At 46.0% G+C, this 144,179-nt stretch overlaps 1 protein-coding gene across 1 annotated transcript; it reads left to right on the top strand.

Moving 5' to 3' along the window:
- The first annotated feature begins 16,342 nt into the window (after nucleotides 1–16,342).
- Nucleotides 16,343–20,459, top strand: HTR5A (5-hydroxytryptamine receptor 5A). The gene is made up of 2 exons (XM_073676531.1): nucleotides 16,343–17,523; nucleotides 18,807–20,459. Exons 1-2 carry the CDS (start codon nucleotides 16,807–16,809, stop codon nucleotides 19,137–19,139), a joined length of 1,050 nt encoding a protein of 349 aa, XP_073532632.1. The 5' UTR covers nucleotides 16,343–16,806; the 3' UTR covers nucleotides 19,140–20,459.
- The last annotated feature ends 123,720 nt before the right edge of the window (nucleotides 20,460–144,179 follow it).

Raw genomic sequence — 144,179 nt, 5'->3', positions numbered from 1 at the left:
CATTTAACTTGTCTTAACTTTCTAGCTTCGGAATCCTGTTGCCAGGCAACTCCAGAAATGAATCAAACAGGAGGGTTTGTTTTCTTTCAGTCTATAAAATGATGGTGCCATTCAGTCAGTGACTGGAGTACACGGCAAATTGATGAGAATTAGTGTGATCTATGCATGAGGTGTAATCAATGGCTGACTGCCTTAATGAGCGTGTGTGATGTGACTGGGTACAGATCTTGGGTAGATGCCAGAATGAGCATAAAGGTAGAAGACATACTACATTAAGAAACTAAAGAGTTTAGAATATTTTCTTTCTCTAAGAAATCATGTTTAAATCTGGTTCATTCCTGTCTTTATTCCTCCTGCATGCCATATTCAAAGAACTAAGAAAGCAGAGATTTTGGCTGCTTTATATAGGTAGGTGCCAAGGGAGACCACTTGTAATTTGGGCTGTTTTACATTCATTTTTCTTAATGCCATAATGATACTTTCTTGTCCTAGCTCCAGCACTCTCAATCCTCTTTCTAGTTTGGAGGCAAATGGGAGCAGCGATATGGGGCGATAGCTGGACAAGGCGGTTGGGTCGAGGGATGGCTTTTTGAGTATGGGCGTGATTGTGGCATGTTTGAAGGCAGCGTGGAAGGTACCAGAAGATAATTATAGGTTGAAGAGATGGGTTAGGGATGGGATGAGTGTGCGGGTGAGGTTGGGGAGGAGGTGGGATGGGATGGGGTCGAGTGCCCAGGTGGTGAGGTGTGATTTGAAGAGGAGACAAGTAAGGTCTCTTTCCATGATGTTGGGAAGGGAGGTTATGGGGGTAGGACAATGGTGTGGAAAACAAAGGGGTTATGGTGGTCGGACAGTAAAGACTTGTTGTGTTTGGTCAATCTTGTTTTTGAAGTGTGTGGCAAACTCCTCAGCAGAGATGGCGGTTGTCAGAGGGGGCAGTGGAGAGCGGAGGAAAGAGTTAAAAGTGTTGAATAGCTGTTTGGGGTTGTAGGATAGGGAGGATATGAGGGTTGTGAAGTAGGCCTGTTTAGCAGAGGTGAGTGCTGATTTGAATGTGAGTGCTGCTTGTTGCTTGTTTAAATGCAGTGAAGTCACCTTGAGAATGTGTTTTCGTCTCTCCACAACCCTGGACTCTTGTCGAAGCTGTTTAGTGAGGTTGTTCTGCCAGGGTTGCCTGTTGACTCATCAAACTCTGCCATGAAGAGGGGCGACCGAGTCAATAGCTGATGCGAGAGTGGCATTGTAGAAGGCAGTGGCGCTGTCTGTGTCATGAAGTGAAGATATGAATGTCAGTGGTAGAATAGAGTCAGAGAGTGTGTGGGTGTCTAGATGTGCAAGGTTTCTGTGGGGGTGTGCTAGTTGCTGGACATGGGTGACAGGTGAGGAGGACAGGGATGAGAAAGTGAGCAGATGGTGGTCAGATAGGGGTAGGGGGAGGTTGTGAAGTTAGATAGGAGCAGAGTCGGGTGAAGATGAGGTCTTGAGTGTGTCCGTCTATGTGGGTGGCTGAGGAGGACCACTGAGTAAGTCCAAAGGATGAAGTAAGCGACTGGAGTTGGATGCTGATAACTAGCGAGTGTCAGTGGGGATGTTGAAATCGCCCATGATGATTGTGGGATTGTCAGCAGAGAGAAAGTAAAGAAGCCAGGTAGAGAATTGGTCAATAAAGGCAGTGACCGAGCCTGGAGGTCGGTATATGACAGCCACCTGGAGGTTGAAGGGAGAGTAGATGAGGACAGAGTAGACTTCAAAAGAAGGGAGAATAAGAGAGGGTAGATGAGGAGTAGGGCTAAAGGTGCAGTTGTTAGAAAGGAGAAGACCCACTCCTCCACCATGTCTGTTAGGGCGAGGAGTGTGGGTGAAGTGCAGGCCACCGTAACACAGTGCAGCACGGGAGGCAGGGTCGGAGGGTGTCAGCCATGTCTCTGTGATGCCCAGGAAGGAGAGATAATGAAAGGTAAAGAGGTCGTGGACAAAATGGAGCTTGTTACAGACAGAGTGGGCATTCCAGAGTGCTCCAGAGAGAGGGAGCAGGGGGGTGGGCGTCAGGGGGACCGGTTTTGCGTAAGAAAGGTTGCGGTAGTTTGTTTGATGCGATAGGTGGGGGAATTGGTGGAAGGTGAAAGCTGTGGGGTTCCAGGATTGGGAGATATGTCGCCGGCAATGAGGAGAAGCAGAGAGAGGGAGGGCAGGTGGGAGAAGGAGAGTGTCCGGCTTGTATTATGTTTTGGTAGGGTAGATCTGAGGTTGAGGAGCAAGTCTGTAGATGAGGTCAGGTGGGGAGGTAAGAGGGATGGAGAAATTATGATTTGGTTAGCGGGTGCTGGGGTTTGGGGATAGCGAAGGAGAGTGAGGATTAGTGGGGCAAAAACAGCAAGGGCATATGTAAGCATAATGAATGTTAAGTGTGAATGAGAAAGAGAATCTAAGTATAAATAGTAAATAGTTATCCGTACCTTCTGATAATTTCTAGCTCATTTCTGGCTAATATAGTAACCTGCCACGCACCTCTGATGTCACACCCTAAGGCCTTATAGGCCAGCTCAGATGGTGACATGCTGCCTGAGTATTCAAGTAGTTAGGTGTGCTACTGCTTCCACTTCACCAGCTATGGTTTGCTCCACTACGTACGCTGGACTTTGCTATTCCGTCCAAGTGAGTCTCCTTATGAAGCCAACACTGCTCTTCCAATGGGTTCTATTTCGTTCAAGTGAGTCTGCTGACAAAGCCAGCTCTGTTGTTCTGATGGGCTCTTCTACTCCTATTTAAGTGAAGCTCCTGACAAACCCAGCTCTGCTCTTCTGCTGGGGTCTTCTATTTCATCCAAGTGAATCTCCTGACAAACCCACCTATGAGGTTCAGTTGAGCTCAGCTACTCCATTCGAATGAGTCTCCAGACAAACACTCCACTATTCTATGCAGCTCCTGGTGCTATCTAGAGTTTCCAGCTCTGCTGTTCCATACTGCTCCAGGTGCTGTCCATCCTATCCAGATCTGCTGCTCCACATTGCTCCAGGTGCCATACAGCATATCAAGCTCTGCTGTTCTATATGCTCTATAGTATATCCTGCTTTGCTGTTCCCCATTACTCCAGATGATATCCAGCATATCCAAATCTGCGGTTTCTCTCTGCACCAATGCCTCTGGTCCGTGCTGGACATCCAGTACTATGACTTAGAGAGTCCACTTAATAGTGACATTATTTAAAGGATCTACAATTTGGACTTTACTCTATTAGCAAGAAAAGAGAGACACTCACAAAAGCAGCTATCACCCTGGTGAGAACCCCTAGCGGATTCAAAATACCCGGACCTGGAAGCTTTGTTTTGCTCTTTTTAATATTTCAATACTGTGAAGTCTTAGCACTACTATTCCCTTGTGGATACTGGATCATGCGATCATGCTGCTATAGCCTATACATTTGCATACCCAGGAGCCGGCCTTGAGTATATCCATGCACTTCCCCACATGACTGAACTATCAGTGGAAGAGGTGAGCTGATTATCATCTCTCCCTTCTTTCTGTTTCTATTTTTTGCTGCTATGTTGATTATCCTGGTGGACATGGTTTCTATATCAGGACTCACAGCAATCAGATGATCATCAAAACAGCATCAATTTAAAAAGGGATTACCCTTTTGAAACAGCCCCTTTCAAGTGATCATTTTGCCTCCAGAACTTTTGAGTTTGGAGGCAGATAGTAAAAGGCCTTACAATATAGTAGCTGTACAGGCTTCAAAAATATTTATTTCATTTTCCGGTAGCAACAATTTGAAAAATGACAGGCACTTACAGTTAAATCCCTTCTTCATCTCAACAATTCGTGACACTCCTGTCTCATCTCCAGGGTCAGTCTCTGCTCCTTTCTCCTATGGCCACCTTCATATATTGTGGATCATGCCAGGTGTCTCAAGTACCATGACAAACTCTTGTGACATCATCACCCAAATCCTTTTTGGGCTTCCTCTAATAGCCATGTGCAGTCTGAATAATTAGAAAGCTTTCCATTCAGTTGCTGTGTGCCTTATAGTTTACTTCACCATTCATTTATCACAGCTGGCAATCATCTCTTCAGCAAATTTCTGTTTGTTTCTCTACTACCTGCATTTACTTCCTAGCGCAGACTTGCTAACTAATCCTTTGTCTGCTGTAAGCAATATGAACTCTTCACTGGAGAAGTTCACTCTGCAAACACTGCTGCAACAGTAAATATCTTCTCTACAAGCAAGTATTTAATTTTACTGTTCATTACTGCTGCCTACGCCTGTCTACTGATAGCATGCAACTCTGTATTTACCCATTTATTTGTTGTACATATCTACAGTTTCTGCATATGTCTACACGCCTGACTCTGTCTTCTTTTAGTTTTAGCTACACTTGTCTGACTGCCGTCCAAAATACCGTGTTCCACTTGCTATCTAGCAAGTCCTGCACACTGAGCCATCGCCTTTGGTCCATGTTTCTTACCCTGACCTTTAATAGAATCCACCCCATCAGTTGGTGAGTCCATAACACAATCCATCATAGATTCTCCAACATTTTCAACATCAATAAGTAAAATGTGTTTCTAGTGATTAGAAATTTTGGTAGTAACTGTTTGAAGCATGCCAAAAATAAATTCTATGAAACAAGTAGACTCGTAAAAAATATATGAAAAATCATGTCAATCCTATACATCAGATAAAAGGTTGAATATCTGACCAAAGTCTTCAAGATTTTTTTATAAGACATGTATGTTTTGATAACTATTAGTGGCCACAGAAATGCTGCCTTTCCGTCTGGTAGATATTAGTGTTGAGTGAGCACTTAAATACTTGGGTGCTCGAAGCTCGGGCCGAGCTCGCCGTGATACTCGGGTGCTCGACCCGAGCAACGAGCCCAATGTTAGTCTATGGGAGACTCGAGCATTTTTGCGGTGGCACCCCCGGCAGTCTTTTAAAAGCCTAACAAGTGCCCAAAACGATAGTGACAGTGCTCAAATGACATGGGGACAGCTTGGGGATCGCCCCAGGAAGCATTTCTGACCCCCAGGTCACTGCTGTCATCAACGTGGTCAGAGGTATTAAGCCACTTTTACAGGCTCACAATAAAACGTTCAAAAACGAAAGTGAAACTTTTTTCCTGTGAAATATGTTAAGGAACATCCTTTCCAGGGTAAAGACTTGTGTATAAGTTAAAATAAATGACCAAAAACAAAAATACTCCTCCACACCTTCCGCTATGTTCACAAGTAGCATTTTTTATGCGTTTTTGCACTTTTGTATTGCTTTCAACTATGACAAATGCATTCACCGTGAAATGTCATTTTAACATTTTACTACCTTATCTGGCCATGTGCTGTGTGACACATGCATAAAGTGCTGAAAATACAAGGGAACAGCATGGGGAAGACCGCTGGAAGCATCTCTGACTCCCAGGTCACTGTCTAAAAGTGTGCCCATCATAAGTGATCCTTACCGCATCAGAAGATGCAGACTTGCAACTATCCCCATGCAAGTTCTAGTCTCAGGGCAGTGTTCAATTGTACCTCCCCCATTCCTTGCAATACAAGCTCAAGTATGCAGCCTGCCACCCACCCACTCCCAGGCTGCAATACCATACTGCTTGCCGCAGCGGGCGATTACACACAGCCCAGCCTCATCTCATCCCAACATGCATTGGGGGACAATGAGGGAGAGGAGGAGGAGGAGGAGGAAGAACAGGAGCTGCTATTATGCGTTGTAGACGGTAGTACCTGTACAAGTGTCATACCGTTGGTTCAGCGTGGGTGGCCTGAGGACAGGGGGGAGGAGGAAGAGGAGGAGGAGGAGAGCATGGTCAGTCGTCATCTTGGTGAGGACACGGAAATCTTGCCCGTTACCAGTCTGGCACGCATGGCTGACTTTATGTTACGCTGCCTTAACCGTGACCCTCGCGTTGTCAAAATGTTGGGTGACAGTCATTACTCGTTGGTGACACTTGTAGACCCCCGCTACAAGGAGAACTTTCACTCTCTTATTCCTGAGGTGGAGAGGTCTACAAAAATGGGGCAATACCAGAAGGCCCTTGCTGCAGAACTCTTAAAAAAATTCCCATCTGAACACGCTAGCGGCAGAGGTCAGAGTTCATTGCCCAACCAAGGCGTAGAGGCGAGAGAGATGCAACTCCAATCCAGCAGAGGCAGGGGAACACTGTCAACGTTCTGGGACAGTTTTCTGACACCCGCCCAGCTTACAGGCCCTGAGGCGCGGGGTACTCTCACAAGGAGTGGAAAATTTCAAAAGATGGTGAGGGAGTACCTTGCTGATCGTACCAGCGTCCTCCGAGATTTTTTACCGTGGGATGGCAAAACCTCAGTTATTGTTTACTGGGGTACACCACACTTTTTTAAATAGAGATATTTGCGGCTGAACAGTGAGCGACACACTCAAACTGCTTATTTTTTTAGATACCAAAGGCCCAAAACTGGATAGTACAGCGATTTGACCCGTGGAACTGCGAAACCACACTGGGATGTCGGGCCTACACAAGACTATTTTCAACAGATATATTTTTGCGTCACAACAGTCAGGAGACACTACTGTTTTTCTTTACGGAAAAAACTACCAAAAGCTGAATAATAGAGATTTTTTACCGTGGGATGGCAAAACCACAGTTATTGTTTACTGGGGTATACCACACTTTTTTAAAAAGAGATATTTGCGGCTGAACAGTGAGCAACACACTCAAACTGTTTTTTTTTTAGATACAAATGGCCCAAAATGGATAATACAGAGGTTTGAACCATGGAAATGCAAAACAACACTTCTGTTTCTCTAGCCTACACCAGACTATTTTCAACAGTTATATTTGTGTCTGTAAAATCAGAGACACGCTTTTTTTTTGGGGGGGGGGGGGACACACCAAAAGGTTAATAAGACGGGTATTTGTACAGTGTGAAGGAGGAAAAAAAAAGGAGGATTTAGATGAAAAAAAAGGATTTTTCCTGGCCCCCGACACCTGGTGCTAAGTCCAGCAATTTCAGCAACAGGAGCACACAGGACTGTAATGCAGCGTTTGCTGGTATAACCACTGTGTCTCCTATACAGCCTGCCTGCCAGGTATCTGGGATGGATATTAGTCCTGAAAAGGACTGTTTGTTTGTTCTGGCAGCCTTTACAGACCCTACACTAACTATTTCGCAGTTTATATCTCTCTCTAAATCAGCAGCGCTGTCCCTACACTGTCTAATCCGGAGCGACTGTGTCCAAGATGGCGGCGCCCCGTTTTAAATGCTCGAGGTGACGCTGTGCGGACAGCCAATCACTGTAATGCCCACAACCAACATGGCTGCAGCATTGCAATGACTGGCTGGCAATCCCTGCATGTTCATTGGCTCTGTAAAGAGCGCCAAACATGCAGGGCGGAGACCCGAGCTCCCGCCTGAGTAACCCGGAAATGCTCGGTGCTCGCCAAACATCCCGAGTAGCGTGATGCTCGGGCGAGTACCGAGCAGTGTCGAGCATGTTCACTCAACACTAATAACTATATCTAAAAATATCAATTTTGTATTTCAATCATATCTGATAGTGATAACAGTTATTGAGAATGTCACTTGATGTTGGTAGCTTAGGTCAACAGTTATTTTGAGCCTGTTTGTACTTTTGGTCCACTAGTACTGTAATCAGCAACAGTAAATATATATTCCCCATACTACCTACTACTCCCATCTGAACTCTTCTATGGTATGTTCAGTGCAACAAGAACAATTTAACAATAGTCAATTAACAATAGTCAATGGATAATTGTCAATATTTAAAATTAGAAGCACCACAATATTTGACCACTGCAGAAATAAATACAGCAAAACTTAGCATTTTAGATACATTATATATATATTTATATATATACTAGCTATTGAACCCTTTCTATGCCCGGGTGGCGAACATTTTTATTGGTATATGCTTCCCCATCCTGTTACGTACAGCCCCCATCTTGTTACATGCCGCCCCCATCCTGTTACGTGCCACCCCCATCCTGTTACGTGCCGCCCCCATCCTGTTACGTGCCACACCAATTCTGTTGCGTGCTGCCCTCATCCTGTTGCCTGCACCCCAATCCTGTTACGTTCCGCCCCATCCTGTTATGTGCAGCCCCCATCCTGTTATGTGCAGCCCCATCCTATATGCAGCCCCCATCCTGCTATGTGCAGCCCCCATCCTGTTATGTGCACCCCCATCCTGCTATGTGCAGCCCCCATCCTGCGCCCCCATCCTGTTATGTGCAGCCCACATTCTGCTATGTGAAGCCCCCATCCTGCGCCCCCATCCTGTTATGTGCTGCTCCCATCATGCTATGTGCAGCCCCCATCCGGAGGCCGGGGGAGGAGTGTGGAGCCAGAGTACGCGTGTGCCCATATAGCTCTGTCCGGCGTCAATGTGTCTTCACTAAAATGGCGCTGGATAGCATGCTATGCGCATGCGCCGATTCTGATGCCGGACGACTCCCCCGGATTCCGGCCTAAACAGAGGTGCCGCGGAAACATTCCTTCGGGTCAGGTATGTACTTATGGCGCTGGAGATTGCGGTATGCATTCAGTGTCTACGCATACCGTGATCTACGACGCCATATGCTTCTCTTACCTGTAACAGCTGGATGCGTTCTTATGTCTGGAGCCAGACTGCGCTGGAGCGTCGTGCCTGTGCAGTCTATAGAGGCTTCGGGCAGAAGGACACATTCCTGGTTATATTATAGATGTCCCCCAATTCTGTTAATATCCCCCATCCTGGTATATGGCACCCCTCCATCCCGATATGCATAGCACCCCTCCATTCTGGTATGCATGGCACCCCTCCATCCCGGTATGCATGGCACCCCTGATCCCCATCCTGGTAGGCAAGGCACCCCTCATATTTAAATGCAAGGCCCCATCATCCTTATATGCAAGGCCCCTCATCGCTATCCTGGTATGCATGGCCCCCCTCATCGCTATCCTGGTATGTATGGCCCCCATCATCCTTATCCGGGTATGCAAGGCCTCCCTCATCCCTATCCTCGTATGCATGGCACACCTCATCCTTATCCTGGTATGCATGGCACCACTCCATCACAGTATGCATGACACCCCTGATCCTGATCCTGGTATGCAAAGCCCCCATCATCCTTATATGCAAGGCCCCCATCATCATTATGCTGGTATGCAAGGCCCCCCTCATTGCCATCCTGGTATGTATGGCCCCTCATCCCTATCCTGGTAAGCATGGTACCCATCATCCCCTAATCCTGGCATGTATGGCACTCCTCATCCCTATCCTGGTAAGCATGGTACCCTTCATCCCTATCCTGGAAGGTATGGCCCCCCTCATCCCAAATCCTGGTATGCATGGCCCCTCATCCATATCCTGGTATGCATGGTGCCCCCTCATCCCTATCCTGATATGTTTGGCCACCTCATCCCTATCCTGGTAAGCATGGTACCCCCTCATCCCTATCCTGGTATGCATGGCCCATCATCGCTATCCTGGTATGCATGGCCCCACATCCCTATCTTGGTAAGCATGGTACCCATCATCCCCCAATCCTGGTATATATGGCCTCCTTATCCCCATCCTGGTATGTATGGCCCCTCATCTATATCCTGGTAAGCATGATACCCCTCATCCCCCAATCCTGGTATGCATGGTGCCCCCTCATCCCTATCCTGATATGTATGGCCACCCTCATCCCTATCCTGGTAAGTATGGTACCCCCTCATCCCTATCCTGGTATGCATGGCCCCTCATCGCTATCCTGGTATACATGGCCCCCCTCATCGCTATCCTGGTATGTATGGCCCCTCATCCCTATCCTGGTAAGTGTGGTACCCATCATCCACCAATCCTGGTATATATGGCCTTCTTATCCCTATCCTGGTATGTATGGCCCCTCATCCGTATCTTGGTAAGCATGGTACCCCTCATCCCCCAATCCTGGTATGTATGGCCCCCCTCATCCCTATCCTGGTATTTATAGCCCCTCATCCCCAATCCTTGTATGTATGGCCCCCCTCATCCCTATCCTGGCATGTATGGCCCCTCATCTGTATCCTGGTAAGCATGGCACCCCTCATCCCCCAATCTTGGTATGCATGGCCCCTCATCCTTATCACGCTGCACACACACAAAAAACAAACACTTCTACTCACCTTTCTTCCCTGTGCTCCAGCGCTGCATCCCGCTCTGCCAGAGGCTGGGGAAGAAGTGTGGCGCCGGAGTACGCACGTGCCCATACCGCGCTGTTCGGCGCCTCCGGCCAGAATGGAGGCGCCGCGGCAACACTCCTCCGGGTCAGGTAAGTATATCCTTATGGCGTCGGAGATCGCGGTATGCATTCAGTGGCTACACATAACTCGATCTTTGGCGCCATATACTACTCTTAACTGTAACGGTGGATGCATTCTTCTATCTGGAGCCAGACTGCGCAGGCGTGTCGCGCTTGCGCAGTCTATAGAGGCTTCAGACAGAGGGATGCATCTACCATTATATTATATATATACACTGCTCAAAAAAAAAAAAGGGAACACTCAAATAACATATCCTAGATCTGAATGAATGAAATATTCTCATTGAATACTTTGTTCTGTACAAAGTTGAATGTGTTGACAACAAAATCACACAAAAATCATCAATGGGAATCAAATTTATTAACCAATGGAGGCCTGGATTTGGAGTCACCCCCAAAAGTAAAGTGGAAAAACACACTACAGGCTAATCCAACTTTGATGTAATGTCTTTAAATCAAGTCAAAATGAGGCTCAGTATTGTGTGTGGCCTCCACGTGCCTGTATGACCTCCCTACAACGCCTGGGCATGCTCCTGATGAGGTTGCGGATGGTCTCCTGTGGGATCTCCTACCAGACCTGGACTAAAGCATCCGCCAACTCCTGGACAGTCTGTGGTGCAACGTGACATTGGTGGATGGAGCGAGACATGATGTCCCAGATGTGCTCAATCCGATTCAGGTCTGGGGAACAGGCGGGCCAGTCCATAGCTTCAATGCCTTCATCTTGCCGGAACTGCTGACACACTCAAGCCACATGAGGTCTGGCATTGTCCTGCATTATGAGGAACCCAGGGCCAACCGCACCAGCATATGGTCTCACAAGAAGTCTGAGGATCTCATCTCTGTACCTAATTGCAGTCAGGCTACCTCTGGCAAGCACATGGAGGGCTGTGCGGCCCTCCAAAGAAATGCCACCCCACACCATTACTGACCCACTGCCAAACCGGTCATGCTGAAGGATGTTGCAGGTAGAAGATGGCTCTCCATGGTGTCTCCAGACTCTGTCACGTCTGCCACATGTGCTCAGTGGGAACCTGCTTTCACCTGTGAAGAGCACAGGGCGCCAGTGGCGACTTTGTCAATCCTGGTGTTCTGTGGCAAATGCCAAGCGTCCTGCATGGTTTGGACTGTGAGCACAACCCTCATCTGTGGTCTTCGGGCCTTCATACCACCCTCATGGAGTCAGTTTCTAAACTTTTGTGCAGACACATGCACATTTGTGGCCTGCTGGTCATTTTGCAGGGCTCTGGCAGTGCTCCTCCTGTTCCTCCTTGCACAAAAGCAGAGGTAGCGGTCTTGCTGCTGGGTTGTTGCCCTCCTACGGCCCCCTCCACATCTCCTGGTGTACTGGCCTGTCTCCTGGTAGCGCCTCCAGCCTCTGGACACTACGCTGACAGACACAGCAAACCTTCTTGCCACAGCTCGCATTGATGTGCCATCCTGGATGAGCTGCACTACCTGAGCAATGTCTGTGGGTTGTAGAGTCCGTCTCATGCTACCTCGAGTGTGAAAGCACAACCAACATTCAAAAGTGACCAAAACATCAGCCAGAAGCATTGGTACTGAGATGTGGTCTGTGGTCCCCACCTGCAGAACCACTCCTTTATTGAGTGTGTCTTGATAATTGCCAATAATTCCCATCTATTCTCTATTCCATTTGCACAACAGCCTGTGAAATTGATTGTCAATCAGTGTTGCTTCCTAAGTGGGCAGTTTGATTTCACAGAAGTTTGATTTACTTGGAGTTATATTCTGTTGTTTAAGTGTTCCCTTTATTTTTTTGAACAGTGTATATATATCTATCTATATATATGCCTTTATATATATATATGTGGCACCCCAGGGGTCTGGTTTTCCACAGTAATGTAATGTTATGTCTGAGAGCAGGTGGGAGGTCCTTTGGTCAGGGATCCTGTGCATGCCACACCTCCTGCCCAGTCTTGGGAGGGGAAGGACTTCCCCTATATAAACCTGGGGCTGAGGCAGGGTAGAGAGTTCTGAGAGGAGAAGACAGGGAGCAGAGCTGCTCTATGGGCTCTGCTCCACAGGCAGGCCCTGTCCAGGGGCCTGAGCCTGGAGTCCAGGAAGAGTAGAGACAAGAGCAGCATAGGAAGCAGCAGAGTCACAAGGAGTCAGGGGCTGGCAGCTAAAGAGCTCGCCCTGACTAAGAAGATTCTTTACCGGACCCGGAGTCCGAGGCTGTGGGGACTAACTTCTACCCAGCAGCAGAATCCGTCAGGCAGGGGATTTCAGGTCCCCTGGCCCAGAAGCCCGAAGGCCCGGTCACACGCGTGGGACCAGCACCGCCATCGTGGAGCGGAAGCCATTAGAAGGCCCCGAGTCACCGGCCATACGGGTGAGCACCACACGGTACACTCAGGGACGTGGGCTACTTACATCAGCTTCTAGCAAGGTAGCCAGAAGAGTACAGTCAGCTTGGGAGGCCTACAACTACGCCTGGCCAGGGGAGATCCCATCTGCTCAAGGACTGACCAGGCCCCGTTCGCTAGCAAGTACTCCGGGAGGGTCTATCGTTGTTACCAGTAAAGACCCTGAACGCTACCATACCGTCTCTGAGTGGTTCCTGCTACCCCCATCATCCACGTCGGCTGCCCTGAGGCCATACCCCTCCCGTTGGGGGTTATACTATCACGCTGCACCATCCTTCCACCGGCCTCAGCGGTCTGCCCTGCAGCAGCAGCCCCCTGGCTGCATTCAACGGGTGGCGTAGTCATCAACCATTTTCTACCGCTAACAGACTGCCGTTCAGTTTGACTCCCTGGGCACGGACCGGGTCACCGCCACGAGACTACAACCCTAAACAGATCCGGCTCCGGGTAAGCTCCCGCGTGCGCAACGCAGCGCGACACAGGCCCAGGGGCGCGTCATATACATATATATATATATATACATATATTTATATACTCAGTATATATACAGTTCAGACCAAAAGTTTGGACACACCTTCTCATTTAAAGATTTTTCTGTATTTTCATGACTATGAAAATTGTACATTCACACTGAAGGCATCAAAACTATGAACTAACACATGTGGAATTATATACTTAACAAAAAAGTGTGAAACAACTGAAAATATGTCTTATATTCTAGGTTCTTCAAAGTAGCCACCTTTTGCTTTGATGACTGCTTTGCACACTCTTGGCATTCTCTTGATGAGCTTCAAGAGGTAGTCACCGGAAATGGTCTTCACTTCACAGGTGTGCCCTGTCAGGTTTAATAAGTGGGATTTCTTGCCTTATAAATGGGGTTGGGACTATCAGTTGTGTTGTGCAGAAGTCAGGTGGATACACAGCTGATAGTCCTACTGAATAGACTGTTAGAATTTGTATTATGGCAAGAAAAAAGCAGCTAAGTAAAAAAAAACGAGTTGCCATCATTACTTTAAGAAATGAAGGTCAGTCAGTCTGAAAACTTTGGAAAACTTTGAAAGTGTCCCCAAGTGCAGTTGCAAAAACCATCAAGCGCTACAAAGAAACTGGCTCACATGAGGACCGCCCCAGGAAAGGAAGACCAAGAGTCACCTCTGCTTCTGAGGATAAGTTTATCTGAGTCACCAGCCTCAGAAATCGCAGGTGAACAGCAGCTCAGATTAGAGACCAGGTCAATGCCACACAGAGTTCTAGCAGCAGACACATCTCTACAACAACTGTTAAGAGGAGACTTTGTGCAGCAGGCCTTCATGGTAAAATAGCTGCTAGGAAACCACTGCTAAGGACAGGCAACAGAAGAGACTTGTTTGGGCTAAAGAACTCAGGAATGGACATTAGACCAGTGGAAATCTGTGCTTTGGTCTGATGAGTCCAAATTTGAGATCTTTGGTTCCAACCACCGTGTCTTTGTGCGACGCAGAAAAGGTGAACGGATGGACTCTACATGCCTGGTTCCCACCGTGAAGCATGAAGGAGGAGGTGTGATGGTGTGGGGGTGCTTTCCTGGTGACACTGTTGGGGATTTATTCAAAATTGAAGGCATACTGAACCAGCATGGCTACCACAGCATCTTGCAGCGGCATGCTATTCCATCCGGTTTGCGTTTAGTTGGACCATCATTTATTTTTCAACAATTTTCAAAGTCATGAAAATACAGAAAAATCTTTAAATGAGAAGGTGTTTTCAAACTTTTGGTCTGTACTGTACATTTCATTAACATTTGGTACCATTGCCCTTAAATTGAATGACTTGGGTCAAATATTTGGGATATCCTTCCACAAGCTTCTCACAATACTTGGTCGGAATTTGTGCCCCTTCCTCCTGACAAAACTGGTGTAACTGATCCAGGTTTGTAAGTCGCCTTGCTCGCACCTGCCTTTTCAGCTTTGCCCATAAATTTTCAATAGGATTGAGATCAGGGCTTTGTGATGGCCACTCCAAAACATTGACTTTGTTATCCTTAAGCCACTTTGTTACCATTTTGGCAGTATGCTTCGGGTCTTTGTCCATTTGGAAGACCCATTTCCGCCCAAGCTTTAACTTACTGGCTGATGTCTTGAGATGTTTCTTCAATATTGGCACATAATCTTCTTTTCTCATGATGCCATCTATTTTATGAAGTGCACCAGTCCCTCCTGCAGCAAAACAACCCCACAACATGATGCTGCTACCCCCCTGTTTCACAGTTGTGATGGTGTTCTTAGGCTTCCAATCTTCTCCCTTTTTCCTCCAAATGTAACGATGGTCATTATGCCCAAAAAGTTAAATTTTAGTTTCATCAGACCACAGGACATGTCTCCAAAAATTAAGGTCTGAATTCCTGTGTGCGTTTGCAAACATTAATCTGGCTTTTTATGCTTATTTTTGAGAAATATCTTCTTCCTGGCAGAGTGGCCTTTCAGCCCATGTTGATACAGTACTCGTTTCACTGTGGATATTGGCACAATCTTACCAGCTTCCACCATCATCTTCACAAGGTCTTTTGCTTTTGTCCTTGGGTTGATATGCACATGATGGGCCAAAGCACGTTCATCTCTGGGACACAGAACCGTCTCCTTCCTGAGCGGTATGATGGCTGGACATTCCCATCTTGTTTGTATTTGCGTATAATTGTTTGTACAGATGAACGAGGCATCTTCAGGTATCTTGAAAGTGTACCCAAGGATGAGCCAGACTTGTGCAGGTCCACAGTTATCTTCCTGATATCTTGGCTGATTTCTTTAGACTTTCCCATGTTGCTACACAAAGAAGCAATGTGTTTCAGGTGGGCATTAAACTACATCCACAGATGTTGCTTAAAAAAGCTCCCAAACACATAACATCATCATATGGGCAGCCCAGAATTGTTTAAAGGCATAGTAATCTTAATGTATGTAACTTTTGACTTTGCAGTAAGTAATAAAAATGCCTTAAAACATTCTCTCTCTCTCTTTATTAAAGCATTTGGCAAATATTAAAAATTATGGTAATTCTAATTGACCTAAAATGGGAAAGGTTTATTCTGATTTCATGTCAGATATTGAGAAAAAAATGCATATGTGTCTTTTTATATAGTGTATGTAAACTTCTGGTTTCAACTGTAGATAGTTGGCTGAAATGAATACATTGATAATAGGCAGAAAATTGATAAATATATTAGAGATGATAGATATAACATAGATAATAGATAAATATAATATAGATGATAGATATAACAGAAAATACATAAATATAATATAGATGATAGATATAACATAAAAAAATAGATAAATATAATATAGCTCATAAATAGTTGTTTCAGATGGGAGGGGAGATGAATTGCCTATAGCTGTATATGGGTTGATAGAGATGGTATACTTTGCCTACTTTTTTTTGTAACTACTGCTAATAAAGCATTTTCAAAAGTGTGTTATACACATTTATGTATAGATAGATAGATATGGGATAGATAGACAATCTCTGCTGATTGCACAGAGCACAGCTAATGCAGACCCTCCTGGAGCTGCTGACAGCAGTGGTACAGTAGGATGGAGGTTACTGTCCCTCATCCTCTGGATGCATCTTATTGATAGAGTCTCGGATTCTAGTACTGGGAGGAGGCTGTCATTACCTTGACGTAAGAGCTGCTCCTCTCTATATAAAGCTCAGCTCCATCCTCATCCCACACTCTGGAGCTCGCATGCTTACTGCAGATGGGGCTGGATTGATTCCTGGAGCTGCAGTCTGGTTAAGGTGTTATCCTTTATTGCTGGTGCTAGCTCACACTGTGTGGTTATGTATGATATACACAGCCTAGGAAGAATTCAGCACCAGGGACAGCGCTATCTGAATGGCTGAAGTGCATACTGTTTTGTCTGCTATCTCCAGGCTCAGCTTTTCATTGAATGCAGGAAGTCTGAAAATCTGAGAATATGTCTATGCTGGGGTTGGACAGAGATCCTGTCCAAACTTTATGCCATGCTGTGCCCTCACTACCTCATCGTAGCAATGTGGTGGAGCACCAGCCTGGTACGTTTGTGGTGACTGGTCAGCTACTATCTGGAGGATCTGGATGGAGCATTTTGTAAAGAGAGACTCCTCTATTGTTATCTCTTGTTCTCATGCTACCACAAATGAGGATGGAGTGGAACATCACTGTCACTGCTAATTGGAGCTCAGGGTCAGAGAACTTGAACAAGCACAGAATCTCTGTATTTAGTGTCCTCATATTAACTTTGCTGGCTATGCTGGTGATTGCTACCTTCCTATGGAATGTGTTAGTGTTAGTGACCATATTGAGGGTCAGAACTTTCCATCGGGTTCCTCATAATTTGGTGGCATCTATGGCAATATCAGATGTCATGGTGGCAGCACTGGTGATGCCCCTAAGCTTGGTTCATGAGCTGAATGACCGGCGATGGAGATTGGGTAGAGTTCTCTGTCATATCTGGATCTCCTTTGATGTACTGTGTTGTACAGCCAGCATCTGGAATGTAACAGCCATTGCTTTGGACAGGTACTGGTCCATTACAAGACATTTGGAATACACTTTAAAGACCAGAAAGCGGATATCTAACATTATGATCTTACTGACATGGCTTTTATCTTCAGTAATCTCTCTATCTCCCCTTTTTGGATGGGGAGAAACCTATTCAGAAATGACTGAAAAATGTCAAGTTAGCCAAGAACCTTCTTATACAATCTTTTCCACCTTTGGAGCATTTTACCTTCCACTTTGTGTGGTTCTTTTTGTGTACTGGAAAATCTACAAAGCTGCAAAATTCAGAATTGGATCAAAAAAGACAAATACAATCACCCCAATGCCAGAAGTGATTGAGGTGAGTTCATTCTTCATTTCCAATAATCCTAAAGTTCAGTCTATTGCATGACATAAATGATCTGATTAAATTGTCAATCCATAGGTCATATCAGCCTGAGCTGTTTATGGTCCAGAGGCAGCAGAGCAGAATATGTTTTACATGTAACTGTTGCCTTTTTTACTCTTTGTTGCTTTTGTGACAACTACTTGAGTGATTTTAAGACACATTTTGCTGAATGACTAACTCTTGTCTGCTGCACTGGAAAACTCAGCTCCACTACATCTTTATGATTTGCCATCTTCATGTCTGAATCACAAATACCTTAGAATGTGAAGCGACATGTCTACCTAGTCTTACAAGGACACATACTGTTCATAAATGCTTACTATTGATAAAAAGCTGCTTATCAATATCCCTAATTATATGCCTTTAACAGAATATTTAAGTATTCAGCCTACATTATACCTCTTCGTTACAATATATCAATCTATGTAATTGCATGTATTTGTGCTCTAGTTACAGTGAAAGAAGTGTGGACTTTGGCAGATTTTGTGCAAACCTCATTCATGGTTCAGGACTTCCATTTGTTCTTATATTCAGAGGAATGTGCCATTCCTGTATTCTTTTTCTATCATTGTAAAGCTTCATAATATTGTTTGCTTTGGATATAATGGCACCCATAAATTACAAGTACCTGTGTTATGGGCCTCCTGCATCAAGTGTGCCAAATGTAATTAATTGTAAACCATTTTTTCATACCTTTTATGTATGGGTGGGCTCAAGGTGGGATACATATGTCCCACATTCTACATCTTATATATACTATATGTCATATCTATATTTGTTTTAGAAAGTGATACAAAAGTGCAACCTCTTACTTATAGCATGACATGCATGTGCCGATTCACATAAGGCTTAGCCAGGCTCGGACTGGCCTACTGGAGAGCAGGAGAATCCTCCGGTGGGCCCCCATGCAGGAATGGGCTCTACACTACACCTATATGAGAAGTACATTTGTTTCACTATGTACAGACAAGGGCATCATCTCAACATTCATTTAACAACTACCCCGTTTATTATTATATAGAAACATAGGCAAATTTGTAAATGAGGGTAATGTTTTATTTGCATGTAGCTGAACAGTGGGCAACCGGAGTCAATGTTACTGGTGAGCCCTTGGTACCCCAGTCCGGCTCTGGGCTCCACTGTGCATTAATATGGACATCACATGTACCTGTACCAATGCATGCAAACCGATGTGTTTTAAGATCTGATCTTAATTCTGTGGTTGCCTCTGATAGGTGAAAGAAGCATCTCACCAGCCTCAAATGGTCTTCACAGTCCGTCACGCCACTGTCACTTTCCAGACAGATGGAGACACATGGAGGGAACAGAAGGAGAAAAGGGCTGCACTTATGGTGGGGATTCTCATAGGGGTCTTTGTTCTTTGCTGGATCCCATTCTTCATTACTGAACTGATTAGCCCCCTGTGTTCTTGTGACATACCACCCATTTGGAAAAGTATATTTTTATGGCTGGGGTACTCAAATTCATTTTTCAATCCTTTGATCTATACGGCATTTAACAAAAACTACAATAATGCATTCAGAAATCTCTTCTCCAGACAGCGGTGATGATTCTCTGGTGTGCTGGAATTTACTTGAGCAAGCATGTGTTAACCAACCGTTGTGTCTTCTTCATCCAAGAACCACGTTATTACGACTGATGCCTGTTACTAGGAAGAACTGGAATGCTTTAACTTGTATGGAGTCCAAGAGGAAGATAATAAAGTCTGTCGGATATAGATGAGACTGTTGAAAAGATGGCAAGATGATTCAAATAAAATCTTTGAATGTTTTTATTTAATTGATTGTTGTATATTTCATTATTTTTATTTTTCCTTCTTGCTATAATTACCATGCAAGAGGTTCTGCAGTAGCTAAAAATACCATGATACAAGTTCTATACTTAATCTATTGCTGGTGATCATCCAAGGATCTTCAAAGTACAAGTCCCTAAATCTTGACCCTTGATCTATTATAAAGATCCTTCAACCTGCCACCTTGTTTAGAAGGAATCATTCATTGCATATTGCCAAGCAAGCAAGTAAACACAGATCAAAAGAGCTCAGCTCATTGAATCCACCAGGTCTCCAGGGGGAATAGATGTGAGGGTCAGAGAAGACCAATTAACTTATAATAGGTTGATTCTTTGGAGGATGTTGTATTTTAATTTTATGCATGAAGGCAATTCAAGACCAAGCGCTCAATAATTAATTCACATATACAAACTGTTATTCAAAATAGATGGTATTTGGGTTTGCTGTAATAAACAAAAGCTTGTCTTTACTATGGAGAGATTTTCAACTGGAGAGATGGAGGAAGTGCATAGAATAAGACCGAGTATTTTATGAAGCTGCTATTAATATAGTACTGTGCGAAAGATTCAGGCAGGTGTGGAAAATTTTTTACAAAGTAAGAATATTAAAAATAGAAGTGTTAACCTTTTATTTTTATCAACTAATGAAATGTAAAGTGAGCGAACAACAGAGAAATCTAAATCAAATCAATGACTACTAGAGATGAGTGGATCAATTCGCAGAGGATTGAGTTCAAGTCAAATTTTTCTGAAATTTGCGGTTTCATGCAAATTCAAACATTTTGAGATTCGATTTGCTGTGTACAACAAAAAAAAACTTGCTTGACACCATTTACCACACTGATGAAGCATCAGAAAGCATTCAAACATTATTTTGCATTGACACGTAGGCCTCTCCATAATGCCCTGCAGCTATAACATCTAGCGGACTATCATGTCTTGTACAGTGGTGGTCAGTACCTGGGACATCATAGATCAGCGGTTCCCAGTGCAGCACAGTTTGTCAGGTAGAGTAATTTTCCATCTCCAGTGTCACTAGGTAAGTCACTCATTTCTCAGGAGTGTAAGCTCTTATGGTCAGCAGAATCCCCTCTCTCCCACCTGTAAACCTTAAAAGGGTTTTCCCATAAAGAAAAATTCATTTTAATCAATAGATGTTTGAATAATAATAATAACTTCCACAATTGGATGTTTAAATAAAATGTTCCTGTGCTGTGTAATGGCTGTGCCTGACCGTGCAGGAACATGATCTGATCATACCACATCTCCTGAGCAGGTGAGGAAGCAAAAGAGTATACAGACATTACAGCAGGGGATAGCAGCTGATTCTTTCTTTGAAATAGAACAGTGTTTAAAAACAGGCAGTGAAATGTTTTACCTCACAAAAAGAATCCTGTGATCCCATGCTGTAATATCTGTATACTCTTTTGCTTCCTCCTCTGCAGAGGAGATGTGGTATGATCAGACTGTGTTTCATACACGGTCAGACAGACATTACAGAGGGGCACATTTATAAGATTATCTCAGCACAGGAACATTTTATTTAAACACATCCAATTGTGGAAGTTATTATTATTCCAAGATCTATTGATTAAAATCAACTTTCATTTGTGGGAAAACCCCTTTAAGCTCTTATGGTCAGCTGTGTTCTCTCTCGCTCCTCTCTCCACTTATATTTTATGAACAATTACAAACTTTTCACTATTGAAATCCACGCAAATTTTTTCACTGCAAATTAAATTTTGGGGGAAAATTCGATGAAGTCAGCGAATTTGAATTTCAAAAGATCCACTCACCTCTAATGACTACCCTTTGCCTTCAAAACAACATCAAAGCAACAATTCTCCTAAGTACATTTGCACATGAACTTGATAAAATCTGATCTATCTTGATGCTGCCAAGCGCTTGAATGCCTGTCAGGCTAGGTGGGCACTTTTTTTCTCGCGGTTTAATTTTTCCGTTACTTACATCCCGGGTACCAAGAATGTTAAAGCGGATGCTTTGTCTCGCAGCTTTTCTCCCATGGTCGGTGTTGAGGAGGAAGAGGAGAGCATTTTACAAGAAGGTGTTGTGATTGCTGCTTTGGACTCCGTTTTGGAGGATGAGATTCTTAAAGCTCAGGAGAATGCCCCATCTAACACTCCCCATGGGAGGTTGTTTGTGCCTAGGACCTTTAGGAGAGATTTGTTTGTTGAGTGTCATGAGTCTCGGTTGGCAGGTCATCCAGGAATTTCTGAGACCAAGAGACTTGTGGGTCGCAGTTTTTGGTGGCCTGGATGGCAGAAGGAAGTCATTAAGTGGGTGCGCCAATGTACTGTGTGTGCTAGATCTAAGTCTTCGCATGCTCCCGCTGCGGGGTTGCTTTGCCCTCTGGAGGTTCCTAGTGCACCTTGGACACATCTGGCTATGGACTTTATTACTGACCTTCCCCCCTCTGAAGGTTTCACGGTCATCTGGGTGGTCGTGGACCGTTTTAGCAAGATGTGTCACTTGGTTCCCTTCATCAAACTGCCTTGCGCTAAGACACTCGCTAAGGCCTTTGTCAAGGAAATTGTCAGACTACATGGTGTTCCTACTGACATTGTTTCTGATAGGGGACCTCAGTTCGTGGCTCGTTTTTGGCGTGCCTTTTGTGACAGGTTGGGAGTTCATTTGTCGTTTTCATCTGGATATCATCCTGAGTCTAATGGCCAGACAGAAAGGAAGAACCAGGATGTTGAGCAGTTCTTGCGTTGTTTTGTGGCAGACAATCAAGAGGGGTGGTCTGAGTTTCTGCCACTTGCTGAATTTGCTCTTAACAACCATACATCCTCTTCTGCTGGGTGTTCGCCTTTTTTTTGTTGTTCTGGGAGACATCCGTGTTTTGGGTCATTCTCCAAATTGGTTTCGGCTGTGCCTGAGGAGGAGAGTTTTTCCGGTGATTTGGAGAGAGTTTGGACGGATGTGCGTGGTAATCTTCAGGAGGCTAACAAAAAAATCTAAGAGGTACTTTGATAGGAAACGGCAAGAGGTTTTGTTTGCTGTTGGTGACATGGTTTGGTTGTCCTCTAAGAATCTGCGATTGAGGATTCCTTCTAAAAAATTGGGTCCCAAGTTCGTAGGGCCCTTTAAGGTGCTTCAGATAGTTAACCAATCTGCTGTTAGGTTGGAGGTTCCTACGTCCTGGAAGATTAACCCGGTGTTTCATGTTTCTCTGTTGAAAAAAGCTGATGTGTCTGATGGTGACGCCTCTGCCACTGTTCCTCCGGTGGTGGAGGACGGGGAATATGAAATTTCCTGCATCCTAAATTATAGACGGTATAGAGGGAGTTTGCAGTATCTCGTCGCTTGGAAGGGTTTCGGACCTGAGGATAACTCATGGGTGAGGGCGGATGATGTTTCTGCTTCCAGACTTGTCAGAGCGTTTCACAGGAGGTTTCCTGGTAAGCCTGGGCCTAGGGGATCCGGAGGATCCTCTTAGAAGAGGGGGTACTGTTAGAACTCTCCTGTTAGTTTTTTTTTAGTTTGCTGGCACATGACCATTTTTGCCTATTTAATCCGGCTCCGCCCTCCTGGTCTTGCTGGACTTCATTGTATTTACTACTCTTGAGCTAGCTTGGTGCTCTGTTGCCGTTCTCTGTTAGTTTTGCTAGGTCTTCTTACCTCTATGCTTTTTGTTGTGTGTTTGTCTTTGACTGCTACTATTTCTGCTAGGAGGTGTCCAACTTATCCCAGTCCCTAGTTCTTGTAGGGATCCCTCCCTCACATCTATAGGTCTTCGTTCAGACTAGCCGAGGACTTTAGCGGGTCTGATCGCAGGATCAGGTTCCCCGTTACATCGTAGGGATCTAGTTTAGTTCTATTGTAGGGACAGTTCTCCTGTCTTTCCTTAGTCCCTGTAGCAGATCATAAGAGCCATAATATAATTGTTATGTTCTGCTACCAGAGCTAAGGAAAGAGAGGAGATCTGTCCCTACGATAGAACTCAGCTGAATCCCTACGATGTAACAGGGAACCTGATCCTGCGATCAGACCTGCTAAAGTCCTAAGCTAGTCTGTACGGAGACCTATAGATGTGGGGAAGGAATCCCTACAAGTACTAAGGACTGGGAGGAAAATGGGACACCTCCTAACAGAAATAGTAGCAGACAGACGAACAAACAAAATATATAGAACATAGAGGTCCGTAGACCAAGCAAACTAACAGAGTTAGATACAGAGCACAGGCTAGCTAGAAAGTAGTTATACAATGAAGTCCAGCAAAGCCAGAAGGGCGGAGCAGGATTAAATAGGCCAACAAGGTCATGTGACCAGCAAAGGAAAAAACCTAAGAGCAAGGTTCTAACAGTACCCCCCCTTCTAAGAGGATCCTCCGGATCCCCTAGGACCAGGCTTATCAGGAAATCTCCTGTGAAACGCTCTGATAAGTCTGGACGCGGAAACATCATCTGACCTCACCCAAGAGTTATCCTCGGGTCCGAAACCTTTCCAGGCCACAAGATACTGCAAACTACCTCTATACCGTCTAGAGTTAAGGATGCGAGAAATTTCATATTCCCCGTCCTCCACCACCGGAGGAACAGAGGCAGAGGCGTCACCATCCGACACAACAGCTTTTTTTAACAGAGAGACATGAAATACCGGATTAATTCTCCAGAAGGTAGGAACCTCCAACCTAACAGCAGATTGGTTGACAACCTGAAGCACCTTAAAGGGCCCTACAAACTTGGGACCCAATTTCTTAGAAGGAATCCTCAACCGCAGATTCCTAGAGGACAACCAAACCATGTCACCAACAGCGAACAAAACCTCCTGTCGTTTCCTATCAAAGTAGTCTTTAGATTTTCTGTTGGCCTCCTGAAGATTACCACGCACATCCATCCAAACTCTCTCCAAATCACCGGAAAAATTCTCCTCCTCAGGCACGGCAGATCCCAACTTGGAGAACGACCCAAACGACGGATGTCTCCCAGAACAACAAAAAAAAGGCGATCAACCAGCAGAAGAAGATGTATGATTGTTCAGAGCAAAATCGTTCCACCCTGTTTGAGTAGACCATCGACGGAAATGAGTACAATATTTTTCCACATTACCTGATCTCTGTTTCAAACGTCTCAACTCAGTCTCAGCTGATGCGACACGGTCAGGATCATCATATAATAGTCCCAAAGCAGAAAAAAAACTATCCACTGATCTGAAGCATGTATCACTAGGTTGCAAAGAAAAGGCCCACTCCTGAGGCTCTTTGCGCAAAAGTGACATTATGAACCCTATGCGCTGGGATTCATCCCCAGAGGACTTGGGTCTCAAACGAAAATACAATAAGCAAGCATTTTTAAATAAAAAAAATTCTCGGTGTTCACCAAAAAATAAATCCGGCAAACATACCTTAGGCTCCAAGAAATGTGCTCCAGGACAGTTACTCACGTGCTGACGGAGCTCGGCCACCTCCAGAGAGAGTCCCTGCAGGCGATGAGCCAAATCCTGAACCGACACCATGATGGAACAGAAAAATCTTTCCTTAGAGAATTTACAGGCTGGACTTACTGTTATGTTCTGCTACCAAAGCTAAGGAAAGAGAGGAGATCTGTCCCTACGATAGAACTCAGCTGAATCCCTACGATGTAACAGGGAACCTGATCCTGCGATCAGACCTGCTAAAGTCCTAAGCTAGTCTGTACGGAGACCTATAGATGTGGGGAAGGAATCCCTACAAGTACTAAGGACTGGGAGGAAAATGGGACACCTCCTAACAGAAATAGTAGCAGACAGACGAACAAACAAAATATATAGAACATAGAGGTCCGTAGACCAAGCAAACTAACAGAGTTAGATACAGAGCACAGGCTAGCTAGAAAGTAGTTATACAATGAAGTCCAGCAAAGCCAGAAGGGCGGAGCAGGATTAAATAGGCCAACAAGGTCATGTGACCAGCAAAGGAAAAAACCTAAGAGCAAGGTTCTAACAATAATTGACATTGTTACAGAAATTGAGATCACTTTCTTCAGTATAGAAATGCACAAAGCATTGCTTTTGACAGTGAAAGTAAAGGACTTTTACATCTTCAGTGAGTTGTTTCCCTTGTTTCCAACCTTCCAAAGCAAAAATACAGTTCATGCGCTCAACGTCAACAGCTACATCTGTGTTCACCCAGAGATACACGATAGTCCAATTTAAAAAAGAAGGGATGAGTTGGTATAGTAAGACTAATTACAATGGCCCGGATTCATTAAGACCTGTAATGCTCAAGCTGGTCTTCATAAGGGGGCAGGGTGGAGTCAGCCACACCTTATTCATTAAGAGACGCATACCTCTTAATGAATCAGGAGAGCCTGACAAGTGGTATGTGCCTTTGTGCACCTTGCCACAAATCTTACTCCAGTCAATAAGATTTCTGGCTTAATGAGCACTTCAGCTAGCCATGAGTTAGAGGAGTAGCGCCACGCCCCCATCAAGCTGCCACGCCCCCGTCAAGCCGTCACACCCCGTCAAGCCCCTTTTTCCTACACAGCATTTCCCATTTTGGCAGAGCTGGGTGAAACTGTTGTGAAATTGGCAAAAGTCTCAAAATTTTTGCGCAACTCAGAGTTGCACAAAAAAGTTGCTACTTTTTCAAGCAATTAATTTTTACCAGGATTCTGCTGTAATCGCTTTGATGAATCAGGGCTTTAATTTTAAAACTTGTCTATCCGGCGAACTAACAACAAGAACAAACAGATTAATGGCAATCACTCTTTGTCGGGTCATAACATAAGACATCAAGAGATTTAATGCACACAAATGTTATAGTGCAGGCAGATATCAAATAAAAAAATAGCAAATTGTAACAAGCCCGGGGAGAAAAGTAGTTTAAATTCCCCAATTGCTTACCATATTAAGTGGACTATAAGGCGCACCGGACAATAAGATGCACCTCAAATTTTGAGGACGAAACTAGAAATAAAATAAATAATTGTAATAAAATGGTGTCCTGTCTTATAGTCTGAATTTACGGCAGCTTACCAGGGGAATGGCAGCATTGGAGGGAGGTCACAGGAGGCAGGATCGCTGCTGTAGGAAGCTGGCGACGGCATGAATGGTGTGATGCTGCAGGCGCTGAGCTGGGAGGAGGGTGTGTCCCGGCGGTGCGAGGCTGCGGGCCCTGAGCTGGGAGGAGGGTGTGTCCCGGCAGTGCAAGGCTGCGGGCCCTGTGCTTTCAGAAAATGTTGGCAGTGAGCAAAGCAGATCTTGGAACCCAGATCTTGGGAGCTGAGATCTCAATCTGTGTATGCGCTGTCTCCGGTGGCCATTTTCCTGAAGCCCACTGCCGGGAAATCAATGAGCAGAGTGGGGACTCCACTTACCACCGACATTTTCTGAAATCCCAGGACCCGCAGCCTCACACCACCGGGACATCCCCTCCTACCAGCCCGAGGCCCGCAGCATCGCCCCCACTCCTGCCACCGCAGCCAGCTTCCTGAATCAACGATCCGGCCTCCTTTGACCCCGCTCCCCCGCAGTCACCTCCCCGGAAAGCTACATTTGGAATGTAAGATGCACCCCCATCTTCCTCTCAAATTTTGGGTGGAAAAGTGCATTTTATAATCCGAAAAATATGATATATTTTTTTAGTTTTATTCAGCACTCTTTTACTTTTTCGCTCTCTAATTTCAAAACAAGAACCAATTCCGCATTTTCAATGTAATTTTCGTGTTTGGCGCGATAAAACCATGTAAAAGCACTATATATTTATTACATTCTTAATTAACAATATCTCATTTCTGAGCTCAGAGCCAGATGTGTATATTTAATGTTTTGTAATTAATAAATGAGCTGGATTACTGGATTATTACTCTGGTTTTCTGAATTTACTTAAATTGCTAGAAGAAAGAGATTCATCTTGCCTGTTAGCAAATAAAGCTGTCTTTCAGTTAATCCTATACACGGAAGTCATGTCATACAGCTAGTAGCAAAATTCTGCATGTAATCCGGTGTTTTTCCATAAGCCAAGTAAAGCCAGTATACCAGCTATATTTTTTGTTATCTTGAATTTGCGCTATTAAACTGGACAGCAGCATGGAAAAGTAAATTAGCGATCATTTAACCTTTTGAAAAGAAGCCTATACAGATAAATTACTTACTTAATTGCTTTTTTTTAAATGAGTTGACTAATCATGTACTATATTACTTTATCCATTTTTGTTTTCATCTATCAGTCAGGAAAACCTTTATAAAAAGGAAAAATACTGGTATGAAACTGCATTAACAAGTTTACATCTCATGTTACCATGGCATTTCAGCCGACATTTTTGGGTGCCATTATTTTAACAAAAATAAAATAAAAAGAAGCGTTACTTAGTGTAAAACAGTGTGACACACAATCCACCTGGTCTAGTTTTACAATTTAAGGGACAAAGTTGAAAGTATGCAAATATCATGAGACTGTGCTTCGTCTCCTCCTGCAGAGCTGAACTCCCAGTCAAATCAACAGTTAAATGTGGATGAAGCACATAGGATTGGATGGGTGCTAGTGATGGAGAGGATGATGCACGTCATGAAAAAAAATATTTATTCTATAAAAATGCAGCATGGTCATGAAGCCAATCTGATTCCTATTTAGGCATAAAAATGGGTTACATGATCCTCGCTATTTAAGACACATATACAATTATATCATCAAACAGAAAATCGCATGATACTTAAAACCAAATTACAATAAACATAAAAAAAATGAAACCTATATTTGTACATTTTGCAAAAGGATCATGAATTACTATGATGATTAGTATGAAATAATTTTAAATGAATGTAAATATAATGAACATAATTCTAAAAAATAATAATAATTATTAATAATAATCAATTAAATCACTTTAAACATATTATTATCAAAATAATTGAACAAAATGGACATCTACAGTAGGTCTTTTATTTATTTCCTTAGGATTATTGTAAATTACCATATTTAGGAAATCATATGATTTCCTATCTTATTCTGTAATTCTACATGTATTAAAAATACAGCATATACAATAGTCGAAGTTATAGTATATTAGACAGCTCATAGAATTATACCTAAAATCACATTATTTATATTTGTGTGATGGAGCAAAAATAGCATAGGTCATGTAATCCTATTTTATGCCTGAAGAAAGAACCAGAACGGTTCCGAAACACATTGCTTTTTGTGATATTTTATGGAATAAATATATTCTTTCATTACAAGCCTCACCCTCTATATTGGTGATGCCCATCCATTACTGTGTTTTTTTAATACACATTTTACTATTGAATTCTTTTTACAAATACACTACTCATCTACTGTAGAATTAACATATACAGCAACATTTTCCATCCTACAAAAATCCAAATGCCATCCATTCTGCCTCTAGTAGTGTTGGTCCCTATTCTTGCTTCAGCCATGCAGTCGGCATCTGTCCTTTGGAGAAGGATTCCAATTTTGATTTTGATTAATTTGGAGGTACTTGGAGTTCAAGATTTGCAATTTCCTATATTGTTTTGCAGATTTATTCTGCTACAATCCTGATCAATTTACAGCTATAGAAGCACAGACGCAAAGATGTCAAATACCCTGTGGTTATCCCTGGGGCATGTCAGAAAACTTTTAAATCCCAGTCTGCAAGTTCTTGTAAAATCGTTCATGGAATATTGATGGTTTTCAGGGAAATTGTAGGGAATTTTTATTTATTTTTGTACATTGTGATAGTAGATTATGTTTGCAAAAGCACAAATGGTAATTGAAGAGTGTAGAATCCACCACTATATTGGCCCAAGAGACATACTTTATGGATGAGTTCCTGAATGACTCTGTAGTATAAATATAAAGAAAGTTAAGGATGGGAGCGCTAGAAGACTGCTTAATGATTCAAGCTGAAATTAGGGTTAAAAAATAGTGCTTTTAAATTATGGGGAATCAAAAAGAGGAATAAAGAATTTACTACGTACTAGGAAACTGAGTATTGGGGGATGGGAAGTAGGAAATGAAGACTGAGAAAATCATATACTGTGAAAAGTTACTTTTCCTTTTCTTTTTTTGTCATGACACTGCCAATACAGCTTTACTCTGGAAATTTTTTAGCTATATGGGTAATCAACTGATAAACGAATCAAGGTTTCCACCTAGACTCCTGTCGATAAGCTGTAAACTGCACTGCTGGAGGTGAAACACACTATTGCTAATTTACAGATTAGTTAAAAAAACAAAATGGGACAGATGAAAGTAAGTACAAGCTCTGGCAAAATGATAGAATTTTCACACTTAAAGCACCAATTCAGTTTTTTTTATTTCGCTGCTGGAGTGGTGTCACTAATGTAAGTTTCCTGCCCCTAGTAATATACTCACCAGCCGCCATATTCTTCTGTTCTTGGCTCCACTTCAGTCACAACTTTTGCTAGGTGTGACCTGCTGGATTGCTCCAGTGTTTGCTGGACAAGCCGGAAGTCACAACTCACCTTAAGTCTACCAGAATCAGAAGGAGGTGCTCACAGACTTTCGTTGAGAGCTTGTGACTGTTACGTCTGACTTCTGATCAGTCACAAGATCTGGACTGGAGCGATGCCGGCAAGAGTAGAAGACGGCTGCTGGTGATTGTAATGCTAGGGGCAGGGAACATGATTAGTGATACCAATCCAGTGGTGACATAAAAAAAACGCTTAAGTGGCACTTTAAAGAATTTTTACCAAGTTTTTTTTACATTGTAGCAAATACATAAATGATTTATATGACACAAAATATTGTTTAATAGCTGGACCTTCTGACTTCATGAAACAAACCTAAAAGGAATTTAAAAAAAATATTTTAATGTGTGGTAAATGTTATCCAGAGCAGGAAAAGTAAAAAATTACAGAATTGTTTGATTTTGAAGTCTAAAAATAAAAATTAGTCCATTTTATGGAAAGTGCTTACAAATCTTAGCAGGGTTGGATTTGGCTAATTGAAAGAAAACTGAACATCAATGAAAGAGTGGTCCATTTAAACATGGAAAGGATTATACAATTTCTACATGTTAAAAATCCAACATGGTACTGTGGCAAAAAATGTTGGTTTTTGTCAATCAGTTTAGTGCAAGTATATAGAATATGAAAAGTTGTAAAGCTTAAGAAAAATATCAAAGCAACATGATAAAAAACTGAAAGCAATATTACAGTTTTTCGTTGAGAAAGGTTTAGGAACCTAATGACACAGCATTGGCCGGCAAAATCCTAGATTTAAGCTATGACGTAGCTATAAGTCATAGGTCACCTCCCCCTCTTTGAAGCAGGCTCTGGAGCTGTTTCCTTATCAGCTGTCATGTTCCCCTAACAGCTGCGAGCCTAATCGCTATCTAACCATGGCTGTTAATATGTTAAATGCCGCTGTCAATCTCTGACAGCAGCATTTAATATGCCCGTCAGGCGCGAAAAAAATGAGCTCTCACCCAGCCCCAGATCCTGAAAAATGGAGACGCTACAGGTCTTAGAAAATGGCGCCATTTTTTTTTTTTTTTTTTACAAACTTTGGATTTTTTTTCACTACTTAAATAAAAAAGAACCTATACATGTTTGGTATCTACAAACTCATAAAGACCTGGAAAGTCATAATGGCTGGTCAGTTTTAGCATTTAGTGCACATCGTAAAAAATAAACAATTGTAGAATTGCACTTTTTTTGCAATTTCACTGCACTTGGAATTTTTTTTCCAGTTTTTCAGTACACTATACGGTAAAATCAATGGTGTCATTCAAAAGTACAACTTGTCTCACAAAAAAACAAGCCCTCACATGGCCATATTGACAGAGAAATGTAAAATTTATGGCTCTGGGAAGAATTTGAGCAACAAACAAAAATGGAAAATCCCAAGGTGGTGAAGGGGTTAATCTGATTGTAAATTTTGTGGTGGAAATTTAAAAAAAAATTGCTCCTAAACAAGGCTCCACCCTGCAAAGCTTGTTTCTAAGCTATTACTCATCAGTAGTGAATTCTGAGCCTCACAAAATCGAGGCCATCATAAAAGCCTAGATAGCAATAAACTCTATTTGGGATTTTATTTTTTTGCTGACAGTTTTTTACTTGATTTAACAAATCATATGACCTTATTCTTATAATTCACTTTCATAAGTTTTACGCAAGTGTGGAAATAATTCTGCAACTGCAAAGTAAGAATGCTTTCAAAAATAGAAGTGTTAATAGTTTATTTTTAATGAATAAATCAAATGCAAAGTGAGTGAGCATAAGAGATATCTGAATCAAATCTATAGTTGGTGTGACCACCTTTTTGTCTTCAAAACAGCATCAAAGCATCAATTCTTAGGTAGTGATGAGAGAATCATTTCAAGTGTGAATTTGAGGGCTTCACCTAATTATCTTAAAAAAAATTGATTGTCTACAAATCACATTATTATTATATCTTAGTTTTTTGTAAGGAGAGAGGGAATCCAACTCTCCTGCACAAGCTAATCATGATAATCCTCTTGGTCAACTGAGATACACCATGTGATGTCATAGCTCCAAGTCCACACGACCTTGCAAAACATTGTTAGCCCACTTTTCAATGCTTCAACAGTGTTGGAAATGGTGCAGGGCAAGTTTGTTTTTTTTCAATTCTTGCGATTCAAATCTCAAAGTATTTGAATTCATGTAGAACCACAAATTTCAGGAAATTCAACTCAAAATCAATCCTCCGTAGATCATTCCTCTCATCTCTGCTTCTGAGTACACTTACACACAGGTTTTGAAGGAACTCAGCAGGGAGGTTGTTCCAAACATCTTGGAGAAACAATCAAGGATCTTTTGTAGATGTAGACTAACGCACATTCTTCTGTCTCTTTATGTAATCCCACACAGGCTTGATGCTGTTGAGATCAGGGCTCTGTAGCAGCCATATCACCACTTCCAGGACTTCTTTTTATTCTTAAAGCAGAAAAAATGTCTTAATTATATTGGATGTATGTTTTGGTTTGTTATCCTGTTGTAGAATAAATTTGGAGGCAACCAGATGCCTCATTGATGGTATTACATGATGGATAGGTATCTTCTTGTATTTCTCAGCATTACAGACCCAAAGAAATGGGCAATGTTGTGGACTATAGATGCAGTGTTCAGCAAGGAAACTTGCAGATGAAAGTCTCATCATGTTTCCATTCAGAATTGGATGAAGAACAGCAGTGCCGTCAGGTCAGATCTGGCAGCAACTAGTGGGATCCAGCTATAGCCACCTACTGTTCACAGAAGTTTGGACAGAAGTGATCTTTATGAATGAATTGCAGCCAAAACCTAAGCCTTCAACATGGAATCAAAGGCAAGTGACTCAACTATGTATGAAACATAGGAACTGTGGTGCAGAAAAATGGCAGCAGACCTGGAGTGATGAGTAAAAATGTTCAATTTTTGACTGTAACATAAGGCAGTTTTTTGCCGAAAGGCTGGAGAGTGGTACAATAATGAGTATCTACAGGCAACAGTGAAGCATGGGGGGGGGGGTTCTTATAAGTATCTGGCTGCATTTCAGCAAATGAACTTGGAGATTTGGTGAAGCTTAGTGGTGTCCTCAATGCTGAGAATCCAAGCATATAGCTAATGTCATTAAGAACTATCTTCAGTGTGAAGAAGAAAAAGTAGTCCTGGAAGTGATGATGTGGCCCCCATGGAGCCCTGATCTCAACATCATCAAGTCTATGAGGGAGTACATGAAATAGACAGAAGGATTTGCACAAGTCTACATCCACAGATCTCTGGTTAGTTCTCTAAGATGTTTGGAACAACCTCCCTGCTGAATTCCTTCAAAAACTGTGCATAAATGTACCTAGAATATTGATGCTTGGATGCTGTTTTGAAGGCAAAGGATGGTCAGACCCAACATTGATGTGATTTAGATTTCACATAGATTTTAATGATCAGCGAGCATGCTCGTTGCTCGAGATTTACGAGCATGCTCGGGTGTTTTCCGAGTATCTTCAGCATGCTCGGGAATTATGTTTTAGTCACTCCGTGCTCATGATTTGCGACTGTTTGACAGCTTTAATACATGTGAGGAATGCCTAAGAAACAGGCGTTACTCACATGTATTAAAGCTGCCAAACAGTCGCAAATCATGAGCACGGAGTGACTAAAACATAACACCCAAGCATGCTGAAGATACTCGGCGAGCACCCGAGCATGCTTGCAGAAAGGGTTAACAGAACATGCTCGCTCCTCTATAATAGATTTCATTTGTTCATTTGTTTGCATTTTGTTAATTGACAAAAATAAATACTTGTATTTTTTAAAGTATTCTTACTGTGCAGAAATTTTTCCACACCTGCCTAAAACTTTCGGACAGTACTATATGTTATCATGAAACCACTATGCTCAAATAACATTGCTTTGTGGCATATCTGTGGTTTGTGTACTACAACGTAAAAGCATTGGGTGAACATCTTATGTGCTCATTCCATAACATTTGCAGGGGTTGTACAGTTTATCTGCATGTTTAGATTACATTTGGTTTGTTTGTAGTCTGTTGCCATAAAGAAAAATAGGTCCTCAGATACAAAATGCAGTGGACTGTATTATTCTATTTTTTCTTTTAGCATCGAGCGGATTATTGTATTATTATAGAGATTGACAGAGTATCAATTTGATACCAACAGAAATGCTTTATCTTTAGGCAAAAAAAAAATTGGTTAAATAATTCACAAATAATTATTATGATTTCTCAAGAAATGCTTTTATATAAAATCAAATCAGGGAACAATGGCATTATATATAAATATTGCAGCCTTTATGTTGTGAAAATACAGTGTGCGGATAATTCTATGTTTTCCGTTAATTAATTCTATTTAAGTTGAAATATTATCTTTTACATATGTATTAGGTTGGATAAAAGGTTTCTAATTTCCATTTGAGAAAAAGCGGAAAGTCGGACTTGAAGGATGAATTTAATGGGAACATCACTGTCTTTGATGTGTTGGATTTTGGTTGGAATCCCTCACTTATTCCCTGGAGACTTTTGCTTTATCTTCCTTCACGCATATGCTGCTTTTTTCTTTTTTTTTTTTTTTACATTTAATCTATTCTGGAATGGTCTAACATCTGAATATCACTAAGTGTTTCATTAATCTGAAGAATAGGTTAAAAAAGATGCACTCCTCCCATCAAAGTTTCATCCTCTTAATATATTGTAATTATCATATTATATAGCACTGTGTACTTACAATTGCTCATTTTGCCTTTCTGCCCTGATTATTCTTCTCTTTTCTCTGCTCTATGTAGAAACAGGAAGTCTATTTCTCTGCATTTATCATTCTCCTCTTCAACTCCTGACCCAGCTGCTTCCTCCTCCCCCTAGCAGGGACTTTTGCAGTGACTTTTGACTTATGCAGAGAAAATAGACCTCCTGTTTCTACGAAGAGCTTAAAGGGATTCAACTAGTCAATTTTTAATCACGTGATTTCATAGACCTAATGGAAAATAGAAGAATTAGCAGGGTAGAAGGGCAAAATGAACAATTGTAAGTTCACAGTGCTATATAATATGATGATTGCAATTTATTAAAAGGATACAAATTTTGATGGGAGGAGTGCTTCTCTAAAGAGAATTTACGTTTATGGTATATCTACTGTATCTTCTTGTCTGTCTATCTATGAAATGTGGACTGCATTATTACTATAGCGAATAAACTCATAAATGAGAGTACTTAGCACACAAATTGGCCAATTCATGAGAGCCCACCAGCCGCAACAAAGCGTACCTTTAAAAAAAAGAAAGATCTTGCCACAATATAAGCCACATGGCATAGGCCATTCTGCTATATTGACTACTGAGTTACAGGTTGGCGGTCATTGCTTTTATTGCTTCTTTCATTTTTCTGAATGTAATTATCAAAGATTCAGAGTGAGAAAGCTGTCCCTTGGGATTGATATGTCCATTTTCTTTTTTTCTCTTTAAGACAAAATGCAGTCAGTATCCTTATCCTGACACTTTTTTTTAGAACTATAAACTATACTATAGATAAAATAGAAAGGGTAATATTGACTTTGCATTTCTAGCAACAACTCATGCTGCAGAATGTGTAGGATGAAATGCAATTATATGTGGAATTGCTCTTCTTTATATCGCAGCCTTTTGTCACTGCAAATAGAACTCATTAGTTTTGGACTAACTACCAAACTGTATTACTTTGCCATTACACAGTAGAAAGATAGGGAAGTATGCAGCCCACTGACTCTTGATTGTGCAATTTATTTCAAAATACACATGCACATAGTCTACGTGCCAACATAGGAAGATCAGTACAATCTTTTGAAATTTAACAGATAACAATTGCAAATTCATCTGATATAAAATAAAATACGTTTGCTGCCCTATTCGCACAAGCCATTATAGTTAAAGGGCAGGACCATATACTTTAATTGCAAATCTGATCCAGGGAACTTTATAAATACTAGTGAAAATATTCACAGACTTACTATGCTAATCTGTACATGTCTTGCTTCTGCATAACTTATCTATGGTATCATGGATAATGGCAGGTTGTCATTGAAAAGTTGGTAGTAGGTAAACCTTCCAGTAGAATATCCATGCTGTCGGCAGGGAAAGCAGACATGATGTCACCATACTGATGCAGTATTTTACGTTCTTTAAGTACCCCGAACAGTCCCTTCCTATAGACAGGATGCAGAGTGGCTGCCAAGAGTACCCCATATTGGTTGTCCAACTGGAAAATTCCTTAATGAGGTTACCCACTACTTGGACAACCCCTTCTCACTCCTTATGTTTAGCTCTGTTAAATAAAAACACCTATACTCACCTCCGGTGTAGGCGCCTAGGTTGATCAAATATTCAGATCGCACTCAGCCATGCAAGTCAATGAGTCCATGAAAAACACTGAATGACATCTAAGTGCAGTCTGATTTATGTGCACTGACAAAATGGAGAAGATGAAAAAATGTTGTTCTCCATCTTCTCCTCACAGTATACACTGATTCTCTCATCCAAGAGAATCGTATCACACAATTCTGATACTCCGATCAATTTCTGATGAGAGTTTGATCAGAGTGTCATTTGCATAATCGGCCTGATTCTCTTGAATGAGAACATTTATGGTCATCTGCACGAGCTCCAGGCTTGCCAATCGTCAAGAAATTCCAGGACAATCCATAGAAATAAGGCACATTTTTGCCCTGTCCATAAAAAAAATTTGATGCGTTCATGACGGCCGTTTTGCTCGCACGAGGATCGCATCACAATGCTCGGACTGGCCGTCAGCTTTTCTGATCTGAGCGCGACAACATGAATTTCTATGCAGCTGTCACACTCGGGTCAGGAGAGCCGCCAGCCAGTCTGAGGATTGCGATGCAATCCTTGAGCAAGTAATACGGCCATCTGACTGAGCCCTAACTAGCAGTATCATTTTATCTCAAGTTAACCATATTTATCCCTCACTGTCACGCAAGGTGTGGGAAAGACTTAGTGCAACACAAAGGGAAGAGGGAAAGGAAGCCCAGACTCTAGGGAAAGGGGGGAGTGGAGACGTCCTGGCTGATAGAATACCACCCTGTTTCCCCTAACATCCCTTTATTTTCTCTTTGCCATACACCGCACGTGTTCCTCGCTCTGTCTTTCCCTGGCGTTTGGCCCTGGCTAGGGAAGGAAGGGGATGAGCACTAGTTGATCCCCACTGAACACTAAAGACAACAAGGGAGGACAAACAAGGGAAAATTGCTAGGCTTTAGACGACCCCAGACAAATACGCACACGTCCTCAAACACCAGAGAGGAAAGAAGTGCTGCTCTCACTCAAGCCTTCACAAGGAGTAATGGATATCGCCAGCACCTCCATCTGACACACAGCAGGTATTTATACACCCAGGCCAAGGTGTTAATTAGCCAGAGGAAGGAAGCTGCTGGGTCTTAGAGACAGCCTCTACGAAGGTGTCTGTAAGGCCAAACATAGAGATCTCCTGCAACCAACTGCAGGTAGACTGTCTGTCGCTTCTGACACACCTGTGACACCCACCCTATCTGCCAGTATATACCCATCCACTGATCTTCTTTGCAGGGTTACTCATAAATGTCATCATCTGGAAACCTGCTTTTCATATTTGTTTTTTAGACCTGGTGCTAGTACACCAGCTGGAAGACAGCCATGAGCCATGCATCATAGTCCGTGAGCCACATGTGGCTCCCAAGCCACAAGTTGGGGACCCCTGCTATAAATAAACTCATGTTAATAAATAGACAATTTTTTTATTCACAATATGAGTGTTAGACACACCAGGTGATGTGGATCCTCCAAGCCAAAGGTCAGGGTAGAGAAACGGGCCATGAGCATCGGTACAGAAGCTAGGTGGGGCACACAGGTAGACAGGTGGAATCCTGGAACGCGCAGGCAGGTGTGAGGCATCCAAGAGAACACAGGCAAGTACACAGGATGCTGGAAACCACTGGTAGATGGAAGACCTCCAAGAGACCGCAGTGAGGTGAGAGACGTCCAAAAGACCCCAGTCTGATGGGAGACATCCAAGAAACCACAAGCAAATGGGCGGGATGCTGGAAATCTCTGGCAGGTGGGAGACACCCAAGAGACCACAGGTAAGCAGGCAGAATGCTGGAAACTGCTGACAGGCGGGAGACTTCCAGGCGACTGTAGGCAGTAGCTGAGCAGATCGAGGTGTATGAAGCAAGCCAGAGTATTAGCAATTCTGAAGGCTTAATACCAAAGCACAGGTGTGTGCCTTGGTGAGCCATATATATTGTAGGCCTGAGCAGATGCTCACATTAGATCAAACCAGGCCATCTGCAAAGCCCAATGTGAAGCACAACAGAGTCTAGCAGACCAGGGTGAGGAAAGCAAGACAAGACAAGAAACTTAAATAAAACAAGAATTAATTAAATTAAATAATGAAGTTTATTAACTAAATTTCTATAGTAAATTATATCATTTGATAATTTCTATCAAAATTAAACATGCAAAGATTCATGTTTATGTAATGTGCGAAAAATCCAGTATGAATGCATAAAAGTAGCAAGTGCACCTATGTTATATTTTTCTGCACATAGCTCCATTACATTCTTTAGTACATCCAGGGCTGAGGACCCTTATAATCTACCCTGATTATGACTCTCTCCTTGACGTATTCATCTCCTATGTCTTTTAATTTCCCAAGAGGGGGCTCTTACATGAACCAGTTTAAATTAAATTTTAATTTCATCCCATATTCCATGCTGTTTTATGCCAAGCAAGATTATTTTTTATTGGAATTGTAAGAAGGTTGGCTGAATAATTTCAGGACTGATCCCATGAGAATTTTGGGAAAAAAAAACCCTAATTTTCATTATTTCTAATTTTTTTTAATTTCATGGATGCATTTCTTCCGCTCCATAAAATAATCGCACATTTCGATTCAGGACATTTTTGTCACGAAAAAAGGTTATTATGTAATGATAACAATTATAACACAACATTTTCCATGATGATGACATAAAATCAGTAATAAATGAATTTATATTGTATGCACTAATAAGTACTATAACCATGTTATACATCATTTTGACTTGGTATATAATTTAGAGCACATAATGTCATTTTGTAAGTTGTCTGCAAGAAGCTGCTGTGCATAAATTATGGAGTATAATTAGGGTTGTCACGTTTTGATGACTGCCCAAACACATGCATGACAGGCTTGGGATTATTATTATTATTTTACCTTTTTAATTAAGAACCTGTTAATGAATATTTGCTTATCTTAAATGGGCATAAATATTCTGTCCATTCTATATACAAAGGACAAATATAAATATTTCACATTTGTATACGCGTATTTCTTCTCTTCTTTTCTAATATCTAGCCATAGAGGATTACTTTTGTCCATTGTTAAACCTTATCCAGGTTCAGGTTTTTTTTCATACTTGGGATTAAACCTGATTGTAAATACCAGCACTATATTGCAGTGAAACATAAATTTAGCATTGCCATTTATTATTTTCCTTCTCAACTCTGGAGACCACCAGTTAAGTTGCCTTGGAGAATTGTTTTTTTTTATAGATGATTTCAGCTGTAAATGACACATTAAATTGATTGGAAACCTTATAACAAATATTCAACATTTTGATTGCTGACAGTGTGCCGTGACTGAGGAGTAAACCTGAGGGCAAACAATTGCAAAGTGAATGGAGTTACATAGGGTGATAATTAACCGTTGCTGGAAATCTACACTTTAACATATGCAAGGAAATATAAAGAACACATATTACCGTTTAGCAGATGGTGCTTGAATAGGAAGTCTTTAACCAACCAAGTGGGCAAGCACATGGACATACAAGAGGAAGTCAGTGCTCCTCACGAGATTATATCTGGTAAGCAAATCAGGATCCAATGAAGTAGCCAGCTGATGGAGATACAAGAAGTAGAGATGATCCGCAAAGGATCGTGTTTGAGTCAAATTTCTGAAATCTGCGTTTTCACGTGAATTCTAACAATCTCCGATTAGATAAAATAATGCCCAGTGACATTTCATATATGTTGGACACTTAGTGAGTAGGCCAATGGCGTCAGGCGCTGCAGCACGGGCTTCCCCGTATTGCCCAACAGCAATCACTTCACATGGTGTAGCACAACCAATCAGATGGGCTATCACAGACAGCACAACACAGATGACCAGCTAAAGAATGCCATTTTATGCCTGTATTGTATAGGGATAGGAGCTGTCACGGGTGTGTCAGATGTGACAGACAGTCGCCCAGCAATTGGTTGCAGAAGATCTCTTCATTTGGCATTATAGAAACCTTCTTAGCTGTTTCACTCTTGGACCCAGTGGCTACCTCCCTCCTGCTCTAATTGACACCCTTGCCTGTATGTTTAAATAGTTTTGCCTTTGCTACAGGGCAGTGCTGGTGATATTCACATGTTTCCTTGTGAAAGCTTGCAGTGAGTGCAGTCTGTTTACTTCCTCTCTGGTGCTAAGAGGGCGTGTGAGTTACCTCTCTGAAGTCAGCTTAATCTAAGTTATCTTTCCCCCGTGTCAGTGTACCTTGTTGTCTTTAGTTGTTAGTGGGGATCAACTAGTGCTCATTTCCCCCCTTCCATATCCAGGGTCAAGCGCTTGGGAAATATAGGGGTAGGTTCCTGTGCGGCAATTGGTGAAGAACCAATATAGGAATGATAGGGGAGACAGGGTGTTTGATATCAGATCAGTCAAGAAGGTCTCCACTCCCCCCTTTTCCTTGAGTCTGGGCTCCCTTCCCCTCTTCCCTTTGTGTTTAACTTAGTCTTTCCCACACCTTGTGTGGCACACCAGGGGTCTGGTTGCCACAGTAAAAGAAATATTATGTCTGAGAGCAAGTGGGAGGTTTCTCTGGTCAGGAGCCCTAAGCATGCAACACTGCCCGCCCAGACCTGGGAGGGGAGGAATCTGCCCTTATAAACTGGGTCTGGGGCGGGATTAGGTCAGACAAAGACAGAGACAGAGCCTGCAGAACAAGCAGAGCAGACAGAGTCTGAGAGTCGGAGCCTGGAGAGGGAAAGTAAGAACCAGGAGCTCTGTAGGAACAGTAGCTGAATACCAGGGGCTGGAGCTGAGCAGAGTTCGCCCTGGTTAAAGACACTAAACCTGGACACGGAGTCCGAGGCTGTGAGGACATCCAGGTCCAGTAGCAGAATCCAACCGGCAGGGGATTCCATGTCCTCTGGCCATAGAAGCCCGGAGGCACGGTCACAAGCAAGGGACCAGTACCGCCATCGTGAAGCGGAGGCTAACGGAAGGCCCCAAGTCACCGGCCATACGGGTGAGCACCACACGGTATACTCAGGGATGTGGGCTACTTCTACCCGCATAGAGCAAGGTAGCCAGGAAAGAGTGCAGATAGTCGGGGAGGCCTACAACTCCACCTGGCCAGGGGAGATCCTACTTGCTTACAGACTGACCAGGCCCCTACTGCTAACCAGTACTCCCGGGAGGGTCTGCGTTATTCTATCAGTAAAGGCCCTGAACTGCACCACACGTCTCTGTGTTTCATCGCCGCACCAGCACCATCAGTACTGGGATGCTCACACCATCACTCCCATCATCCACACTAGCTGCCCTGAGGCAATACTTCTCCCGTGGGGAGTTATCCCATACTTGGCTGCGCATACAACATCAGCCTCAGCGGTCTGCAGCGCAGCGGCGGTCCCCACTGACCGCAATCCACGGGTGGCGCAGTCGGACATTTGTTATCACACTCAGACTGCCACTGGTTTGACCGCCCTGGGCACGGACCGGGTCACAGCCACGGAGGACTACAACCCCCAGCGATCCGGCTCCGGGTATCCCCTGCACAGCACAGGCCCAGGGGGCGCGTCAACTTTGGCGTAGTCAGCAGGATTTCATGCCCGCAACCACCGGGTACTGCATGCCTGAAAAAGACTTTTATACTTACCTGTGGTGAAGTTTCCCGCTGTCCGGAGTCGTTTCCTGCCATTGGACGCCATCTTGGGTCATTTTCCGCCTTCTTCTGCCGTCTTCCCGCCATCCGCAGCCGCTTCCCGCCATCGGACGCCATCTTCGGGACGCCGCACGGGAACAAGAGGGGCGTGGACGCCGAAAGCGCGCGAGATCCGAAGCTCCGCCCCACGCACTGACGCTGCGCAAGATCCTGGAAAGGAGGAAGAGCGACGCTGACGTCATCGGAGTGCGACGCCAGGTCCTCTACCCCGACGATTGACTGCGGAGCCGCATCCTACGGAAGAAGAGCATCGCAAGGTAGGCCACGGTCCACTAAGGGGGTAGAAGGATGCCGGATACCGAGGGGAGCTCCACCGCCACACCGGCCGCCAGCGCAACCGCTGCTGCGTTCATGCCATTCACCATGCCCTATATCCCGGGGGCAACCTGGCTACCCCAGTACTCAGGGGAGTCACATACCCTGAGTGACTTTAGGGAAAGACTTGATAGTCTCTTCCAGGTATACCCCCTCACAGAAGAGCAAAAAGTGAGCATTCTGGAGGCCCAGTTAATTGGGGCAGCGCAAAGGGAGGTAAAGTCCTGGTCACCTGGGAAGAAGAGGACTGTCAGAGAAATACTAGCCCGGCTGAAAGACCCATTTGACGCCCGAACCTCAGCCGAGATAAAACTAAGATTTTACGGGTGCAAACAACGGGCACACGAAAGTATAAGAGACTATGCTCTAAACCTACAAGAGGCCCTGAGAGCCATTAAGCAGGCAGACCCTGACAGCGTGGGAAATGAAGACAAGCTGTTGACCGAACAATTTATTGAGGGTCTACTGTGCAATGCCCACTGAACCCAGTTGCGGGCAATGGCCTTACAGGACCCTGACCTGGACTTTGCACAGTTCAAGGACAGAGCCATCCGGGTGCTCCGAGAACCGGCACCAGGTGTCTGCAGGGCCTGTGGGAGCTGATGCGCAGGCTTTGAACAATGACCCGGCTACAGACCTGCACCATCAGGTCCAAGAGCCGACTAAGAGCGTTGCTGCGCTAACCAGAACTGTGCAGTCTTTACAGGTCTCTTCTCCAGGAAAGATCCAGCTGGCATCCGGATCGGAGGACGTCACGTGGCACCGACTGAGGAGGACCCCACCGGCCAGAGGAAGACCCAGCGACAGATACAACGAGGACGGACGACCCATCTGCCGCCGCTGCAATCAACCCGGACATATGGCAATGTACTGTCATTTAAACGGGCACAACCTGGGGTAGAGGGCCAACCCCCAGGCATAAGATCATCAGGCCCATCGAACTGGCGTGACAAATACGTAGGGGGAAGTCCGGTCTTGCCTGTTGTACTGGACGGCATTCCTATGAGTGCCCTACTAGACACTGGGTCACAGGTGACTACCATCCCGTACGTGCTCATCAAGCGGTACTGGAATGACTCGGACATAAACCGCTACCCAGATGACGACCTGAGCATTATCGCCAGCAATGGTCAGCCCGTGCCACAGATAGGATTTAAAGAAGTGACCATCAAGGTCGGTAAAGTTGAACTGCCGGCACAAGGACTGATCATTGTGGACATTGACCGTCGCGAGAGTCACCCAAAAATAACCCTAGGTACTAACGTAATTGAAAACTGTCTTGCAGAGGTGATTCTTATTTTGCAGCAGGTTGCCAAGAACGCCAGTTGCAGCCAGCAGCGTGTGCTCCAAAAAGAGATCTGGGCACTGATGAAGCGGCAACAAGTGGAACTATCTGGTGGTGAGATAGGTAGCGTGAGAATGTGTGACCCGTTCCCTATTGCCATGCCCCCAAAAAGTGAGATGATGATTTGGTGCCAGGCAGCTATTGGTCTAAGAGGTAGAGACTACCAAGCAATGGTAGAACCCGTCTACTCAGACAGTAGGCCCACCATTTTGACAGCACGGGGGGTGGTCGATGTACGTCATGGGAGGGTGCCCGTCCGCATCATAAATATCGGGGAGAGAGAAGTATACCTGCCCCGGTATACCACGCTAGCCAAATTGTTCACCATAAACAAGAATTCTGTACAGGCCGTGGAACCCTTGCCTCCATCTCAACCAGAGGAAGGTAACGGCTCTAAGAAACCAATGGAGGACTGGTGTCAGCAACTGCATTTGGGTACTGACTCCACTCCCTCACACCAAAAACAGGGAGTCTACCGGGTGGTTCAGGAGTACGAGAGAGTGTTTAGCAAACACCCGCTAGACTTTGGGCGAGTAAAGGGGGTAGAACATCACATCCCAACGGGAAACCATCCTCCCATAAAGGAGAGATACCGACCCGTACCCCCTGCACACTATCAGCACGCCAAGGGGATGCTAAAAGACATGAAGGAGGCTGGGGTAATTAGGGACAGCTGTAGCCCCTGGGCAGCTCCACTAGTCTTAGTGAAAAAGAAAGACAACACCATGAGAATGTGTGTAGACTACAGGAAGGTCAACCGTATCACACACAAAGATGCGTACCCATTACCAAGGATAGAAGTGTCCTTAGCTGCATTAAAATCTGCTAACTTCTTCTCTACTTTGGATCTCACTAGCGGGTACTGGCAGGTTCCTGTAGCAGAGGCGGACCGGGAGAAGACCGCATTCACCACCCCGATGGGACTCAGCGAATTTAACTGTATGCCGTTCGGGCTCTGCAACACACCAGGAACTTTCCAACGGTTGATGGAATGCTGTCTGGGACACCGGAATTTCGAGACGGTCCTGTTATACCTGGACGATGTCATAGTTTATTCCAAGACTTACGAGGACCACCTGAAACACCTGGCAGAAGTGTTTGACTCCCTGGCAAGCTACGGCCTAAAGGTGAAACCCTCAAAGTGTCACCTCCTGAAACCAAAGGTACAATACCTGGGACACGTGGTGAGTGCTGATGGAGTGGCTCCCGACCCCGATAAGATCACCGTGATAAAAGACTGGCCAAGACCCTCCAGCATAAAGGAAGTGCGGCAGTTCCTCGGGTTGGTAGGCTACTACCGAAAATTCATTCCCGGTTTCACCAAAATGGCAGCCCCTATGCAGGACCTCCTGATAGGTCAATCTCGGAAAGCTAAAAACCATAAGCCGCCCTTCAGGTGGGAAAAGCTGGAAGAGGAGTCCTTCTGCCAGCTGAAGATGGCCTTCACGGGGGATGAAATCCTGGCGTACCCTGATTACAGCCAGCCCTTTATCCTCCACACGGACGCAAGCAACATCGGGCTAGGAGCCGTACTGTCCCAGATCCAGCAGGGGAAAGAACGGGTAATCGCTTACGCCAGCCAAAAGCTATGGCCCACAGAGAGGAACCCTGAGAATTATAGCTCATTCAAGCTGGAGTTCCTGGCAGTGGTGTGGGCAGTGACCGAACGTTTCAAGCATTACCTTGCCTCTTCCAAGTTCACCGTGTACACGGATAACAACCCGTTGACAGACCTGGACACTGCAAGGCTCGGTGCCCTGGAGCAAAGATGGATGGCCCGCCTGTCCAACTATGAATTCACCATCAATCTAGAATGCCAAACATACCGGACGTAGGGGAAGATCCAGAAGATCTGGAAGAAGTCGAGCTCCCTGCGTTCCACCGTCATGGGATTACCCTGTATTCCCACCGTGCAAAGGACAGGCGCTCTGTGACGTTCAATCCCTTGCCCCACTACAGCTGGGCGGAAACGCAAGACAGTGATCCCGCAGTCCGTCTGGTGAAGGAAATGCTGACACAGGCTGATGCCCGTCTTGACCCAGACGCTCCGGAGGAGACCAAGCAACTGTGGAAGGAGAAAAGTAAACTGTTTCTCTACAGGGAGAAGCTGTGCCGGAGAATGGTTAACTCTCGAACACATGAGTTGACCTGGCAGGTAGTGGTCCCAAGACGAGACGCGGCTATGGTTCTGGAGGCATACCACAACGGAGCAGGATATTTCGGATGGAAGAAGCTGGAGTACTTGTTGCGTGAACGGTTCTACTGGGTAGGCATGAGAGGAGCCATCGAGAGGTGGTGCAGAGACTGTGGCCCGTGCAACCTAAGAAGAAAGGACCGTGCCAGCCAGAAGACTCCCCTGCAGCCCATCATCACCAGACAGCCACTGGAACTGGTAGCCCTGGACCATGTGAAACTGGCTCCAAGCAGATCTGGGTATGTCTACGCCCTCACAATCGTAGATCACTACTCCCGGTTCCTGGTGGCGGTTCCCGTCAAGGACTTAACGGCTCAAACAGCAGCTAGAGCCTTCCAGCAGCATTTCTGCCGTCCACACGGGTTCCCGGAGCTAGTGTTGACAGACCAAGGACCAGCCTTCGAAGCGGAGGTCTTCCAGGAGTTCTGTAACCTGTATGGCTGCAAGAAGATAAGAACAACGCCCTATCACACCCAAACCAATGGACTCTGCGAGAAGATGAACCAGGTGGTGATAAATCTGCTAAAAACATTGCCCCTGGAAGAACGCAGCCTGTGGCCTGAGAAACTGCCTGATCTGGTGGACCTGTAAAAAAACATCCCAGTAGGTTCCACCAACTGTACCCTGGCTTACCTAATGAGAGCAAGACCTGGAAAGCTGCCTATTGACCTGGATATGGGAGTCCTGACACCTGAGGACACCTCGCCAGAGGCAGACTGGGATACAGAACGTCAGCAGCAGTACCGGAAAGTACAGTAGAGCGTCGAGCAAAGTCTCTGTCAAAAAAGAGAAAGGCAGGGGAGGACTTATAACCAACATGCTCCCGCTGTTCCCCTGGTACCTGGAGAGCAGGTCTTGAAAAGAAAAAGGCGGCTCCATAAGTTGGACGACCAGTGGGAAAAGGACCCGTACACCGTACTGCCCTCAAGCCACAATTATCCAAAGGTGTACATCATCAGCAAGGATGGAGGAGAGACCACAGCCACTGTCTCCAGAGACCACCTGAAAAAGTGCCCCGAGAAGTTGCAAAGCACGGATGAAGATCAGGAAGACCCTCAACCCGCAGAGGAAAAGGAGGAAATGATCAGCACCGTACTCGGAGACTTTCCCCGGTCCTGGACACAAGTAAACAATGCTATCATGGTGCCCATCCTCACCTTTCTCCAACCAGCCCCTCAAGTGCCTACAGAAGACCAGGAGGCAGAAGAGTCCACACCAGCAGCGCAGGAGGATCAACCCTCTGCTAGTAGTGAGCCTGCCGTGCCCCTAGTGAGCCAAAGAGTGCGCAGACAGCTACCCAGCTTACCCATAACACCTCCTACACCCTGTAGTGCAGGACCAGTTAGTGAGCTCCGTAGGTCCACTAGAGTCACTAGAGGTCAGATGCCCGCTCGCTGGAAAATATAAAATAATGCACTGTAAATTTACCTGTTTATTGAGAAATGTTGATGGTTTTTGTTGTTGCCTGTTATTAATTATGTTTCTCAGTTACCCTGCAGATTTATATGGACTAACAGGTTATGGACGCTGGATAACTGGAACAATTTTGTAGATAGTTGCACATAGTGCCTCTTGCGAAGATGGCCGCAGAAGAGAAAACCTGTCTGGCGTGGCCTCCGTGCGGTCCAAAGTAGCTAGCTTCAGCCTTGCAGCCACGCCCAGGGCCAACACAAGGGGTTTGCTTTGGACAGGTCCCCTACTTCGCTTAAAGCTTCACCTTGGGTGACATGTAGTGTTGAGCGAACATGCTCGACACTGCTCGGTACTCGCCCGAGCATCACGCTACTCGGGATGTTCGGCGAGCACCGAGCATTTCCGGGTTACTAGGGCGGGAGCTCGGGTCTCCGCCCTGCATGTTTGGCACTCTTTACAGAGCCAATGAACATGCAGGGATTGCCAGCCAGTCACTGTAATGTCGCAGCCATGTTGTTTGTGGGCATTACAGTGATTGGCTGGCTGCACAGCATCACCTCGAGTTTTTAAAACCGGGCGCCGCCATCTTGGACACAGTCGCTCCGGATCAGACAGTGTAGGGACAGCGCTGCTGATTTAGGGAGAGATATATCCTGCAAAATAGTTAGTGTAGGGTCTGTAAAGGCTGCCAGATCAAACAAACAGTCCTTCTCAGGACTAATATCCATCCCAGGTATATCAGGCAGGCAGGCAGGCAGGCAGGCTGTATAGGAGATGCAGTGGTTATACCAGCAAACGCTGCATTACAGTCCTGTGTGCTGCTCCTGTTGCTGAAATTGCTAAACTTAGCTCCAGGTCCCGGGGGCCAGGAAAAATCCTTTTTTTTTATCTAAATCCTCTTTTTTTTTTCCTCCTTCACAATGTACAAATACCCATCTTATTAACCTTTTGGTGCCCCCCGCCCCCCCAAAAAAAATAGTGTGCCTCTGATTTTTCAGACACAAATATATCTGTTGAAAATAGTCTGGTGTAGGCCAGAGAAATAGAAGTGTGGTTTTGCAGTTCTATGGGCCATTTGTATCTAAAAAAAACAGTTTGAGTGTGTCGCTCACTGTTCAGCCGCAAATATATATATATTTTAAAAAGCCTGGTATACACCAGTAAATTATTAATGTGGTTTTGATGTTCCACGGTAAAACATCTCTATTATCCTGTTTTTGGCATTTTTTGCTGTATAAAAATAATGTGTCTCCCTGATTTTTCAGACACAAATATATCTGTTGAAAATAGTCTGGTGTAGGCCAGAGAGACAGAAGTGTGCTTTTGCTGTTCCACTTTAAAAAATCTCTATTATCCTGCTTTTTTGCATTTTTTGCTGTAAAAAAAAAAAAAATAGTGTCTCCCTGATTTTTCAGACACAAATATATCTGTTGAAAATAGTCTGGTGTAAGCCCGAGAAATACAAGTGTGGTTTTGCAGTTCCACGGTACAAACCTCTGTATTATCCACTTTTGGGCGATTTGTATCTAAAAAAAACAGTTTGAGTGTGTCGCTCACTGTTCAGCCGCAAATATATATATATTTTAAAAAGCCTGGTATACACCAGTAAATTATTACTGTGGTTTTGATGTTCCACGGTAAAACATCTCTATTATCCTGTTTTTGGCATTTTTTGCTGTATAAAAATAATAAGTGCCTCCCTGATTTTTCAGACACAAATATATCTGTTGAAAATAGTCTGGTGTAGGCCAGAGAGACAGAAGTGTGCTTTTGCTGTTCCACGGTAAAAAATCTCTATTATCCTTCTTTTTGCATTTTTTGCTGTAAAAAAAAAAAAAATAGTGTCTCCCTGATTTTTCAGACACAAATATATCTGTTGAAAATAGTCTGGTGTAGGCCCGAGAAATACAAGTGTGGTTTTGCAGATCCACGGTACAAACCTCTGTATTATCCACTTTTGGGCCATTTGTATCTAAAAAAACAGTTTGAGTGTGTCGCTCACTGTTCAGCCGCAAATATATATATATTTTAAAAAGCCTGGTATACACCAGTAAATTATTACTGTGGTTTTGATGTTCCACGGTAAAACATCTCTATTATCCTGTTTTTGGCATTTTTTGCTGTATAAAAATAATAAGTGCCTCCCTGATTTTTCAGACACAAATATATCTGTTGAAAATAGTCTGGTGTAGGCCAGAGAGACAGAAATGTGCTTTTGCCGTTCCACGGTAAAAAATCTCTATTATCCTGCTTTTTGCATTTTTTGCTGTAAAAAAAAAAAAAAGTGTCTCCCTGATTTTTCAGACACAAATATATCTGTTGAAAATAGTCTGGTGTAAGCCCGAGAAATACAAGTGTGGTTTTGCAGTTTCACGGTACAAACCTCTATATTATCCACTTTTGGGCCATTTGTATCTAAAAAAAACAGTTTGAGTGTGTCGCTCACTGTTCAGCCGCAAATATATATATATTTTAAAAAGCCTGGTATACACCAGTAAATTATTACTGTGGTTTTGATGTTCCACGGTAAAACATCTCTATTATCCTGTTTTTGGCATTTTTTGCTGTATAAAAATAATAAGTGCCTCCCTGATTTTTCAGACACAAATATATCTGTTGAAAATAGTCTGGTGTAGGCCAGAGAGACAGAAATGTGCTTTTGCCGTTCCACGGTAAAAAATCTCTATTATCCTGCTTTTTGCATTTTTTGCTGTAAAAAAAAAAAAAAGTGTCTCCCTGATTTTTCAGACACAAATATATCTGTTGAAAATAGTCTGGTGTAGGCCCGAGAAATACAAGTGTGGTTTTGCAGTTTCACGGTACAAACCTCTATATTATCCACTTTTGGGCCATTTGTATCTAAAAAAAACAGTTTGAGTGTGTCGCTCACTGTTCAGCCGCAAATATATATATATTTTAAAAAGCCTGGTATACACCAGTAAATTATTACTGTGGTTTTGATGTTCCACGGTAAAACATCTCTATTATCCTGTTTTTGGCATTTTTTGCTGTATAAAAATAATAATAGTGTCTCACTGATTTTTCAGACACAAATATATCTGTTGAAAATAGTCTGGTGTAGGCCAGAGAGACAGAAGTGTGCTTTTGCTGTTCCACGGTAAAAAATCTCTATTATCCTGCTTTTTGCATTTTTTGCTGTAAAAAAAAAAAATAGTGTCTCCCTGATTTTTCAGACACAAATATATCTGTTGAAAATAGTCTGGTGTAGGCCCGAGAAATACAAGTGTGGTTTTGCAGTTCCACGGTACAAACCTCTGTATTATCCACTTTTGGGCCATTTGTATCTAAAAATAACAGTTTGAGTGTGTCGCTCACTGTTCAGCCGCAAATATATATATATTTTAAAAAGCCTGGTATACACCAGTAAATTATTACTGTGATTTTGATGTTCCACGGTAAAACATCTCTATTATCCTGTTTTTGCCATTTTTTGCTGTATAAAAATAATAATAGTGTCTCCCTGATTTTTCAGACACAAATATATCTGTTGAAAATAGTCTGGTGTAGGCCAGAGAGACAGAAGTGTGCTTTTGCTGTTCCACGGTAAAAAATCTCTATTATCCTGCTTTTTGCATTTTTTGCTGTAAAAAAAAAAAATAGTGTCTCCCTGATTTTTCAGACACAAATATATCTGTTGAAAATAGTCTGGTGTAGGGACGAGAAATACAAGTGTGGTTTTGCAGTTCCACGGTACAAACCTCTGTATTATCCACTTTTGGGCCATTTGTATCTAAAAAAAACAGTTTCAGTGTGTCGCTCACTGTTCAGCCGCAAATATATATATATTTTAAAAAGCCTGGTATACACCAGTAAATTATAACTGTGGTTTTGCTGTTCCACGGTAAAAAATCTCTATTATTCAGGTTTTGGTAGTTTTTTCCTTAAAGAAAAACAGTAGTGTCTCCTGACTGTTGTGACACAAAAATATATCTGTTGAAAATAGTCTTGTGTAGGCCCGACATCCCAGTGTGGTTTCGCAGTTCCACAGGTCAAATCGCTGTACTATCCAGCTTTGGGCCTTTGGTATCTAAAAAAAAAGCAGTTTGAGTGTGTCGCTCACTGTTCAGCCGCAAATATCTCTATTTAAAAAAGTGTGGTATACCCCAGTAAACAATAACTGTGGTTTTCTTCTTCCACGGTTCTAATCTACTCTTTATTACCCTTTTTCCATTGATAGTGCAAGTGTAAGCTATTTTACTTCATTTACAATGGGCAAGGCGCGTGGCAAGGGACGTGGAAGTGGACGTTCTGGTGATGGTTCGTGCAGAGGACGGGGCCGTGGCCAAGGTGAAAATGTGCCTCAACCAACAGCCACATCTTCTCGCTCCCACTTCTTGACCGAATTACTAGGGAAGCACAGAACAACACCAGTATTGAGAACTGATCAGTGTGAACAGGTTATTAATTGGATAGCAGACAATACTTCCAGTTACCTGGGCACCACCACCTCCGATCTGTCCTCCACACGGTCAACTCTTAGTAGCCGTGAGTCTCGACCGCATACTCCTCCTCACTCTGATGCTCCTTCCTCCCACCATGCCGAGTGTCGTCAGACAGCAAGTGATCCCACACTTGGAAACTCTGAAGAGCTGTTCACTGGTCCATTTCCATATTTGGGCCCCTCGCCTGATACGCTTGAAGTGGTGGAAGAGGAGATCCCATGTTGCGATGCCCAAATATTTGAACAGCCACGGCCACAGGAAGTCGACGTTGGCAATCTGTCACAAGAGGTGGACGATGACGAGACACAATTGCCAGGAAGTGAGGAGGAGGATCGTGGTGCGCAAGTGGAAGAGGAGGAGGTGGTGGATGATCTAGTAACTGACCCAACGTGGAAGGAGGACATGCAGAGTGAGGCAGCAGCACGCAGGGGGAGGGAGGCAGAGTACCCCAACAGGCAGGAAGAAGCAGTGTGGTGGCCGCAGACAGAAGGCAGGCAACCGTTCCCCGTAACACCAACACGAGGGACGTTGCCAGTACAAGCGGTAGGTCTTCCAGAGTCTGGAATTTTTTTAAAGACTCTGCTGATAACCCCAAAAAGGCCATATGTTCCACCTGCCATGCCAGCATCAGCAGGGGTGACAAAACTACTAGCCTGACCACCACCAGCATGATCAGGCACATGGCAGCAAAGCACCCGACTTTGTGGAGCGAAACCCAGGGTCCACGACCAGTGTCAGCGGGTGTCACCACTGCTTCTTCCACTGTTGTGCGTGCAATAGAACCCCCTGTTGTGTGTGCAAGGCAATCCCCTGTCCATACTGCATGTAAAGATGCCCCCTCCTCTCAGTCTTCACTTGTTATGGCAGTTTCTCAAGAAACAGCATCAACGTCCACGTCCACGTCCCACCGCAGCGTTCAATTGTCCATATCCCAGACCTTTGAACGAAAGCGGAAATTCGCAGCTAACGCCCCACAGGCCACAGTCCTAAATTCGCACATTTCACGACTGCTTGCATTGGAAATGATGCCTTTTAGGCTGGTGGAGATGGAATCCTTCCGCAATCTTATGGTGGTGGCCGTCCCTCGGTACTCGGTCCCCAGCCGACACTATTTTGCCCTGTGTGCCATCCCCGCACTACACAAGCACGTGTCCCAAAGCATCTGCCGTGCCCTCAACAACGCAGTTACTCGGAGAGTCCACCTGACAACGGACACGTGGACAAGTGCTTGTGGCCAGGGACGGTACATCTCTCTGACGGCACACTGGGTAAACAGAGTGGAAGCCGGGACCCAGTCGGACCTTGGGACAGAACACATCCTCCCCACACCGAGGATTGCGGGCCCTATGTCAGTCAGAGTAGCCCCCACAGTGTTCAGCTCCTGCGCATCCTCCTCCTCCTCCTCATGTTAAGCCTCCATCTCAGATATCACCACTAGAGATGAGCGTTGTTCTACTCGAACTGTTCGCCAATCTCAAATTCGAGCTGTTTTGGGCGGTGTTCGAGCCAATCGGCGAACACGAACAATTTGAGAAAAATTCGGCTGTTCGAGGTTATGTTCGATAACTGTTCGTGCACCAAAATCATAACTGGATTTTTTCTCAGTAATGATGAAAATTAATGTTAATACGCAGTTTGAGTGTACAGCGGGGCGGGGGGAGGGGCAGGGGATGGATCTCTGCAGGAACAATGAAGATCTCCATTTTTTTTTCTCTTTCCCGCATTTGCAGTGGGGAGGTGCAATCTGTCAGCCTATCAGCAGCGCACACACGGAGCGAAGTGCTTTTTTTCACACAAGCAAGGGCATGTGTGATTGGCAGTGTATGTCACATGTCCTTGCCCTATAAGACCAAGCCATTTTCCCCGTCGCCACCATTTTCTCACTGCTGCAGCTGCGTGTTAGACGGCACCGCTGTTGCTGTGTGCGCTATACCTTGTTAATTTCAAGCCAATTTTCGCACAAATATACAGATAGCTTGGGAGTAGGGAATAGTTGTGATTGCAGTCCTTTTAAGGACTAGGTTACAGCATTTCCTACGACTTTTATCAGGCAGGTCTGTGCTCTTAAATAGATAGATTGTGGGAGTAAAGACTAATTGTAATTGGAGTCCTTTTCAGGACTAGGTTACATCAGTTCCTATCAGTTTTTGCCAGGCAGGTCTGTGCCAGTGCTGTGCAAGTTTTTTTCACAGCATTTGGCTGAATCTAGCAAAGCTAATCCTTTTTGGCCTATTGCAGAGTGTGTTAGTCAGTGAAGTAGCCTATCTGTGTTGCAAGATATACCACCTGTGTATAGAATACCAATTTTTTTACTGCACCTAGTGAAGTAAAATCTTTTGGGCATAGCATCATTCTATTAGTCCATCTATACTGACCTCCATCAGGTTGCAAACTGAATATAATTTTTTTCTGCATCTAGCTCTGAAAAAATATTTGGGCTTCTAGCAGTGTGTGGGACTTGGTCTATTAGTCCATCTATACTGACCTCCATCAGGTTGCAAATTAAAAAGAATTTTTTTCTTCATTTAGCTCTGAAAAAATATTTGGGCTTCTAGCAGTGTGTGGGACTTGTTCTATTAGTCCTTCTATACTGACCTCCAGCAGGTTGCAAATTGAATATAATTTTTTTCTGCATCTAGCTCTGAAAAAATATTTGGGCTTCTAGCGGTGTGTGGGACTTGGTCTATTAGTCCATCTATACTGACCTCCATCAGGTTGCAAATTAAAAAGAATTTTTTTCTGCATCTAGCTCTGAAAAAATATTTGGGCTTCTAGCAGAGTGTGGGACTTGTTCTATTAGTCCATCTATACTGACCTCCATCAGGTTGCAAATTAAAAATAATTTTTTTCTGCATCTAGCTCTGAAAAAATATTTGGGCTTCTAGCAGTGTGTGGGACTTGGTCTATTAGTCCATCTATACTGACCTCCATCAGGTTGCAAATTAAAAATAATTTTTTTCTTCATTTATCTCTGAAAAAATATTTGGGCTTCTAGCAGCGTGTGGGACTTGTTCTGTTAGTCCATCTATACTGACCTCCATCAGGTTGCAAATTAAAAATAATTTTTTTCTGCATCTAGCTCTGAAAAAATATTTGGGCTTCTAGCAGTGTGTGGGACTTGGTCTATTAGTCCATCTATACTGACCTCCATCAGGTTGCAAATTAAAAATTATTTTTTTCTTCATTTATCTCTGAAAAAATATTTGGGCTTCTAGCAGCGTGTGGGACTTGTTCTATTAGTCCATCTATACTGACCTCCATCAGGTTGCAAATTAAAAATAATTTTTTTCTGCATCTAGCTCTGAAAAAATATTTGGGCTTCTAGCAGTGTGTGGGACTTGGTCTATTAGTCCATCTATACTGACCTCCATCAGGTTGCAAATTGAATAAAAAAATTTTCTGCATCTAGCTCTGAAAAAATATTTGGGCTTCTAGCGGTGTGTGGGACTTGGTCTATTAGTCCATCTATACTGACCTCCATCAGGTTGCAAATTAAAAATAATTTTTTTCTGCATCTAGCTCTGAAAAAATATTTGGGCTTCTAGCAGTTTGTGGGACTTGGTCTATTAGTCCATCTATACTGACCTCCATCAGGTTGCAAATTGAATAAAAAAATTTTCTGCATCTAGCTCTGAAAAAATATTTGGGCTTCTAGCGGTGTGTGGGACTTGGTCTATTAGTCCATCTATTCTGACCTCCATCAGGTTGCAAATTAAAAATAATTTTTTTCTGCATCTAGCTCTGAAAAAATATTTGGGCTTCTAGCAGTGTGTGGGACTTGGTCTATTAGTCCATCTATACTGACCTCCATCAGGTTGCAAATTAAAAATAATTTTTTTCTTCATTTAGCTCTGAAAAAATATTTGGGCTTCTAGCAGTGTGTGGGACTTGTTCTATTAGTCCTTCTATACTGACCTCCAGCAGGTTGCAAATTGAATATAATTTTTTTCTGCATCTAGCTCTGAAAAAATATTTGGGCTTCTAGCGGTGTGTGGGACTTGGTCTATTAGTCCATCTATACTGACCTCCATCAGGTTGCAAATTAAAAATAATTTTTTTCTGCATCTAGCTCTGAAAAAATATTTGGGCTTCTAGCGGTGTGTGGGACTTGGTCTATTAGTCCATCTATACTGACCTCCATCAGGTTGCAAATTAAAAATAATTTTTTTCTGCATTCAGCTCTGAAAAAATATTTGAGCTTTTAGCAGTGTGTGGGACTTGGTCTATTAGTCCATCTATACTGACCTCCATCAAGTTGCAAATTAAAAATATTTTTTTTCTGCATCTACCTCTGAAAAAATATTTGGGCTTCTAGCAGTGTGTGGGACTTGGTCTATTAGTCCATCTATACTGACCTCCATCAGGTTGCAAATTAAAAATAATTTTTTTCTTCATTTAGCTCTGAAAAAATATTTGGGCTTCTAGCAGTGTGTGGGACTTGTTCTATTAGTCCTTCTATACTGACCTCCAGCAGGTTGCAAATTGAATATAATTTTTTTCTGCATCTAGCTCTGAAAAAATATTTGGGCTTCTAGCGGTGTGTGGGACTTGGTCTATTAGTCCATCTATACTGACCTCCATCAGGTTGCAAATTAAAAATAATTTTTTTCTGCATCTAGCTCTGAAAAAATATTTGGGCTTCTAGCGGTGTGTGGGACTTGGTCTATTAGTCCATCTATACTGACCTCCATCAGGTTGCAAATTAAAAATAATTTTTTTCTGCATCTAACCCAGCCAATAGTTTTGGCCTAATACCACAGTTTGGCGACTCAGCTCTGCTCGGTTACCATCCATTGTTTTTTTGTGCAAACAACTCCAGAGTTGTGAATTAGTTAACCACCAAAATGAGTGGAAAAAGGCCTGCTGCTGGTGGAAAGGGGAATAGGCGTGTTGGGAAGGGGAAAAAAGGTTGTGTCCGTGGGGTAGGTGCAGAAGAAAGACCATCTTCCAGCCAAACTAAAATGTCTACTTCTTTTAGCGGACAATGTGATAAGATCCCTTTCTTACGGCCACGCCAATCGCTACAAATTCCAGATGAGGCACAAAAACAGCAGGTGCTTCAACGGATATCAAGTGCTCCTTTAAGTGGGCTCTCCTCCACATCAACTTCAACATCACAAATACTCCAGTCCTCAAAGGTGTCACCCCAATCGCACTTGCTTCCTCACAGCTCCCAAATCTCCAGCTGCCCGTCTGAGTATGAGGTAGAACAGATGGTTGAGTCTGCAGAGCTGTTTACTCATACTATAGCCTGGGAATCAGAGGTCGATTCCAGCACTTCTGTGAATCCAGACGAGGAAATGATCTGCACTGATGCCCAGAATCTTTATGAGTCGGATCCAGGACCAGACGCAGAAGGTTCTGACCATAATGTAGACCCTCATTCCCAAACTGTAACTCCTGTTGGTGGAGGCAATGAGGAAGACGATGATAAGACTCAAATACCTGATTGGAGCGACAACTTTAGTTTTTTGTCAGGGCAGGAACAGGTTGGCTCTGAGGACGACGGGTGTGATAACGCACAGGGTGATGATGATGAGGTTGGAGATCCCACTTACTGTCAACCCACAGTCAGCCAAGAGATGAGGTCAGCAGAGGAGGTGGAGGAAGATGCTAGTGACGACGAGGTCAGGTTGCGCCTTCCTGGACAGAGACGTAGTACTGGAAGCACGTCAACAACTGCATCCTCAAACACAACTCTGCCTCTCACCACAAGTCATGGTGGCTCTTCAGGTCGCATGGGTGCTAAGCCTTGCATAGCCTGGGCATTTTTTCAGATCGATAAAGATGACCCAACTCGTGTTATCTGTAACATTTGTCAGCAAAAGCTAAGTAGAGGCCAAAAAATACATAGTTTGAGTACTTCATGCATGAACCGGCACATGGACATGAAGCATAAGTTGCAGTGGGAAGCTCAGTGTGCTACAATGCGGCCTAGCCGGCCGGGCCAACCACCGTCTGCCATATCTTGTGCATCCGCGGCCTCTTCATCCTCTGTGACTGGGGGGACAGCAGTCACACCTGTTTTGGGGCGCAGACCTGCCACCTCTTTACCCGCAACAGCCAGCGTGATTGGCAGGTCATCATTTTCTTTGGAGGTGGTAACACCAGCTGGTCTTGAGCGCTGTCCGACATCGATAGCACCACCTTTGGATCAAGGCAACCTAACATGTCCGCCTGCATCTTCCTCACAGACCGGCAGTTTGCCGGGGACACCCTTATCAACCCCGTCTAAGCACAATAGCCAGCCCTCGGTCCCTCAGATGTGGACAAGTAAAAGACCATTTCCTCCTAGCCATGAGAAAGCTAAGAGGTTGAATTTCACCATCTGCAAGCTCTTGGCTACAGAAATGCTGCCTTTCCGCCTGGTGGACACAGAGGATTTTCGAGACCTTATGTCCGTCGCAGTGCCCCAGTACCAGATGCCCAGTCGGCACTACTTCTCAAAGAAAGGTGTGCCTGCGCTCCACCAGCATGTCGCACACAACATCACCGCTTCTTTGAGAAACTCTGTGTGTGACAGGGTGCATTTCACCACAGACACTTGGACGAGTAGGCATGGACAGGGGCGTTACATGTCGCTGACTGGGCACTGGGTAACTATGGTGACAGCAGGACAAGGGGCTGCTGTCCAAGTCTTGCCGTCCCCACGAGTTGTGCGTCAATCCTCTTTATGTCAAAGTTCCTCCACTGCTTCTGCCTCCTCAACCTCCTCTCGGTCTTCCACCTGCACCCAAAGCCTGTCTGGTCATGCCACAAGCTTTCTAACTGCGCAGAAGGGATCCTGCACACCTCCTTACTATGCTGGCAGTAGGGCTCAACGTCATCAGGCGGTTTTTACATTGAAATGTCTGGGAAATGTGAGTCACACAGCTGAGGAGTTGTGGTCAGCTCTGGAGAACCAATTTCATGAATGGTTGTCTCCACTGGACCTGAAACCAGGGAAGGCCGTGTGCGACAATGCTGCAAACCTGGGTGCGGCCCTTCGCCGGGGCAATGTCACACACGTGCCTTGTATGGCTCACGTGTTGAACCTGGTTGTCCAGCAATTTTTAGCCCACTATCCCAGACTAGATGGCCTTCTGCAGAGGGCACGGTCGCTGTGTGCTCACTTCCGCCGTTCGCATCCCGCAGCTCAGCAACTTCCATCTCTACAGAAGTCGTTGGGCCTGCCACTTCACCGGCTAAAATGCGATGTGCCTACCCGGTGGAATTCAACTCTGCACATGTTGCAGCGACTGTGGCAGCACCGACAAGCCCTGGTGCAATACGTTCTGACGTATAGCCTGGGCCAACGAGATCCAGAGGTGGGGAAAATCACGCTGGAGGAGTGGTCTCAGATCAGGGACCTATGCACCCTTCTGCACAGTTTTGAAATGGCGACGAAGATGTTTAGTGCTGACGATGCCATTATCAGCATGACTATTCCGGTGATTTACATGCTGGAGCACATGTTAAACAGAATTCGGAGTCAGGTGGTGGCACAAGAGGAGGTGGAGGAAGTAGAGGAGGAGGAGTTGTATGCGGAAGGGCTAACATCTGCAAGGTCCAGACGGTCGGCAGCACCAAGGCGGCAGGCATGTGAGGGTGGGGGAGATGGTTTTACCAGGGCGCATGGTAGCAGCCAAACTAGTGAGGAAGGTGCAGGAGCCCAGGAAGAAGTGGAGGACGAACTGATGGAAGACTCATCAGATGAGGGAGACCTTGATCACATTTCTGTTGTGCCAGGTTGGGGGGAGAGGACAGAGGAAGGAAGCATGATTGTTACCTCGCCACCAACACAACAGGGACTTGGTGCTCCTGGATGCGCAACACACATGAGTGCCTTCTTGCTGCACTACCTGCAACATGAACCTCGAATTGTGAGAATTAGAAATAATCCTGACTACTGGGTTGCCACACTGTTAGATCCCCGGTACAAAAGTAAATTTGCAGAAATTATTCCTGCCATAGAAAGGGATGCACGCATGCAGGAGTATCAGCAGAGACTGTTGCAGAATCTTACATGTGCTTTTCCACAAAATACCAGTGGTGCACGTAGTGAATATCACAGTTCCAACTTGCCAACCGTGGGACCGTCAAGTGTTCAGCACTCAAACCGTAACAGAACCACAGTATCTGCTGGTAACATCAATTTTGCGGAATCATTTCACCACTTTTTTAGCCCATCCTTTGCAAGGCCACAGGAGACAAGAAGTCTGACACATAGTCAACGCCTAGAGACGATGGTACAGGAGTATCTCCAAGTAATCATTGAAGCCATGACTGTGTCACTGGACCCTTGCTCTTTTTGGGCTTCCAATCTGTATAAATGGCCGGAGCTAGCCACTTACGCCTTGGAGATCTTGTCATGCCCCGCAGCCAGCGTTCTGTCTGAACGTGTGTTCAGCGCTGCTGGTGGTGTGCTGACAGATAAGCGCACGTGGCTCTCCACTGATAATGTAGACAGACTCACGTTCATAAAGATGAACAAATCATGGATCCGAAACGACTTTTCTACCCCTGTGTCATCCTGGGGAGAGTAAAAGCTTGATGATTGGTTAAAATCACCCTACCAACCGTTTTAAGCTTTCAAATTACTAATCATGTTTATCTGTATCTTGGCTGGAAAATAATTTGGGCTTTGTAGCAGTGTGCAGCAATGATTCTATTAGGCCATCTATAATAAGCTCCACCATATTTAAAATTACTAATCATGTTTATCTGTATCTTGACTGGAAAATAATTTGGGCTTTGTAGCAGTGTGCAGCACTGATTCTATTAGGCCATCTATAATAAGCTCCACCAGATTTAAAATTACTAATCATGTTTATCTGTATCTTGACTGGAAAATAATTTGGGCTTTGTAGCAGTGTGCAGCACTGATCCTATTAGGCCATCTACACTAAAGCTTCACCAGATTTAAAATTAATAATAATTTTTAGCTGCATCTAGCCCGGAAAATAATTTTGGGGCTCCGAGATGCGCAAGACACATAAGTGCCTTCTTGCTGCACTACCTGCAGCATGACCCTCATATTGTCAGAATTCGAAGTAATCATGACTACTGGGTTGCCACACTATTAGATCCCCCAAACTTTTCGATCAACCTTTTCATTTTAATATAGACCAAAAAAATGGTCATTTTTGAAATTATAAGCATTAGCAGGTTGTTAGAAACTGAAATCAAACAGTTTTGAAGTCAAAACTTTATTCTAGGTGATGTTACATTTTCACATAGGACCCCTTGTTCGAAAGGAGCTTCTGAACTCTCTCGTCCATTGAATTTGTCAGGTTTTGGATGGTTTCTGCTTCAATTGTTTTGCATGAGGACAGAATACCCTCCCAGAGCTGTTGCTTAGATGTGAACTGCCTCCCGCCATCATAGACACTCCTTTTAATGATGCTCCAAAGGTTCTGAATGGGGTAGAGGTCAGGGGAGCATGGGGGTCACACCATAAGTTTGTCCCCTTTTATGCCCATATCAGCCAGAGATGCAGTTGTTTTATGTGCAGCATGAGATGGTGCATTATCATGCAAAAAAATGATCTTGCTGTGAAATACACGGTTCTTCTTCTTGAACCATGGCAGGAAGTGCTGTTTGAGAAAATCCACATACATTATGGAGTTCATCTTTAGCGCCTTCAGGGATCCTAAAGGGGCCGACAATCTCTCTGACCATGATTCCAGCCCAAAACATTACTCCACCTCCTCCTTGTTGGCGCTGTAGCCGTGTTTGCGTGGGGTGTCCATCAACCAGCCATCCTCCACTCCATCCATCTGGACCATCGAGCGCTGCACGGCACTCATCCGTGAACAAAACAGTTTTGAAATCAGTCTTCATGTAATGTTTGGCCCACTGGAGCCGTTTCTGCTTGTGTGAAGTGGATAGAGGAGGTCGACAGGATGGCGTATGCACAGCTGCAAACCTCTGAAGGACCCTGCATCTTGTTGCTTGGGGGACGTTGGAGGCACCAGCAGCTTCAAAAACTTGTCTGCTGCTATGACAAGGCTTTTTTGCCGCTGCTCTTTCAACCTGACGTAATTGCCTGTAGGAAAGAGTCCTCAATTTGCCCTTATCAGCACGCACACGTGTGTACTGTGAATCAGCTACATACTTCTTGATTGCCAAGACACTTCATCCTGATCATCGCACAATGTTGATTGTAGTCATGCCTTGACCTAAACACTCCACAATTTGTTGCTTCTCAGCAGCTGACACATCCTTTTTCTTTCCCATTTTGGCAGAAAATGTAGGCTGCTTAATAATGTGAGACAGCCTTCTTAAGTAGTCTTGCCTTTCATTGGACACACCTGCCAAACTAATTAGCACAGGTGTCTGCAATTGCTTACAGTGATATAAAGAGCCCTGACACACATCACCATCAATGAGTTTAACTGACAAACAAACAAATTCTTCCCTTATCACTCCTAAACACTTTTTGCATAATAATTTGGAACACAGTGTACATGTGCTTTTCCACAAAACACCAGTGGTTCGCGTAGTGAATCTTACAGTTCTAACTTGCCAACCGTGGTCTGTATGGAGTTGTTCAATAAAGGGCCCAAAATTAAGATAACATAGATGGGAGAGGTCTCTATGAATAGGAATTCCTAAGTATTTGATACCCTGTGAGGGCCAGGCAAAGGGAAAGTTGGACTGGATGGAATCCTATATGGATTTGGGGAGGGAGACATCGAGGGCCTCAGACTTCGCTGCATTGATTTTAAAATTTGACCATGTAACAAAGTGATCTATTTCAGCCATAACAGCATGGATGGATATATGTGATTGAGTGATATATACTAGGACATCATCAGCAAATAGAGAGCACTTGTACTCGGTGCCTCCCACCTCAATCCACCTAATATTGGGGTTATGGCGAATTGATGAGAGCAGGTGCTCCGTCACTAGGATGTATAAGAGAGGGGACAGAGAACATCCCTGCCTTGTCCCATTGGTGATTGTGAAAGGTGATGAAAATGTTCTGACGCGCCCCCTGGGCCTTGGGACACCCGGAGCCGGACCCTTTTTGGTGGATGCTGGTGGTTGTAGTCTCCGTGGCGGCGACCCGGTTCCGTGGCTCAGGGCGGTCAAACCAGTGGCGGAACTATTTATGTGGTTTTGATGTTTAAATGTCCGACTACGCCACCCGTGGATTGCGGTCAGAGTGAACCGCCGCTCCAGGGCAGACCGCTGAGGCTGGTGTTGTGGGTGCAGCAGAGCGTAGCATAACTCCCCACGGGAGGAGTATAGCCTCAGGGCAGTGTATGCGGAGGATGGGGGTGATGGTGCAGGGCAGCAGCAGTAACGACACGGAGTCAGTGATGCAGTCCAGGGCCGTTACTCACAGTTCTTATTATCCAGACCACGTCTGCAGGTAACGGCTGCCCACGTCGTACTGTGCTCACCAGGTGAGGGGTTCAGACAACTCCCAGATAACTTTGGAGCGCTTCACAGGACCCCCTTTGTGTGTCCTTTGTCTGGCCTTTCTTACCAACCCTTCTGTCCGGCTGCCTCGGGCCTCCTCTTGGTAAACTTGGCGCCAGTTTCCCTGACCCTATGTGGTGCATTCCTAGCGGGTGTAGCGAGGGGCTGCGCCACATAAAATGTCACAGCCTCCTGTTTCTAGCTGAGGGTCGTTTCCTGCCTCCACTAGTTTCGGGGACCGGTCTCCCCCTTTGGCCTGACCCCTCCACGCAGGTGGATTCGGGCGTGCGGTGGCGACTCGCCCGTCCGCACCCCTGGGATCCCTTCGTTCCTCGTTCCTGGAGCCTTCTCCGCTACTCTTCCTTCCTTCTCCCTCTTCCAGGCCTGGGCCTCTGTTACTAGGCCCGCCTCCGGAGCAGAGCTCATGCAGAGCCCCTGCTCCCTGCCACTTCTGCTCAGACTTCTCTGCACTGAACTAAGATGGTGCCCACCTTTTATACTCCCTTCTCAATGCACCCAGGGACTGCTTCCTCCCTGCTCCTGCACTATAGGGTTCCCCTTCCTCAGTGTTCCCTCCCCCCAGTCCAGCCAGGGACAGGGACTGTCGTGCCCATCTCAGGGGCATATTGGTCGCCCTGCCCCACGGCAATGTGGTGTAATGCACGCAGGTGTCGGGTCCTGATCCACACTACATCCTTACCTGAGAGTGAGATATCACACCTCTGGGTGAGGTGCAATACCTCTGTAGCAACCGAGCCCTCAGGGTGCTGCAGTTCCATTTATCTTCAGCCTAGGTGACGTATTGCGATACAGGGCCGTGATTTTGGCTATTAAAGGGTCCCCTAGACCCCTACCCCAATCTTTTAAAGAGAATCATATATGGCGTGCCAGGAGACTCTATGGAATGCTTTCTCAGCATCCAACGAGAGTATCTAATTACAAATTTTTAACTGCATCTAGCCCAGGAAATACTTTGTGCCTAGTAGCAGTGTCTGCTAGTCAGCGGATTATCCCGGCTGTTAAGCAAGCTACACCACCTGTAGTTTGGACACTTAATTTTTTCAAAGGAAATGCTTCGGGACCACGGGATACTCAGTGAAGAGCATCAGGAGGCACCCCAAGGCATAGGGGCTGGGACTGGCAGTAGGATGCCTTGCGTTGGACAGCCGAGCTCGATCCTTATAAAAGCTTTTTAACTGCAGCAGCTTTAGTGGACGCTACTGGAGCTGGAATTACGCGGCTGCTGGCATGAGACTTGCCCTCCAATAGATCCTTGTAAATGGATTTAAAGTGTATTCATTCAAATTAGAGAGACAATTTAAATTAAAAAGCTTAGAGCTGCCTCCACCACAGGGGGGCTCGCTCGACCCACCAGCGGACAGGCACCAGTATTGGGATAGGGGGGCTGGCCGTCAGGGTTCACCGCGGCTCTGGCACAAACCCGGCGACATGGAGGTGGCACGGGCAGGAGCGGACTGAACGTGTCGGCTTCTCACTTTTTGGATTTTAGAAGGGCATGACATGCCTATATCTGTGTCTCCCCCTCCTTTTACTCCTCCACCTCTTTTCTTTTCGCATGACTATATGTACTTGTCACTTTTCCATGTGTTAGTTGTGTCTTCTGAGCAGTTTGTCAGCTTTTGGACACCATTGAAGGTGTTTTCTATGTGTTTCTATGTGTTTTTGTTTGCCTGCCATTGGTTTTAACGGTGTTCGAAGGTGTTCGACGAACAGTTCGACGAACAGTTCGGCGAACACAAGGGTGTTCGACGAACCGAACCGAACTCGAACACTACGGGGGTGGCTCAACACTACTAGGGAAGACCTAACAGTTGTACTGACAACTTCCTTCGTGTTGGTGTTACGGGGAATGGTTGCCTGCCTTCTGTCTGTGGCCACCACACTGCTTCTTCCTGCCTGTTGGGGTGCTCTGCCTCCCTCCCCTGTGTGCTGCTGTCCTCGCTCTGCATGTCCTTCTGCCAGGTTGGGTCAGTTACTATATCATCCACCACCTCGTCTTCTACTTCCGCACCCTGGTCCTCCTCCTGACTTTCTGGCAATTGTGTCTCATCATCGTCCACCTCTTGTGACACTTTCCCACTATCGCCTTCATGTGACTGTGGCTGCTGAAATATTTGGGCATTGCTACACGCGATCTCCTCTTGCCCCGCTTCAAGTGGACCAGGCGAGAGGCCCGAATCTATAAATGGAAAAGTGAACAGCTCTTCAGGGTGTCCAAGTGTGGGATCATTTGTCTCTGGGAACTCGGCATTGTAGGAGGAAGGAGGATCAGGGTGAGGAATATGCGGTCCAGACTCACGGCTACTGAGACTTGACCGTGTGGAAGACAAGGTGGGGGTGGTGGCTAAGTGACTGGAAGCATTATCCGCTATACAACCAACAACCTTTTGACACTGCTCTGGGTTCAATAGTGGTGTGCTGCAGTCCCCTAGGAATTGGGACAGGAAGATCAGGTGAGAAGGTGTGGGTGTTTGTTGTGGAACAATTTCAGCTTTGCCCACGGCCTTGTCCTCGGCCTCTGCCTGCACCATCACCATCACGTCTAGTTCCCGGTCCCTTGCCACGTGCCTTCCCTATTTGAAATGGAGGTCAGTATCTTCCACGCTCACTACAAATTACTGAGTTTGGAGCGAACTTATATGTGATCCGTGTGATGGAGAAAACAGAGTTTTAAATACCTGGCCTGTAGGTAAGTAGTTTGAGCAAGGAGCTGGTGTGAATTGCTTCACTGACGGAAATTTATATGGAGGCCAGAAATGGCAGTATTTTCTGACAAGGTATATGTGATCCTTTTGACGGAGAAAACATAGTTTTAAATAGCTGGATTTCTAGTGCTGTAATATGGAAAGGACCTGGCTGTATTCTGCAGTGCCGGCAAGCAAATGGCGCAGAAAAACAGTGTTCTCTGGATTGCTTTTTAAGCAAATAATGAGGATTAAGATCCAAAAAAAAGTATTCCTGGTCCCTGAGACCTGGGCCTTTGTATAGAAATATCTAACAGCAGCAGAAGGCAGAATTGGAATGGAGCCTCTTGTGCTATATGCACTGCAGTCTGCTGTATACCCTGCCTGCCTGCCTATATACACTGCCTGCCTGATATCTCTGCAGATGGATTAGTTTGTCCTCAAAAGGACTGTTTGTTAAGATGGATATGTGTAATGTATGTCTTTTCTCCCTACACTACCTAATACGCAATCAAGTCTCTAGCTGATGCAGCAGCACCTCTCCCTACACTGTCTGATTCCGGAGTGACTGTGACGAGCATGGCGGCACCAGGTCTGATATAGACCTGATGACGCTGTGTGGCCAGCCAATCAATGTAAGGCCACAACCAACATGGCTACGGCATTACAGTGAGTGGCAGGCAATCCCTGCATGTTGACTGGCGCTCTAAAGAGAGCCAAACATGCAGGGAGGGGACCCGAGCTCCCGCCGAGCAACCCCGGAAATACTCGGTGAGCGCCGAGCATCTCGAGGAGTGAGATGCTCGAGCGAGCACCGAGCAGTAGCGAGCATGCTCGCTCATCACTAGTCAGGACACCACCAGCAGCACTGAAGACACATTCTGAGAGAACGCTGGCTGCCAGGCATGACAAACCTCCAAAGCGTGACAGGCAAGCTCAAGCCACTCATCCATTTTTGAAGACCAAAATGTAAAAGGGTCCAAACCTTTCCTGATGGTATTGATATTTAGCTCGAGATACTCCTGCACCATCCTCTCATGCCGTTCCCCCTGTGTCAGACTTGTACTCTGTTGTGCTGGTGGGGCTTATTTAAAAAATGTGTGAAACGACTCACTGAAATTGACTCTGCCACTTACACTGCTGCTGCTGCTAATGTTTTTTCATTGACAAATTGACGTTCCTGAGGTTGGAAGCCTAGAGCTGCGATGCACATTGTGTGTCTCACTGCTGTCTTGGGGAAAACCTCTCTTAAGGTTGCTTAAAAGCTTGCTTCGATACTCCAGCATGCGGGCGGGCCCCTTTCCATGGCGGGAAGTATCTGGCAAAATGTACTCTTGTACCATGGATCTAACAGAGTTGCAACCTAGTAGTCAGCACTATTTTGAATCCTAACAATACACGGATCATTTTGCAGATAGTGCAGCAAGAAGGCACTCATGTGTCAGGCTCTTCTATGAGGTCCAAGCTCTTGTTGTGTTGGTGGCTGAGTAACACTGATGCTTGTTTCCTCTGTCTCCTCTCGCCAACCATGGACAACAGAGAGGGAATCATTATCCTCTTCAACTCCTGACTGTTGCTCACCCATCACCTCTACCTCCTCGTCTTCCTCCATTTGTTCCTCAGCTCCTGCACCTTCACTAACAGTTTGTCTGGTAACACGAGCCCCCATCGATGGCTGTAGTCCACCCTCCCATGCTACCCACCTGTGTGATGACAGTGTGGATCTTAGAGACATTGTTTTCCCTTCCGTATCCTCCTCTGCTTCCTTTACTTCCAATGGGACCACCACCTCCTCCCGCAGGCTATTCAAAGTCTGCTCCAGCATGTAAATGACCGGAATAGTGATGAAGGCATCGTCAGCGCTAACCATCTTAGTAGCCATTTCAAAACTGTGCAGAAGGGTGCAGAGGTCCTTAATCTGTACCCACCCCGCAAACGTGATTTGCCCCATGTTCGTACTGCGTTGGCCCAGGCTATATGAAATGAGATACTGCATCAGGGCTCATTGCTGTTGCCATAGACACTGCAACATGTGCTGAGTGAAATTCCACCATGTCGGTACATCGCATATCAACCGGTTAACTGGTAGGCCGAAAGACCTCTGTAGCGATAGAAGTCGATGACCCGTGGGGTGCGATCAGCAGAAGCAAGCACATAGCAACAGTGCTTTCTGCAGCAGCGCATCCAGACCAGAACAGAGGCAGAGAAATTGCTGAACCACCAGGTTGAGGACATGAGCCATGCAAGGGATGCGTGTGAGGTTGCCCTGGCGTAGGGCAGCCACCAGATTCGCACCATTATGCACGCAGCCTTCCCTGACTCCAGGTACAATTGAGACAGCCATTGCAGAAACTCAGCTTGGATAGCTGTCCACAACTCTTCACCTGTGTGACTGCGATCTCCAAGATATATTCATTTTAACAGTGCCTGCTTACGGTGAGCCCTGGCTGCGCAGTATGGAGGTGGTGGGGATTCGCTCTACACTGTTGGAAAGCATGTCTCATTAAGGAAGAGGTTGAAGGCACAGGTGGAGGCCCTAGAAGATGTGGAGGAAGCAGAAGCAGGGGAGGAAGTGTTCGATATAGAGGTTTTTCCCACAAGCGTTGGGTATTCCAAGACTTATGTAGCAGCCCCTTCCCTCCCTGCCCCTACAGCCACAAGAGTCACCCAGTGCCCAGTCAGCAAGCTGTAATGCCCTTTGCCATGCTTATTCATCCAGGTGTCTGTGATGAAATGCAGCCTAGCAGACATAGATTTAGTCAAGGAATGGGTGATGTTGTCTGTGACATGCTAGTGTACTTCAGGCACAGCTTTCTTAGAGAAGTAATGGCGACTGGGCAACTGGTACTGGGGGACTGCAACGTCCATCAGCTTTTGGAAAACATCTGTATCCACCAGGCAGAAAGGCAGCATTTCCATGGCCAACAGAGTTCAACCTCTTAGCTTTGTCATATATAGGATGAAACAATCTTTTACATGACCACAACTGCGGAACCGAGGGCTGGATTATGTGTTCAGAGAGGGCGGAGTAGGTTGAACATGACAAACTGATTGATCGTGAGTGAGATGTCGGCGGAGATGTTACGGTGGATTGAGAAAGATGTGGTGTGCTTGGTGAAGCAAAAACAGCAGGCATATCCACTTCCGTTACAGCTGATGGGTTCTTACTTAGCCTGACTGGAGCAAGTAAACACGTGGACGTTCTGTGGCCGGAGACCTGTGTGACAACACTTGGCATGGTGATGGAGGAGGATGAATCAGCAGAAACAGTTGATGGGCAGCTGATGGTTGGTGAGGCTCGCGGGTTCGCATTTTATCGCAGTGAGATTGCCAGACTAATGCATGTTGATCACACATGTGAGGGTTCATGCATGTAGTAGCCAAATTATTGCAATTTTTCCCTCTACTGTTTTTTGCAAAATTGGCAGTTAAAGTGAGTTGTCTCATCCTTTACGGTCTCAAAAAAGGCCAGGCTAGGCAACCCTTGCTGCCCCTGCAAGCTGTAGACCCACGACCACTGTTGGCCACAGCCACAGTTGTGGCTGAGGATGCAGTGCTCAGCGTGTTTGCATCATTCAATGTCCATGCGGTAGGCAACGGAGCCTCCTCGTCTTCCTCCTCCACCTCTTCAGATGAGCTACTCAGCTGTGTGCCTCTGAGTTCACACCAAGTGGGATCTACAACCTCATCATCATCCTCTCTGTTCTCCCATTCCTCACCCTGAAAGTCACCCTCCTTCTCTTCCTGCCCTGACAGCACAGTACAGTCTGCATGCGCCCCAGGTATCTGAGTCTCATCAGGATCAACTCCCCACACGGGGGTTAACATCTGGTGATGCGGGTCAGGATTCTGCTCAGACCCTACTTCATCCTGCCCCGGATCCAACATATAAAAATTTTGGGCAACAGTTCAGATGCTTTCCTATTCTTGAGTCTGTGAATCTTTGGAGCAGACCTCTGATGCCCATGTCATAGTTTGTGTGAAGAACTCTACAGACTCACCCATCTGTGGTTTCCTACAGTCAGTTGGGCCTTTGGACAGCTGTGATGCCAGGGGAAACAAAGGTAATTGGGGTGCCACCTCTGAGGACTGTACTGTGTGTGATGTTGAGGTGGAGGAAGAGGAGGAGAGGCCACTTGATGTAGCGCTTGCAAACCACTGGAGCACCTGCTTTTTATAGCCCTTATCAACAAGGCGTATCGCTATGCAGTTGCCAAAAAGAGGGAGTCGAGTTGTTCATCCAGTAACAGAAGTTGTCAATTGTCTTTGGATAGGACGTGACGATGTTGGTTCGGTAGAGTTTTCACTAACATTACCACCTACCCCATATACACCTTGAACACCAAGTCTATTCCCGCTTTCACCACGACCTCGCTTTTTCCCACTCATGTTGCTCAGATAGTGTGATTGTAGCATGCTATCAGCAACAAAAAATTTGATTTTTTTACTGTAGGCGAGGCCTGCATACAGCAGAATATATGCGCCAAAAAATTTCAAGATGAGATGTGGCCTGCTGTATCACGTTAGCAGTAGTGATAGGCAAGCAATAAAATGCTCGATGCTCGGGTCGACCAAATTAGAATGCTCGGGTGCTGGACTCGAGCAACGAGCCCAATGTAAGTCTATGGAAAACTCGAGCATTTTTCAGGCGGCACTCCCCGGCTGTCTGCAGAGGCCTAAAAATTGCCCAAATCTAGAGAACAGTGCTCAAATGACATGGGAACAGCATGAGGAAGACCCCTGGAAGCATTTCTGACTCCCAGGTCACTGCTGTCAACAACGTTGTCAGAGGTATTACGCCACTTTTATGGACTCACAATAAAACATACCAAAACGAAACCAAAATGGATTTTCCTGGGAAATATGTTAAGGAACATCCTTTCCATGACATGTACAATGTATATAAAGCAAAATAAATAACCAAAAACAAAAATACTCCTCCACACCTTGGGCTATGTTCACACGTAGCGTTTTTGATGCGCTTTTACACTTTTGCATTGCTTTCAACAAAGACAAATGCATTCACTGGGAAATGTCATTTTAACATTTTACAACCTTATCTGGCCATGTGTAGTGTGACACATCATCAGACACATGCATACAGTGCTGAAAAGACATGGGAACAGCATGGGGAAGACATCTGGAAGCATTTCTGACTCCCAGGTCACTGCCTAAAAGTGTGCCCATCATAAGTGATCCTTGGCACATGTGAAGATGCCTCCACCATGCACCTGTCATTGCAGACTTGCAACAATCACTGTCCACGTCCTTGTCCCAGTGCAACGTTCAGTTGTCCCTACCCCATTCCTTGGAATGCAAGCGCAAGTATGCAGCCAGCCACCCACCCACCCACAGGCTGCAATACTATACTGCCAAATTTGACAGCTGCTTGCACTTGAAATGTGTCCTTTTAGGCTTGTGGAGGCGGAAGCTTTTCATAACCTCATGCTGGCGGCGGCCGGGTGTCCATACATGGTCCCCAGCCGCCACTGTTTCTCCCGGTGTCGCCTCCATCTTCCACAAGCACGGGTCCCACAACATTACCCGTGCCCTCCCCAATGCACTTACTGGGAAGGGCCGCCTTACCACAAACACGTGGACAGGTGAATGTGGCCAGGGACGGTATGGAGCCAGTCCACAACTTTTTTTGCTGAGAGTTGTATTTAGCTCGGTGAAAGGACTGGCAAAGAGGGAAACCGTATCTACCCTGCGTGTCATTTCTCCCAGGAAGTCCTCTAATGCAGCTTGTTGCAGAAGCAATGGCAGCCCATCCAACATCATCTCGCACTTGTCGGTGGTGCTTTGACACACACACATCTTTCTTTGCGCATTTAATTTCATGAATACAGAGTTGGACAATGGCCTGATCTGTAATGTGGTTTAAGAAATAACATGCATAAACATGCCCGATCCACATTAAAAAAGCAGCCACAGAGTGTCCGGGAACCTTCCTCCACACTTTTCTTAGCTAGGGATGCTTCTTGGCAGAGTTGGACGGGCCCACCGGAGACTTCACCGGCGGGCCCTGGCTTCTCCTTCAGGAGAGTTCATAGTGCCGAGGAGAGGCCATGATGATGATAGAGGCCACCATCTGCTTAGTTTTCTGTTACTTGGAATGCAAGTGCAAGTATGCAGACAGCCACCCACCCACAGGCCGCAACATTAAACTGCTAGATTTCTAGGCAGCTGTTTGCACTTGAAATATGGCCTTTTAAACTCGTGGAGGCGGAAGCTTTTCACAACCTCATGACGGTGGCAGCTTGGTGTCCATACTCGGTCCCCAACCGTCCCCACTGTTTCTCCCAGTATCGTCTCCGCCTTCCACAATCACGGGTCCCACAACATTACCCGTGCCCTCCCCAGTGCACTTACTGGGAAGGACCGCCTAACCACAAACATGTGGACAGGTGAATGTGGCCAGGGATGGTACGGAGCCAGTCCACAACTTTTTTTGATGAGAGTTGTATTTAGCTCAGTGAAAGTACTAGCTTAGGGGGAAATCATATCTACTCCGGCTGTCATTTCTCCATCACCAGGTTCCGCCCATTGTCACACATGACCATGCCTGGCTATGTTCAGCGGTGAGAGCCACAGATCAGGCTGCTGTGTTACAGCTTTCAACAACTCTGCAGCGCTGGGCGGTTTGTCAATTAAGCATGTTATCTTCAGCACAGCCTGTTGCCGCTTGGCCAAGGCAGTGCTGCAGTGCTGTCAGCTTGTGACTGATGTGGTCAATTCGGAGATGGAGGAGGAGGTGCATGAGCTGAACAATGTGATTACATTGAGGTTAAATTGGTGATGCTGTTTTTATACTAAAGAAAGATCCTATTGTTTTTTTTATGCTATTTTTTAAGACAAATGCATTCACCGGGAAATGTAATTTTAACATTTTACAACCTTATCTGGCAATGTGGTATGTGACACATCATCAGACACATCCTGTTTTATTTATTATGGAGGGACGCTGCAAGTCATAAAGCTTATTTTTATAGGGACATCAGATGGCCCTTAGTATTCTTAAAAGGCCAGCAGTCGGCCCTCGCTATTGTTAGAGAGCCATCAGCCGGCTATTCTTTGTTGTTCCCATTATTAACAAGTGGGTCTCCTATACTGTTATTGCATATCCAGTGACTGGAAGGGCTGCCAAAAATTTGGGCGCAACCCAATACCCCTTTGAAGAGACATAGAGGAGGGTCTCAGTAAAAAAAAATGTTCCCATTATAAAGGAGCGGGTCTCCTATAATGGTAATGCCCATGCTATGACTGCAAGGGCTGCCAAAATTTGGGGAAAACACCACTAAGAATTTAAAGACACATAGAGCAGGGCCACAGTAGCGACAAATTCCCATTAGAAAGGAGAGAGTCTGCTATACAGTTATAGGGTATGCAGTGAGTCCAATGGCTGACCAATTTTAGGAAAAACCCCACTAAGTATTTCAAGACACACAGAGCAGGGTCACACTAACAAGTATGACAAATTCCCATTAGAAAGGAGAGAGTCTGCTATACAGTTAGAGGGTATGCAGTGAGTCCAACAGCTGACCAATTTTAGGAAAAACCCCACTAAGAATTTAAAGACACATAGAGCAGGGCCACAGTAAAGAGAAATTCCCATTAGAAAGCATAGAGTCTGCTATACAGTTATAGGGTATGCAGTGAGTCCAAAGGCTGACCAATTTTAGGAAAAAACCCACTAAGAATATAAAGACACACAGAGCAGGGCCACAGTAACGAGTACAACATGTTCCCATTAGAAAGTAGAGAGTCTGCTATACAGTTATACAGTATGCAGTGAGTCCAACGGCTGACCAATTTTAGGAAAAACCCCACTAAGAATTTAAAGACACACAGAGCTGGGCCACAGTAACAAGTACTACATGTTCCCATTAGAAAGGAGAGGGTCTGCTATACAGTTATAGGGTATGCTGTGAGTCCAACGGTGGACCAATTTTAGGAAAAACCCCTCTAAGAATTTAAAGACACATAGAGCAGGGCCACAGTAATAACAAATTCCCATTAGAAAGGAGAGAGTCTCCCATAGTGTTGGCCTATGCAGTGAATGCAAGGGCTGCCAAAAATTTGAAGGCACTTCAATGCTCCTTGGAAGAGACGTGGAGGAGGGCCTCATAAAAAAATGTTCCCATTAGAAAGGATCGGGCCTCCTATACTTGTAATGCCCAAGCACTAAGTGTATGGGCTGACAAACATTTACCCCTGGGGGGTATACATGAACATTCTGTATAAAAAATTTTTTTTGCGGGCATCATAAACACCCTTTAAAAAAAATTATGTGGGTGTTGCATCACGGACCACGGTCATCCTGGTGATATGGTGGTGGAGGATGAGTAGAAGGAGGAGGACAAGAGCAAATAGCCAAAATCAGGAAGCGTATACCCATGTGTGGGAGTGAAAAGGTGCATGGGAATACACTTCCCAAGAAAAGACACTGGATTTGAGTTTATGTTACGCTGCTATCATACGGTGGTGTTGAGAAGTCTGGGCCAATCCAGCCTTTGTTCATTTTTATAAGAGTCAGCCTGTCAGCATTTTCAGTTGATAGGCGGATGCGCTTATCAGTTATAATTCCACCAGCGGCACTAAAAACCCGCTCTAATAAAACGCTGGCTACAGGGCAGGCCAGGACCTCCAAGGCATAATTCCACCCGCGGCACTAAAAACTGTGCAATGGGAGTGTCTGAGAAAGCTCTCTTAAAACTTTGACAATGTTCCCCTCCCCTGGATTGAAGTTGTGTCTCTCTCGCCTGTACTCCTTGGTTGTCCAACGAAGTGTGCCCTCTGCTGCCAGCGTTTTCAGATGGGAATTTTTTTAATAGTTCCGCAACAAGGGCCTTCTGGTACAGCCCCATTTTTGTAGACCTGTCCGCCTCAGGAATAAGAGATATAAAATTCTCCTTGTAGCGTGCGTCTAGAAGTGTCATGAGAACACGAGGGTCATGGGAAAGGCAGCGTAACATAAGCTCAGCCATGCGTGCCAGACTGATAACAGACAAAACTTCCGTGTCCTCACTAAGAGGATGACTGGCCATGCTCTCCTCTCCTCCCAGTCCTCTGGCCATCCACGCTGAAAAGACGGTATAACAGTTGTGCAGGTAGTACCATCTATAGAGCATTAAACTAGTTCCTGTTCTTCCTCCTCTTCCTCACTGTCACCCTATCCACGTTGGGATGAGATGAGGCTGGGCTGTGTGTAATCAACCTGTATGGTTCCTTGCTCCATCTCATCGTGCTCCGCCTGCAATGCATCCTGTTTGATTGTGAGCAGAGAGCGTTTCAGAAGATAGAGAAGCGGGATGGTTAAACTAATTATTGCATCATCGCCGCTCACCATCTTGGTGGAGTCCTCAAAGTTTTGGAGGATGGTACAGATGTCTGATAGAGATGAGCGTTGTTCTACTCGAACTGTTCGCCAATCTCAAATTCGAGCTGTTTTGGGCGGTGTTCGAGCCGTTCGGCGAACACGAACAATTTGAGAAAAATTCGGCTGTTCGAGGTTATGTTCGATAACTGTTCGTGCACCAAAATCATAACTGGATTTTTTCTCAGTAATGATGAAAATTAATGTTAATACGCAGTTTGAGTGTACAGCGGGGTGGGGGGAGGGGCAGGGGATGGATCTCTGCAGGAACAATGAAGATCTCCATTTTTTTTTTCTCTTTCCCGCATTTACAGTGGGGAGGTGCAATCTGTCAGCCTATCAGCAGCGCACACACGGAGCGAAGTGCTTTTTTTCACACAAGCAAGGGCATGTGTCATTGGCAGTGTATGTCACATGTCCTTGCCCTATAAGACCAAGCCATTTTCCCCGTCGCCACCATTTTCTCACTGCTGCAGCTGCGTGTTAGACGGCACCGCTGTTGCTGTGTGCGCTATACCTTGTTAATTTCAAGCCAATTTTCGCACAAATCTACAGATAGCTTGGGAGTAGGGAATAGTTGTGATTGCAGTCCTTTTAAGGACTAGGTTACAGCATTTCCTACGACTGTTATCAGGCAGGTCTGTCCTCTTAAATAGATAGATTGTGGGAGTAAAGACTAATTGTAATTGGAGTCCTTTTCAGGACTAGGTTACATCAGTTCCTATCAGTTTTTGCCAGGCAGGTCTGTGCCAGTGCTGTGCAAGTTTTTTTCACAGCATTTGGCTGAATCTAGCAAAGCTAATCCTTTTTGGCCTATTGCAGAGTGTGTTAGTCAGTGGAGTAGCCTATCTGTGTTGCAAGATGTACCACCTGTGTATAGAATACCAATTTTTTTACTGCACCTAGTGAAGTAAAATCTTTTGGGCATAGCATCATTCTATTAGTCCATCTATACTGACCTCCATCAGGTTGCAAATTGAATATAATTTTTTTCTGCATCTAGCTCTGAAAAAATATTGGGCTTCTAGCTGTGTGTGGGACTTGTTGTATTAGTCCATCTATACTGACCTCCATCAGGTTGCAAACTGAATATATTTTTTTCTGCATCTACCTTTGAAAAAATATTGGGCTTCTAGCTGTGTGTGGGACTTGTTCTATTAATCCATCTATACAGACCTCCATCAGGTTGCAAACTGAATATATTTTTTTCTGCATCTACCTCTGAAAAAATATTGGGCTTCTAGCTGTGTGTGGGACTTGTTGTATTAGTCCATCTATACTGACCTCCATCAGGTTGCAAACTGAATATATTTTTTTCTGCATCTACCTCTGAAAAAATATTGGGCTTCTAGCTGTGTGTGGGACTTGTTCTATTGATCCATCTATACAGACCTCCATCAGGTTGCAAACTGAATATATTTTTTTCTGCATCTACCTCTGAAAAAATATTGGGCTTCTAGCTGTGTGTGGGACTTGTTCTATTAATCCATCTATACAGACCTCCATCAGGTTGCAAACTGAATATATTTTTTTCTGCATCTACCTCTGAAAAAATATTGGGCTTCTAGCTGTGTGTGGGACTTGTTCTATTAATCCATCTATACAGACCTCCATCAGGTTGCAAACTGAATATATTTTTTTCTGCATCTACCTCTGAAAAAATATTGGGCTTCTAGCTGTGTGTGGGACTTGTTCTATTAATCCATCTATACAGACCTCCATCAGGTTGCAAACTGAATATATTTTTTTCTGCATCTACCTCTGAAAAAATATTGGGCTTCTAGCTGTGTGTGGGACTTGTTCTATTAATCCATCTATACAGACCTCCATCAGGTTGCAAACTGAATATATTTTTTTCTGCATCTACCTCTGAAAAAATATTGGGCTTCTAGCTGTGTGAGGGACTTGTTCTATTAATCCATCTATACAGACCTCCATCAGGTTGCAAACTGAATATATTTTTTTCTGCATCTACCTCTGAAAAAATAATGGGCTTCTAGCTGTGTGTGGGACTTGTTCTATTAATCCATCTATACAGACCTCCATCAGGTTGCAAACTGAATATATTTTTTTCTGCATCTACCTCTGAAAAAATATTGGGCTTCTAGCTGTGTGTGGGACTTGTTCTATTAATCCATCTATACAGACCTCCATCAGGTTGCAAACTGAATATATTTTTTTCTGCATCTACCTCTGAAAAAATATTGGGCTTCTAGCTGTGTGTGGGACTTGTTGTATTAGTCCATCTATACTGACCTCCATCAGGTTGGAAACTGAATATATTTTTTTCTGCATCTACCTCTGAAAAAATATTGGGCTTCTAGCTGTGTGTGGGACTTGTTCTATTAATCCATCTATACAGACCTCCATCAGGTTGCAAATTGAATATAATTTTTTTCTGCATCTAACCCAGCCAATAGTTTTGGCCTAATACCACAGTTTGGCCACTCAGCTCTGCTCGGTTCCCATCCATTGTTTTTTTGTGCAAACAACTCCAGAGTTGTGAATTAGTTAACCACCAAAATGAGTGGAAAAAGGCCTGCTGCTGGTGGAAAGGGGAATAGGCGTGTTGGGAAGGGGAAAAAAAGGTTGTGTCCGTGGGGTAGGTGTTAAAGCAACAGTAACATCTGCAGAAGAAAGACCATCTTCCAGCCAAACTAAAATGTCTACTTCTTTTAGCGGACAATGTGATTAGATCCCTTTCTTACTGCCATGCCAATCGCTACAAATTCCAGATGAGGCACAAAAACAGCAGGTGCTTCAAAGGATATCAAGTGCTCCTTTAAGTGGGCTCTCCTCCACATCAACTTCAACATCACAAATACTCCAGTCCTCAAAGGTGTCACCCCAATCGCACTTGCTTCCTCACAGCTCCCAAATCTCCAGCTGCCCGTCTGAGTATGAGGTAGAACAGATGGTTGAGTCTGCAGAGCTGTTTACTCATACTATAGCCTGGGAATCAGAGGTCGACTCCAGCGCTTCTGTGAATCCAGACGAGGAAATGATCTGCACTGATGCCCAGAATCTTTATGAGTCGGATCCAGGACCAGACGCAGAAGGTTCTGACCATAATGTAGACCCTCATTCCCAAACTGTAACTCCTGTTGGTGGAGACAATGAGGAAGACGATGATAAGACTCAAATACCTGATTGGAGCGACAACTTTAGTTTTTTGTCAGGGCAGGAACAGGTTGGCTCTGAGGACGACGGGTGTGATAACGCACAGGGTGATGATGATGAGGTTGGAGATCCCACTTACTCTCAACCCACAGTCAGCCAAGAGATGAGGTCAGCAGAGGAGGTGGAGGAAAATGCTAGTGACGACGAGGTCAGGTTGCGCCTTCCTGGACAGAGACGTAGTACTGGAAGCACGTCAACAACTGCATCCTCAAACACAACTCTGCCTCTCACCACAAGTCGTGGTGGCTCTTCAGGTCGCATGGGTGCTAAGCCTTGCATAGCCTGGGCATTTTTTCAGATCAATAAAGATGACCCAACTCGTGTTATCTGTAACATTTGTCAGCAAAAGCTAAGTAGAGGCCAAAAAATACATAGTTTGAGTACTTCATGCATGAACCGGCACATGGACATGAAGCATAAGTTGCAGTGGGAAGCTCCGTGTGCTACAATGCGGCCTAGCCGGCCGGGCCAACCACCGTCTGTCATATCATGTGCATCCGCGGCCTCTTCATCCTCTGTGACTGGGGGGACAGCAGTCACACCTGTTTTGTTTTGGGGCGCAGACCTGCCACCTCTTTACCCGCAACAGCCAGCGTGATTGGCAGGTCATCATTTTCTTTGGAGGTGGTAACACCAGCTGGTGTTGAGCGCTGTCCGACATCGATAGCACCACCTTTGGATCAAGGCAACCTAACATGTCCGCCTGCATCTTCCTCACAGACCGGCAGTTTGCCGGGGACACCCTTATCAACCCCGTCTAAGCACAATAGCCAGCCCTCGGTCCCTCAGATGTGGACAAGTAAAAGACCATTTCCTCCTAGCCATGAGAAAGCTAAGAGGTTGAATTTCACCATCTGCAAGCTCTTGGCTACAGAAATGCTGCCTTTCCGCCTGGTGGACACAGAGGATTTTCGAGACCTTATGTCCGTCGCAGTGCCCCAGTACCAGATGCCCAGTCGGCACTACTTCTCAAAGAAAGGTTTGCCTGCGCTCCACCAGCATGTCGCACACAACATCACCGCTTCTTTGAGAAACTCTGTGTGTGACAGGGTGCATTTCACCACAGACACTTGGACGAGTAGGCATGGACAGGGGCGTTACATGTCCCTGACTGGGCACTGGGTAACTATGGTGACAGCAGGACAAGGGGCTGCTGTCCAAGTCTTGCCGTCCCCACGAGTTGTGCGTCAATCCTCTTTATGTCAAAGTTCCTCCACTGCTTCTGCCTCCTCAACCTCCTCTCGGTCTTCCACCTGCACCCAAAGCCTGTCTGGTCATGCCACAAGCTTTCTAACTGCGCAGAAGGGATCCTGCACACCTCCTTACTATGCTGGCAGTAGGGCTCAACGTCATCAGGCGGTTTTTACATTGAAATGTCTGGGAAATGTGAGTCACACAGCTGAGGAGTTGTGGTCAGCTCTGGAGAACCAATTTCATGAATGGTTGTCTCCACTGGACCTGAAACCAGGGAAGGCCGTGTGCGACAATGCTGCAAACCTGGGTGCGGCCCTTCGCCGGGGCAATGTCACACACGTGCCTTGTATGGCTCACGTGTTGAACCTGGTTGTCCAGCAATTTTTAGCCCACTATCCCAGACTAGATGGCCTTCTGCAGAGGGCACGGTCGCTGTGTGCTCACTTCCGCCGTTCGCATCCCGCAGCTCAGCGACTTCCATCTCTACAGAAGTCGTTGGGCCTGCCACTTCACCGGCTAAAATGCGATGTGCCTACCCGGTGGAATTCAACTCTGCACATGTTGCAGCGACTGTGGCAGCACCGACAAGCCCTGGTGCAATACGTTCTGACGTATAGCCTGGGCAAACGAGATTCAGAGGTGGGGCAAATCACGCTGGAGGAGTGGTCTCAGATCAGGGACCTATGAACCCTTCTGCACAGTTGAAATGGCGACGAAGATGTTTAGTGCTGACGATGCCATTATCAGCATGACTATTCCGGTGATTTACATGCTGGAGCACATGTTAAACAGAATTCGGAGTCAGGTGGTGGCACAAGAGGAGGTGGAGGAAGTAGAGGAGGAGGAGTTGTATGCGGAAGGGCTAACATCTGCAAGGTCCAGACGGTCGGCAGCACCAAGGCGGCAGGCATGTGAGGGTGGGGGAGATGGTTTTACCAGGGCGCATGGTAGCAGCCAAACTAGTGAGGAAGGTGCAGGAGCCCAGGAAGAAGTGGAGGACGAACTGATGGAAGACTCATCAGATGAAGGAGACCTTGATCACATTTCTGTTGTGCGAGGTTGGGGGGAGAGGACAGAGGAAGGAAGCATGATTTTTACCTCGCCACCAACACAACAGGGAATTGGTGCTCCTGGATGCGCAACACACATTAGTGCCTTCTTGCTGCACTACCTGCAACATGACCCTCGAATTGTGAGAATTAGAAATAATCCTGACTACTGGGTTGCCACACTGTTAGATCCCCGGTACAAAAGTAAATTTGCAGAAATTATTCCTGCCATAGAAAGGGATGCACGCATGCAGGAGTATCAGCAGAGACTGTTGCAGAATCTTACATGTGCTTTTCCACAAAATACCAGTGGTGCACGTAGTGAATCTCACAGTTCCAACTTGCCAACCGTGGGACCGTCAAGTGTTCAGCACTCAAACCGTAACAGAACCACAGTATCTGCTGGTAACATCAATTTTGCGGAATCATTTCACCACTTTTTTAGCCCATCCTTTGCAAGGCCACAGGAGACAAGAAGTCTGACACATAGTCAACGCCTAGAGACGATGGTACAGGAGTATCTCCAAGTAAACATTGAAGCCACGACTGTGTCACTGGACCCTTGCTCTTTTTGGGCTTCCAATCTGGATAAATGGCCGGAGCTAGCCACTTACGCCTTGGAGATCTTGTCATGCCCCGCAGCCAGCGTTCTGTCTGAACGTGTGTTCAGCGCTGCTGGTGGTGTGCTGACAGATAAGCGCACGCGGCTCTCCACTGATAATGTAGACAGACTCACGTTCATAAAGATGAACAAATCATGGATCCGAAACGACTTTTCTACCCCTGTGTCATCCTGGGGAGAGTAAAAGCTTGATGATTGGTTAAAATCACCCTACCAACCGTTTTAAGCTTTCAAATTACTAATCATGTTTATCTGTATCTTGGCTGGAAAATAATTTGGGCTTTGTAGCAGTGTGCAGCACTGATCCTATTAGGCCATCTATACTAAAGCTTCACCAGATTTAAAATTAATAATAATTTTTAGCTGCATCTAGCCCGGAAAATAATTTTGGGGCTCCGAGATGCGCAAGACACATAAGTGCCTTCTTGCTGCACTACCTGCAGCATGACCCTCATATTGTCAGAATTCGAAGTAATCATGACTACTGGGTTGCCACACTCTTAGATCCCCCAAACTTTTCGATCAACCTTTTCATTTTAATAAAGACCAAAAAATGGTCATTTTTGAAATTATAAGCATTAGCAGGTTGTTAGAAACTGAAATCAAACAGTTTTCAACTCAAAACTTTATTCTAGGTGATGTTACATTTTCACATAGGACCCCTTGTTCGAAAGGAGCTTCTGAACTCTCTCGTCCATTGAATTTGTCAGGTTTTGGATGGTTTCTGCTTCAATTGTTTTGCATGAAGACAGAATACCCTCCCAGAGCTGTTGCTTAGATGTGAACTGCCTCCCGCCATCATAGACACTCCTTTTAATGATGCTCCAAAGGTTCTGAATGGGGTACAGGTCAGGGGAGCATGGGGGTCACACCATAAGTTTGTCCCCTTTTATGCCCATATCAGCCAGAGATGCAGATGTTTTATGTGCAGCATGAGATGGTGCATTATCATGCAGAAAAATGATCTTGCTGTGAAATACACGGTTCTTCTTCTTGAACCATGGCAGGAAGTGCTGTTTGAGAAAATCCACATACATTATGGAGTTCATCTTTAGCGCCTTCAGGGATCCTAAAGGGGCCGACAATCTCTCTCCCCATGATTCCAGCCCAAAACATTACTCCACCTCCTCCTTGTTGGCGCTGTAGCCGTGTTTGCGTGGGGTGTCCATCAACCAGCCATCCTCCACTCCATCCATCTGGACCATCGAGCGCTGCACGGCACTCATCCGTGAACAAAACAGTTTTGAAATCAGTCTTCATGTAATGTTTGGCCCACTGGAGCCGTTTCTGCTTGTGTGAAGTGGATAGAGGACGTCGACAGGATGGCGTATGCACAGCTGCAAACCTCTGAAGGACCCTGCATCTTGTTGCTTGGGGGACGTTGGAGGCACAAGCAGCTTCAAAAACTTGTCTGCTGCTATGACAAGGCTTTTTTGCCGCTGCTCTTTCAACCTGACGTAATTGCCTGTAGGAAAGAGTCCTCAATTTGCCCTTATCAGCACGCACACGTGTGTACTGTGAATCAGCTACATACTTCTTGATTGCCAAGACACTTCATCCTGATCATCGCACAATGTTGATTGTAGTCATGCCTTGACCTAAACACTCCACAATTTGTTGCTTCTCAGCAGCCGACACATCCTTTTTCTTTCCCATTTTGGCAGAAAATGTAGGCTGCTTAATAATGTGAGAGAGCCTTCTTAAGTAGTCTTGCCTTTCATTGGACACACCTGCCAAACTAATTAGCACAGGTGTCTGCAATTGCTTACAGTGATATAAAGAGCCCTGACACACATCACCATCAATGAGTTTAACTGACAAACAAACAAATTCTTCCCTTATCACTCCTAAACACTTTTTGCATAATAATTTGGAACGCAGTGTACATGTGCTTTTCCACAAAACACCAGTGGTTCACGTAGTGAATCTTACAGTTCTAACTTGCCAACCGTGGTCTGTATGGAGTTGTTCAATAAAGGGCCCAAAATTAAGATAACATAGATGGGAGAGGTCTCTATGAATAGGAATTCCTAAGTATTTGATACCCTGTGAGGGCCAGGCAAAGGGAAAGTTGGACTGGATGGAATCCTACATGGATTTGGGGAGGGAGACATCGAGGGCCTCAGACTTCGCTGCATTGATTTTAAAATTTGACCATGTAACAAAGTGATCTATTTCAGCCATAACAGCATGGATGGATATATGTGATTGAGTGATATATACTAGGACATCATCAGCAAATAGAGAGCACTTGTACTCGGTGCCTCCCACCTCAATCCACCTAATATTGGGGTTATGGCGAATTGATGAGAGCAGGTGCTCCGTCACTAGGATGTATAAGAGAGGGGACAGAGGACATCCCTGCCTTGTCCCATTGGTGATTGTGAAAGGTGATGAAAATGTTCTGATGCACCCCCTGGGCCTTGGGACACCCGGAGCCGGACCCTTTTTGGTGGATGCTGGTGGTTGTAGTCTTCGTGGCGGCGACCCGGTTCCGTGGCTCAGGGTGGTCAAACCAGTGGCGGAACTATTTATGTGGTTTTGATGTTTAAATGTCCGACTACGCCACCCGTGGATTGCGGTCAGAGTGAACCGCCGCTGCAGGGCAGACCGCTGAGGCAGGTGTTGTGGATGCAGCAGAGCGTAGCATAACTCCCCACGGGAGGAGTATAGCCTCAGGGCAGTGTATGCGGAGGATGGGGGTGATGGTGCAGGGCAGCAGCAGTAACGACACGGAGTCAGTGATGCAGTCCAGGGCCTTTACTCACAGTTCTTATTATCCAGACCACGTCTGCAGGTAACGGCTGCCCACGTCGTACTGTGCTCACCAGGTGAGGGGCTCAGACAACTCCCAGATAACTTTGGAGCGCTTCACAGGACCCCCTTTGTGTGTCCTTTGTCTGGCCTTTCTTACCAACCCTTCTGTCCGGCTGCCTCGGGCCTCCTCTTGGTAAACTTGGCGCCAGTTTCCCTGACCCTATGTGGTGCCTTCCTAGCGGGTGTAGCGAGGGGCTGCGCCACATAAAATGTCACAGCCTCCGGTTTCTAGCTGAGGGTCGTTTCCTGCCTCCACTAGTTTTGGGGACCGGTCTCCCCCTTTGGCCTGACCCCTCCACGCAGGTGGATTCGGGCGTGCGGTGACGACTCGCCCATCCGCACCCCTGGGATCCCTTCATTCCTCGTTCCTGGAGCCTTCTCCGCTCCTCTTCCTTCCTTCTCCCTCTTCCAGGCCTGGGCCTCTGTTATTAGGCCCGCCTCCGGAGCAGAGCTCATGCAGAGCCCCTGCTCCCTGCCACTTCTGCTCAGACTTCTCTGCACTGAACTAAGATGGTGCCCACCTTTTATACTCCCTTCTCAATGCACCCAGGAACTGCTTCCTCCCTGCTCCTGCACTACAGGGTTCCCCTTCCTCAGTGTTCCCTCCCCCCACTCCAGCCAGGGACAGGGACTGTCGTGCCCATCTCAGAGGCATATTGGTCGCCCTGCCCCACGGCAATGTGGTGTAATGCATGCAGGTGTCGGGTCCTGATCCACACTCCATCCTTACCTGAGAGTGAGATATCACACCTCTGGGTGAGGTGCAATACCTCTGTAGCAACCGAGCCCTCAGGGTGCTACAGTTCCATTTATCTGACGTATTGTGATACAGGGCCGTCATTTTGGCTATAAAAGGGTCCCCTAGACCCCTACCCCAAGCTTTTTAAGAGAATCATATATGGCGTGCCAGGAGACTCTATGGAATGCTTTCTCAGCATCCAACGAGAGTATCTAATTACAAATTTTTAACTGCATCTAGCCCAGGAAATACTTTGTGCCTAGTAGCAGTGTCTGCTAGTCAGCGGATTATCCCGGCTGTTAAGCAAGCTACACCACCTGTAGTTTAGACACTTAATTTTTTCAAAGGAAATGCTTCGGGACCATGGGATACTCAGTGAAGAGCATCAGGAGTAGTGTTGAGCCACCCCCGTAGTGTTCGGGTTCGGTTCGGTTCGTCGAACACCGGGATGTTCGAGGAACTGTTCGTCGAACTGTTCGTCGAACACCTTAGAACACCGTCGAACACCGTTAAAACCAATGGCAGGCAAACAAAAACACATAGGAACACATAGAAAACACCTTCAAAGGTGTCCAAAAGCTGACAAACTGCTCAGAAGACGCTTTCTTTAAAAAAGCCGGCCGGCAATTCAGCAGCGGCATACACCGGTACCCGACAATTTAGACATGAAGGAATAGAGCATCACACATAGATTAGATAGATAGAAACATGTCAGTCACATATATATGAAGTACAGTGACAGTGTTGCTTACTGTACTTGTCATTTAGTGTAAAGGATTTATTAAAAAATATAATAGTGTTTTCGTGCACCGTCTCTTTAAAAAAGCCGGCCGGCAATTCAGCAGCGGTACCCGACAATTTATAACAGACAGAATAGAGCTTCACACATAGATTAGATAGATAGAAACATGTCAGTCACATATATATGAAGTACAGTGACAGTGTTGCTTACTGTACTTGTCATTTACTGCAAAGGATTTATTAAAAAAAATAATAGTGTTTTCATGCACCGTCTCTTTAAAAAAGCCGGCCGGCAATTCAGCATCTGTACCCGACAATTTAGAATAGAAGGAATAGAGAATCACACATGGATTAGATAGATACAAACATGTCAGTCACATATATATGAAGTACAGTGACAGTGTTGCTTACTGTAATTGTCATTTAGTGTAAAGGATTTATCAAAAAAAATAATAGTGTTTTCATGCACCGTCTCTTTAAGAAAGCCGGCCGGCAATTCAGCATCTGTACCCGACAATTTATAACAGACAGAATAGAGCTTCACACATAGATTAGATAGATAGAAACATGTCAGTCACATATATAATAAGTACAGTGATAGTGTTGGTTACTGTACTTGTCATTTAGTATTAAAATAAAGGATTTATTATTAAAAAAAATTGGCGTGGGATTCCCCGTAATTTTAGTCTCTAGCGGAGGTTAAGCAGACGGCTGGGGCAGATGTTTGAAGCCTGGGAAGGGGGTAATACCCACGGAGCTTCCCAGGCTACTAATATCAGCCCCCAGCTGAATACCTAGCCTTTACTAGCTATTAAAATGGAGGACCCCCCCCAAAAAAATGACGTGGGGTCCCCCCTAATTTAATAGCTAGCAAAGGCTAGGCAGACAGCTGGGGGCTGATATTAATAGCCCAGGAAGGGAGCCATGAATATTGGCCCCCTCCCAGGCTAGAAACACCAGCCGTCAGCCGCCCCAGAAATGGCGCATCCATAGGATGCGCCAATTCTGGCACTTAGCCTCGCTCTTCCACGCTGCCCTGGTGCGGTGGCAGGGGGTAATAGGGTTGGGGTTGATGTCAGCTTATAATGCCAGCTGACATCAAGCCCAGGTTAGTAATGGAGAGGCGTCTATAAGACACCCCCATTACTAACCCCATAGTCAAAGTTAAAAAAAAAACACAAACACCCAGAATAAAGTCCTTTAATTGAAATAAAGACACAATTCTTTATTGTTCTAAATTAAACCATACTTACCATCACGCCCATTCCAGCTGAAGCCAACGATCTCCTGCAATAAAAGAAAAATAATAAAGCAACCTCATCCTTACCTTTCCATGGTTCCCAGGACAGCTCCAGCTCTGCTACATCGAGATGACAGGCTGGACCGCAGTAGAACGCTGCCATCCAGCCTGTCATCCCGCGGACACTGAGAAGCGCAGGCATGCTTGCGCTCCTCAGTGTCTGACTGTGGCGGCATCCAGATGAGCCGACAATGAACTCGGCTCACCTCATGTACGTCACTGACAGCGTGGGAAAATTCTCCTGCACTCAGCGCTTCAGCGTGAGAATTTTCCCACGCTGTCAGTGACGTGCATGAGGTGCGCCGAGTTCATTGGACATGACCGCGGCTCATCTGGATGCCGTCACAGCCAGACGCTGAGTAGCGCAAGCAAGCCTGCGCTTCTCAGTGTCTGCGGGATGACAGGCTGGATGGCAGCGTTCTGCTGCGGTCCAGCCTGTCATCTCGATGTAGCAGAGCTGAAGCTGTCGTGGGAGCCATGGAAAGGTAAGGATGATGTTGCTTTATTATTTTTCTTTTATTGCAGGAGATTGTTGGCTTCAGCTGGAATGGGCGTGATGGTAAGTATGGTTTAATTTAGAACAATAAAGAATTGTGTGTTTATTTCAATTAAAGGACTTTTTTCTGGGTGTTGCGTTTTTTTTAAATACTTTACTAGAAATTCATGGTGGTCATGTCTAATATTGGCGTGACCCCATGAATTTCGGGCTTAGGGCCAGCTGATAATGCCAAGCTGGCCTTAACCCCTTTATTACCCAGTGAGCCACCGCACCAGGGCCCTGGATGAGTTGGGTACAGCGCCAGAAGATGGCGCTTCTATGAACGCGCCATTTTCCGGGGCGGCTGCGGACTGCAATTTGCAGCGGGTGGGGCCCAGAAAGCTTGGGCCTCCCTGCGCTGCAGATTCCAGCCCCCAGCTGCCTAGTTGTACCTGGCTGGACACAAAAATAGGGCGTAGCTCCACGCATTTTTTTTTTAGATTCATGAAATTCATGGAATAATTAAGAAAAAAAGGGCTTCCCTATATTGTTGTGTCCGGCTAGGTACAAATAGGCAGCTGGTGGTTGGGAGCAGCCCGTTCCTGCCTGCTGTACCTGACTGGACACAAATATAGGGCGAAGCCCCACATCAATTTTTTTTTCATTATTTCATGAATTTCCTGAAATAATTTAAAAAAAATTGACGTGGGGCTTCGCCCTATATTTGTGTCCAGTCAGGTACAGCAGGCAGGAACGGGCTGCCCCCAACCACCAGCTGCCTATTTGTACCTGGCCAGACACAACAATATAGGGAAGCCCTTTTTTAAAAAAATTATTTCATGAAATAATTAAAAAAAAATTGACGTGGGGCTTCGCAATATATTTGTGTCCAGCCAGGTACAGCAGGCAGGGACGGGCTGCCCCCACCCACCAGCTGCCTATTTGTACCTGGTTGGACACAACAATATAGGGAAGCCCGTTTTTCTTAATTATTCCATGAATTTCATGAAATAATTTAAAAAAAAAATGCGTGGGGCTTCGCCCTATTTTTGTGCCCAGCCAGGTACAACTAGGCAGCTGGGAGCTGGAATCCGCAGCGCAGGGAGGCCCAAGCTTTCTGGGCCCCACCCGCTGCAAATTGCAGTCCGCAGCCGCCCCAGAAAATGGCGCGTTCATAGAAGCGCCATCTTCTGGCGCTGTACCCAACTCATCCAGGGCCCTGGTGCGGTGGCTCACTGGGTAATAAAGGGGTTAAGGCCAGCTTGGCATTATCAGCTGGCCCTAAGCCCGAAATTGATGGGGTCACGCCAATATTAGACATGACCACCATGAATTTCTAGTAAAGTATTTAAAAAAACACAAACACCCAGAATAAAGTCCTTTAATTGAAATAAACACACAATTCTTTATTGTTCTAAATTAAACCATACTTACCATCACGCCCATTCCAGCTGAAGCCAATGTCTTCTGCAATAAAAGTAAAATAATAAACCAACATCATCCTTACCTTTCCATGGTTCCCAGGACAGCTTCAGCTCTGCTACATCGAGATGACAGGCTGGACCGCAGCAGAAAGCTGCCATCCAGCCTGTCATCCCGCGGACACTGAGAAGCGCAGGCTTGCTTGCGCTCTGCAGTGTCTGGCTGTGACGGCATCCAGATGAGCCGAGGTCATGTCCAATGAACTCGGCGCACCTCATGCACGTCACTGACAGCGTGGGAGAATTCTCCTGCACTCAGCACTTCAGCGTGAGAATTCTCCCACGCTGTCAGTGACGTACATGAGGTCAGCTGAGTTCATTGGACATGAATGAGCTCACCTCATGCACGTCACTGACAGCGTGGGAAAATTCTCACGCTGAAGCGCTGAGTGCAGGAGAATTTTCCCACGCTGTCAGTGACGTGCATGAGGTGAGCTCATTCATGTCCAATGATCTCAGCTCACCTCATGCACGTCACTGACAGCGTGGGAAAATTCTCCTGCACTCAGCGCTACAGCGTGAGAATTCTCCCACGCTGTCAGTGACGTGCATGAGGTGAGCTCATTCATGTCCAATGAACTCAGCTGACCTCATGTACGTCACTGACAGCGTGGGAGAATTCTCACGCTGAAGTGCTGAGTGCAGGAGAATTCTCCCACGCTGTCAGTGACGTGCATGACGTGCGCCGAGTTCATTGGACATGACCTCGGCTCATCTGGATGCCGTCACAGCCAGACACTGCAGAGCGCAAGAATGCCTGCCCTTCTCAGTGTCTGCGGGATGACAGGCTGGATGGCGGCGTTCTGCTGCGGTCCAGCCTGTCATCTCGATGTAGCAGAGCTGAAGCTGTCGTGGGAACCATGGAAAGGTAAGGATGAGGTTGCTTTATTATTTTTCTTTTATTGCAGGAGATCGTAAGCTTCAGCTGGAATGGGCGTGACGGTAAGTATGGTTTAATTTAGAACAATAAAGGAATGTGTCTTTATTTCAATTAAAGGACTTTATTCTGGGTGTTTGTGTTTTCTTTTAACTTTGACTATGGGGTTAGTAATGGGGGTGTCTTATAGACGCCTCTCCATTACTAACCTGGGCTTGATGTCAGCTGGCATTATAAGCTGACATCAACCCCAACCCTATTACCCCACTGCCACCGCTACAGGGCAGTGGGAAGAGCGAGGCTAAGTGCCAGAATTGGCGCATTCTAAGGATGCGCCATTTCTGGGGCGGCTGACGGCTGGTGTTTCTAGCCTGGGAGGGGGCCAATATTCATGGCACCCTTCCTGGGCTATTAATATCAGCCCCCAGCTGTCTGCCTAGCCTTTGCTAGCTATTAAAATAGGGGGGACCCCACGTCATTTTTTTGGGGGGTCCCCCATTTTAATAGCTAGTAAAGGCTAGGTATTCAGCTGGGGGCTGATATTAGTAGCCTGGGAAGCTCCGTGGGTATTACCCCCTTCCCAGGCTTCAAACATCTGCCCCAGCAGTCTGCTTAACCTCCGCTAGAGACTAAAATTAAGGGGAACCCCACGCCAATTTTTTTTTAAATAAATCCTTTATTTTAACACTAAATGACAAGTACAGTAATCAACACTGTCACTGTACTTCATATATATGTGACTGACATGTTTCTATCTATCTAATCTATGTGTGATTCTCTATTCCTTCTATTCTAAATTGTCGGGTACAGATGCTGAATTGCCGGCCGGCTTTTTTAAAGAGACGGTGCATGAAAACACTATTATTTTTTTTTAATAAATCCTTTACACTAAATGACAAGTACAGTAAGCAACACTGTCACTGTACTTCATATATATGTGACTGACCTGTTTCTATCTATCTAATCTATGTGTGATTCTCTATTCCTTCTATTCTAAATTGACGGGTACAGATGCTGAATTGCCGGCCGGCTTTTTTAAAGAGACAGTGCATGAAAACACTATTATTTTTTTTAATAAATCCTTTATACTAAATGACAAGTACAGTAAGCAACACTGTCACTGTACTTCATATATATGTGACTGACATGTTTCTATCTATCTAATCTATGTGTGAAGCTCTATTCTGTCTGTTATAAATTGTCGGGTACCGCTGCTGAATTGCCGGCCGGCTTTTTTAAAGAGACGGTGCATGAAAACACTATTATTTTTTTTGATAAATCCTTTACACTAAATGACAAGTACAGTAAGCAACACTGTCACTGTACTTCATATATATGTGACTGACATGTTTCTATCTATCTAATCTATGTGTGAAGCTCTATTCTTTCTGTTCTAAATTGTCGGGTACCGGTGTATGCCGCTGATGAATTGCCGGCTTTTCATGTTTCACTGTGAGCACTGTTCCCATCGATTTGGGCAATCACTGTAATGCCACAACCACCATGGCTGTGGCATTACAGTGAGTGGCAGACAATCCCTGCATGATTGGTGCTCTAAATAGCGCCAGACATGCAGGACACGCTTTTGGTGCACGAACAGTTATCGAACATAACCTCGAACAGCCGAATTTTTTGCAAATCGTTCGGGTTCGTCGAACAACTCGAACACCGCCCAAAACAGCTCGAATTTGAGATTGTCGAACAGTTCTAGTCGAACACCGCTCATCTCTAATCAGGAGGCACCCCAAGGCATAGGGGCTGGGACTGGCAGTAGGATGCCTTGCGGTGGACAGCCGAGCTCGATCCTTATAAAAGCTTTTTAACTGCAGCAGCTTTAGTGGACGCTACTGGAGCTGGAATTACGCGGCTGCTGGCATGAGACCTGCCTTCCAATAGATCCTTGTAAATGGATTTAAAGTGTATTCATTCAAATTAGAGAGACAATTTAAATTAAAAAGCTTAGAGCTGCCTCCACCACAGGGGGGCTCGCTCGACCCACCAGCGGACAGGCACCAGTATTGGGAGAGGGGGGCTGGCCATCAGGGTTCACCGCGGCTCTGGCACAAACCCGGCGACACGGAGGTGGCACGGGCAGGAGCGGACTGGCCGTGTCGGCTTCTCACTTTTTGGATTTTAGAAGGGCATGACATGCCTATATCTGTGTCTCCCCCTCCTTTTACTCCTCCACCTCTTTTCTTTTCGCATGACTATATGTACTTGTCACTTTTCCATGTGTTAGTTGTGTCTTCTGAGCAGTTTGTCAGCTTTTGGACACCTTTGAAGGTGTTTTCTATGTGTTTCTATGTGTTTTTGTTTGCCTGCCATTGGTTTTAACGGTGTTCGAAGGTGTTCGACGAACAGTTCGACGAACAGTTCGGCGAACACACGGGTGTTCGACGAACCGAACCGAACTCGAACACTACGGGGGTGGCTCAACACTAATGTCTGACATTCATTTCCACTCCTAAGGTCCTATGTGTGGAGTCTAAACTGAATACAGACGGCCATGTTGATGCTGGTAGACAATAACTGCCGTCTTCTGCTCACAAATCCTTCCTAACATCTGCAGTGTAGAGTTCCAATGCGTGGGGACATCACACAACAGTCGGTAAACCGGAAGCTGCAAACGCTGCTGAAGCACGACAATGGCAGTGGAAGCTGTAGCTGACTTTCTAAAATGGGCACATAGGCGACGTACTTTGACAAGCAGATCTAGCAGCTCCAAGTAGCTTTTGAGAATCCGCTGAACCACGAGGTTAAGCACATGGGCCTGGCATGGTACATGTGTGAGCTTGCCTCGCCTCAGAGCCGCCACCAGGTTCCGGCCATTGTCACACACGACCATGCTTAGCTGTAGGTTCAGTGGTGTCAGCCACAGAGCTGCCTACTCTTCCAGAGCTGTCCACAACTTTTCAGCATTGTGCGGTTTGTCACCTAAGCATATTAGCTTCAGCACAGCCTGTTGCTGCTTGGCTGAGGCAGTACGGCAGTGCTTCCACCTTGTGACTGATGTGGTAATTTTGGAGATGGAGGCTGAAGAGGAGGGGGAGGCTGAGGAGGATGAGGTGCAGGAGCTGTAGACTGTGTGGGCAACCCTGATTGACCTAGGGCCCGCAATGCTCGGTGTTGGGAGGATGTGTTCCGTCCCAAGGTCCAACTGATTCCCGGCTCCCACTATGTTAACCCATGTACCGTCCCTGCCCACAAGCACTTGTGTCTGTGGTTAGGTGGTTTTTCACTGTCACTGCATTGTTGAGGGCACGGCTAATGTTGTGGGACACGTGCTTGTGTAATGCGGGGACGTGGCAGCTGGGGACCGAATACCAACGGTCGCAGCCATAAGGTTGCGGAAAGCTTCTGTCTCCACGAGCCTATAAGGCAGCATTTCGAGCGCAAGCAGTCACGAAATGTGGGAATTTAGTGGTGTGGCCTGTGTGGCGTGGGCTGCATATTTACTCTTGCGATCCAAGGACTGGGGTATGGACAACTGACTGCTACACTGGGACAAGGAAGTGCTTGCTGATGGTGCTAGTTGAGAGTGTGCAATGACAGGTGCAGGGCAGGAGGCATCTTCACATGCACTATGGACAGGGGATTGGCTTGCATGCACAACAATGGAAGAGGAAGTGGTGTCACCCGCAGACACTGTTCCTGGACCCTGGGGTTCGGCTCACAAAGTCGGGTGCTTTGCTGCCATATGCCTGATCATGCTGGTGGTGGTCAGGCTGGTAGTTTTGCTACCCCTGCTGATGCTGGCCTTGCAGGTGGTGCGAATGACCTTTTTGGGGTTATCGGCCGAGTCTTTAAAAAACAACCAGACTCGGGAAGACCTAACAGATGTACTGGCAACTTCCGTCGTGTTGGTGTTACCGGGAACGGTTGCCCTCCTTCTGTCTGTGGCCACCACACTGCTTCTTCTTGACTTTTGGGGTGCTCTGCCTCCCTCCCTCCCCCTGTGTGCTGCTGTCCTCGCTCTGCATGTTCTCCTGCCAGGTTGGGTCAGTTACTATATCATCCACCACCTCATCTTCCACTTCCACACCCTGGTCCTCCTCCTGACTTTCTGGCAATTGTGTCTCATCACCGTCCACCTCTTGTGACACTTTCCCACCGTCGCCTTCGTGTGACCGTTGCTGCTCAAATATTTGGGCACCGCTACACGCGATCTCCTCTTGCCTCTCTTCAAGTGGACCGGGCGAGAGGCCCGAATATATAAATGGAAAAGTGAACAGCTCTTCGGAGTGTCCAAGTGTGGGATTAGTTGTCTCTGGGCACTCGGCATGGTGGGAGGAAGGAGGATCAGTGTGAGGAATATGCGGTCCAGACTCACGGCTACTGAGAATTGACTGTGTGGAAGACAGGGTGGTGGTGGCTAAGTGACTGGAAGCATTATCTGCTATCCAACCAATAACCTTTTCACACTACTCTGTGTTCAATAGTGGTGTACTGCAGTCCCCTATTAATTGGGACAGGAAGGTCGAGGGAGAAGATGTGGGTGTATGTTGTGGCACAATTTCACCTTGCCCACGGCCTTGGCCTCTGCCTGCACCATCACCATCACGTCCATTTCCCCGTCACTTACCACGTGCCTAGCCCATTTTAAATGAGGACAATATATTCCACTCTCACTACAAATGGCTGAATTTGGAGCAAATTTATATGTGATCCGTGTGATGGACAAACCACAGTTTTAAATAGCTGGCCTGTAGGTAACTATTTTTAACAGCACTGACCTCGTGTCAATAAGTTCACTGACACACTGCAACAATATTTCAATCGAGGCCAGAAATGGCAATATTTTCAGCGCAATTATATGAGATCCGTGTGACAGACAAACCACAGTTTTAAATAGCTGGCCTGTAGATAACTATTTTTAACAGCAAACTGGTGTCAATAACTTCACTGACACACTGAATCAAAATTTTAATGAAGGCCAGAAATGGCAGAATTTTCAGCGCATTTATATGTGATCCATGTGAGGGACAAACCACACAGTTTTAAATAGCTGGACTGTAGGTAACTATTTTTAACAGCGCCGACCTCTTGTCAATAAGTTTACTAACACACTGCAACAAAATTTCAATTGAGGCCAGAAATGGCAATACTTTCAGCGCAATTATATGTGATCCGTGTGACGGAAAAAACACAGTTTTAAATAGCTGGATTTCTAGTGTTGTGATATGGAAAGATCCTGGCTGTATTCTGCAGTGCCAACAAGCAAATGGCGCAGATAAACGGTGTTCTCTGGATTGCTTTTTAAGCAAATAATCAGGATTAAGATAAAAAAAAAATATTCATGGCCCCTGATACTTGGACCTATTTCTACAAATATCTGTAAAAGCACCATCAGACAGAACTGGAGCTCTTTTATTATAAAAATATAAAACAAACCATAATTACACACTATATAAAATGCAAACCACAAAACCCCAACAAAACACATCCCAAAGGAAACCCCAAGTCCAAAATTATAATGTCCAGTTAAAATGTCCTCGAACATAAGTTGTTCATTTTCCCAAAATCCCCCCCAGCAAGGGAAGACCTTAACCTCTTTTTTTTTAATTTTATACCAGAAAAAAACCCTACAACATTCACTCACATCCATACCCATACACTTATAACTAACCCTAAAGAAAAAACAACAAAACTGGCCCACTGCCAAAAATGTAAAGAAATAGGCCATCTGGCCGAAAGCACAATACACAGCAAACTCTCTTTTTTTTTTTTTATATATCATTTTTTTTTTTTTTTCCCACCACCATTTTTTAACACCCAAGGTCCCACGAGAGTCTGTGGCCTTATCACAACAAGGTCCCACTAAAGTTTGTGGCCATTTCACACACAAAAAGGTCCCTTTGCCTCTTCCGGCATCCCGCAGGACGTCCACATTTTTCACAAAACCACCGCAACCCCTCCCCCCTCCCCCCTAAAGCCCCCCACCCAACCTAAACTAACCCCCCCACACACACAATACACATACATTACATACATTATTTATATACAATACACAACATAACATAACAGTAACAACAATACACAACATAACGATGTAACAACAACTAACCAAATCATCATGACATAACAACTTAACCGTAAGACTACTAAACATGAACCAAAGGATCAGACCCAAGTTCAGTGCTTGCAAGCCCTATATACAGATTCTGAACCGTAAAACAAAAAACTACAAATGTGAGGGGAGCAGCCCACCACCAGGAAACTGGAGACTACAGAGGCTCTCACCCTAATCTAACACACAAACAGCCTGTCCCTCTCTATTAAAGAAAAAGAAAAACCTGTCCCTACCGCCCTACCAATCTTTCCCTACCTGTCCCTACCTGTCCCTCTCTGACCCTCACTACCAACCTAATGCTAACTACCTATCCCTAAAGACTGTCCCTGTCTGTCCCTCCCTGACCCTACACATCCATCTGACCCTACAAATAAATATAAAATATAGAAAGGGACTAAACTAACCCAATCACAGACACACATTCCCTAACTCTCCCTAGGGCACATTAAATGAGAACCCCCTCCATAGAAGGGAAGCCCTCCCTGCACCCAGCCTCTCATACTCCAGTGAGCGCACTTTTGCCAGGTCACCCAGGATGTTCCTAATCACCTCTTCCCGGGGGAGGACTTTCTGCTGGGTGGACACTAAACACCGTGCGTTCCACGTGTAAAACCTAGTCACTAAACTAACTAAGAAAACAGTGCCCCGATCTCGGCCACCAAGGGATCTGAATGCCCCATAGGCCCACTCCGCATAGGAAAGGCCTGCCAGCCTGGGCCAGCCAATGGAAGCACCCACCCTCTTGTAGACCTCTGTATTAAAAGGACACCGAAGCAGGAAGTGCTCCATGCTTTCAAGCATGTCGCCACACTCCTCGCGGGGACAATCCCGGTCATCAGAGTTCCTGTACTTCAGGTTGTCCCTCACATACAGTCTCCCATGGAAGCAGCGCCAAGCCAAATCCCAAAACTTTAAGGGGATCCGCTTAGAGTTTAATAACCCGAGCCCCACCTCCAGATCCCGGCTTGGGCAATCCTTGAGGGCCAGGGGCTTCTGGAAGTGGGTCAACAGAACCCTATTGTCAAATAACCTCCTTGACAAGGTCCTGATCTCCCACACTCCCAGACTCCACCGGCGGATTACCTTCACAACCAGGGTAGCATAAGCCGGAAGATGCCCATGAGGCGTGCGAAGGTCCTTCACCCGCCCTCCTGTCTCCCATTGCTGGAAGAAAGGCCGAAACCACCCCCTACAGGAGAATACCCATGGAGGAGCCCTCTCTAACCAGAGGTTGGCGATGTTTGCCTTAAGAAAGGTGTTTACTAGAAACACCACTGGGTTGACCATACCCAACCCTCCTAGTCTCCTCGTGTGATACGTGACCTCCCTCTTTATTAGGTTCAGCCTATTCCCCCATAATAGTTGGAAGAACAGGCTGTAGACCCGTGTCCAAAGAGGTTCTGGCAAGATGCAGACGCTGCCCAGGTATATTAATAAAGGGAGCAAATACCCCTTGGCCAGGTTAACCCTTTCCCTCAGGGTCAAGGACCAAACCTTCCACTGATCCACCTTCTGGGCGGCAATCTTAAGTCTGCCCTCCCAGTTTTGCTGGGGATAGTCCCCCGGGCCGAAACTGATGCCTAAAATTTTTGCTGTGGCCTGAGGCCCTGGAAGGGTGTCCGGGAGATCAAAACTTGGATCTCCCCCTCCCAGCCAGAGACTCTCACACTTATCCCGGTTGATCATGGACCCAGATGCCACAGAGTAGCGCTCAACCTCAGACATGACCCAGTCTGCCTCCTCTCTCGAGGATACAAAAAGGGAAACGTCGTCGGCGTACGCCACTACCCTCAAGGTGGCCTCTGGCTCCACCCGGTCCATCCCGACTCCCACCAACGGTCCGCGCTCCACTCTCCTTAAAAAGGGGTCGATCGCGAACACGTATAACAGTGGGCTCAGAGGACAGCCCTGGCGGACACCAGACTTCACCTCAAAAGGGTGTCCGACCCAACCGTTCACGAGCGAAAAAGTCTCTGCCCCATTGTATAACACTCTCAACCAATCAACAAACCTCCCGGGCAGACCGTACCTCAGATGGACGGACCAGAGGTACTCATGGTTAACCCGGTCAAAGGCCTTCGCCTGATCTAAGGACAGCAAGTACCCCTTCCAGTGACCCGCCCTGCTCTGCTCCACTGCCTCCCGGACACCGAGCACAGCACTAAAAGTACTGCGGCCTGGAACAGAGCAGTGCTGGGCCCCCGAAAGGAGCCGGGGTGCAAACTTCACCAACCGATTAAAAAGCACCTTTGCCAGAACCTTTCGGTCCGTATTGAGAAGCGCTATGGGACGCCAATTCTAAATACGGAACGAGTCTTTACCCTTCGACAGAATAATCAGGGCGGACTTCCTCATTGAACCGGGCAGAATGTCCGAGGAGAGACATTCATTAAAAACCTCAGTCATGAGGGGGACCAAAGAGTCCCTAAAAGTCCTGTAAAACTCGGATGTTAAGCCATCCGGACCGGGCGATTTTTTGGGCCGGAGCCCATCAATGGCTCGTCTCACTTCCTCTTCCCTGATTGCTTCTGCCAAAACATGAAGAGAGGGGTCATCCCCTGGCTCAGGGATGGTTTCAGCCAGGAAAGGCGAGCGGTACCTCCCGAAATCCCTCTCAAAAACTAAGGATGTGTGCCTATCATACTGGCACCCCTTGAGCAAGGCCTTCACCCTGGAGATTTCCTCACGGTCCCCTCCAGTCGAGACGAGCTGCTCGAGTTTCCTCCCCAGCTCCCGATACAGGCGATACCTGTTCAGGCCTCTGAGGCTCGAGAGCTGACGGAAGAACCCCGCAACCCTTCCTTTGAAGATCTCCCACCACTCAGACTTACTGCTACAGAGACCCAAGAGAGGTACCTCGCTCTGAAGAAATTCCTCAAAGGATTGTCTCACATCCGCTTCTTCCAACAGGGACGAATTCAGCTTCCATAGGCCTCTCCCTATCCGGGGAGTCTCTGCAACATTCAAGGAAAAGGAAATGAAACAGTGATCGGAGAATTCCACCTCAACAGCGGACACTGCAGAAGAGACGGCTTCCTCCTTTAAAAAAAACCTATCTATCCTAGACCTACAACTACCCCTATGAAAGGTGAAACCCCCGTGACCTGGGGTGTGCCGGATGTGGACATCCACCAGGCAAGCTTCGCTTGCTATGCTGTTAAGGGTATTACTATCAAAAGCCAGCCTTCGGTCTCCGGGGCCTCCCCTATCACGGGATCTAGTTATAGTATTAAAGTCCCCACCGAAGACCACCTGCCGGCTGGTAAAAAGATAGGGCTTGATCTTCAGGAAGAGACATTTACGGTCCCACTTTGACTGTGGACCATAGATGTTAATGAGCCGGAGCTCCTGTCCCCCCATGAAGACGTCAAGGACCAAGCACCTCCCCATTTCTACCTCGATCACCCGTCTGCATTCCACCGAAGCGGCCTTAAAAAGGACCGCTACCCCGCTATACGGCTCGGCCGCAAGAGACCAGTATGAGGGCCCGCACCTCCACTCCCTCCTTGCTTTGTAAATGGCCCCCATGTCCGTTAGTCTGGTCTCCTGCAAAAATAAAATGTCAGCCTCAACTCGGTTGAAAAAATCAAAGGCCATAAATCTGGCCGCATCTGACTTTATACTGGCGACATTAATCGACGCCAGAGTCAACAGGGTAGGTTCCACCATCATGGGTGATTGAGTTAGACGGCCTTCTTTTTCACCGCACCCCTCGATTTACTTTTTTCACCCTCAGAGGAGGAGCCAGACTTTCCCCTCCTCTTTAGTGACACCGAGGTGTCCATAGCACCCGTCACCACCTTCCCAGTACCGGGTTCCTCACCCCTGGACCCCAGAGCAGTCCCCCCCCCAGAGGAAAGTGAGCCCTCCGGAGGACGGACCCCGCCGCTCCCTGAAGGCACCTCAGATGTTACCGCCGGTCCCTCACCCCTGACCTCCGACACAGCAGAGTCATCGAGGGCATGGAACCGGTTGGAGAGGGGGATCAGAGGGGAGCCGGTGAGCCCTTCCGTAGGCACCTTAGTGGCCAGGGGGGGGGGCCTTAGATGTTTTTGCCCCCTTTCCGTTCCTCCTCCGACTCTTACTGGTCTTACTGTCACCTTTTGTTTTAGGCTGCTCCACCACCTCCTCGTCCAGACTTTCATACTGGGAGGAGTCATCAGAAGCAGCCACGTCCTCCCTCTCCATCCTCCTGATCTCCTCGTTCACCGCCTCCTCCCCCAGGGCCTCAGGGGCACCGGCTGCCGCTTCCGAGGAGGGTACAGACATCACCCCAGTCGCCTGGGGCTTATCCTGCCCCCTACCCCCACGGCGCCTCACCTGATGCCACTGGCGGGCAGATGTATTGGCCACGCCTTCCTTCACTGGCCCCTCAGCCCCTCTCCTGCCCCCACCTCCAGCATCAGCAGAAGATGAACCGCCAGGGACTCCCCCATGGCTCACCCCTGCCTGACCAGAGATGGCGTTAGAAAAGGAGCGGGGGCAGCGGCTGTACGGGTGACCTAGGTCACCACACAGGTGACACCTAATGTCACCACAGGCCGCGGCAAGATGACCTACCCCGCCACACAAGGCACATTTCTGTACCTTGCAGCCAGCGCTGAAGTGGCGGGGATCACCGCACCTGTGGCAGACCTTCGGCTGCCCCTGGTAAAAGATCAGGATCCTGTCCCTCCCCAGAAATGCTGAGGAAGGGATGTGGGTGACAGTACCGCCTGAGACCTTCAACCTCATCATGAAGGTCCAGCCCCCTGACCAAATGCCAAACTCGTCCCTGTTCTTTTTTGGGACGTCCGTGACCTCCCCATAGCGGGAAAGCCACGTCATAATATCGACCCCAGAGAGTGACTCGTTATTTGTCAAAACGGTCACCCTCTTTACGCCATTTTGGCGAGACACCGCCTGCACGGCAAAGTCTCGCCAGCCGGGCTCCCCCTTCACCAGTTCAAAATTCGACCAGAAAAGCTCTAGGCCCTCCGGTCGAACAAAACTGATGTCAAAGACGGGGGTACCAAAAGGATGGATCAGGGCAAAGATGTCAGTCGCCCTGAAGTCCATCTTCAGGAGGAGCTCCACGACCCTCGCTCTTGGCGGGCACGCTCCACTGCCCCTCCACCGAAGACAGACTACATTCCTCCTGGCCACCCCCTGCCGGGCTGTCGGGAGGGACCACACTGTCTCCCCCTCCCTTTTATCTTGGAAGGCGGCCTGGCCGTGTCTATCCAGCCAAAAGGCCAGGTCCACCTCTCTTCCCTCTACCTGGATCGTCCATTCTCCCTTCTTGAGGGCCTCCAGGAAACGGCGCCGCAAGTCACCATCCCTGAGGTCCAGAGGTGAGGAAGCCCCCCGAGAAGACCCCGAGGCCCCGGCTACTACCCCCGCAAAACTCCGAGGACCAGCAGCCGGGGGGGGCAGATGGACCAGCCCTGTCCCCACTCCCCTCACTACCAACAGACATACCATTCTTACCCCCGGCCACAGACACGCCAACATTCGTGTCCTCAACCACAGCCACATTCATACCCATGCCATCCCCATCCATGTCAACAGTCACCCCACTTGGGCCACTCTCACTCACATGCACACTGGGGTCACAGTTCTTCATTTTTTGCAAGCATTTTTTTCCTGCAGTTTTTTCACTGCTGCCACCTGCTGGCAGCACCTTCCCTGCCGGGGGGTTTTGGGAGCCAGTTGCTGCTGGCAGTTTTGCCGGCGCCCCTGCCCCAGATAAGCCCACGGGCACAGGGGACACCGACAGGCAGGCACCATCTCTGCTCTCTGTTGCAGCTGTGGCACTACTGCTCCCAGCAGCTTCCGGCGCTAAGCCCCGCCCCTTTTCGGGCGGAGCCACGCCCACTTTGGCGGGGTTTGCCTGCGAGGCCACGCCCCCCGCACCAGGCAGCACAGTGGGGGCCCCAGAGGCCACTCCCACTTGTGCCGCGGGTGACAGGGAGGCCACGCCCCCCACACCAGGCAGCACAGTGGGGGCCCCAGAGGCCACTCCCACCGGTGCCGTGGATGACAGGGAGGCCACGCCCCCCACACCAGGCAGCATGGTGGGGGCCCCAGAGGCCACTCCCACCGGTGCCTTTGGTGACAGGGAGGCCACGCCCCCCGCACCAGGCAGCACGGTGGGGGCCCCAGAGGCCACTCCCACTGGCGCCGTGGACGGCTGGGAGGCCACACCCCCCGAAACCGGCCGCGCAGGGACCCCCGAAGCCGACTCGGAACCGGGTCTACTCCCAGGGGCCCCTGGACCAGCGGCACCAGCTCTCAGGGGCATAGCACCCCCTACCGTCACACCCGTTGCCACAAAAAGCCTGGCCACCCCAGCTCCGGTGGCCGGCCCCAGGCTAGGCCACTCCCCCTCGGCACCCAGCGGCGGTGGAGCCCCCCGCGCTGACCCATTACTGGGCCCCTGCGCAGGGGGCCCCGACTTCGCCACGGATTTTGCCAGGGGAGCAAGCCCCACCTTACGCTTATGAGCCGGCTCTGGAGGAGCCGCAGGCCCCGCGCCCCTTATCTTAACAGGTTTCTGGGTCCCTAAAAGTGATCCAGATTTTTTAGTGGATCTGTGTGTGAGGGACCCAGACACCCCAGCACACGCCGCCGAAGATGCGGCCCCGGCTGTCGGTGCACCGCCGGCAGCGCAGGAGGCAGCGGCGGATGTACACGCCGCCCCCCGCACGCCAGCAGGCGCACCAGGTGCCAGGCCAGACCCCCCTTTTACAGGGGATCCAGCCCGAGCACCTCCACTGATGACTCCCACCATCGGGCCGCCCTCCGCGCCATGCTCCATATCAGACACCTTGGACCCACTGCCTCCATTACCACAAACAGAGGCAGCGCTCTGCGTGCCATGGCCTATGTTCTCCCCGCTCCCTCGCTGTGGACCCACAACAGAGTCCAAGCCGGGGTGGGTGGCGGGTGCCGCACAACGGGACAGGGGGGCCCCAGAGAGGGGGACATACACAAATTTATGTGCAATAGATGTTTTCTTTTTTTTTTTGCCTTTCTCTTCGTCCCCCTCCCGGGTGCCTCATCCTCGCAGATCTCATCCCCGAACGTAAGCTGACCAAAACGTACCGGGGACTCGATCTGCTGGATCTGCTGCATGATAAGGCAGCCCCCCTCACTGCTGCTACTCCCATCCTCCTCATCCTCCCCCTCGCTCCCGCTGCCCTCTGAAGGGCTAGAATCAGACGGGAGAGCCATCTGCTCAGGGGCTATCCCGCTATGCGATGCCTGGAGATCACTTACCAGGCCACCAGGCGGTGGGTAGGGTGCGACCTCCTCCACGCATACCTCTTCTTCCTCCTCCTCCACCGCCTGGCCGGGGCCCTGCGACCCCTCCAGAGCCCCACCGGTCATGGCTCTGAACCGGTCATCATTCCGCAGCTTCTTCAAGAAGGGTCCACTGCCTGCCAGTATGGTGCTCCTGCGGTCCTGCAGCTCTTGGATGGCTTGCTTGATTTTCCGGACCGCGGCGGATAGCTCAGGCTTCTTGGTGCCAGAGGCCCTTTCGGACCTCTCCTGAGCTACCCTCAACTCCCCCCAGAGGGAACTTAGCTTTTTTGCGGTGTCCTCATACTCACAGAGGTGCGCATGGACACGGGAGGCATAGGTGACAGTTGCCTCCCTCGCCACCTTGGTACCCCAATCAGGGGGCACCGCTGCAGCACCTCTGCTGGCACTCGACCCACCTCCGGAGGGAGGAGCCGCCGCGGTCGTAGCCTCGGGGGTCCTCCGGGTCCTCATGGCGGACCCCTTGCTGCCTCGGCCTGATGTTGTAGCCTTAGCCGGTTTGGTGTTCCTCCCACCCCCTGCCAGCTTGGACCGGGAGGTGGGAGCCGGGGGCCCAGCCCCGGAGGCCAGTCCCACTATGAGCCTTCTTTCCTGGGAAGGGGCAGACAAAAAGTCCCAGATGAAAAAAAAAAACCTCCCTTCCCAGGAGCTCTCTCCACAGCAGCACACAGTCCAGGAAGCACTCAGCACTCAGCTCACTGCAGGCTCCGCCTCCACCACTTCCTGTAGGGATCTGCAACAGGCTGAACTGGAGCTCTTTTATTATAAAAATATAAAACAAACCATAAAAACATACTATACAAAGAACCAAGACACAAACCCCAACGAAACACAAACAAATCCAAAATTATAATGTCCAGTATAAATTATAAAGCAAAGCAAAAATGTCCTACAATGTTCATAACATAAAGTCCATTTCCCAAAATCCCCCCAGCAAGGGAAGACCTTAAACCTTTTTTTCCCAAAAATATCCCCTTCCAACATTCACTCCACATTCATACCTAAACCCCCAAAACAAAACAACAAACTGGCCCACTGCCAAAAACAAAGAAATAGGCCACCTGGCCGAAACAAAACTTACACAGCAAACCTTTTTTTTGTAGTTTTTTATATTATTATTATTTTTTTTTTTTTTTTTTTTTTTTTTTTTTTTCCCCACCACCATTTTTTATCACCCAAGGTCCCACGAAAGTCTGTGGCCTTATCACAGCATCTCTTTTTAGGTCCCACGAAAGTTTGTGGCCCACAAATAACGGGTCCTTTTTCCCGCATCCCGTAGGATGTCCATTCTCCCAAAAACCCCTCCCCCTCCCCCCCTGAAACCCCCCACCCAACCTACACTAACCCCCCCGTGCGCAAATTACACATACATACAATACACAAAACTATACATGTATATACAGTACTCAACATAACCAAAGCAAACACAACATAACAATAGCACAATATAAACAAATGACCATAACCATGAACAAAAGTCAGACCCAAGTTCAGTACTTGCAAGCCCTATATTCGGGTTTCCAATACCGTAAAACAAAAAACTATAGTGTGAGGGGAGCAGCCCACCACCAGGAAACTGGAGACTACCGAGGTTCTCACCCTAATCTAGCACACAAACACCCTGTCCCTCCCTATTAAAGAAAAAGAAAAACCTGTCCCTACCGCCCTACCAATCTGTCCCTACCTGTCCCTACCTGTCCCTCTCTGACCCTCACTACCAACCTAATGCTAACTACCTATCCCTAAAGACTGTCCCTACCTGTCCCTCCCTGACCCTACACATCCATCTGACCCTACAAATAAATATAAAATATAGAAAGGACTAAACTAACCCTATCACAGACACACATACCCTAACTCTCCCTAGGGCACATTAAATGAGAACCCCCTCCATAGAAGGGAAGCCCTCCCTGCACCCAGCCTCTCATACTCCAGCGAACGCACTTTTGCCAGGTCACCCAGGATGTTCCTAATCACCTCTTCCCGGGGGAGGACTTTATGCTGGGTGGACACTAAACACCGTGCATTCCACGTGTAAAACCTAGTCACTAAACTAACTAAGAAGACAGTGCCCCGATCTCGGCCACCAAGGGACCTGAATGCCCCATAGGCCCACTCCGCATAGGAAAGGCCTGCCAGCCTAGGCCAGCCAATGGAAGCACCCACCCTACTGTAGACCTCTGTATTAAAGGGACATTGAAGCAGGAAGTGCTCCATGCTTTCAAGCATGCCGCCACACTCCTCGCGGGGACAATCCCGGTCATCAGAGTTCCTGTACTTCAGGTTGCCCCTCACATACAGTCTCCCATGGATGCAGCGCCAAGTCAAGTCCCAAAACTTCAAGGGGATCCGCTTAGAGTTTAATAACCCGAGCCCCACCTCCAGATCCCGGCTTGGGCAATCCTTGAGGGCCAGGGGCTTCTGGAAGTGGGTCAACAGAACCCTATTGTCAAGTAACCTCCTTGACAAGGTCCTGATCTCCCACACTCCCAGACCCCACCGGCGGATCGCCTTCACAACCAGGGTAGCATAAGCCGGAAGATGCCCATGAGGCGTGCGAAGGTCCTTCACCCGCCCTCCTGTCTCCCATTCCTGGAAGAAAGGCCGAAACCACCCCCTACAGGAGAATACCCACGGAGGAGCCCTCTCTAACCAGAGGTTGGCGATGTTTGCCTTAAGAAAGGTGTTTACTAGAAACACCACCGGGTTGACCATACCCAACCCTCCTAGTCTCCTCGTGCGGTACGTGACCTCCCTCTTGATCAGGTTCAGCCTATTCCCCCATAATAGTTGGAAGAACAGGCTGTAGACCCGTGTCCAAAGAGGTTCTGGCAAGATGCAGACGCTGCCCAGGTATATTAATAAAGGGAGCAAATACCCCTTGGCCAGGTTAACCCTTTCCCTCAGGGTCAAGGACCAACCCTTCCACTGATCCACCTTCTGGGCGGCAATCTTAAGTCTGCCCTCCCAGTTTTGCTGGGGATAGTCCCCCGGGCCGAAACTGATGCCTAAAATTTTTGCTGTGGCCTGAGGCCCTGGAAGGGTGTCCGGGAGATCGAAACTTGGATCTCCCCCTCCCAGCCAGAGACTCTCACACTTATCCCGGTTGATCATGGACCCAGAAGCCACCGAGTAGCGCTCAACTTCAGACATGACCCAGTCCGCCTCCTCTCTCGAGGATACAAAGAGGGAAACGTCGTCGGCGTACGCCACTACCCTCAAGGTGGCCTCTGGCTCCGCCCGGTCCATCCCGACTCCCACCAACGGTCCGCGTTCCACTCTCCTTAAAAAGGGGTCGATCGCGAACACGTATAACAGTGGGCTCAGAGGACAGCCCTGGCGGACACCAGACCTCACCTCAAAAGGGGGTCCGACCCAACCGTTCACAAGCGGAAAAGTCTCTGCCCCATTGTATAATACTCTCAACCAATCAACAAACCTCCCGGGCAGACCGTACCTCAGAAGGACGGACCAGAGGTACTCATGGTTAACCCGGTCAAAGGCCTTCGCCTGGTCTAAGGACAGCAAGTACCCCTTCCAGAGACCTGCCCTGCCCTGCTCCACTGCCTCTCGGACACCGAGCACAGCACTAAAAGTACTGCGGCCTGGAACAGAGCAGTGCTGGGCCCCCGAAAGGAGCCGGGGTGCAAACTTCACCAACCGATTGAAAAGCACCTTTGCCAGAACCTTTCGGTCCGTATTGAGAAGCGCTATGGGACGCCAATTCTCAATACGGGACGAGTCTTTACCCTTTGACAGGATAATCAGGGCGGACTTCCTCATTGAACCGGGAAGAATGTCCGAGGAGAGACATTCATTAAAAACCCCAGTCATGAGGGGGACCAAAGAGTCCCTAAAAGTCCTGTAAAACTCGGATGTTAAGCCATCCGGACCGGGCGATTTTTTGGGCCGGAGCCCATCAATGGCCCGTCTCACTTCCTCTTCCCTGATTGCTTCTGCCAAACCATGAAGAGAGGGGTCATCCCCTGGTTCAGGGATGGTTTCAGCCAGGAAAGCCGACATCTCATCCCGATCTGGATCCCTCCTTCCCAAGAGATGCGAGTAGAAGGATCTGACCACCTCCAGGATCCCTGATTTGGATCTGTTCAGGGAACCTGTACTGTCGATCAGTCCTGTTACCATCTTGCAACTCACTGACATCCTGCAGTTCCTGTAGGGGTCGGGCGAGCGGTACCTCCCGAAATCCCTCTCAAAAACTAAGGATGTGTGCCTATCATACTGGCACCCCTTGAGCAAGGCCTTCACCCTGGAGATTTCCTCACGGTCCCCTCCAGTCGAGACGAGCTGCTCGAGTTTCCTCCCCAGCTCCCGATACAGGCGGTACCTGTTCAGGCCTCTGAGGCTCGAAAGCTGACGGAAGAACCCCGCAACCCTTGTTTTGAAGATCTCCCACCACTCAGACTTACTGCTACAGAGACCCAAGAGAGGTACCTGGCTCTGAAGAAATTCCTCAAAGGATTGTCTTACATCCGCTTCTTCCAACAGGGACGAATTCAGCTTCCATAGGCCTCTCCCTATCCGGGGAGTCTCTGCAACATTCAAAGAAAAGGAAATGAAACAGTGATCGGAGAATTCCACCTCAACAGCGGACACTGCAGAAGAGACGGCTTCCTCCTTTAAAAAAAACCTATCTATCCTAGACCTACAACTACCCCTATGAAAGGTGAAACCCCCGTGACCTGGGGTATGCCGGATGTGGACATCCACCAGGCGAGCTTCGCTTGCTATACTGTTAAGGGTATTACTATCAAAAGCCAGCCTTCGGTCTCCGGGGCCTCCCCTATCACGGGGTCTAGTTATAGTATTAAAGTCCCCACCGAAGACCACCTGCCGGCTGGTAAAAAGATAGGGCTTGATCTTCAGGAAGAGACATTTACGGTCCCACTCTGACTGTGGACCATAGATGTTAATGAGCCGGAGCTCCTGTCCCCCCATGAAGACGTCAAGGACCAAGCACCTCCCCATTTCTACCTCGATCACCCGTCTGCATTCCACCGAAGCGGCCTTAAAAAGGACCGCTACCCCGCTATACGGCTCGGCCGCAAGAGACCAGTATGAGGGCCCACACCTCCACTCCCTCCTTGCTTTGTAAATGGCCCCCATGTCCGTTAGTCTGGTCTCCTGCAAAAATAAAATGTCAGCCTCAACTCGGTTGAAAAAATCAAAGGCCATAAATCTGGCCGCATCTGACTTTATACTGGCGACATTAATCGACGCCAGAGTCAACGGGGTAGGTTCCGCCATCATGGGTGATTGAGTTAGACGGCCTTCTTTTTAACCGCACCCCTCAATTTATCTTTTTCACCCTCAGAGGAGGAGCCAGACTCTCCCCTCCTCTTTAGTGACACCGAGGTGTCCATAGCACCCGTCACCACCTTCCCAGTCTTACCGGGTTCCTCACCCCTGGACCCCAGGGCAGTCCCCCCCCCAGAGGAAAGTGAGCCCTCCGGAGGACGGACCCCGCCGCTCCCTGAAGGCACCTCAGATGTTACCGCCGGTCCCTCACCCCCGACCTCCGACACAGCAGAGTCATCGAGGGCATGGAACCGGTTGGAGAGGGGGATCAGAGGGGAGCCGGTGAGCCCTTCCGTAGGCACCTTAGTGGCCAGGGGGGGGGCCTTAGATGTTTTTGCCCCTTTTCGGTTCCTCCTCCGACTCTTACTGGTCTTATTGTCACCTTTTGTTTTAGGCTGCTCCACCACCTCCTCGTCCAGACTTTCATACTGGGAGGAGTCATCAGAAGCAGCCACCTCCTCCCTCTCCATCCTCCTGATCTCCTCGCTCACCGCCTCCTCCCCCAGGGCCTCAGGGGCACCGGCTGCCGCTTCCGAGGAGGGTACAGACATCACCCCGGTCGCCTGGGGCTTATCCTGCCCCCTACCCCCACGGCGCCTCACCTGATGCCACTGGTGGGCAGATGTACTGGCCATGCCTTCCTTCACCGGCCCCTCAGCTCCTCTCCCGCCCCCACCTCCGGCTCCAGCAGAGGATGCACCGCTGGGGACCCCCCCATGGCTCTCCCCCGCCTGACCAGAGATGGTGTTAGAAAAGGAGCGGGGGCAGCGGCTGTACGGGTGACCTAGGTCACCACACAGGTGACACCTAATGTCACCACAGGCCGCGGCAAGATGACCTACCCCGCCACACAAGGCACATTTCTGCACCTTGCAGCCCGCGCTGAAGTGGCGGGGATCACCGCACCTGTGGCAGACCTTTGGTTGCCCCTGGTAGAAGATCAGGATCCTGTCCCTCCCCAGGAATGCTGAGGAGGGGATGTGGGTGACAGTACCGCCTGAGACCTTCAACCTCATCATGAAGGTCCAGCCCCCTGACCAGATGCCAAACTCGTCCCTGTTCTTTTTTGGGACGTCCGTGACCTCCCCATAGCGGGAAAGCCACGTCATAATATCGACCCCAGAGAGCGACTCGTTATTAGTTAGAACGGTCACTCTCTTTACTCCATTTTGGCGAGACACCGCCTGCACGGCAAAGTCTCGCCAGCCGGGCTCCCCCTTCACCAGTTCAAAATTCGACCAAAAAAGCTCTAGGCCCTCCGGCCGAACAAAACTGATGTCGAAGATGGGGGTACCAAAAGGATGGATCAGGGCAAATATGTCAGTCGCCCTGAAGTTCATCTTCAGGAGGAGCTCCACGACCCTTGCTCTTGGCGGGCACGCTTCACTGCCCCTCCACCGAAGACGAACTACATTCCTCCTGGCCACCCCCTGCCCGGCTGTCGGGAGGGACCACGCTGTCTCCCCCTCCTTTTTATCTTGGAAGGCGGCCAGGCCATGTCTATCTAGCCAAAAGGCCAGGTCCACCTCTCTTCCCTCTACCTGGATCGTCCGTTCTCCCTTCTTGAGGGCCTCCAGGAAACGGCGTCGCAAGTCACCGTCCCTGAGGTCCAGAGGTGAGGAAGCCCCCCGAGAAGACCCCGAGGCCCCGGCTACTACCCCCGCAAAACTCCGGGGACCAGCAGCCGGGGGGGCAGATGGACCAGCCCCACCCCCACTCCCCCCACTAGCAACAGACACACCAGCACTCGCTTCCTCCACCACAGACACATCCATACCGACAGTCACCCCACTTGCCCCACTCCCACTCACATGCACACTGGGGTCACAGTTGTTTTTCTTCTCCACACACTTTCTGTCAGCAGGTTTTTCAACAGCATTACTACTGCTGCCACCTGCTGGCAGCACCTTCCCTGCCGGGGGGTTTTGGGAGCCTGGTGCTGCAGCTATTTTTGCCGGCGCCCCTGCCCCAGATAAGCCCGTGGGCACAGAGGACACCGGCAGGCAGGCACCACCTCCATTTTTAGCCACAGCTGTGGCACTACTGCTCCCAGCAGCTGCCGGCGCTAAGCCCCGCCCATTTTCGGGTGAAGCCACGCCCACTTGTGCGGGATTTACCCGTGAGGACACGTCCCCTGCACCAGGCAGCACAGTGGGGGCCCCAGAGGCCACTCCCACTGGTGCCGTGGGTGACAGGGAGGCCACGCCCCCCGCACCAGGCAGCACAGTGGGGGCCCCAGAGGCCACTCCCACCGGTGCCGTGGATGACAGGGAGGCCACGCCCCCCACACCAGGCAGCACAGTGGGGGCCCCGGAGGCCACTCCCACCGGTGCCGTGGGTGACAGGGAGGCCACGCCCCCCGCACCAGGCAGCACAGTGGGGGCCCCAGAGGCCACTCCCACCGGTGCCGTGGATGACAGGGAGGCCACGCCCCCCACACCAGGCAGCACAGTGGGGGCCCCAGAGGCCACTCCTACTGGCGCCGTGGACAGCTGGGAGGCCACACCCCCCGAAGCCGGCCGCGCAGGGACCCCCGAAGCCGACCCGGAGCCGGGTCTACTCACAGGGGCCCCTGGACCAGCGGCACCAGCTCTCAGGGGCATAGCACCCCCTACCGTCACACCCGTTGCCACAAAAAGCCTGGCCACCCCAGCTCCGGCGGTCGGCCCCAGGCTAGGCCACTCCCCCTCGGCACCCAGCGGCGGTGGAGCCCCCCGCGCTGACCCATTACTGGGCCCCTGCGCAGGGGGCCCCGACCTCGCCACGGATTTTGCCAGGGGAGCAAGCCCCACCTTTCCTTTATGAGCCGGCTCTGCCGGAGCGGCAGGCCCCGCGCCCTTCACCTTACCAGGTCTCTGGGTCCCTGAAAGTGATCCAGATTTAGTGGATCCGCGCGTGAGGGACCCAGAAACCCCAGCACACGCCGCCGGAGATGCGGCCCCGGCTGTCGGTGCGCCGCCAGCAGAGCAGGAGGCAGCGGCAGATGTACAAGCCGCCCCCCGCACGCCAGCAGGCGCACCAGGTGCCAGGCCAGACCTCCCTTTTACAGGGGATCCAGCCTGAGCACCACCATAGATCACACCCACCGTCGGGCCGCCCTCCGTGCCATGCTCCATATCAGACACCTTGGACCCACTGCCTCCATTACCACAAACAGGGGCAGCGCTCTGCGTGCCATGGCCTATGTTCTCCCCGCTCCCTCGCTGTGGACCCACAACAGAGTCCAAGCCGGGGTGGGTGGCGGGTGCCGCACAACGGGACAGGGGGGCCCCAGAGAGGGGGACATACACAAATTTATGTGCAATAGATGTTTTCTTTTTTTTTTTTGCTTTTCTCTTCGTCCCCCTCCCGGGTGCCTCATCCTCGCAGATCTCATCCCCGAACGTAAGCTGACCAAAACGTACCGGGGACTCGATCTGCTGGATCTGCTGCATGATAAGGCAGCCCCCCTCACTGCTGCTACTCCCATCCTCCTCATCCTCCCCCTCGCTCCCGCTGCCCTCTGAAGGGCTAGAATCAGACGGGAGAGCCATCTGCTCAGGGGCTATCCCGCTATGCGATGCCTGGAGATCACTTACCAGGCCACCAGGCGGTGGGTAGGGTGCAGCCTCCTCCACGCATACCTCTTCTTCCTCCTCCTCCACCGCCTGGCTGGGGCCCTGCGACCCCTCCAGAGCCCCACCGGTCATGGCTCTGAACCGGTCATCATTAAGCAGCTTCTCCATGAAGGGTCCACTTCCTGCCAGTATGGTGCTCCTGCGGTCTTCCAGGTCTTGAATGGCCCGCTTGATCTTCCGGACCGCGGCGGATAGCTCAGGCTTCTTACTGCCAGAAGCCCTTTCGGACCTCTCCTGAGCTACCCTCAACTCCCCCCAGAGGGAACTTAGCTTCTTTGTGGCGTCCTCATACTCGCAGAGGTGCGCATGTATACGGGAGGCATAGGTGACGGTTGCCTCCCTCGACGCCTTGGTACCCCAATCAGGGGGCACCGCTGCAGCACCTCCGCTCATACTCGACCTACCTCCGGAGGGAGGAGCCGCCGCGGTCGTAGCCTCGGGGGTCCTCCGGGTCCTCATGGTGGAACCCCTGCTGTCTTGGCCAGATCTTGTCGCCTTAGCCGGCTTGGTGTTTCTCCCACCCCCCGCCAGCTTGGACCGGGAGGTGGGAGCCGGGGGCCCAGCCCCGGAGGCCAGTCCCACTATGAGCCTTTTTTCCTGGGAAGGGGGCAGACAAAAAGTCCCAGATAGAAAAAAAAAAAAACCTCCCTTCCCAGGAGCTCTCTCCACAGCAGCACACAGTCCAGGAAGCACTCAGCACTCAGCTCACTGCAGGCTCCGCCTCCACCACTTCCTGTAGGGATCTGCAACAGGCTGAACTGGAATGGATCCTCTTGCTATATCCACTGTAGTTTGCTTTATACCCTGCCTGCCTGCCTAGCACTGATATATCTGCAGCTGGATTAGTCCTCAGATGGACTGTTAGTTGAGATGGATATGTGTCTCTAATATAGTCTGGTATACCTACACTAACTAATACACAAGCAAATCTCTCCCTAGCTCAGCAGCAGCTCTCCCTACACTGTCTGATTCTGGAGTGAATGTGACAAGCATGGCGGCGCCAGGTCTGATATAGACCTGATGACGCTGTGTGGCCAGTCAATCACTGTAATGCCACAGCCACCATGAGCACCAAGCATGCAGGGAGGGGACCCAAGCTCTCGCCGAGCAACCCTGGAAATACTTGGCGAGCACCGAGCATCTCGAGCAGCGAGATGCTCGGACGAGCACCGAGCAGTAGCAATCATGCTCGCTCATCACTAGTGAGCAGCAGAAGAAATTAGATTCTTTTACTGTGGACAAGCTCTGGATACAGCTGAATTTCACCGCCAAAAAAATACAAGCTGAGATGTGGCCTACTGTATCACGTTAGTAACAGAAGAAATTAGATTTTTTACAGTGGACAAGGCCTGTATACAGCAGAATATATACGCCAAAAAATTTCAAGCTGAGATGTGGCCTGCTGTATGTAGCACTGCAGTTACAGAAAAAATTAGAGTTTCAAAGGTGTACTGCTGCATGTAGCATAGTATCAGCAGTGGAAAACAGAGTTATATTCTGAAATGTGGCTCTGTCTGGACCACACTAATAGCAAAAACGATTGATCTGCTGAAATGTCGACTTTACAGCCACACAGGATCCTATCTATCTAAACTATCTGACTTAGAAGCAACCACCTAACTAACTATCTCAATTCTCTCTGTATCCAGGACCAGCATCAGGAGCAGCCTCTCTACGCTGTTATACTGACAAAATGGCGCTAAAACAACATGTCTGCTCTTTATATGTAGAGGGACATGTGATTTCAGCAGCCAATGACAGAAGCCCTTATGTATGGACGTTGTGGATGGTTCCTGCATTCTGATTGGTGGAATCTGCACACATTAAGTTAAGAAAAAAAAGATTAAACAGCCCGCCACTAGTCTGAACTCTCCCACCCCTCCCCTTATCAAACACGTCCCCCCCGCCCGCTCATCATTCAGCACCACTACCCTAGCCAGAGTCTTAATAAATACAGTAGTGGAAACGTGATCATTTAGCGCACTTTTGCCAAATTGGGTCAATTTTCAGGAAAAAACACTCGGGTGTCAGATCATGAATCCGAATGTGCAATGTTCATGCCGAATTTGAAAAAAAATCGACCATTTTTCTAACATGTTCCCTCATCTCTACCAACAATTTATAACAAAGAGAAAAATGGAGCCTTCAATAGCTTACAACAATTATTCAAATTTTATTGCGTATAAAGATTAAAATCCGTAACAAAAAACACCCATATAACAATTATGCACAACAATGTGATCAACACAGGCCTCAGGCTGTGAGTAACCAGTGGCACCAATTACAAGGTGGCATAATGAATAGTAGCTATGCCACAAAGGCATTCCTATACATAGTACATGCTGATAGTATCTAATGAGTCCATAAGTTAAACCCTGAGCTAAAGGAAAGGTATAGTACCTAGTGCATCTTAGTAGTTATTAGTGATGAGCGAGCACTAAAATGCTCGAGTGCTCGAAGCTTGGGTTGAGCACATTGGAATACTCGCTTGCTTGACCCGAGCAACGAGCCCAATGTAAGTCTATGGAAAACGCAAGCATTTGTCTGTCTATCCCCTCCCGGCGGTCTGCAGAAAGTCAAAAATTGCCCAAATCGATGGGAACAGTGCTCAATTAAACGTCAGGCAGGCAGGCACAATATATAGGCAGACAGGCAGGCAGGGTATATAGGAGGGTGCATGAAAAACATAGCAGGGCACTTGGAACACACTAGTGCCCTCCGATTTTCATGCACCCGTCTCTTTAAAAAAGCCGGCCGGCAATTCATCAGCGGCATACATCGGTACCGGACAATTTAGAACAGAAAGAATAGAGCATCACACATAGATTAGATAGATAGAAACATGGTCAGTCACATATATAATAAGTACAGTGACAGTGTTGGAAACTGTTCTTGTCATTTAGTGTTAAAATAAAGGATTTATTAATAAAAGAATTGGCGTGGGGTTCCCCGTAATTTTAGTCTCTAGCGGAGGTTAAGCAGACGGCTGAGGCAGATGTTTGAAGCCTCGGAAGGGGGTAATACCCGTGGAGCTTCCCAGGCTACTAATATCAGCCCCCAGCTGAATACCTAGCCTTTACTAGCTATTAAAATGGGGGACCCCCCCAAAAAAATGACGTGAGGTCCCCCCTATTTTAATAGCTAGCAAAGGCTAGGCAGACAGGTGGGGGCTGATATTAATAGCCCAGGAAGGGTGCCATGAACATTGGCCCCCTCCCAGGCTAGAAACACCAGCCGTCAGCCGCCACAGACATCCTATGGATGCGCCAATTCTGGCACTTAGCCTCGCTCTTCCCATTGCCCTGTAGCGGTGGCAGTGGGGTAATAGGGTTGGGGTTGATGTCAGCTTATAATGCCAGCTGACATCAAGCCCAGGTTAGTAATGGAGAGGCAATTAGAAAAATATGGATATATAGGTCCATTGAATATATTATAAGGAGTTACCCACAAGAATCAATACCCATTAATGTATCTCCTTTATTAGTTTCAAATATTATATAAAATAGTCATATTCATTCATATTTGATCAATACTTTTATTAAGTCACAGCAGACAGAAAAGTGATAAAAAAATCTTCATTATGCCCATAAAAACATTTAAAACCCTTTCGGGCAATGTGGTATACATATATAGCCTAAGGCACATAGATTAGACCATTAACATCACATATTGACAATATTTAAACACAAAATCTTTCTAATGTTGTAGATTAGATTGTGTACACCATAATGTTCTGTGCACTATTAAGTCAATAAATATATATCATGGTAAAGATTAGCTTATTATATTTAGTAAAGCATTACACAATCAATTAACAGATATATACCAAGGTAAAAGTTAGCTTATTATATCCAATAGAGCATTGCATGATCAATCATATGGGTTGCCACATTGTCTTGTACCCCAATGCAGTGCTATATTAAACATTTGTATACCTTAGTAAACAGTTAATATATTATATTCAAATAGATCATTGTATTACCAACCATGTGCCATATTAAAGGCTACCACATTGTCCAGCACCCCAACGCGCGTGTCGCGTATATTGCTTCCTCAGGGGGTATTGAAGCATAGTGCCAGCAGATTATAAAGTAGCCCAACTTTTTAATGGGCCAAAGGGTCTGGCAAATCACCAGTCCCACACAACAATGTTGCCTAATAAGGCATAATTACTATTAGTACCTGTCCAATATCACCGGTGTATGTTGTGGCGCGCTCCCATCGCCCATAATGCGTCACCCACCGCGGTCGGCGTTCCGGAAGTTCCAACGCGCATGCGCGCGTGTTGAAACCTCTAATTGGACGCCGAGCGCTGGGGGCGAGGACAGTATGACGCGGCGGGGGCGCGCACCACCATAGATAGTCTACCACCATTTTGCAAATGGGCAAAATTTGCCCTTAGCTATTCACATCTTGCCTTCTAGCCCAACATTATGCAATTTCCACAGAAAAGATCCACAATATCTATTTTAATCATTTAAATGTGGTATGTCTTATATATCTATTATTAAATCTTGTCTTCTAAAGATGTCTTTTTCTCTTTTTCATATCTTTTACTTTGTTTTCTCTTTCCTTTTTGTTCTTCTTTATTTTGTGCACTTGTCTTTTATATGAAATTAGATTTTCCTCCATATTCAGGTAGTGCATATCATGTCAAGCTCTAATTTAAAACAGATAGATTTTAAGGACAGGTATAAGGTTATCCATATATTTACATTGTCTTACATTATTGCTCAAGTCATATTATTAGCCCATTATATTCCTCTACTTAATATTTGCAATATTTAGCCTGCAATATATAATCATATAGATACCACATAGATCAATCCATCAGTACAATCAATATTTTATAATATCTTATACCATACTTATATTTCTCATACATGTACAAAACATATTTGTATTACACATATATATCAGTAATCCTCATTTTCGATCATAGTAGCAACAATGTCATAAGTCACAAAAATGAAACAAAGCTTGTCAAGTCATTTAACCCTTTGGGCTTAATCGTGTTCAGAATAGTTATCCATTTGGTCTCTCTTTGTTCAAGCATTTTCTTAAGGTTTCCCCCTCTCGCTCCCAGATTAATTTTATCAATACCCCTGAAGCGTAATAGTCTCCAGTTGCCATTATGACATTCCTTGAAATGCTTTGGTATATTTTTTAAAAAAACAATTTCCTCAGGTTTATCACATTTTTTCGCATTTTTTATATCTTTGATATGCTCCAAAATCCTTACTCTGAATTCTCGAGATGTTAGTCCTATGTAAATTAGATCACATGGGCAGATTGCCCAGTAGATTATTCCTGTGGACCGACAGTTAATGAATTCAGAGATTTTAAATATCTTCTTTTTTGTGGAATCAAAAAATTCCTTTGTCCTATCAATCTGGGGGCAAGCCCCACATGAACCGCAAGAAAAGCATCCCTGTCTATAGGTAATATTGGCAGTGAATATATTTTGCGGTTTTGGGGGGATGTAATGACTTCTCACCAAAATATCTGTTAATGTTTTTGATCGTTTTGGGGTTATTGAGGGTTTTTTTTAAATAAATTGGTTTAGTGTAGGATCGGATAGAAGAATAGGCCAGTATTTATTAATAATCCCATACATTTCCCTCCATTGACCATGATAAGGGGTAATGAATCTCACATTTTGATCTTGCTTTTTAATTTTAGGTTTTAAAAGTTCATTTCTGCTAGTCATTTTAGCTCTTTGATATCCCCTCAGGATGACATCATTTCTGTAGCTGCGGGCATCGAATCTCCTTGTCAAGTCTATTGCTTGTTTTTCGAATAAAGCATCAGTTGAGCAGATGCGTCGAGCCCTGAGGAACTGACCAGTCGGTATAGATCTAATGACCTGAGGAGGATGAGACGATTTGGCATTAAGAATAGCATTCACAGCCGTGTTTTTCCTATAGATATCTGTGGATAGCCTGCCGTTTTCCTCCCTTTTAATTTTCAAATCTAGAAAGTCAATTTCCTCAGAGCTCGAGGCATATGTCAACTTGATATTATACATATTGATGTTTAAGTCCTGGAGGAATTTCTCCAAGACTGTTTCCTCACCTTGCCATATGATGAAAAGATCATCTATGAATCTCACCCACATTTGGACTGCACCATTTTCTGCTGCTGGGAAAATAATGTTATGCTCCCAGTATCCAAGAAAGAGGCACGCATAAGCGGGCGCACAAGACGCCCCCATTGCAGTGCCTCTCTCCTGTAGATACATTCGATCTTTAAATAGGAAGAAATTATGTTTTAACACAAAATCAAGCAATTGTAAAATTAATACAGTCAAATGGGGATCCAGGTGTGTAGATTTTAGAAAGAATTCTACTGCTTTCAGTCCATCCTCATGTCTAATTGAGGTATAAAGAGACTCGATGTCCGCAGTCACCATGATGACATCCTGATCTAAGGAGACATCCTGTAATCTTATCAGCAGATCTGTGGAGTCCCTAATGTAAGATGGTAAGTTTTGCATAAGGGGTTTTAGATAATAATCCAAAAATTTGCATATTGGTTCACAAAGACTATTGTTGCCCGAGACAATAGGTCTGCCTGGAGGGTCAGCAATGTCTTTGTGAATTTTGGGTAAGAAGTATAAGGTGGGTATTACTGGGTTTGAAACAACAAGACCATCATATATTGATTTAGGGATGATATTTTTTTGTAAAGCTGTATCCAAAATTATCATCAGTTCTTTACTAAAAGATACTATTGGATTTTTTTCCAGTTTCCTGTAACATATTTTATTGTTCAACTGTCTATTAGCCTCCCTTTCATATTTAATAGTCGGCCAAATGACAATATTTCCTCCCTTGTCCGCTCTTTTTATTACTATGTCCGTCATATTTCTTAATTCATAAAGTGCAGTTCTCTGACCCAAACTTAAATTGTCATGTGTACGTTTATTCGGTAGATGTCTCAACTCCTCAGTGACTAATTTTGTACTAATAGTAATTATGCCTTATTAGGCAACATTGTTGTGTGGGACTGGTGATTTGCCAGACCCTTTGGCCCATTAAAAAGTTGGGCTACTTTATAATCTGCTGGCACTATGCTTCAATACCCCCTGAGGAAGCAATATACGCGACACGCGCGTTGGGGTGCTGGACAATGTGGTAGCCTTTAATATGGCACATGGTTGGTAATACAATGATCTATTTGAATATAATATATTAACTGTTTACTAAGGTATACAAATGTTTAATATAGCACTGCATTGGGGTACAAGACAATGTGGCAACCCATATGATTGATCATGCAATGCTCTATTGGATATAATAAGCTAACTTTTACCTTGGTATATATCTGTTAATTGATTGTGTAATGCTTTACTAAATATAATAAGCTAATCTTTACCATGATATATATTTATTGACTTAATAGTGCACAGAACATTATGGTGTACACAATCTAATCTACAACATTAGAAAGATTTTGTGTTTAAATATTGTCAATATGTGATGTTAATGGTCTAATCTATGTGCCTTAGGCTATATATGTATACCACATTGCCCGAAAGGGTTTTAAATGTTTTTATGGGCATAATGAAGATTTTTTTATCACTTTTCTGTCTGCTGTGACTTAATAAAAGTATTGATCAAATATGAATGAATATGACTATTTTATATAATATTTGAAACTAATGAAGGAGATACATTAATGGGTAGTAATGGAGAGGCGTCTATAAGACGCCCCATTACTAACCCCATAGTGAAAGTTAAAAAAAACACAAAAACCCAGAATAAAGTCCTTTAATTGAAATAAAGACACAATTCTTTAATGTTCTGAATTAAACTCTACTTACCGTCACGCCCATTCCAGCTGAAGCCAATGTCTTCTGCAATAAAAGTAAAATAATAAACCAACCTCATCTTTACCTTTCCATGGTTCTCAGGACGGCTTCAGCTCTGCTACATTGACATGACAGGCTGGATTGCAGCAGAAAGCTGCCATCCAGCTTGCCATGCCACAGACACTGAGAAGTGCAGGCATGCTTGCGCTCCTCAGTGTCTGGCTGTGACGGCATCCAGATGAGCCGAGTTCATGTCCAATGAACTCAGCTCACCTCATGCACGTCACTGACAGCGTGGGAGAATTCTCCTGCGCATGAGGTGAATTCTCCCACGCTGGGATGGCATTGAGATGGCAGGCTGGATGGTAACAAAATGCTGCCATCCAGCTTGTCATCCTTCAGAGACATTGCCTGCGCTACGCAGTGTCTCAGAAGGATAGCATTCTGCTACCATCCAGCCTGCCATCTCAATGCCATCACAGCGTGGGAAAATTCTCCTGCTCAAGCGGTGACGTCATTTGCCGGCACCGCATGCGCAGGAGAATTCTCCCACGCTGTCAGTGACGTGCATGAGGCTAGCTGAGTTCATTGGACATGAACTCGGCTCATCTGGATGCCGTCACAGCCAGACACTGAGAAGCTTCACTGAGGAGCTTCTCAGTGTCTGCGGCATGGCAAGCTGGATGGCAGCGTTCTGCTGCGATCCAGCCTGTCATGTCAATGTAGCAGAGTTGAAGCTGTCCTGGGAACCATGGAAAGGTAAGGATGAGGTTGGTCTATTACTTTACTTTTATTGCAGGGGATCGTTGGCTTCAGCTGGAATGGGCGTGACGGTAAGTAGAGTTTAATTTAGAACATTAAAGAATTGTGTCTTTATTTCTTTATTTCAATTAAAGGACTTTATTCTGGGTGTTTGTGTTTTTTTTTAACTTTCACTATGGGGTTAGTAATGGGGGCGTCTCATAGACACCTCTCCATTACTAACCTCGGCCTGATGTCAGCTGGCATTATAAGCTGACATCAACCCCAACCCTATTACCCCACTGCCACCGCAACAGGGCAGTGGGAAGAGCGAGGCTAAGTGCCAGAATTGACGCATCCTATGGATGCGCCATTTCTGGGGCGGCTGACGGCTGGTGTTTCTAGCCTGGGAGGGGGCCAATGTTCATGGCACCCTTCCTGGGTTATTAATATCAGCCCCCACCTGTCTGCCTAGCCTTTGCTAGCTACTAAAATAGGGGGGACCTCACGTCATTTTTTTTGGGGGGTCCCCCATTTTAATAGCTAGTAAAGGCTAGGTATTCAGCTGGGGGCTGATATTAGTAGCCTGGGAAGCTCCACGGGTAGTACCCCGTTCCGAGGCTTCAAACATCTGCCCCAGCCGTCTGTTTAACCTCCGCTAGAGACTAAAATTACGGGGAACCCCACGCCAATTTTTTTTTTAATAAATCCTTTATTTTAACACTAAATGACAAGTACAGTAACCAACACTCTCACTGTACTTATATATTTGACTGACATGTTTCTATCTATCTAATCTATGTGTGATTCTCTGTTCTTTCTGTTCTAAATTGTCGGGTACCGGTGTATGCCGCTGATGAATTGCAGGTTTTTCATGTTTCACTATGAGCACTGTTCCCATCGATTTGGGCAATCACTGTAATGCCACAACCACAATGGCTGTGACATTACAGTGAATGGCAGACAATCCCTGCATGATTGGTGCTCTAAATACCGCCACATATGCAGGACGGGGACCCGAGCTCCCGCCCAAGCATCGCGCAAGTACTCGGCGAGTTCCGAGCATCTCGAGTTCGGAGATGCTCGGGCGAGTACCGAGCAGTGGCAAGCATGCTCGCTCATCACTAGTAGTTATCAATAGGCTCAAGGGATAATACATATTAAATAATTGGACTCATGAACATACCCAGCAGTTGGAGATGGACGCCAATGGGACCGTCAGCCTGGTGAGAAGATTCCCCACATCCCCAACGCAGGTTTCGCTTGTATAAATGACCGCTTCATCATGGGGGAATATATACCTATACCTTCCAGGACCTTCTTATACCATGTGATAAGTCACATGGTGTAGCCTCAGCCAAAAGGGGGAATATGTACCTATACCTTCCAGGACCTTTTTATACCATCTGATAAATTACATGGTGTAGCCTCAGCCAATGGATGATGGTTCTAACGGCGCATGCGCGCCCACTCATCCGAGCTACCGCCCCCCCCACAGGCGTCACGCACCGTGCTCATGCGCGGGAGCCGGGACGCATCACAGGACTCCTGGTCATGCGCACAGCCCTGTGCGACACCGCAAGGGACACAGCGCCAGACAAAAGGTGGGCGCATGCGCACCGCATCACAAATGCCACAGGTGGGCAAGGGCAATCACATAAATCCCACCCCTAAGAACAAATATAACTAATAGATGTGCAGATGAATATATATATATATATATATATATATATATATATATATAACAATTTAGAGGTTCACACAAAGGATTCTCCTGGTGATTCGTCCTATTAACGTAGATACATTGTCTTAACACAAGGAGCAGCAGTTTTTCCTAAGGTAATGGCCCCAAAGCAACTCTGTATAGGCTTTCAAAAGGAAGATCACTGACAGGTAAGAATAAAGAAATAAACAATAAATATCAAATATACATAAAAATAATAAAATATCATTATATAAATTAAAAAGCAAGAACAGAAAAAAACAACCAGGGGAGATAGGGATGCTTACAGGAAAGGCACAAAACGAACAGTCTCATTGAGACCATGCGGTACCATTGAACCCAAGACTGTGATCCATCGGGTCTCCTTTTGGGCCAATATTTTTTTCATGTTGCCTCCTCTAATGCCACCATGCACAACATCAATGGCTTTAATAGCCAAGGTTTTCGCATTACAGTTGTGGAACTGTCTAAAATGTCGTGGCAGAGTTTTTAATGTAGAGGGATCGGCCACTGTGCTGGCAGAAGCAATATCGCGAACATGTTCCCTAGTCCTCACCCTCAGCTCTCTGGATGTCAAGCCCACAAACACCTTTGGGCAGCCACACATGGCATAGTATACCACGTTGGTCGTGCCACAGGAAATATATTGGTTGATGTTAAGTTGGCGCATTCCATCGACAGAGCTGAAGGTCGTGGCACGGGATGTATTAGCACGTGCCACACAGTGGCAAAATGGAAAGTTGCCTTGTAGAGGGCGTCTAGCACCGAAGGGATTGGGGGTACGGGGAGCATAATGGCTCCGAGTTAGGATATCCTTGAGATTCTTCGAACGCCTTGGAGTCATCATTGGAGTGGCTCCAAGGCTCTCCACCAAACAAGGTTCCATCATGAGGATCGGCCAATGTTTTTTCATAGCCGCCCTCATGGTGTCCCATTCGTGGTTAAATGTGGAGATGAACCTGATCTTCTGATCAAATCCACATCCACCCACTCTGGGTCGGAGTAATTGGCCACGAGTAGTAGACGGCCCTGATGGTGGCACTGTGATGAGGCGACGAGGCATGCAGAAGAGAGTTCACTGATGTTTCTTTTCTGAAGACGTCAGTCTGGAGAAAGGATGATTCATCCACCTCCAGACTGATATCCAGAAAATCAATCTGTTTAGTACTGTATTTATAAGTAAGTTTAATATTTAGCGAGTTCTCATTCAAGCTGCCCATAAAATTGTTGAGCTCCCCCACAGTACCCTGCCAAAAAAATAAAACATCATCAATATACCTCAGCCAGCCCTGCACATGGTCCACTGACTGCACGCCCCCGCCGCCGAAAATACCCCTCTCCCAATGGCCGAGGAATAGATTGGCATACGAAGGCGCACAGGCCGCGCCCATGGCGGTTCTGCGTTGCTGAAGGTAAAAAGAGTCTTTGAAAACAAAAAAATTGTGCATGAGTATAAATTGGAGGAGTTTAACTATCAGACAAAACAGTGGGCCATCCCGGTTGCTCCCCCCAAGAAAGAAGCGGACAGCTTCCAACCCATGTTTATGGTCAATACACGTGTACAGGGACTCAATGTCTGCCGTTACGATGATCAAATCTGGATCCACAAAGATCCCGTCAACCCTATTCAGGACGTCCGTCGTGTCTTTAACATATGAGGGGAGAGTTTCCACCAATGGTTTTAGGTAATAATCTATGAACGTACAAACAGGGTCACAGAGTCCAGCAATCCCTGACACGATCGGACGCCCCGGGGGGTCGAAGGGATCCTTGTGGATCTTGGGAAGCAGATAGAAGGTCGGGATCCTAGGGATGGATACCGTTAAGCCCTCCCAAACATTCTTAGTGATTTTGCCCATGTCAAATGCCTTGAATAATATATCTTGTAATTGTCTGGAAAAGGAGGACAGGGGACTATGTGGTAATTTCATATATGTATTTCTGCCCCGTAACTGTCGAAAAGCCTCCTTTTCGTATAATGTATTAGGCCAAATCACTATGTTTCCCCCCTTGTCCGCTGCTTTAATTACTATGTCGTAAAATTGTTGGAGTTTAGCCATAGCTGATCTCTGCTGTTGTGTGAGGTTATCAAAACGTCTCCTTACGGATATATTCCTAAATACTTCCGTAACCAATTTAGTAAACATCTCTACAGGTGCGCAGAGGGACAAGGGGGGAAACCCAGTAGACCTAGGCATAATAGCAGAAGGGAACATACCTTCCTGTGAGGGTAATTGTTCTCTCAAAAGATCTTCTAAATCCTCCAGGGCTATAATCTCAGCTGAAGTGTCTGACCCGTGTTCTGGCATCCTTTGAGTATTATGCAATTTCCTGAGGATTAATTTCCCAGAGAAAATATGAAGATCCTTTAAGGCTGTAAAGAAATTGAAAGAGTTAGTTGGAGAAAAGGTGAGGCCTTTAGCCAATACCTCGACCTGTGATTTGGTCAGTATATGGTTTGAGAGTTTAATTACCTGCAGAATATTATTGCTATTCTTCTTTTTGCTATTCGTTTTTGAATTCGTGGGGGGCGCCTGACGTATAGGCTGTCTTCCTCTATTTCTGGTTATGGTCATGGAGCTCTCCTCCTCTCTTTCCCTCCATTTCTGTATTGCTCCAGAATTCTGTTTATTTCCTGACGCAACCGATATACTGGAGGCTGACCTGGATCGTGATTTGGAGCTAGATCTAGAGGGAGCCCTTGACCGATTTTTCGGTGTCCTCCATCTATATACCCTGCTCAGTTGTTGATCGTTAATATCCATTCATAGTTTTTTGATTTTCACTTCTCTGACCTCCTTCTCCCATTTTTGATAATCCTGATCGATCCCATCGTTAAACTTCTTCAGAGCCTCAGCAGAAAGTTCACTTTTAATAGTAGTTTGTAGTTCATCCATCTCTGACTCCATCTCAGTGAGAGTGGATGAATTTAATTCAGATAACAGTCTTAGGAAGCCAGTGGAACACGTGTTAGACAATTCTTCCCATTTATCTTTAAAAGTATCATTATCTACAGGGAATGCTGGAAACACCTGGATCCTTAGACCCCTTGGTATTAACCCCCTCTGTATGTATTTTTCAAGAAAGGCTCGGTTTCACCAAATCCGAGTTCTTTTTTTTAACATATCTTTGTATTTTGCCATTTTTTCCAGTAAGCATACACCACCAACCCCAAGGTCAGTGTCATCACCATCTTTGAAAACATCATTTAATTGCAGGAACCACGTCTCATCACGTGTCCTATAGTCCATGTCAACCCAGGGGAGAAAGGTGGATAACACAGAAATAGCAAATATTATACAACAACCCATTTGGATCACAAACATAATTAAAGGTTCAAAAGTGGGAACAATGCCCCTTTTGTCCCCCAAAAGCAACTCCATATATATGCCATAATTTATAACAAAGAGTAAAATGGAGCCTTCAATAGCTTAGAACAATTATTCAAATTTTATTGCATATAAAGATTAAAATACGTAACAAAAAACACCCATATAACATTTATGCACAACAATGTGATCAACACAGACCTCAGGCTGTGAGTAACCAGTGGCGCCAATTACAATGTGGTATAATGAATAGTAACTATGCCACAAAGTCATTCCTATACATAGTACATACTGATAGTATCTAATGAGTCCATAAGTTAAACCTTAAGCCAAAGGAAAGGTATAGTACCTAGTGCATCTTGGTAGTTATCAATAGGCTCAAGGGAGAATACATATTAAATAATTGGACTCATGAACATACCCAGCAGTTGGAGATGGACACCAATGGGACCGTCAGCCTCGTGAGAAGATTCCCCACGTCCCTTATACATGTTTCGCTTGTATAAATGACGGCTTCATCATGGGGGAATATACACCAATACCTTCCAGGACCTTCTTATACCATGTGATGAGTCACATGGTGTAGCCTCAGCCAATGGAGGAATCTCTACCAACAAGTAGTAAAACCTTAGCGTTATGGTTTAATTCTGATCAACAAGATTGGAATTTTGTTAATTCTGTGGAGAATTTGAAGGCTGTTGCAAATCTTGCTATAGTTCTTTTGCAGTCATTCGAGTGTTTGTTGCCACCTGACTCCTCAGTGATTTGGTGGCACCCCATGATAGTGTCATCTTTCTGCCACATTTAGGAAGTATAACAATGTTCCTCTATCCTTGAAATTGCAAACTATGCTTCTTTACCTCTAGGAATATTCTGTTACTGAAGAATCCCTAGAAGATCCTGGAGTGGCCATCACCATCACCTGACTTGATAATTCCATAGATAATTCTTGGTGGGATATAAATAAGGCAGTTGCAGCACACAAACCCAAGAATATTGTTGAACTGGAGGCCATTGGCCAAAAGCAATGGGTGAGGATTGCAAAGGAACGCTACCAGAAGCTGGTGTTTGGCCATGGATCATGTCTAAAGCAGGTCATAACAGCCAAAGGGGCTTTACTAAGTAGTAAAGATCTTTGTCATGAACGGGTTGAATAATTTTGAGAGAGTAGTAGTCAGTAAAAGTGGGATTTTGTGTTGAATTTGGAGAAACCACTTGCTATATTAGTTGAGCTGTTTAAATCATTCTTGTTTTATTGTTAGTTTATTGTAAACAAAAGAAAGTTTGTAAATTTTGCTAATAAACCAAATTTGCAATTGGGGATGAATAATTTAGATTGCAGCTGTATATAATTGTTTTCCATATATTATTATATCCACACCAGTGGGTATATGAATGTAGTATATGCACTTTATCTGCTGAAATCCCCTCTACTTTCTATTGAGAAAATATTTGATTAAAAATGTTATATAGCGCTGTTCCTAAAGGTAATGATTCTGACAACTTAACATGGATTTATAGCTCCATACTGAATTACACACGTAAACTAAACCACATGGGCATTTAAAAACATTCACAACCCAAAATGTGTCTTATGAACAACATTATCTAATCCCATAAGGTTTTCTGAAAGTAGGATATACGTGTGGATGTGTAAATAGACTTTCAGCAGAAAACACTGCAAAAACAAATGTTCATCTTGTAATATAATAAAAAGTAGCCGCACTAAATATTTATATATCATTATACTGTATGTTCATGTCAGTCTATATAATATGAAAAAAAAATAATAACATGGCAGCTATTTATACAGTACACCTTTGAATATCTTTGGATTGGTCCATTCAGCAGAATTTGCATTGTGTTTTGGTCTTCAAAGTATTTGCTTGAAGTTGAGCGATATTCATGAAATTCTCTACTTCAGCTTTGCATAGATTTAACGCATATTGCAGTATCTTCTCCTTTGAGAAAAAAAACTGAGAAGAACAGAAGAAACATGGATGGAGCACTTTTTTTCATCCATGCTTTACGGATCACCAATAGACTTTAATGGTAAAATATGGTCCACAAAATGCATGAGAAAAGGACATGCTTAGAGTCTCACTGAACGGAAACATGGATCCTGTTTTAAAATAGATGCGCTTATGGATCAATAAAACTTGTGCACTGGTTGTGTGAAAGTAGCCTTAGGCTGTATTCACATACAGAGTTTTGCAGCATTTTGCTGTGTTTTTGATGGTAAATCAGATTTCAGCTATGCTCAACATGTATGTTAGTTGTGTGCCTAAGGCTGTGTGCCCACTATGCATTTTTTAAGCGTTTCCGCAGTGGCAATTCCGCTGCAGAAACTCTTAAAAAATGCTTGGTTGAAGGTCTGCCATGTTCCCCAATGATAATCCGCATGAGCTGTGCACATGCTGCGGAAATTTCCGCTGTGGATTATCATTGAGGAAAAATACGCAGCACTGCCAATTATTTTGCGGAAGCGCTGTGTTTTCGCCGCCATTGACATGCATTTCAATGAGCGAATGGTACCCGGGTTTGAAGAAGAGGAGACTCTCCTCTGGACCCGGGTACCATAGAACCTGTAAAAAAAAGAATAAAATAAAAATTAAATATTATATTTACCTTTTGATGGCCTCCGGAGTCCTTGTCTCTGCTTGCCGGCAGCTCGTGGTAGACTAAAGGACCTGCGCTGACGTCATTTAGTCTTGTGACGGGTCACACGACCGCTGACGTCGGCAGGTCCTTAAATCTACCGCGAGCTGCCGGCAAGCAGAGACAAGGACTCCAGGGGCCATCAGAAGATAAGTATTTATTATTTTTTATTTTTTACCATTCTTTCTGCCACACTATATAAATCCATGCCGGTTGCATGGATTTATGTAGTGTGACCAAGTTGTCAAGCACTTTCCAAGTGATGCTAAAAATGCTTGGAAAGCGCTTGACAACCCGCACGCGGAAATGCATGTGAAGAACGCTTCACATCCGCTTGTCCCTGGCAGGAAAAACGCATGTACAATCCGCATGCATTTTTTCTGCCAGGGGTGATGCAGAAACGCTCAGGAAAAAATCCGGAGCATTTCTGCATCGTGGGCACATTGTTATGATCTGCTACAGGGACTAAGGAAAGACAGGAGATCTGTCCCTACAATAGAACTAAACTAGATCCCTACGATGTAACGGGGAACCTGATCCTGCGATCAGACCCGCTAAAGTCCTCGGCTAGTCTGTACGAAGACCTATAGATGTGAGAGAGGGATCCCTACAAGAACTAGGGACTGGGATAAGTTGGACACCTCCTAGCAAAAATAGTATCAGTCAAAGACAAACACACAGCAAAAAGCATAGAGGTCAGAAGACCTAGCAAAACTAACAGAGAACGGCAACAAAGCACCAAGCTAGCTCAAGAGTAGTAAATACAATGAAGTCCAGCAAGGCCAGGAGGGCGGAGCCGGATTAAATAGGCAAAAATGGTCATGTGACCAGCAAACTAAAAAAAAACTAACAGGAGAGTTCTAACAGTACCCCCTCTTCTAAGAGGATCCTCCGGATCCCCTAGGCCCAGGCTTACCAGGAAACCTCCTGTGAAAAGCTCTGACAAGTCTGGAAGCAGAAACATCATCCTCCCTCACCCATGAGTTATCCTCAGGTCCGAAACCCTTCCAAGCGACGAGATTTTGCAAACTCCCTCTATACCGTCTAGAAATTAGGATGCGGGAAATTTCATATTCCCCGTCCTCCACCACCGGAGGAACAGTGGCAGAGGCGTCACTATCCGACACATCAGCTTTTTTCAACAGAGAAACATGAAACACCGGGTTAATCTTCCAGGAGGTAGGAACCTCCAACCTAACAGCAGATTGGTTAACTATCTGAAGCACCTTAAAGGGCCCTACGAACTTGGGACCCAATTTTTTAGAAGGAATCCTCAATCGCAGATTCTTATAGGACAACCAAACCATGTCACCAACAGCAAACAAAACCTCATGCCGTTTCCTATCAAAGTACCTCTTAGATTTTTTGTTAGCCTCCTGAAGATTACCACGCACATCCGTCCAAACTCTCTCCAAATCACCGGAAAAACTCTCCTCCTCAGGCACAGCCGAAACCAATTTGGAGAATGACCCAAAAGACGCATGTCTCCCAGAACAACAAAAAAAAGGTGAACACCCAGCAGAAGAGGATGTATGGTTGTTAAGAGCAAATTCAGCAAGTTGCAGAAACTCAGACCACCCCTCTTGATTGTCTGCCACAAATCAACGCAAGAACTGCTCAACATCCTGGTTCTTCCTTTCTGTCTGGCCATTAGACTCAGGATGATATCCGGATGAAAACGACAAATGAACTCCCAACCTGTCACAAAAGGCACGCCAAAAACGAGCCACGAACTGAGGTCCCCTATCAGAAACAATGTCAGTAGGAACACCATGTAGTCTGACAATTTCCTTGACTAAGGCCTTAGCGAGTGTCTTAGCGCAAGGCAGTTTGATGAAGGGAACCAAGTGACACATCTTGCTAAAACGGTCCACGACCACCCAGATGACCGTGAAACCTTCAGAGGGGGGAAGGTCAGTAATAAAGTCCATAGCCAGATGTGTCCAAGGTGCACTAGGAACCTCCAGAGGGCAAAGCAACCCCGCAGCAGGAGCATGCGAAGACTTGGATCTAGCACCCACTTAATGACTTCCTTCTGCCATCCAGGCCACCAAAAACTGCGACCCACAAGTCTCTTGGTCTCAGAAATTCCTGGATGACCTGCCAACCGAGACTCATGACACTCAACAAACAAATCTCTCCTAAAGGTCCTAGGCACAAACAACCTCCCATGGGGAGTGTTAGATGGGGCATTCTCCTGAGCTTTAAGAATCTCATCCTCCAAAACGAAGTCCAAAGCAGCAATCACAACACCTTCTTGTAAAATGCTCTCCTCTTCCTCCTCAACACCGACCATGGGAGAAAAGCTGCGAGACAAAGCATCCGCTTTAACATTCTTGGTACCCGGGATGTAAGTGACGGAAAAATTAAACCGCGAGAAAAAAAGTGCCCACCTAGCCTGACGGGCATTCAAGCGCTTGGCAGCATCAAGATAGATCAGATTTTTATGATCAGTGAAAACCTGAATGGGAAATTCAGCACCTTCCAAGAGGTGACGCCAGTGTTCAAATGCGAGTTTAATCGCCAGCAATTCCCGATTACCAATATCGTAATTAAGTTCAGTCTCAGAAAAAAATTTTGAAAAAAAGGCACAGGGATGTACTCCATCCTTGTTTTCCTGAGACAACACCGCACCGACCCCCACCGAAGAAGCATCAACCTCAACCAAAAACGGCTTAGTCACATCAGGCTGCATAAGGATGGGAGCAGAGGTGAACCTCTCCTTTAGAAACACAAAAGCTTCAATGGCCTCAGAAGTCCACTGAACCGCATTAGCACCTTTCCTGGTGAGATCGGTCAGCGGTTTGAAAATAATAGAAAAATTTTTTATGAATTTTCTGTAATAATTGGCGAAACCCAAATGCCCCGTCTCATGCTGCACATAACACATCTGCATCTCTGGCTGCTGTGGGCATAAAAGGGGACAAACTTATGGTGTGGCCCCCATGCTTCCCTGACCTCAACCCCATTGAGAACCTCTGGAGCATCATCAAAAGGAGTGTCTATGATGGCGGGAGGCAGTTCACATCTAAGCAACAGCTCTGGGAGGGTATTCTGTCCTCATGCAAAACAATTGAAGCAGAAACAAATCCAAAACCTGACAAATTCAATGAATGAGAGAGTTCAGAAGCTCCTTTCGAACAAGGGGTCCTATGTGCAAATGTTACATCACCTAGAATAAAGTTTTGTGTTGAAAACTGTTTGATTTCAGTTTGTAATAACCTGCTAATGCTTATAATTTCAAAAATGACCATTTTTTTGTTCTTTATTAAAATGAAAAGGTTGAAAACTCTGCTGTGCATAATAATTTGGAACATGCATTTTGAGTGCAGTTTGAGTGTTTTATTTTTTTAAAAATATACTGTTATCATAGGCAGTTTGAACAAAAAACTTTCAATTGTACTCTAATAGTTATTTGACTGGAAAATTACAATGACTGCAATTCATATAGGTAATTTGGGAAAATCTGAGAAAATATTATTTGCATAATAATTTAGAACACAGTGTACATACATAGCTACAGGTGAAACACACATTGGGTTACAGCATACCTGCTATGAGGGTCTGTATTTACTTAAATGATTTTTGATATATAGGGAAACTGCATTATCCATATCTATAATGATCTGTGTGATATGACATTAGGAATGTGCATTATATTATTTAAACTTTCCACTTCACATACTTACCTCTGGCACATGTCATTTTATGAAACATCACACAGATCTTCTATTATGTGGAAATGCTGCAGTATTTCCATCTAATAATGATCTATGGGAGTTAATCTTCTGTGATGTGCATTATTTCATTATTCCTTTCATTTTGCCACTTTAGCATTTTTATACTTATTTGGCTTAATGGCAAAATCTACTTTATGGGGCATCATATGCATCAGATATATTAGCACTTTCTGTAAATAATCCCTACTCCATTACCCTTTCCTTTCTTGTATTTTGTTCTTGTGATTTTTTTCCCCTTTTTATGTAATTTCACAATTGTATGTTTATGTAATTGAAATATGTTTCTATTTATAAATATCATTTGTGTATATTTTTGTTTTTTGTTGATGTTTTATAACTTTTTTAAGTCTATAGTAATGTGTAAAAATGTGTAAGTTTAAAGTCTACAGCAAATTATGAATTGTTTTAAATATAGTTAGTGACATAAAAATAAAATATAAAGGGAAGATGAAAAACTGTTTATCATAAAAAGTTTTTTTACTGCTATATTCCCTTTTAAGGGAATCTGTCAGGAGAATACTGTTTCCAGTGTTGTATTTTTCTGGTTTCAGAAAAGTCAATGTTTTACCAGCAGGAGATTATCACTACAGGACTAAGTGTTTAGTGGCTCCTGGTGCTATCCTGCCACCAATATTGGCTAGTATATTTCTGTCAATATGCAGTGTACACAGAAAGCTGCCAATCAGGGGTGTGGGCGAGATTATATACAGCTCAGCATTCCGAGCTCTGCTAAATCTGTAGCAGAGAAAACTGTGATTCTATGTCTCTGTCCCTACATCATGCTGCAGTCAGATTATATTGCAAAATCCTGCCAACAAATTCACTTTAAAATATATGTATTTCTTACCGAAATCTTCTAACAACTTATAGGAATTAGTGATGAACGAGCACTAAAATGCTCGGGTACTCATTGTCCGGCTCGAGAAAATTGGAATGCCCGACAGCTCGAACAGAGTAACGAGCCCAATGTACGTCTATGGGAAACTCGAGCATTTTTCCAGCGGCTCCCCCCGGCGGTCTGCAGAGGGCCTAAAAATTGCCCAAATTGATGGGAACAGTGCTCAAATGACATGGGATCAGCATGGGGAAGACCCCTGAAAGCATTTTGGATGTCCAGGTCACTTATGTCAACAGTGTTGTCAGATGTATTACGCCACTTTTACATACTCACAATCTAACATGCAAAAACTAAACCAAAATGTATTTTCCTGGGAAAAATGTTTAGGAACATACTTTCCAGGGTAATGACTTGTATATAAGGCAAAATAAATAAACAAAAACAAAAATACTCCTCCACACCTTGGGCTATGTTCACACGTATCGTTTTTGATGCGCTTTTGCACTTTTGCATTGCTTTCAACTAAGACAAATGCATTCACTGGGAAAAGTCTTTTAACATTTTACAACCTTATCTGGCCATGTGGTGTGTGACACATCATCAGACACATGCATACAGTGCTGAAAAGACAAGGAAACAGCATGGGGAAGACCCCTGAAAGCATCTCTGACTCCCAGGTCACTGCCTAAAAGTGTGCCCATCACAAGTGATCTTTGGCGCATGCGAAGATGTCTCTGTCGTTGCAGACTTGCAACAATCACCATCCACATCCTTGTCCCAGTGCAGCGTTCAGTTGTCCCTACCCCATTCATTGGAATGCAAGCGCAAGTATGCAGTCAGCCATCCAACCACAGGCTGCAATACTATACTGCCAAATTTTTGACAGCTGCTTGCACTTGAAATGTGACCTTTTGGGCTCATGGAGGTGGAAGCTGTCCATAACCTCATGGCGGCGGCCAGGTGTCCATACTCAGTCCCCATCCGCCACTATTTCTCCCGGTATCATCTCCACCTTCCACAAGCGAAGGTCCCAGAACATTACCCGTGCCCTCCCCAGTGCACTACCTGGGAAGGACCACCTAATCACAAACACGTGGACAAGTGAATGTGGCCAGGGATGGTACGGAGCCAGTCCACAGCTTGTCGGTGAGAGTTGCATTTCACCACAGCCATATTTTTTAGCTTGGTGAAAGGACTGACTTGGGAAAACGTATCTACTCCAGATGTCATTTCTCCCAGGAAGTCCTCTAATGCAGCTTGTCGCATAAGCAATGGCAGCCCATCCAACATCAGCTCTCACTTGTTGATGATGCTTCGACACACAAATATCTTTCTTTGCCCTTTAATTTCATGACTACAGAGCTGGGCAATGGCCTGATCTGCAATGCGGTTTCAGAAATAACATGCAATTAAGCACGTCCAATCCACATTAAAAAAAGTAGCTATAGAGTGTCCGGGAACCTTCCACATACTTTACTTAGCCAGGGCTGCTTCTCGGCAGGGTTGGACAGACCCACCAGAGAACTGGAGACTCCTCCAGTGGGCCCTGGCTTCTCCATCGGTAGAGTTCGTAGTGCCGAGGTGAGGCCATGATGATGATAGAGGCCACCATTTGCTTAGCCGACAAAGTAGAAAAATCCCGGCACTCATGTGTATTCGATCAATTCATTTATTCCACATGTAGGAAAACTACAACAAGACGTTTCAGCCCCTTGCAGGCTTTTTTTAATTGTGGATAACAAAACAACTTCCACACATATATAGAGAAATTTAAGTAAATGACATCTTACAAAGTTTACAAGAAATGTAACAAAAAATGTTACAAAAAATATAAAAATTATGTATATTACAAAAAACTACAATCTTTCCACGTGCACCACCACTACTAATGAGGACTACGGAGTGCCGACTTTTTCCTTGTATCACCATTTGCTTAGCCAGATACCCACCCACAGGCCACAATAGTAAACTGCCAGGTTTCTGGGCAGCTGCTTGCACTTGAAATGTGGCATTTTAGGCTCGTGGAGGCAGAAGCTTTTCACAACCTCATGGCGGCGGCGGCCGGGTGTCCAAACTCGGTCCCCAGCCGCCACTATTTCTCCGGTATTGTCTTCGCCTTCCACAAGCAAGGGTCCCTAAGCATTACTGCTGGTACTTTTCTGTGGAAATCTGCTTGCCTCCTACCAGCCTGTAATATTTCCAGTGAACTATGGTACGATGCCATGGTATTAGCACTGTCCCCAGTACCAGTAGCGAAGCCATCCCCAATTTCCTTCTCAGGAATTCTATTTGGTAGGAGCTGAAGATAAAGTGGCAGTAGGTGCAAGTTTCTCTAGCCTGTTAGATATAAGAGGTTGAACGGCAGCACATTGGCTCAGTGGTTATCACTGAAGCCTTGCAGCGCTGGGATCCTGGGTTCAAATCCCAGCAAGGACAACATCTGCAAGGATTTTGTATGTTCTCCCCATGTTTGCGTGGGTTTCCACCTCAGTAAAATAGCAGCCATAGAGTGTCAGGGAAATTTCCCACAAACTTTTCTTAGCCAGGACTGCATCTCAGCAGGGTTGGACGGTCCCACCCGAGAATGCTCGGGTGGGCCCTGGCTTCTCCATCAGGAGAGTTCATGATAGCGCAAACTTTGCAGCAGCTATGGGGCACTTGAGCGGGGGAGAAAGGTTAGCCCTCGGAATCAAATCCTCTGGTGGGCCCAATGTTTTCCAGTTTGAAACTGCTTCTCAGTGGGAGTTGTATTTCACTACAGCCATATTAGTTAGCTCAGTAAAAGGACTGGCATAGAGGGAAACCATATCTACTCCTGCTGTCATTTCTTCTATTAAAGACACATAGAGCTGGGCCACAGTAACGAGTACAACATGTTCCCATTAGAAAGGAGAGTGTCTGTTATACAGCTATAGGGTAAGCAATGAGTCCAATGGCTGGCAAAATTTAGGAAAAACCCCACTAACAATTTAAAGACACATAGATCAGGGCCACAGTAACGACATGTTTCCATTAGAAAGGAGCGGGTCAGCTATACAGTTATAGGGTATGAAGTGAGTCCAACGGCTGCGAAAATTTAGGAAAAACCCCACTAATTATTTAAAGACACCTAGAACTGGGCCACAGCAATGACATGTTCCCATTAGAAAGGAGAGGGTCTGCTATACAGTTATAGGGTATGAAGTGAGTCCAACGGCTGCTAAAATTTATGAACAACCCTACTAACAAATCAAAGACTCATAGAGCTGGGCCACAGTAACAACATGTTACCATGAGAAAGGAGAGGCTCTGCTATACAGTTATAGGGTATGCAGTGCGTCCATCGGCTGCCAAAATGTAGGAAAAAACCCACTAACAATTTAAAGACACATAGAGCTGGGCCACAGTAACGACATGTTCCCATTAGAAAGGAGAGGGTCTGCTATACAGTTATAGGGTATGATGTGAGTCCAACGGCTGCCAAAATTTAGGAAAAAACCCACTAACAATTTAAAGACACATAGAGCTGGGTCACAGTAACGACATGTTTCCATTAGAAAGGAGCGGGTCTGCTATATAGTTATAGGGTATGAAGTGAGTCCAACGGCAGCCAAAATTTAGGAATAACCCCACTAACAAGTTAAAGACTCATAGCGCTGGGCCTCAGTAACAACATATTCCCATTAGAAAGGAGCGGGTCTCCCATACTGTTTGCCTATGCAGTGACTGCAATGGCTGTCCAAAATTTGAAGGCACTCCAATGCCCCTTGCAAGAGTCGGATAGGTCAGAGGGCCTCCTGAAAACAATGTTCCTATTATTAGGAAGTGTATCACCTATACTGTTGTTTGCCTATTGTCACATTGTGTCAGAGGAGGCAGACAGTCACCCTGCTGTGGTTTGCAGGAGGTCTCCACGTTTGGCAATGCAGACAGCTGCCTAGATAGGAGGCTGTGTTTAGAACCCAGCGACTACCTCCCTTTAGTCTGGGTGTATATATACCTGGTGTGTCTAGGTGGGTGTCACCGGTTAAACTCATTTCTACTTGGAACTTGGCTGAAGCAGCATCAGGTCCTTTTTGGAGTCTTGAGGTTGCGTGCTCTGTTGGAGTTCTTCTAAAGCTAAGTTATTATTTCCCTGTGTTGTATTCCCCTTTTGTCTTTAGAGTGCTAGCGGAGGTTGACTAGTGCTCATCTCCTTCTACCCCCAGCTTTAGCCTTATGCCAGGGATAGTAGGGCGAGGCATGTGATTGGCGACAGCTGTGGAGGCTGTATAGGGACGTTAGGGGGAGACAGGGTGACACTAGTCCAGATTACAAAGTCACCTCTTCCCCCTTTCCCTAGTGTCTGGGCTCCCTTTCCCCTGTGTGTTGCACGCACACCTGGCGTGACTCTCTGTGTTGCCCTCAAACCTGGCGTGACACCTATGCAGTGAAGCAATAGCTGCCAAGAAATTGGAGGAACTCCAATGCCCCTTGCAAGAGACGTAGAGGTCGGAGGGTCTCCAGAAAACAATGTCCCCATTATTAGGAAGTGGGTCTCCCATACTGTTTGCCTATGCATTGAAGCAACGGCTGCCAAAAATTTGGAGGATCTCCAATGCCCCTTGCAAGAGATGTAGAGGTCGGAGGGCCTCCTGAAAACAATTTTCCCATTATTAGGAAGTGGGTCCCCCATACTGTTGTTTGCCTATGCAGTAAATGCAACGGCTGCCAAAAATTTGGAGAAACTCCAATGCACCTTGCTAGAGATGCAATGGTCGGAGGGCCTCCTGAAAACAATGTTCCCATAATTAGAAAGTGGGTCTCCCATACTGTTTGCCTATGCACTGGAGCAACGGCTACCAAAAATTTGGAGGAACTCCAATGCCCCTTGCCAGAGACGTAGATATGTTGATAAGGTACATATGGTAGTGATATGGTGGTGGAGGATGCGGAGAAGGAGGAGGACAAGAGCAAATAGACAAAATCAGGAAGCGTAAACCCATGTCTGGGTGTGAAGACAGAGGTGCATGGGAATAGAATTAGACCTCCCCAAAAAAAGGCACTGTATTTGAGTTTATGTTACGCTGCTATAATTTGGTAGTGTTGAGAAGTCGGGCCCAATACAGCCCTTGTTCATTTTTATAAAAGTCAGCCTGTCAGCATTCTCAGTTGACAGGCGGATGCACCTATTGGTTATAATTCCACCGGCGGCACTAAAAACCTGCTCTGACAAAACGCTAGCGGCAGGGCAGGCCAGAACCTCCAAGGCATTGAAAGCCAGTTCATGCCACGTGTCCAGCTTGGATACCCAATAATTATAAGGCACAGAGGAATCACGGAGGATGTTGGTACGGTCGGCAAGGTACTCCCTTACCATCTTCCAAAACTTTGTACTCCTTGAGAGAGTACCCTGCGCTTCAGGGCCTGTGCAATGGGAGGGTCTGAGAAAACTGTCCCAGAACTTTGACAGTGTTCCCATGCCTCTGCTGGATTGTATTTGTGGCTCTCTCGCCTTTACTCCTTGGTTGTCCAATGAACTGTGACCTCTACCGCCATCGTTTTCAGATGGGAATTTTTTAATAATTCCACAACAAGGGCCTTCTTGTACTGCACCATTCTATTAGGCCTGTCCTGCAAGGGAATAAGAGATATAAAGTTCTCCCTGTAGCGTGGTTCTGGAAGCGTCACCAACCAGTAATGACTGTCACCCAAAATTTCGGAGATGGATGTTGAAAAGGAGGAGGAGATGCAAGAGCTGTAGAATGTGGGGGCAACCCTGATTGACCCAGGGCCCGCAATCCTAGGCGTCGGAAGGATGTGTTCCTTCCCAAGGTCCAACTGGGTCCTGGCTTCCACTATATTAACGCAGTGTGCCTCCAGCGAGATGTACCATCCCTGCCCACAAGCACTTGTCCATGTATCCGTGGTTAGGTGGACTTTCCCAATAACTGCATTGTTGAGGGCACGTTTAATATTGCGGGACATGTGCTTGTGTAACGCAGGGACGGCACACTGGGAGAAATAGTGATGGCTGGGGACCGAGTACCGAGGGACAGCCACCGCCATCTGGTTGCGGAAAGCTTCCATCTCCATGAGCCTAAAAGGCAACATTTAGAGCGCAAGCATTCGCAAAATGAGTTAATTTAGTAGTGTGGCCTGTGTGGCATTAGCTGCATATATGCGCTTGCATTCCAAGGACTGGGGTAGGGACAACTGAATGCTGCGCTGGTACTACTTAAGAGTCTACAATGACAGGTGCACCGCTGGAGGCATCTTGGCATGCGCCATGGACAGGGGATTGGCGTGCATGCACAACAGTGGAGGAAGCAGTGGTGTCACCCACAGACACTGTTGCTGGATCCAGGGGTTCGGCCCACTTAGTCGGGTGCTTTGCTGCCATGTGCCTGATCATGCTGGTGGTGGTCAAGCTGCTAGTTTTGCTACTCCTGCTGATGCTGGCCTGGCTGGTGGTGCAAATGGCCTTTTTGGAGTCATCGGCAGAGTCTTTAAAAAATAACCAAACTCGGGAAGACCTTTCCTGCCTTGTGTCTGCGGCCACCACACTGCTTCTTCCTGCCTGTTGTGGTTCTATGCCTCCCTCCCTCTGTGTGCTGCTGTCCTCACTCTGTGTGTCCCCCTGCCAGGTTGGATCTGTTACTATATCATCCACCACTTCGTCTTCCACTTCCGCACCCTGGTCCTCCTCCTGACTTTCTGGAATTGTGTCTCATCATCATCATCCACCACAGTAATTGCACTTTACCATCATCACCTTTGTGTGACCGTGGCTGCTCCAATATTTGGGCATGACTACACGTGTTCTCCTCTTGACTCGCTTGAAGCTGGCTGGGCGAGAGGCCCGAATCTACAAATGGAAAAGTGAACAGCTTTTCTGAGTATCCAAGCATGGGATCAGTTGTATCCGAGCACTCGGCATGGTGGGAGGAAGGAGGATCAGGGTGAGGAATATGCGGTCCAGACTCACGGCTACTGAGACTTGACCATGTGGAAGACAGGGTGAAGGTCGTGGTAGCCAAGTGACTGGAAGCATTATCTGCTATCCAACCAATAACCTTTTCACACTGCTTTGTGTTTAATAGTGGTGCTCTGCGGTCCCCTAGTAATTGGGACAGGAAGGTCGAGCCAGAAGATGTGGTTGTGTGTTGTGGCACAATTTCACCTTGCCCATGGCCACGTCCTTGGCCTCTGCATGCACCATCACCATCATGTTCATTTGGAGGACAATATTTTCCATGTTCATGAGAAATGGCTGATTTTGGAACGCAGTGATATGTGATATGTCTGACAGAGAACCACGATTTTAAATAGCAGGCCTTTAATCTTCTACACGGAGACCTAGTCTGAATAGCTCCACCAACACACTGCAACGGAATGAAAATGGAAGAAATGTATGATTTTAGAAGTCTTTTCGGTGATATGTCTGACAGAGAATCATGGCTTTAAATTGTAGGCCTATAATTTACTAATATTATTCTACACGGAGACCTAGTGTGAATAGCTTCACTGACACTGCAACAGAATGAAAATGGAAGGAATGGCTGATTTTAGAAGTCTTTTCGGTGATATGTCTGACAGAGAACCATGGCTTTAAATTGTAGGCCTGTAATTTACTAATATTATTTTACACAGAGACCTAGTGTGAATAGCTTCACTGACACACTGCAACGGAATGAAAATAGAAGAAATGTATGATTTTAGAAGTCTTTTCGGTGATATGTCTAACAGAGAGCCATGGTTTTAAATTGTAGGCCTGTAATTTACTAATATTATTCTACACGGAAACCTAGTGTGAATAGCTTCACCGACACAATGCAACAGAATGGAAAAGCAGGACAATATTTTCCACGTTCAGTTCAAATTTCTGGATTTTTTTCACTGTAATATGGAACAGAATTGGTTTTATTCTGCAGTGAGCAGAAAAATGGTGTACTCTGGATTGCTTTTTAAGCAAATAGCCAGGATTAAGATAAAAAAAAAATTGTCCTGGCCCCTGATATCTGGGGCTATCTAGAAAAATCTGTAATTATTACAGCAGCAGCAGGACGTTCAATGGACCCTCTTGTGCTGTATTATATGTCGCAGAGTGCATCTTCTTACAGTCACCACTGTACTTACGAGAGCTTCAATCAGCAAGATATCTTGAGTAAACAGTATTTACTTCATACTGGATAAACATGAGATACAATTCAGTGTCACACAGTCCTTGTGGTGCTGACATAACACATACAGAAAAAAAAAACCCAGGAAGTAAAAACAACCAATGATTGAGAGCTTCCCTCCCCACATTACAGCAAGCATATAACTTTACACACTATCGCCATCTGCTGTCTGGTTAGTATAAAGTTCTTCTTTCACTTATAATAAGTCCTAATCTGTTGCATATGCCAACACCCTTTCTCAACAGTAAGGATTTATTCAATCAAACCCAACTTTTTTATTAGTCTCTGTTATATATCAGCATTCAACGCCTTCGTGAAGATGTCTGCTGTCAATTCTTCAGTAGGACAATACTCTGACTTCAAGACTCCTTGTTCCTGATGATCTCTCAAGAAATGATATTTCACATCAATATGCTTGGCTCTTGGATTGACTCTTTCCATCTGAGCAAGAACAAGACATCCTTGATTGTCCTCTTTTAGTTTTGTTGGTTCCGACTGTGGTTGTCCTAAATCTGTCAACAATTGTCTTAAACACAGTACTTCTTGACTCGCATGTGCTGCGGCAACATATTCTGCTTCTGTTGAAGACAGTGTCACAATTGACTGTTTCTTACTTGTCCAACTTATTGGTCCACCTGAGAGAAAAAAAATATGTCCACTGGTAGATATTCTGTCAGTTGGATCTCCAGTCCAATCTGCATCAAAATATCCTGTTAAAATGCAATTATCACTTTTGGGTAATTTCAGCTTAACATTGCTAGTTCCTTTCAAATAACGCATCACTCTCTTCACGGCATTCCAATCAGCTTTATTTGGTTTTGATACCTTTCTACTCAGGATTCCTACTGCTGCTGCGATGTCTGGTCTTGTAACGGTCGCTAGATACAGTAGTTTTCCTATTGCTGTTCTGTATTCTTCATTATTTGGTAGCATATTTTTTTCACTGTTCATCTCTTTGAGATAATTAGTTTCCATTGGAGACTTTACTGTTTTTGCATCCTTTAATTCAAATTTTTCTGTTATGTCTTGAATCATGTGATTTTGATTCAGTAGGAAACTTCTGTCTTCTTCTCTTTCTACCTGTATTCCTAGGTACTGTTTCACATTTCCCAAGTCTTTGATTTTGAAATGTTGCTTCAGGATTTTTAGAATGTTTTCTTTATCCCTTTCTTGTTTAAAACAAATCAAAATGTCGTCTACATATATGAGTACATAAATCCATCTATTAATCAGCCTTTTTTGTGTACAAGCAAGGATCAGCTTTGCTTCTTTGAAATTTTTCATTTGTAAGTACTTCCGTGATTTTGTCATTCCACGCTTTAGCTGCTTGCTTTAAACCATATATGCTTTTCTGTAGTTTGCAAACTTTGTTTGGATTTCTTTCATCTTTGAATCCTGGAGGTTGTTCCATGTAAATGTCTTCTGTTAAATCTCCATTCAAAAAAGATGTCTTTACATCCAGATGTCTCAGTTCCATCTGTTTCATTGCTGCAACTGTAAGTAAAGTTCTTATTGTAGTGTGTTTGACAACTGGAGCAAATGTCTCATCATAGTCTTCTCCATATTTTTGAGAATACCCTTTAGCTACGAGTCTTGCTCGGTATCTTTCAGCTGTGCCATCTGTTTGGTATTTTACTTTAAAAATCCATTTACATCCTATGGCTTTTCTTCCTTCTGGCAAATCTGTTAGTGTCCATGTATTTGAATCATGCATGAATTTAATTTCTGTTTCTGTTGCTTCTATCCATTTATTAACTTCTTCTTCGGGAAGTTTAGATATGTCTTCCCAAGAGGTAGGCTCATAGATTTTTCTTATGCTTGTCTTGTATGAGAGACGTTTTGGTGGTTTTCCTCTGTTCTCTCTCATTGAACGTCTTGGTTCTGTGTCTGTTTGTAGTTGTGATTCTTCACTTTCAGTGTTTTGTTCTTCATTGATTTCTACTTCTTTCTCATCAGATATTTCTTCAGTTATGTCACTATTGTTATTTTCATTTTTTGTTTCAACTGAATTCATAATGTCTTCATTTAAAACTTCAATGAATGTCACACTGTTAATCACCGTAACTCTGTCTGTTTTGGGATCTAGGATTCAATATCCTTTGCAATTTTCACTATATCTAACGAATATTCCTTCCATGGATCTGTTTTGAAGTTTGGAACGTTTTTCTGTTGGAATGAATATAAAAACTTTACATCCAAAAACTTTTAAATGATTGACACTTGGTTTCATACCTTGGCACAGTTCATATGGAGTTTTCGTCAGTTTTCTGGAAAAAAGTCAGTTCTGTAGATATGTAGATGTCATTGCTGCCTCACCCCAATATTTCTCTGGTAGTTTGGAATCCGTCAGCATACATCTTATCATTTCTGTTAGAGTTCTGTTTTCCTTTCTGCTACTCCATTTTGTTCAGGTGTATATGGAACAGTTTTCTGGTGTTCTATTCCATTTTGTCTTAAGTAGTCCTCTATTCTGTGACCTGTAAATTCACCTCCATTATCACTTCTGATGACAATTGGCTTCCTTTGAAATTTGTTACTTGATCTTTTTACATAGTCTACAAGTTTATCAAAAACTTCACTTTTGTTCTTGATTAAGTATGTGACTGTGTATCTTGAGTAGTCGTCTATAAAAGTCAACATGTATCTATTGCCTACTGATGTACTCACTTTCATGGGTCCACATACGTCAGTATGCACCAAATCAAGTAGTCTTTCGCTTTTCATCTCACTTTCTTTTGGAATAGATATCCTTGTGGCTTTGGATTTTATACAACATTCACATCTTACGGTAATTGAGCAATCTGATATCTTTAAATCTTTTGTCAATTCTTTTCTCTGTAGTTCCCTTATACTGTCAGGGTGTCTATGTCCTAGATGTCTAAGCCTCATGTGAATACAGTTTTTGTGATCATGTGTACATACCTTCATCTGTACCTTTGGTGTGTCAAAATGATATAATTGTTCATCTCCCTTGACTTTGGTTATCACCTTGTTTCCTGCAATAATTGCACACTCATTGTCTTTGAACTTTACTGTAAGTCCTTTTGCTGTTAAACGTTTCACAGATAATAATCCGCCTTCCAATTTTGGAACATACAACACATCCTGTACAAGTATCTTTGAATCTTGTCCGAACTTGTTTGAACAATTTAGCATACCTTGTCCGATACCTTCTGCGGTTATTTTGCTTCCATCTGCAAGATAAATGGCTTCTTTCTTATCTGAATCAAGATCAGTAAAGAAATTCTTGTCACTTGTCATATGACTCGTTGCTCCTGAATCAATAAACCAACCAAGTGATGATTTCTTGTCTGTTAATTTAAATGTGCCATTCCAATTATTCTCACATGAATCGGAAATTGTGTTTTTTACTTTCTGTGTATGCTTTT

The sequence above is a fragment of the Phyllobates terribilis genome, unplaced genomic scaffold (genome assembly GCF_046119375.1).
Source record: "Phyllobates terribilis strain yellow unplaced genomic scaffold, ASM4611937v1 Scaffold_4__5_contigs__length_816908805, whole genome shotgun sequence".
NCBI lineage: Eukaryota > Metazoa > Chordata > Amphibia > Anura > Dendrobatidae > Phyllobates > Phyllobates terribilis.
Note: the sequence above shows the minus strand (reverse complement) of the source record. Positions and strands in the feature narration are given on the sequence as shown.

Bases quoted from the DNA above. Each gene is read 5' to 3' on its own strand.
- HTR5A (XM_073676531.1), top strand. From the start codon at position 16,807: ATGCTACCACAAATGAGGATGGAGTGGAACATCACTGTCACTGCTAAT. The intron at 17,524-18,806 runs GTGAGTTCATTC...TGCCTCTGATAG, and splicing joins CAATGCCAGAAGTGATTGAG to GTGAAAGAAGCATCTCACCA.